This window comes from Arachis hypogaea, chromosome 15 (genome assembly GCF_003086295.3).
Source record: "Arachis hypogaea cultivar Tifrunner chromosome 15, arahy.Tifrunner.gnm2.J5K5, whole genome shotgun sequence".
Taxonomy (NCBI): domain Eukaryota; kingdom Viridiplantae; phylum Streptophyta; class Magnoliopsida; order Fabales; family Fabaceae; genus Arachis; species Arachis hypogaea.
In genome coordinates this window covers 799,479-936,928 of record NC_092050.1, presented here as the reverse complement: position 1 = coordinate 936,928, position 137,450 = coordinate 799,479, and the positions used below count along the sequence as shown (strand labels likewise).

Sequence of the window (137,450 nt, the reverse complement as noted above, 5' to 3'; positions counted from 1 at the left end):
CTCCAACCTTGGGCAAAGCAAGAACTACAAAGAAGGAATGTTAAGGATGTCGATGAGGCCATCGTGGTGGCCGAATCACTCACTGAGTATCATAGGGGAGACTCTAAACCCAAGTCTTCCTCCAAGCCTGGTTTTGCTAAAGGTGGAGGAGACAAGGGGAAGAGTTTCTCAACCAAGAAGGAAGGAAAATACTCTTCAAAGAAAGAGTACGAAGAAAAGAAGAAGGCTTTCGTGCCCAAAGGAGGATGCTTCGTGTGCAAGGGACCACACCAAATGAAGGATTGTCCCAAGCTAGAGACTTTGGCATCTATCGCTGAGGAACGAGAAGCTCAAACTCAAGTAACTGAGTGTGTTGGATCTATCCAACACATAAATGCTGTGAAGGCCAAAGAGGCAAGCACTGCAGAAAAGAAAGGCTTGATGTATGTCAAAGCCTTTATCAATGAAAAACCCGTCATGGCTATGATCGACACTGGTGCTACACACAACTTCATCACGCCTGATGAAGCAAAGAGGCTTGGGTTAAAGATCACCGAAAAGAATGGCTGGTTCAAACCCGTGAATACCAAGGGTGAACCCCTTAAGGGAGTAGCAAAAGGGGTTGAGATGACTCTTGGTTCTTGGAAGGGCCTTGTGGATTTCTCAGTAGCACCCATGGACGATTTTAAAATAGTCATCGGGCTCGATTTGCAAAGGAAGGCAAATATAATACCTATGCCATACTACAATATAGTATGCGTCATGGAGAAAGGGTCTCCATGCATGGTCCCTACAATCTCAACGGCGGGAGGAATCCCGATTCTCTCGACGAAAGGTTTCAAGAAGAGGAGATGATGTCTTTGACTTTACTACAAGAGGAGTCAACAGCCAAAGGAGAAGATGTTCCCTATAAAATCAAGGAAGTCCTTGAAGAAAATAAGGATGTGATACCTTTCGAGTTGCCAAAGCAGTTACCACCTAGAAGAAAGATGGATGACAACATTGAATTGGAGTTAGGAGCGAAACCGCCTATCTCAAAACCATACAGGATGGGGGCCATTTCTATGGTTGAAGGAGATATTGTGCATACCATCAAGGAAGGATTGCATCACGATCCATTAGCCAAGAAGTTGGTGGAGTTGGCTAGAGAAGGTAAGACCAAAAGATTTTGGTTAGAAAACGACCTTCTCTACACAAAAGGGAGAAGACTATACGTTCCTAAATGGGAAAATATGAGAAGGAAGTTGGTAAGAGAATGCCACGACACCAAGTGGGCTGGTCACCAAGGTCAGCGAAGGACCTTAGCACTCATTGAATCTTCTTATTATTGGCCTCAAATGAGAGATGAAGTGGAGAGCTATGTGAAGACTTGTCTTGTGTGCCAACAAGATAAGATTGAAAACAAGACACCAAACGGGTTGTTGGAACCTCTGCCTCCATCAGAGCGACCGTGGGAAAGTGTGTCTCTAGATTTCATCTCTGCCTTACCGAAGTTCGAGGGGTTTGGATCTATTCTTGTGGTAGTGGATCGATTTTCGAAGTATGCTACCTTTATATCTGCCCCTACTGACTGCACTGCAGAGGAAGCAGCACGACTATTCTTCAAGAACGTGGTGAAGTACTGGGGATTGCCTAAGAGCATCATTAGTGATCGAGATCCACGCTTCACAGGACGACTATGGACAGAGCTGTTCAAACTCCTTGGGTCGGAGCTTCATTTCTCAACAAGCTTCCATCCTCAAACCGATGGGCAGACTGAGAGAGTGAATGCCTTACTTGAGTATTACTTGAGGCATTTTGTAAGCGCTAATCAGAAGGATTGGACAAAACTCCTAGACATTGCTCAATTCTCATACAATCTGCAAAGGAGTGAGTCTACAGGGAAGAGCCCATTCGAGATTGTGACTGGACAACAGCCGCTTACACCTCACTCTCTTTCTTCCTCTTACTCAGGGGAGAGCCCTGGAGCTTATCATATGATTAAGTCATGGGAAGAACAAGCAGATGTCACTCGTTCTTACCTCGACAAAGCTGCCAAGAGGATGAAGAAATGGGTAGATAAGAAGAGGAGGCATGCAAGCTATCAAGTGGGAGACAAGGTAATGATCAAACTTCTTCCACAACAATTCAAAGCCTTTCGCAAGGTTCATAAGGGCTTAATCCGCAAATACGAAGGGCCATTTGAGATCATTGGACGTGTTGGGGAGGTTGCTTACAAAGTACAACTTCCTCCCTCTATGAAGATTCACCCGGTCTTCCATGTGAGTATGCTTAAACCATATCACGAAGACCAAGATGAACCGAGTAGAGGTGATTCGAGTCGTGCTCCGCCTGTGGTGATTAGATCCTTCGATAAAGAAATCGAAGAGATCTTAGCTAATCGCGTTGTGAGACGAAGAGGAGTACCACCAAGTATTCAATATTTGATCAAGTGGAAAGGGCTCCCGATAACTGAAGCTAGTTGGGAAGCTCGTGAAGATCTGTGGCAATTCCAAGAACACCTAGAGCGCTATCATGAACAGAACGCGACGAGGACGTCTGCGCATTAGGTGGGGGAGAATGTCACGGTAAATTTTTAGAAGGTTAGATTTAACAGTGTTTGTATAGTTTTCTGGAGTGTTTGAGAATACTGTAGATGGTTCCGGAACGTTCTAGAATGTCCTAGAAGGTTCCGGAATACTCTAGAAGGTTCTAGAAGACTCTGGAAGGTCATAGAGTATTCTAGAAGAGTATAGATGTATATAGAAGTATAAAGAGTGGTATGGAATAATCTAGAAACATTTAGAGAGTTGTGGTAGGATAGATATTTGTAAAGAAGGTTCTGGATGATTAATCTGGACCGTTGATTAGATATAATCCTAACCATCCATTGAGGAGGTGGATGGCTATAAATAGGGGTGAGAGTTAGAGTTTGGGGTGTGTGAATCATTTGTAACCACACTTGAGCAATAAAGTGTTATTCCACCAAAGCTTCCTTTCTCTTGTGTTCTCTTGTATTCTTAGCTTTCTTGCTAAGTATTGAGGGTTAGGCTGACTTGGTATTAGCTCAAGAGGTTGAGTAAGTCCGAGTGCCGGCACGGTAGCGTTGGAGTGTGTCCAAGGCCGTGACAGTGTGAATGAAAAACTGAAAAACAAAAGAAAACATTAATCCTAACGTGTTTATTTAATGTTAGAATTTTAGTAAATTATTATATATATATATATATATATTTAAAAATATTTTGTTTTAGAAAGAGAAAATTAGATAGTAATATTATTTAAGATAAAAAGAAACATAAAAAATATCATTAATCAAGTAGAGAAAAACATTAGTAAAATAATTAATATAAATAATATAAAATTATAATTACATTTTAACTAAAAAATATAAGAGGAGTGTTAGGAGGCAAGCAACTTTTGTAATTTGTAATCATCAAATAGTCATTAATAATATTTTTAAAAGTGTAAAATTTTATCTAACGATGTAAAATTACTCACTTTTTTTTACTTATTACATACTAACCAAAATTTTAATAAAATTATTGATACCTAAATTTTTCTAAAATATAATATCATGTGAAACTACAAATAAATGATTATCTGTAATTGTAGTTCCTGATATTTTGTGACCTTCACGGCTGTAGTGAAATTTAAACTTTTGATACTTATTTAAATAAATAAATAAACTTATCATTCCACCAATCCAAATTCGACCGATCCAAATTGATTCAAGAATTTATAAACTTAATTTCCCTATCATTAGCAGCAAGTTGCATGGGCTGTCACCAATTTAGTATAATGATGTGTGGTAAAGGCATGAAGAACGTGCGCGTTTGTCCTTATTGGGCCCATGCAGGCCACGCCTATCATCCATTATTGACTTTCTTCCTCACACTTCCCTTTCATATATACCCTTCCCATTTCTTGAATCTTCTCTTATCTCTATTCTCTAATATGCATATATTCAATGAATTTATATTGTTTTAGTGATTAATTTAATAGTTTAATTAAATAAATATAAAAAAATTCGAATAATTTTGTTTAATATATATAATTTATTAATTAATAATAAAATTTTAAATAAAATTTAAAATTATAACAGAATAATAATTAATTTATCAGATTAAAAAATATAGCAGAAACAAAAATATAATATGTATATACTCTTCATTAATTTTTGTTAGGTTTAATTATTCCATTGATTCTTATAGTTTCATAAAATTTTTAATTAGGTCCTTATACTTTTTTTTTAAATTGTGTATCTGTACCAATTTTTTTTCAATTAAGTCTCTCTTAGTAGTAATTGGCTTAATTTTATAGGAATCTAACTAAAAAAAAGAATTGGTACAAGAATCTAAATAAAAAGAAAAAAAAGTATAGGAACCTAATTAAAAAAAATTTGGTGCAATAACTCAATTAAAAAAAAATATAGAAATCTAATTGAAAATTTTGCAAAACTATAGGGACCAACAGAATAATTAAAATTTTTTGTTATGCAAAGTTCATAATATACAACAGTTTTTGGACTACTTCATTTGACAAAATTATCTATATGAGAACTTTTGTTGAATATGAATGCAACTATGCAAGTAAGCTTACATGTTTTATCTTGAGATATAAACACTACTTATGCTGCATGCACAATTGCACACCACCCATGTGTTTCACACCATTAATTATTGTCTTTATATCAATAATTAATCTTCTACTACTCCTGTTACATGTTAGAAATTAATGATTATTTCTTCAAGAATATTAATCTCTTAGCTTGCTTTAGAGCTATCAATAACTTTTCAATGATAACATACCATAAATGCTTAAAGTTTATCATGCCACTCTGGATTATATTGAATTATTTTATACAGAAATAAATAAACCCTAATTAAATTCTAAGGTTTTAAATGTTTAAGAATTAGAACCTAAATTAACAAAAAAATGAAAAATATTTTTTTTTAAAATAAAAAATATGTTTGGTTTATATTTTTATTTTCAGTTTTTTTTTAGGATTTTTAAAATAAAAAATAGAATACAGTAATATTACATAAACAAAACCTTTTATTTTCTATTTTCATCTCTTCTAAAAATTATAAAAACTGAAAACAACGAAAATAAAAATAAAAAGGGTAAACTAATAAAGTACTAAACGCATTATTTTTTTTATACGAAGTTCTAAGAAATCCCAACCGGCCAAGCATTGAACACAAGAAGACCAATTAAGCTGAATGTTACGAAAGCGAAAATTAAAGGGGGTTTAAACTTTAAGCTAGGAACATGCCTTCGCCTAACTCTACGCGGATTATTATTAATTAATTAGTTCTTTCAAAAGTTGTTGACATATGTTCTTTCAGGACTCAAGTATATCATTCATAGCTGAATGTATTTCTTGGTAGTAAAACGTGTTAAGTCTTTAAAATACCTCTAGTCATATTATATTATATTTTACCTAATAATCAATTAAGTTTAAACATATTCTGTTTCGTTCTTAATGATTTTATAACCATAAATTAAGTTAATTATTTTGTTACATAGAATATTTATGTGTGTAGTTAAGTGTGCTATTATGTCAGCCTAATAACTAAGTGACGTTGTATTAAAGTGTTATAGTCAATTTGCTACCTTAATGAACAAAATTATAATAAATCACTTACATTTGTAAATTTATTTATTATTGATGATGGATAAAATTAAACTTTTTAAAAGGACCAAATTGAATCTCACACCTTGAGTACAATGTGAGCTAGCCATTGGACTACTATTCTATAAAAGTCACTAAGCTAGAACAAAAATTAATTTTAGTGATAATAATATAATAGTCATTATATATCTTATTTAATTTATATTTTTGTAATAATTATATATTTGTTGTTATTATTCAATATTATAATGACAATTATATATTTTTTATAATTGTTAAAAAAAATATTACTAATAATTATATAATTAATACTAAAATTTTTTAACAATAAAATATAGGTTTAATTACTCTGTTGGTCCCTATAATTTTGCGAAATTTTCAATTAGGTCTCTATACTTTTTTTCCTTTTAATTGAGTTCTTGCACCAATTTTTTTTTTAATTGGGTCCTTACACTTTTTTTTTCCTTTTATTTAGGTCCTTATACCAATTCTTTTTTTTTTAATTGGGTCCCTATAAAATTAAGCCAATTACTAAGAAGGACTTATTTTAAAAAAATTAGTGTAGGATCTCAATTAAAAAGAAAAAAAGTATAAGGACCTAATTGAAAATTTTACGAAACTATAGAGACCAACAGAATAATTAAACCTAAAATATAAGACAATTAATGTCTAATTATTAATAAAAATATTAATAATTATTTTTATTATTGTTAAAAATAAAATAAATGATCACTAAAAATAATTTTTCTAATTGTGAGTTAACTTTAACTAATAAATTAGTGAAAAAATCAACTTAATTCATGATTATAAAACTCAAATAGAGAAATCGATTATCAAATAAAAACCTGTGAACCAAACTAATTACTTCTTCTATTTTAATCTTTTACTTAAAAATTAATATATTTTTCGCTTTTTTTTGTTGTGTTCATTAAGATTACGAATACATTATTTTTTTTTAGAGAATCCCATAAATAAAACAATATATAGTTATTTTAAAATAAAAAAATATTATAAAAAATTAAACCTAGCGGTTCCGGCCTAATCCAATAAAGGCTATGGGTCTAATTATGGACTATCGACTCACCAGGTATTCGACTCAAATTCAAAGGTAATCCGTATGCCATCTGATGTCTTGTTGAGAAGACCTAGACAGCTAGCAGAAGTTTTCAGGTAAATGGATTCTAAAAAAGAGACTTATTCGAGTTTAGAGTATAAATGGGGAAAGATCTATCATTCTCGAGATACACTACTTTTTTACCCTAATCAGCCGTCTCGTCGTATGGACGCTAACTTTAATATCGAAATGAATTTACAGATAGCTTCACGCGACTCAGACGATCATTTTACGAAATTCGTGCTCAAATTCAGATCCTCCATCTCAACTAATTGTTCTCACTCTAATACCATCCGAACCGCCATTTACCCGAGCAACCGAACACTAACCTTTATATTATCTTTAAAAGAGACGTAATTTAACAAATCATGCGTATGTTTCACATTTACTAATATGATATTAGGACAGCGCGTGTATTATATAAATAGAAATAAGGTGTTCCACTACAATACAACAATAGTCTCTTTAATGTCCTTTGCTGACTTAGTTTGTATTTTATAATGATGCATCCTTCGATGATGAGTTACGGACACAACAAGTACCATTGATTGCGAGTTTCATTTTTCAATTGCTTTGCACTAATTTTTAAGAATTATTAGAAATAATTTCTATCGTGAGGTTTAAAAGACTTTATTTTATATGCGATATATTTTCTTCAAAAAAAATATAAAAAGTACAAAGTCAAATAAACAGATAGAAAGATTCGAATTAACTCGTCACGAATAGCAAGTTAAAATTGAAAAAAAAAATGGGTTAATGAATTTGTTGAGTCAAGAAAATGTAATTTCGACTCAATTTGTCCAAGCTGATAAATTAAGCGGGTTAGCTTGTTAATTTGGTTCGTTTTTTTTATTTAAAAAAAAACTAAACTAGAAAAAACTAGTTTGATAATTTTAGTATTTTGCTTAATTAATATACATGTAACTATAAGTTAAAATTTTTTTTATCAAATATTCATATATATTTATTTTAATGTATTGATAATATAAAATATTTTACACAGTCGTACAATCACATACATTCTTTTAGATGGCTATTTATACGATTAATTAATATAAAAAGTACTTTAACTGATGCGATATTACATAATTAAATAAATATGTAAAATTGTTTTACACTAACAGCAGTACATCAAAATTAAATTCATATTTTATATTAAACTAATAAAAGTTTAAAAAACATAATTAAAAAATTAAAGAGTGTTAGGGACCAGTAATTTTTGTGATTTATAACCATCAAGTAACCATCAATAATATTTTTAGTGATATGAGATTTCATCAAATGATATGAAATTACTTTTTTTTTTTTATTGGTTATATACTGACAAGAATTTAATAAAATTGCTGTCCCAAATTTATCCTAAAAAAATTAATATTACAATAACAAGAATATTAAAAATATCAAACGAGTCCATTTATGGCTGTTGAACTTGAATCCACTTAACTCACTAGTTATTTAATTCCACAACAATAATCCGCTTATAAACAAATCATATTTTTCCTGAGTCAATTTACTTTTAATATGGTATTAAAGTATTAACTAATTAATTAGGTTGAAAGTCAATATCTCTAACATCAATAATTGACTCTTACGCGGACTCGTTGACTGTAGACAGTGTTGACATGCATGTGGTGGGAGTTTCCTATTAAGATGTATTGCTTAATGTTGGGGACAGGTACCGTTTAAGGGCATTGTGTACCTAATTTTTAAGGCACATTTTAAGCATAGTATAGCAAACCAATCACATGGATCTGTCACGAGAGAGTATGATTTAATTAATTTCATCTACAATACTATTTCAAGGCTAGTATACTTCCCTATTCCATTGCACTTTATAGATTGGCCATATCTTACAATAACTCTAACGTGGGGGACATCTCCATCACCCTTCATTCCTCAATAATCAATTATCCATCTACTTTTAACTCGCACCGTCCATGTGAAATTGTGAAATCAATCCATCATTTTTTTCTCTCTTTCTTTTTTTGTTATATGCTCAATCAATCAATCATTTACCTTATCTTTTTAATATTACCATTTTCATCCAATTATTCAACTAATCACTGGTGCTCACTTTACCCAATTCAATATATTTCAGTAGTTATTCGTATGAAAATATTTTCATGCGAAGATATAGTCAAAATATAGATAAAGGAGCTACTCACTCAGATAAAAACGTTGAAAACATCTTTTTATAAAGATATTTTTTAATAATTAAAATTTAACATATATAATCGATTAAATTATGTTATTTTGTCAAAATTAATATAGACAATTTAATTTGACCAAAAAATAGTGAATCAAATTTTTAACTTGTTTAAATTAATATTATTTTTTATAAAAAATGACTACAATATCCTATTATATAAAATGACTAAAATACTTCTATTATATATATTAATTTTGAAAATCTTAAATTTTAGTCTTTTATTTTTTTTATCATAGGGTTAGAATAATTTAAAATTTTTAAAATTAATATATATATATATAATAAAAATATTTTAATCATTCTCTATAATAAGGATATTATAGTCATTTTTTATAAAAAATAATATTAATTTAGATCAATTCTAGATTTGATTTATTATTTTTTCGGTTAAATCAATTTGTCTAACATAATTTTAACAAAAATAACATGATTTAATCAATTATATATGTTAAATTTTAATTACTAAAAAATATTTTTAAAAAAACATTTTAAACGTCTTTATTTAAATGATTTTCTATAAATAAATGCTACCTTAAATAATTTAATTAAATAGATCAACATATAAATTTAATAATTCTTAACTATTATTTTTATATAAAGATTTTTTATATCTATCGTAATTAAATGGTTAATTATATTCGGAATGTAAATAAAAAGTTAAAAGCTACTGTACGGACAAAGTCCACATTCACTGGCCACCGCCAATGTGGAACGCTTTGATTTTTCACTCCGTGGCGGCTATAAACAACAATTTAATTACTATTAGTATTAAAATATAAAAATTTGTCTTTTCTACTTAACGAGTGCACAACACTCATTATCAACAATTATTATTTGTAGATAAATATATATGTTTATTTTTAATATTTATTTATAATATATATTTTATATTGATAATTAATTTTAATGTCTAATTTTAGTATATATATAATATAGTAAAAAAATTAGTAAAAACTCAGGTACAGTTGATTTCAGGTGAAGTTGATAATTGAAATTCGTTAGATGATTTGATTGATTTGACTAAATTTTCATCTAACGACTATTAATTATTAACTTCACGTTAAATCAACTGAGTTTTCACCCAAAAAATAACATAATGTTATGATTATGATGAAAATTTAACGAAAATGTATTTTTTTAATTTTTTTTCATTTAATAAAAATAAAGTATAAATTTTTTATAAATAAAATAAAAAATAAAAAATAAAAAATATTAAAAAATTAAAAATTATACTTTAATCTTTCGATTTAAAAAAATTAAGACGATCTGTTTCCCAATTTAATAGAGTAAAAATTAAAAACAGAAGTTATGATGAAAAGATAAGCTAAGGAGAATTAGCAAGCGAGGGAGAAGCATCAAAATATGAATCACGTGGTGATGTGTGCATGTGTGTGTGGGGGTGAAAGCAAGAAATGATTGGCTTCTTTTGGGAACGATGTGTGACACTGTGACTCACTTTTTGTCACGCCCAGTTTTTTTTTTTTCTTTTCCTTCCATTACACTCCGCGTTCGCCACTAAATAATTTTGCATTAACCTACTTAACAATTATTTAACTCCAGATTAACTTATAAATTTTTTAATCTTTAATTTTATCGATTTAATGATGAATTTGATTTTTTGAATCTTGGTTTTACGTGTTTGTGTTATATTACAAGTAATGATAGACACAAAAATTTGAAGAATAAGAACAAAAATATATATACTAAAATAAATTTTGTTAAATATTATTAATTATACTAAAAATATAATATATATATATATATATATAAATTAAAATGAGTTAGTGAATATTTTTATTTTTAAAATATTATTTATTATATATAATTTGTAAAAAATATATTTTTTTTAATTCCTAAAATTTAAACTTATAACATTTTAACTAAATTATAAATAATTTGTTATCCAAACTAATTTTATTTTTATGTATTTTTATACATATTTGATAATAAAAGATTCAATTAGCACGTTAGTGTCTAATGATACATTAATTTTTATAATTTGAAACTAAAATTGTATATAAATATAAAAAAAATAAATTTTTTTATAAAAAGTATGTTTATATAAAATAATAGAAATTTAATTTATAATTTTTTTCTTTCTTTTTTTTAAAATAATTAAATTTTTATATAATTTTTTATTTAATTTTGATATAATGTCATAAATTAAAGATTTTATGCATCTATTTAATTATACATTATAATTAAAATATTTTTATTATTATTTTTAGAAATAAAAAATATATCTTAAATTAGTAAATTGATCAATTCACTTTAAAAATTTATATGCATCATAATTACATATATGATCAATAAATTGAGAATAAAATAAAATATATAAAGTCGTAAAAAAAATTACATTAATATCTAAATTATAATTGATTGAATTAAAATTTGCAATTGAAAATATCAAAAAGAGAAATAATAAAATTAGAAGATATATAGAGTCATGGAAAACTATATAAAAAACATAAAGAATTTACAATTTATCTTTTAATGAAGAGAAAATGATCACTAGATAAGAAATTAAAAAAAATTGAAAATACGAAATTAATAAATAATGAGAGATTTGGTGTCTCACTATTTTATTTTCTCTTCACTTCAATATTGATAATAATTAAAAAAAAAACTAAGAAGAAAAATTAAGGGAATAAAGAAGTAATGGCTGAAATTTGAAAATGGGAGAAGACTAAATTTAAATAGGCTAACCAATAATAAAAATACTGGAGAAATAAAAAAATGAATTTGAAATTTTGAGTAACTAGACTTAGTCTATTTATAGTAGAGTGATTTAAGTTTTGAATTGAAAATATATTATATATAGATATAATTTAAAAAAAAAATTTCAGTCGAAGCAAGTAGGGTTGGAAGTGAGTCAAGTAAGCTCATGAACCAACTCGAAATCGACTCGTTAATAATTTGATAAACTAAACTTGTGATCTGGTGAGTCAAGGTTAAGTCTGAAATTGAGCTCATATATTAAATAATAAACCGAGCTTGAATTTGGATAAACTCAACTCATTAGCTCAGCTCGTGGACTTGCTCAATTATATATATATAGTTATTAATAGATACATATATCCTATATACATTTAATCTATATTTTTAATATATATATATATATATATATATATATATATATATATATATATATTAGCGATATTATTTATTTAAAATTTTATATTTATCTTTTATATATAATTTTGATGTAACATATAAATAAATAATTTATAATTTATTAATAGATAAATAATATATAAAATTAATTTTTTTAAATATTTTTAAAATATATAAATTATAATTTATTAATATAAAATTATAAATTATATTTTTATTATAATTTAAGTTCAAATTTACTCACCATCTCACAAATTCAGTTAATCAAATTAGAATGAATGGCAGTCGAATATATATATATATATATATATATATATATATATATATATATATATATATATATAAACAATGCTAGGAACCAAAAGGGTATTAGCAAAAAATCAGTCAAATATTTTTGAGTGAATCTAAAATTTTTATGAGTTAATATATATAAATGTTTCTTCTACTAAGTATCAGAATATTTATTTTTCATACTAAATAGATGTTCTTTTATATATTTTTCGATTTTTTTTGTATTACAAATGTGAATGTCTCTATTTCTTTAAGAATTTTATATATTTTTTAAAAAATTTTATAAATATTTAATTAGTTTTACTAAAATATAATTGAATATTTCTTTTATTAAATATTGAGATTTTTTTTATATTAAATGAATGTTTTTTTTATATTTCTGTACATCTTTATCATTGCATGACTGGAACGCATCCCTTGCGTTCTCAAGACAACCACACTTTGCATACAGATCCACCAACTCCGTGGCCAGATACGAATCAATCCGAATCCCATTTCTTGTAATGTAATCATGCACTATCCTACCCTGTTTCAACTCTTCTATTTGAGCAAAAGATGAGAGAACATTTACTAGAGTTATATTATCTGGCCTAATCCTCAATCCAATCATCTCATTAAACAAATCAATGACTTCATAACACAGTTTGGCGTTGCTATAACTGACAATCATGGTACTCCAAGACACAGAATCTATTTCTGGCATTTCGGCGAACAGTTCACACCTGCCACCGCCTCTATGGCTTCTCAAGCTGTCTCCCGTCCTCAAAATCGCCGCCGTCTTAGGGATTGAGCTCAAGTTCAACTCTAACTGCAACGGCAGTTCCGGTAACACATTTGATTCACAAAAAAGAAACGGTTCTTGTCGACAGTGACAAATTCGACGAGTCAGATGTCAATAATAGAAGAGGAATGAATCGCGATGGAGAGGTGAAAAATGCCTAACAGTGAGAGAGAAAAAAGTATGTGTATATAATTGTTGAAAGTGTGTAAGTTAATATAAAAAAAAAGATAACTTTTTTTATAAATTTTAATTAAATTTATTTAATCAATTAAATTTAAAAATTTAAAATTAATTAATTATTAATATAAATTAACGTTAATTTATTTAATTTTTTGCTGGTAACCTCTTAATTTATATACTTTTTCATATATAAAAGCGCTTACTCCCTCGTCACCTTACACAATCCGACAAAAACTACCGAAAATCCAATCTATGAAGTGCTAACACGTTAGACCACAAAAATCCACAGTGATGTATTATAGTTCTTGAATAATAATTCACAAGAAAAGATTTTTGAGGTACACAACATTGCACAAAATAAAACATTAGAGACTGGGCCAACCCAAAATTGTATTTATATCTCTTTATATATACTAGGGAGTGGGGGCGGTTTTATCACATGGGCAAGTGGAATATACACGTGATTATAAAGAGGGAACCCAGTAAAATAAAATATAAGTTTATACACACGACACGCATGAAGCAAAACGTGACAAAATAGTTAAAATAAAATTGCTTAACAATAGTTTAAGACAAAAAGTGGTTCATTTGTCAAGCAAGATGCTGTTTATTGAATTAACCAAAATAATAGACAATAGAATCATAATAACGACCTGGTCAAGCATCGTGAATATTTCTCCCTACGACAACTCACTCTCTTCTTTTGCTTTATCCAATTCCTTCTAGAATTTAATTCAATTTTTACACTGTCACTCTCGTTAGATGATAATATACACCTATAGCAGTACATAAAAAATAAAGTAATTTCACATCGTTTTAAATTTTTATATAATTAAATATTTATATAATTAAATTTTTATATTCTAAATTTAATTCTTTATTTTTTTATTTTTTTTGATATAGAACTAATTTCTTACCTTCTTTATTCCTGTAACATTAATAAATTGGCTAATTTTTTTGTTATGAAAATAAAAGTGGTGATATATTATAACATTATAATTTTTTATGTTTTTTAAAACTGTAGAAGTACACAAATCAAAGGGTCCAATTTCTGTACCTAAAATTTTTTAATTTTTTTCAAACACCAATCGGACGGTCCGATTTCTGTACTTCTACAAATCGGACGGTCCAATTTGTGTACCTCTAGAAATCGAAGAGTCCAATTTCTGTATTTCTAATAAATCGGACGGTCCGATTTTTACTTTTCTAATTAAACGATTCCACATTTGAATATAACATTTCAGCAATTCACATTTTAAAAAAACAACACTACCACTCCAATATTAAAAATAAAAAATTCTAACAAATCTCTTAAAAAATTAATTTTTTAAAGTACGTAGTAATTATCCAAATACTTAACCAAAACATGACAAAAATCAAAGCGAATAGACCTCAAAGTTATTTTTCATTATCCTAAAAAAAGAAAAGAAAATGATGAGGTGGAGCTGATGAAAGCAAAAGGCTAAGATCAGTGAAAAAGTGGAGTCAAAATGAAAAAATGACATGGCGATAATTTGAAAATTGAAACGCGTGGGCCGAGTTTTTGACGAATTTCATTCACTGCGGGAGTGGGGGCCCTTCGCGGAAGCCTACACGGATTCAACGACCCGCATGCCCAAACTCTATTCTATTGTCTCGTTGCACTTCCATTTCACTGCTTTATTTTTTTCTCTTTTTTTTTTTCTGCCGTCCATTTTTCTTGCTTTTTTGATATCTATCTATTTTTTCACGCATTTCCAAGTTCTCAAGATAAAAAATCTACGGTTATGGATAGAATATATATATTTTAATTTTTGAAAAATTTTATAAAGATATATTTAGTTTAGATCAATTTTATTTTAAATTGTTTTTATAAATTTTAATTCTATCTTTAAATATAGTTTGTATAAAAATACACACAATATTTTATACTATCAAATTTATAATATCATATAACTATATGTTAGATATAAATAAAAGATAAATTTTCCTATTATAAATTAAAAGTAAAATATAGTATCTCAATACACAAATCGTAATAAAAATTAAATGGTGAAATATTACGCCGTTTAGGTTATTTATTTGGGAACAAGCATTGCTACTGGGTCACTTAGGTTCAATTTGGATAAATAACTTAAATAAGTTTTTTTGGAAAAAAACTTTAAAGTATAAAGATTTTTATTAATAGTAACTTATAAATAAGTTATTTTGTGTTTGAATTTTTAACTATAGAAGTACTTATTTTAAAGTTGTAGCGTTTGGATAAATAACTCAAAAAATACAATTTTTTTAACATAAGAAAATGGATATTAAAATAACGATGATAACAAATACTTTCCATTATTGAAAGTTGATTTTAAAATTGATATTTCTGAAATACAAGAGAATGAGTATTAAAATTGATATTTCTGAAATAATTTAAAAAAATGCAACATACCTGAGTCTTAGTATCCCACCAATCATTACTTGCTTGTATGATTTTCTTAATAGGATCCCAACCAAAACCGGTCTCTTTTCCTTTTAGTTTAGCCCATAGTCCCATTCTCTTTTCATAGCCTCCCACTTGTTTTTAAATTGTTTAGACTCATAATTTAAACTAGTCTCTTTTAAGAATTTTGTTTTTAAATTTGCCCAACTAACTTTGTTAAAATGTGTTCCAGGTCTATTTCCAGCCACCATCTCTTCTTTACATATTTTTATGAATATAACATAATTTCGTTCATTTCAATCAGCTTTAAATTTTCTTCCGGATTAGCCACTTTCATGAATTTGTTGGGAAAGAACATAAAAAAAAAGAAAATTATAAAACTAATTATAAAAATAATAGCAAGTTGTATAAAAATAAAATCACATATAAAAAAATAAAATTAAAATCACATGTAAAAAAATAAAATTAAAATTCAGATTTTATAGCATACACAATGTTCAATACAAATTTAATAATAAAATAGAATGATAAAATGATAAAAAAAATACCTGAAAAGAATATATGCTGGTTCAGATTGAACAGAAGATGGTGGTGAAGAGTCAATACTTCTAGCAGATGAATCATTACGTGAAAATAGTGGTGGAGGGCCAACACTTCCACTAGATAGAACATTGCGTGAAGATGATGGTGGAAGGCCAGTGCTTCTAGAAGATGGAACCTTGCGTGAAAATAGTAGTGGAGGGCCAGTATTTTCAGCAGAAACATGAAACATTTTTTCACAGAATCAATAATGAAAGTAGATTTTTTGTTTTAAAATCAATTTTTTTCACATAAGTGATAAAATGACTTATGGAGAAGGAGATAAGTCATCTATTTCTACTTCTTCTAAAAGTTGTAAGTTAATTTTTTGAAAAGTGAACAGCTATTCTTTAAAATGGTGCCAAACACGCTTATTGTAACTTCTCATAATTCAAAAGTAAAAAAAAAAAAAGTAGCTTTTGGCACTTCCCAAACGGACTCTTAACAATAGTTTCATCTCAAATACTAAAACTCCACACACAACTCGATGATTAACAAGTTAATAAAAGTTTGAAAAAATATAGATACATAATAAAAATATTAAATAATATAAACAATAGATATATTCAATATTTGATTTATTAAGTATGTAGATAATTATTCTAATATTAATATTTAAGTGAATAAATTGGGGATGTAGTATATTTTTATTTTATTAGACAAATTTTAAAATTCATTATTTATATTATTCACAAAAATTATTATCCATGTAACAAAATTTATGAAGCTAACAAACTAATTAACTCCACCCAATCTCGTTATCAATATCATAAGGTATGAGTGGTTTTTCAAGTTCATTTTACATTTGGTCCATTTTTACTGTGTAAATGATTAAGGATAAGCTAATTAGGATTGGAAATGAGTCGAATTAGATCAAACTCAAATTTAGCTCACAAAAATTGAGCTTCGCTTACGAGCTTATTTCTTAAAATCAAGTTTGGTTCACTAAAAATTCACGAGTTGACTCAAACTCACAAGCTAATTAAAATAAAAAAATGTAAACTAAATTTTATATCAATAAATTATAACTTATATATTTTAAAAAGATCAATTTTATATATTATTTATCTATTAATAAATTATAAATTTTTTATTTATGTCCTATATTAAAATTATATATAAAAATAAATATAAAATTTTAAATAATTAAAATCATTAATATATATAATTATATTATATATATATTCGAGTTCATTCACAAGCTAATGAACTGAGTTTATCTAGATTCAAACTCGACTAATTTAATTTATGAACTCAATTTCAGTCTCAAGTTTAACTCATCAACTCACAAATTTAACTTATCAAACTATTGATAACTCGAGTTTGAGTTCGCTTGTGAGCTGACTCACTTCTAACTCTAAAACTAATTTATGAATTAAGCATATATTTAACAAATAAATTATTACTTGTAATTGATATTATAATAGTATTTGCAATTGAGCTATAGATTAATATTATTAATATGTTGAAAATGGTTTTTACCCCGAAATTGTTTAAGATGAAGTGTCATTCTCTCATTTATCATTGTTCCTTTGAAATAATGCTTGAAATGATTAATGCTTCCCTTCTTTATTATTTATTTATTTGCTTACTTAATTCGTTTGTTTCTATTATTAATCACTTAGGATTTCAATCGCACTATTTTAGATATTAATTAAATTAGTATGAACAAATCTATAATTATTGTCGTAAATTTATACTTATGATCAATATTTTGGAAAATAGAATATTCAGAAAAAAATATTTTTAGTAATAAAATTCATAAATAATTAAATAATTCTTACTTGAAATATTTTGGATCTTACTATCTACTATTTTATTCGTTTGTATGCAACTTTTAATCTTCATTTTGAGTACAAATTATTTTTACTCAAACTAACACGAGTAAACAAACATTCGATCGATGAGATTATTACACATATAAAAGTATCTATAATATGCACATTACTGATTAATTGGTAGAGAAAATTATAATAAAAATAAGCCGGTTGAGTCGATATATATGATTCTGTAAATCTTATATAACAAGTTAATAAATTTTATCTTTAAATATTAAATTTAATGAATATTATATAATATTTGTAGTAAAATAAACTTTTTCAAGTAAAAATGATAAATTTAAGCATGATAAAATATGCTTTAATTTTGGACAAATTTTAAACCGGATCGAATCTATAATGATTGTCATCTATCAATAAAAAAAAGCTCCATGTATTATTTCTTATTGTTAAGAAATTTTAACTTATATAATTAGCACAATCATTTTAATTTAATAAATTATAAATTTCATTCTATTCAATATATGACACAAATGATTAAACTAATAACTAAAATTATTGTCTACAAATTTACATTCTTATTTTAGTAAATCTTGGAAACACACTAAAAAGTTTAAATCATATTTCGTTGTTTTCTTTCATCGGTTAAAAATAATGTCTAATTTTAAAGTGTTTAAGTAATTAGAAAAAATACTTACACTGCAGCAAGTAGATAAAAGAATTATTCTTTGTAATCCGAAGAAGTAGTTTGCAAAGTTAGATAATTAAGTGAGACTAAGCAGGCGATTAAGAAAATAGAAATGAAGGGTCGAAAAGAGTAAGGTACATGATAAACCAAAAACAATAGATAACATGGTAAGGAGTAAGATTGCAAGAGGGCGAGGCCGAATCCGATCCTGCGGGTAAATCGGCCCGCGAGTAGCAAGGACAGTTGCACCCCATTTCCTGGAAGCCTAGTTACTCATTACTCACTCACTCACTCGCTCTCAAATTCAACCCAAATGCACTCCAAATAAATCCCGAACCCAAATGCATCCCCCACCATTCTCAAATTCAGACACATACTCGGGCTGTCCTTCTCTCTCTCTCTATCTCTATCTCTATCTCTATCTCTATCTCTCGCATCTTCACTCACACTGCAACCTTCTCCCCTTCTCTATCTTCAATAATCCAAACAAAGATAATAAATACAGAATTTGCTGAATGGGCAGAGAATGAACCTCTGGACAGACGACAACTCCTCCGTTATGGAGGCCTTCATGACCTCCTCCGACCTCTCTTCCCTCTGGCCTCCGCCACCTCCTCCCCCTCAATCCGCCTCCTCTGCCGCCGTATTTAATCAGGATACCCTCCAGCAGCGCCTCCAGGCTCTCATCGAAGGGGCTAGGGAGAGCTGGACATATGCTATTTTCTGGCAGTCTTCCTATGACTACCCCTCCTCCGCCTCCACCGCCGTCCTCGGCTGGGGCGACGGCTATTACAAGGGCGATGAAGACAAGGGAAAGGCCAAATCCACCAAAACCACCACCCCCGCCGAGCAGGATCACCGTAAAAAGGTCCTCCGCGAGCTCAATTCCCTGATTTCCGGCTCCGCTGCCGCCCCCTCCGACGATGTCGAAGAGGAAGTCACCGACACCGAGTGGTTCTTCCTAGTCTCCATGACGCAGTCCTTTGTAAGCGGGACGGGGCTCCCCGGCCAAGCTTTCTACCACTCGAGCCCGGTCTGGCTCACAGGCCCGGACAGACTCGCCGGTTCGTCGTGCGAGCGGGCCAGACAAGGCCAGGTATTCGGGCTCCAAACCCTGGTTTGCATACCTTCCTCAAACGGGGTGGTTGAGCTTGGCTCCACGGAGATGATCTTCCAAAATCCCGATCTGATGAACAAGGTTAGGATTCTCTTCAATTTCAATAGCAACAGCATCGACGTGGGCTCATCGTGGCCGTTAACCGGCAGCACAACTACCACAGCCGCCGATCAAGGTGAGAACGATCCTTCTTCATTATGGCTTAACGACTCTGAAATTAGGGATTCTGTTACCACCGTTACTACCGTCACAACGACCACTCCTGCCTCGGTTATTTCCGTTAACCCTGGTTCGAGCGCCTTGGCAGAAACCCCAAGCTCCGTTCACTTGCCGAATAATAACAACAACACGCACGCTGGTGGCGCGTCTCAATCGCAGAACCGGAGCTTCTTCTCAAGGGAGTTGAACTTTTCGGAGTTTGGATTTGACGGTAGTAACGCCGTCAAAACGGGGAACGGTCAGCATCACTCGCTCAAGCCGGAATCTGGTGAGATTCTGAGCTTCGGCGAGAGCAAGAGGAGCTCGTATGGCGGAGGTGGAGGCGGAGGCGGAGGAGGTGGAAACGCGAACTTCTTCTCCGGCCAGTCGCAGTTCGTTGCCGCAGCCGAGGACAACAACGGGAAAAAGAGGAAGTCACCGAATTCGAGAGGAAGCAACAACGACGACGGCGTGCTCTCTTTCACATCCGGTGTGATTCTTCCGCCGTCGAACATGAAATCCAGTGGCGGAGGCGGTGATTCCGACCACTCAGACCTGGAGGCCTCGGTGGTGAAGGAGAACGAAAGCAGCAGAGTGGTGGAGCCGGAGAAGCGGCCAAGAAAAAGAGGGCGGAAGCCGGCGAATGGCAGAGAGGAACCGTTGAACCACGTGGAAGCGGAGAGGCAGAGAAGGGAGAAGCTCAACCAGCGATTCTACGCCCTCCGTGCCGTAGTTCCAAACGTTTCAAAGATGGACAAAGCTTCACTCCTTGGCGACGCCATTTCCTACATCACAGAGCTCAAATCAAAGCTTCAAACCCTCGAATCAGACAAAGATGGCTTAGAGAAGCAGCTTGATTCACTGAAGAAGGATCTTGATAATGTCAAAAAGGAAGCTTCTTCAGCTCCTCCTCCTCTTCCAGACAAGGAACTAAGGATGTCCTCCAACAACCTTGTAGGTGGTGGGAAGCTTATTGATTTGGATATAGACGTGAAGATAATTGGCTGGGATGCAATGATAAGAATCCAATGCAGCAAGAAGAACCACCCTGCCGCGAGATTGATGGCAGCCCTGATGGAGCTGGACTTGGACGTCCACCACGCCAGCGTGTCTGTGGTGAATGATTTGATGATACAACAGGCAACAGTGAAGATGGGTAGCCGGTTTTACACGCAGGAGCAGCTCCGGTCGGCGCTAACATCCAAAGTTGGTGGTGATGTACGGTAGATTTTCTCCACAAAATGTGAGGAATCATCATGTGTTTGGTGGTGCTCCTGAATGTGTGTGATGTCATTCACTTGCTCCTGGTCTTTGTGGTGGGCTCTGGGATATTTTAAGGCCTTCCCGGTAGCAATCTCTGTATGATATAAGTTCTACTTCTTTTGTAACTCTTTTGGGGTTTCTTCTTTCGTAGCTTAGTATCTGAGTTTTGAGGTAGTTTGATTTGGGAAGCTGGATGTATCACTAGAACTAGCTAGCTAGGGACGAGGACACTTTTTTTTAAATCAAATCTGTGGGCAACAATAGGTGTAGCGTTGATGAAGTAATTAGTTAAGAAATAGGATATTTTTGTGTTCATATATTGTCTATCTAGATTACATTATGTATATATGCTTTTAATAAAGTGAACCTCATAAAATTTCTGAGTTGTATTGTGGTTTTGTTACTATTATTGTTCTTCTGCAGCTTGCTTATCAGTTCTGTGATTCATTGCTGGTTTTATTGTGCACTATGCAACCTTTTTGAACACTACTATGGCTCAACCAATCATCATCAGAAAAAACCTTGCTGCAGGTGTTTTTGCTTCGTTTTGGCTTCCTTTGAACTACACGAGAAAATTTTGGTCTTTTGTGATGAGTTGATCTTGACGTTGGGAACCTCAAGTTTTTGCCTTCTTGAGTTGATGGCTTTTTTTTTAGCCATGTGAAAAATGCATGTGTCAGCAGAAAATCTGTATATATATACGCTTAGTAGTGGTGAAAATGGTTTAAATAATGTGTTATGTGCTGGTTAACTGTTATTACTTTGATCTAGAGTAAACGCTTGAAGCAACACATACCAACTTTATTCTATACACCTTGCTTATATTTTGCACAAGGTAAAGTCAATTTCCTGTTAGGGTACTGTGCTAATTCTGACAATGAACAATGTCTACCGACATGCATGTTATTGTTAGGATTAAGGGTGAAAAAAGGGTGTTCTTTGGAATCCTAACTTTAGTCCAAAGTTGGTTGTGTACGAGCCACTGGCAGTTTCACCGTTAGAGTTTAGAAAAGGACCCAAAAGGGTGCTTCTTTCTCTTTCAGCTTGGGGTGAAATTATAACATTGAATTAGAGGCTGGCTTTCATGGGTTTCCTAATTCCTATCTGTTTCTGTAATTTTAAATGGTCATAATAAATGTTTTACCATTAGATGCATTTCCAATCCTATCTGTTTCTGTTAATTACTAGTACTATTTTAAATTGTCATAAATATGACACCCTTGTTTGGCTTTTAGCAAGGGTATGTACATATATGGACAAAGAATTAAATTCATTTATTGTTTGGATTTGGTTCTTATAGCATTCATAAGTTTTTTACTGAATTTGCAAATGGTTTTAAACAGCTTTCCTAGTAAATCATGTGGATACACATAGTATTAGTGGTGAGCTGTAAAATCAACTTTTGTGAAGCTGCTTTGCTTAATGTTGTGGCAAAGGCAGAGGGTGTTACTATTTAAACACTAAGTTATGTTTGGAGTGGGAGGATGGTGCATGGCCACAATAATAATAATGGAAGGTGTAGCCTTACAGCTGTGAGAAAAAATCAGACGCAGCATGCATGACCCAATACTGAGTGATTCAGTGATCCATCTGGACACGGAATGAATGAAATTATCAATTCATGTACGTTGACTTGTATCATCAAAATTGTGCAGTTAGAGGAGCTTGGCTGCTTGCCTCCGGTACTGTTATAAAATACAGTGCAATTAAATATCTTTTAAATATTATTTTTTATTTAGTTTTTAGAAAAAAAGAAAAATTAAAAATAAATATTTTTTATTTTTTATTAATTTATATGTAAAAATAAATATTTAAATTAATTAAATAATAATAAATCTTTAAAAAGACTTGCTAAAAGTTGAAAGTTAAAGGATAATTAATATTTCTGTACAAAAAATTCATACTAAAAAGTAAAGAGCAATGTTATGAAAATCAAATTTTAAGATTTAATAGAGGTTTAAGTTTAACAGCAAATGTAATCAAATAATATAGTTATAAACAAATATATATATATATTTAATTTTATTATTTTGAATTGATTAACTATGGTTTGACTAATTTACTAATTTTTTTAATTATTTTTTATTTTAATTAGTTTGCTTGATAATTAATTTTTATCTTAAATCGAATTGGTTTGGGGATGGTTTTTTATTAACTTGGATAATTTAATTGATTTGGTTTGATTCTCAAAATCATAATAAAGAGTCTACGAAGAATATACTAATTAATTATTGTATGTTGATACGTATTTAGTATTTATGAAAAATGTTATTATAGTATCTGTTTCGGAGTTTACCTTAAACCGGATGATTAGGCTCGAATGAAAGGCCTAAACGTTGGAGAATAGTGGTTTTCGACTTGTTCACATCTTGGGAGCCGCCGTCCGAGTTGTACGAATGCGTTTGAATAGGTGGCGGGTGATACCTGCAAGATACTCTGATGCCTAAGTCAACAAGGTGTTAAGCAGGTTTAGAATATTGGAACTTAAAGGTACCTAAGTGTGTCAGGGTATTTATATGAGATGAGCCAATAACCACGTTGAAGTTGTTCCACTTCTGATGGTGGATAACTGTCCCTTTATCTTAGTATTGTTGAGATCTCCTCTCTAGAAGTGGGTGAGAGATTCTGGGAGGTAGTTACTTACTTAGTTAGGTATGAGCTGCCTGTTTCAAGCCATTCCGACCTCTTAGAAGAGGAAGCTTTTCAGTATGACAGATTTTTCTGTAGACATCCACTAGGAAAACCCGTAGAGGAGTATAAGTGTAATATCTTATAGGCTTCTCGGATCCGACTTCTTCCTTTCTCTTGGACTCCCTTTCCTTCTCTTTTGGCTGGTGAGGGTGCCCTAGTCACCAACTTGGTTCTCGTAACCTGGCGTTTTTCTTCATATTAATGTACTTTTCAGCTCGTTCTTGTACGTCGCTCAAAGTCGTCGAGTGTCTCTTTGAGATGGACTTAGAGAAGGGGCCTTCTCGGAGTCCATTGACAAGTCCCATTATTACTGCCTCAGTAGACAGGTCTTGGATCTCTAAGCATGCTTTGTTGAACCTTTCCATGTAGTCTCTCGGGGGATCTCCAACCTCCTGTTTTATTCCGAGTAGACTAGGGGCATACTTGAGCTTATCTTTCTGAATTGAAAATCGCGTAAGAAACTTATGCAAGAGATCGTCAAAGCTGGTGACAACCTAGGGGGAAGGCTATCAAACCACTTCATGACCGCCTTCGTTAAGGTCGTCCGGAAGGCCTTGCAGCGATTAGCATCCGATGCGTCGGCCAAGTACATCCAACTTTTGAATTTACTGAGGTGATGCTTCGGGTCAGTTGTCTCGTCATACAGGTTCATATAAGGGGTTTTTGATGTTTCGGGGAACTTTAACCCTCATGATATCCTCCGTGAACGGGTCTTCTTCCCCTAATGGGATATCCTTCCAATCTGCGCGAGAATCTTTGTTTCGGAGATTGGACTCCAACTTCGAGAGCTTTTCTTCAAGCTCTTTTCGTCGTTCAATTTCTTTCCTTAGATTTCTTTCCGCTTCACGTTGTCATTCCAGCTCTTGATCTAATTGCTCGAGTCGACCTTGGTGGCCATGTAGTAACCCCATGAGATCGATAGAATGAGATTGTCCCTCCCTTTTGGGCTGGTGAACCTCAGAGGAGATTCTCTTCGATCCCTGAGCACCTGAGGGGATTTCACCACACGGTCCCTCCATTCTTGGTAGAGGTATTATTGCTTGGTTATTATTGACCGCGTCCTGATGCTCTTGATCGGACTCAGATGCAGTGTGTCCGTCTTCATGTTGGTCGTTCGCCGTTGTGCGTTGATTTCCGGGTCCTTGGCAACGGTTAAAATGTTATGGGGTTTACCTGAAACCAGATGATTGGGCTCGAATGAAAGGCCCAAACGTTGGTGGAGAGTGGTCTCCGATTTGTCCACGTCTGGGAGCCGCCGTCCGAGTTGTACGAATGCGTTTGAATAGGTGGGGATGGTACTTGCAAGACATTTCGATGCCTAAGTCAGCAAGTTGTTAAGCAGGTTTAGAGTATTGGAATTTAAAAGTACCTGAGTGTGTTATAGTATTTATAGGAGATGAGCTAATAACTACCGTTGAAGTTGTTCCACTTCTAATGGTGGATAACCGTCCTTTTATTTTAGGGTTGTTGAGATCTCCCTTCTAAAAGTGGATGGGAGATTCTGGGAAGCAATTACTCACTTAAGTATGAGCTTCCTGTTTCGAGCTATTCTAACCTCTTAGAAGAGATCGGATGCGTGGACGAAGCCATTCTCTTTGATACGGCCTTTTAACTTTATTGGGTCTGGCGTATATTTCGGGTATGGGTATAAAGAATATCATAACAAAATTTAATTATTTTGTTACGATGTTTTATATTATTTCTATTAGATTTGATTATTTTTATAGATAATTATTTTGTATAAGACATATATATATGAAATAAAATATATAAATAGGAACCTACAGTTTTTTCTGAAAGAAAAATGTGAGTTTGATCTTGATGTTTCAAACAGAAGTAAAACGAAAAAAACGAGGGGTCCTTATTGACTTAAGAGTGAACAAATTGTACTAAGGTATCAATTTTTTAATCCATCACTATAGTCTATCTGGAACATATAGTGATTAATTAACTGATTATGATTAATTATTTTCATAACCATGATAGGCAGCCAAAGGAATACGATTGGATTATATACCAAATTCAAATGTGTGCAGATAACTTAAAAGAGTAGTGATGTCCCCACACAGAACAATATAAATAAATTATATATTAGAATTTAAGAAGGAAAAGAACTGTATAGTAAAGTAGCAACGAATAGAATTTAGATACGCGTAGTTATCATCACTAGGGAGATGATTGATCATTGATCCCAATCCCTCTTCAGTAAAATATTAACAACATGTTTATCCCACGATTCTTGATCTGTAAATTAATGATTATTGTGATTTGTGAAGATTATTTATTATCGAGATAAGTTAAATTAATAAAATTCCATGCTGATGCAAATGATCGCTTGTACATTTAGAAAATTTTGGGAGCGCTTCATTTTTCTTTCCTGATTGAGACATAAAAAATTTATATGATTTGTGTACCTTATTTATTTATATCCAAGCTTCGCATATTTTAATGCATGTTTATGTTTATTTGGATGTGGTCCATTTCTCGTTTTCTTCCATATTTGTAAGAAGAACCTTAGACCTGTATTGTGTATATACAAAACATAGGATTATGGTTATTAAGTCAAATTTTTCTTTAACAAAAGTCTTACTTACCCAGCAAACAATTATAGCGAGGTACACGAGTTAATAGTCCTCCCCAAGTAGTATTTATATATAAACAATGTTATATAATCAGTATAATTTATTATTTTTGGTCAACTAACTAGCAATTAGCCAGTCTAAAAATATAGTATTAATCTGTTGAACAAAAGATATTGAATTATTTAACTAAAAGTATTAATATATATATATATATATATATTTCTGGCCTTGAGTTTTTTCATTGAAGATATTAAAATTTCTAAAAATGAAGACTTTAAATATATATAATATTTTCTTGAACGAAATGCATTTTCAAAAATATAAAAACAGTTGGATATATAGGAATTGATCCTAAATTAAAGAAGTGGACCACAAAGAAGATGCTGCCATAAGCAGCGCACTTAATTAAATTCTTGGAGGAGTGTAAAATAGTCACTAATCTTTGTGGAATTTAGATACTTTAAAATTTGAATTTTATTTTAGAGAGTAAAATGTAATTTTTTTATTTTTAAATAATTTTTTTTATATTTATTCTTGGTCTTACTTATAAAATTAATTGTGAGAGATCACACTTTATTCTCTAAAATAAAATTCAAACTTTAGAGAATCTAAATCCATTTTTATGATTTGTAGTCATCAATAATCATTAATAATATTTTTAATAATACAAAATTTCATCAAATAATATAAAATTATTCATTTTTTATTAATTACATAATGATCAGAATTTAATAAAATTATTGACTCTAAACTTTTCTAAATCATTGCCTTTAAGCCTTTAAGGCTTTAACAACAACCAAAGAAAATCCACATCGACATGATTTTTTATTTTTATGATTTTTTTTATAAGGGAATAGTGACATCCAACAAGACGACAAGAAAAAAATATATAATCTTTATTATTATTATTTTCTTATTCTTATAATGAATAACCTTCCAAGGGCCCGATAATGACCCATTATTGAAAGTGATTAATATCTGTTTTTGTCGTACACAGTTAAGCAATTGTCTTTTTCTGAAATCGCCAAATTAAGAACACATGTTTGCAGTTGCAAATAAAGATTTTTCAGATCTAAACTATATCCATAAACAATTAGACTTATTATATATAGAACTATCCATCTTGAAGATCAACCTAGTCTCGTTTATATGTAAACCCAATTGGGCTGTTTTTTGTCATTAAAATAAAGAAAAAAAATAAAATAGAACATACTACAATCATACAATTCTCTTAGATCTAATTTTAAACTAACCAATGGCGATTCACGATTCTAATAAAAAATAATGAAATTAAAAGAATGTATGCGATCATCTAGTCAAAATGAAACAATTTTATAAAGCAAAAATGTTTAATAAAAAATAATAAAAAATAACAATAATTTATCTCATTAGATATTTATTAATTGTTATTAAAACTAATAAATATTAAATAAAATAAGTTTGAATTTTTTTTTGTCTTTATAATGTTACCGTTTATAAAGATAATAAAAGAAGGTGGAATTAAAAACTTATTTGAAGTGATATATAATTGAAGTAATTTCGTATAGTACTTATATATATTGTCATTTTAATTACCTAAGTCAATGACTGTGACAAAAAGTTGTCAGGTTAATAGCATTTGGAAACATGAGATGTTACTAAATACAAGATCATAATCGGATTTCATTTTTATTTTAAGGAAGTGATTTCAAACAAAATCAATTATGACCATTTCAATCTCTAAAGATTTTGTAATATTGTCCTAAACAGTTTACCAGACAAATCGCTGTTAATTTGTTTGGTTGTTTATCCAGGTTCATGCATTAACAAGGACATATTCTAATGAGTACTATGATTCTAACGATAAAATATTCTCAGAAAATTCCAATTGTTGTCTAAATTAGATGCTTGAGCAGAAAGTGAGATATAGTTGCTTAATGCTTAATTGCTTATGGTCAAACTAAAGGTACCCGGGGTTATGAAAAGTTGAAAACTATTGTAATATAATTGTATAGATCTCAAATAAATCATTTGACCATTTTGCATAGAAAAATATTTATTTATTTATTTATTTTTGTCTGGAAAATGGAAATATTATATGTTTACTTCAAAGTTCACATGATATCGTTTACTTATAGGGGGGTGTGAAAAACTCTCCTTATTTGATTATGCATTTTCTTCGGTATTGTTTCACCACATTGTTAGGGGCCGGATAATAATAATAATAATAATAATAATAATAATAATAATAATAATAATAATAATAATAATAATAGTTAAATCATATATTCTTTTACGTATTAGAAAATTATAATCAAAATCTTCTTATAATGCTTTTTCTTCTCAATTTTATTTTAGTACAAAACTCCAAATCCTAACAATTAATTATCAACGCTTTAAAATTAAAGTAAAATTTTTTATATTGGTGATCGTTGATAAATCAATTTTATTTACATACTAAAATTAAATGCTATTTATTCTTCAATATGTGGATTATTTGTCAAATTTAATAGTAGAACAATATTGAAACCACTTAAATTTTTTTTAAAACTGAAATAAGACGTTTGAAAATTTTTTGGACTGAGGTAAAATATTTAAAATATTAAAAACTAAATTAAGATTCGAACTAAATGTTAGAGATCAAAATAATACTTTACCCTTTAAATAATTAGAGGAGTAAAACAGGTGTTATATTGATTGAGATGAATTCATACTTAAAAATATTAATAGAAGAGTCAATGAGCTTCATGCTGCTTAAGAGATCAATTGATATTTTACGTCTATCTCAAAGATATGATTTTTTATATTATGAAAATAATACAATAAAAGTGTAAATAAATAATTTTTTTATGGAAAATAAATAAATTTTTATTATGTAAATAAATAGAAGTTTTTTTTATTATGTAAATAAAGTTTTTATTATGAAAATAATTCTCAACGTGGCTCACCTTGAGAATTGAAATAAATAAAAAAGGAAAAAGACAGAATTATATATGTTTTTATGGGATCTCATTGGATTAAATTAATTAGGTTTTTTTTTTTGTGACTAAATTAATTAGGGTTTAGTCGAATAGTAATAATTTAAAGAAAAAAGTTTTTTTTTTTTTCCAGACAAATGTCTCTTTTTTCTTTCTGCTGTAAGTTTTTGTTAGTTGATACAACGGGCTACAGCCCAAAATATATTTATTTATTTATTTGAAACGATACACAATGTTTCTGGTAAAAAATAGATTGGGCTCAATAGTTTTAATATCCAGCTGATCGATCTTTAGCTCACGAGTAAAATGGGCTGAACTTTCTAATACTTATGTTATCAACCGATACTATGACAAAAAAAAAAATATATAATCATACGGTACCAACAAAAAAAAATATGCTTGATAATTGATAATAGTACTGACCATATTGATAACAGCTCACCTTATATATGTATATTGACTTTGCTACATACAAATATAGAACTAGGTTATTATTTATTCATTGTTACTATTTAGAGATAATAAGCTGCTAAATTGATCCATTTACATCCACAGACCTTGGTTCTTAATTTTAAAAAAGGGTTCAAAATAAATAGTAATTCATCTTATTAAGTGAATGAAAGATAAGAATATAACACAAAATAATAAGCTGATAAGCCATATTTGACAAAAATAACTCCTTTTAGAATGTATATAGATTGTAGAAGATAACCAAAAGAAATGAATGGCTTAGCTATGTTCAAGGGAACTTTCTAGTGCATAAATTATGCTAAAAACAAACCACCAGCTGGATCTGACAAAACAAAAATCCACATTTCAGTTTTTGCAACAGATTATGTGTCATTCCACTTCATACCCTTTGGAGTATAGTCTAAATTATAAAAAGACATTCCCAACCCAACATTATCCGCAGCAACCTTAGCAAATATTGGGTTACTTGGGACACAAGAAACAACACCATGAGTCTAAATTGCCTTACATGCAGGTGCAGCCATGTCCTTGAAAGGTCAGATTCCTATAATGAATTGTTCACCAGAAAGGTTGATAGAAGCTTGTTCAAATGCGAGACGACTCTGAAAGGCGGTGCTCTGTCTAAGATCAAGGCAGAACACCGCCGTGTTCAGAGCGCTGGAGATGTTCCTTCATCTCCAGGCTCCGAGCCAAGATTGGTTCGGAGTAGTGGGGTGAGGAGAGACTGGAATCTTGAGAATCTGGTTGTTGATAATTAAGATGGAAAGAATGAGAAAAGTGTACAGATCTGGGAAGAAGATAGTGTATGTGATTATGGTATGGAGTTTGAAAGCTGCTGCGGCAATATGAGAGCGCTTTTTTAGCACCATGTTGCAACAAGTTACAGCTTTTTTTTTTTTTCTTTTACTTCTTTATGTAATTCATTGTTCAATTTGTAGATTTCTTTGATACCTGTACCTTTGATTTATAAATGTGAAATTGTTACGGCTTTTAAGATATATATGAGAAAGGTTTGTATATGATGAGAAATGGCAGAAGGTTTAATTAACATTTATGAGGTTGATATATTGTTTATTGTAACACATTGCTGCTCAATAAAAAGAAGCTTTAATTATCTTGTAAGTTTTTGTAGTTTAAGCCAATTTTTTTAGGTATTTATATTAAAAATAATAATAATAAATTGGAATCCAGTACTTAAAAGTAAGCTCATATTATTATTATTATAGAGTTTGAAGCTTTTAAATAATTTTTTATAATGCTAACACTTTTTAATCTAAGTATCAAATATCTAAGTTTTTTTTTCTATCAAAGAAAAACAATCTGCATTTATAATTGGGTCTCATTACACATTTAAGTGTTTTTGTCAATTAAGTCTAATAAAGTTGGCTCAAATCTAATAAAAACCACTTACACAATATATGCGTGAACCATGCACTTTCTCTTTTCATTCCTCTTTCTTTTTTTTGGCATTCTTCCTTATTTTTCTTTATGCGTTTTTTCTTCATTGTCGTTCTTTTATTACTGTTGTTGTTGAGTTTTTTATTTCTCTTTCTGATTGTGGTTATTACAATATTTCTTATTTTTTTATTTTTCTTTCTTTTTATTCTTGTTATGAGTAAAAAAAGAAGAATTGTAAAAAAAAATTAAAAAAATGAATAAAAGAAGAAGATTGTAAAAAAGAAGAGAAAAAAGAGTGGAATTTTTAAATTGTATAGAATTTATTAGAAAAAAAAATAGAACTTTTTAATTATGACACAGATAGATTTCTTAATATAGAAATTTCTTAACTATGACACAAGTTCTTGTTAAGATGCTAAAACAAGAATTACGAAAATGTGAAAGAAGAAGAAGAAGAAAATGATGATGATGATGATGATGATGATGATGATGATGATGATGATGATGATGATGATGATGATGATGATGATGATGATGATGATGATGATGATGATGATGATGATGATGATGAGGAGGAGGAGGAATGTGAGTTTTGACTTGTGTAAAATTTATCAGAAAAATAACACTAAAATTTTTTGTCATGACAAGAAGTTTTTTAATTTTGACATCAAAATTTCTTAACTATATTATTTCTAATTAAATGATGCACTTTTCTTAACATCATTTGTTGATTGAGTGAGTTAAGGTTTTGAATTTGTGATTCTTTAAAGATTTCTTCTGTTATTTATCAAAAATTCTTGTGTTATTTCTAATTAAATGATGTGTTTTTATTATCAATGAATTGATGGTGTGTTGTTGAACTAATATATAAAAGACTTAGTCATTCCTGAATCATTTACAACAATTTGATGTGTTTTTTGAATTAAAACATATTTAAACATAATTTGTTATTTGAGTAAGTCGGTTTTAGACTTGTGATTTTTTAAAGATTTCTTGTGTCATACATCTTAAATTTCAATGTTATTCATTAAAAAATCATGTGTCATTTACAACTAAATTATGTCTTTCTGTTATTGTTAAACTAGTTGTGTGATATTTAACTAAGAAAAAAAAAAGAAGAGATGATAATGATGATAATGAAGGAAAGGAAGAAAAATAAAGAAGATAATAACTCAAAATGAGAGAAGGAGGATAAGGAGATAGTAGTAATGGTGGTGGTGACCACAACAATAATAAAAAAGGAAGAGGAGGTAAAAGAAGGAGGAGAAAAAAAAAAAGAGAATATACATCAGAAAAAACGTGTACGAAAAAGAAAAAAAAGCTCATGCTGTGACTTGGTTAAAAAATTGCTTAGTTGTTTAGCTTTTTTGTTTTTATTATTAAATAGTATTTTTAAGATCCAATAATTCGCAATATTACTTAACACTTTAGATATTTAGAAAAATAATCTCTTTTGAATGATTATGTCTTTTTTTTAGAATCTTTACAAAATATGTATAATCTTTTAGAATATTAAAAATATTATTCGTATACTAAAATCAATTATTAAAATTTATTATTAATATATTTGTATATAAATACATATATAATTTAATTTATTTTTAATTTATATTTATATTTAATATATATTTTATGTTAATGACTAATTTTAATAATTAATTTTAATATATACGTAACATATTCCTTTAGAATAACATACTCACTTTTATTGTACCACACTTCTCCAAAAAAATCCTTTACCAAAGAAAAATTCATTTTTGATGTGACAAATCAGATAATACTGCAATTACAGAGTATAGTCATAGTTAAAAATTTTATGCATCTAAATGGATTATATGCGATTCTTCGAAGATCAATATTATAATAGTGTCTTCAGGACATTTTTATTAATATAATAATTCAAGCCTCATACTCTTGCCTTAATGGTGTCTTTAGGACGTATCTAATCAAATATGAATTTTAAATTTTAATATTGATAATAACTAATTATTTTATTAAAATATTGAGAATTCAAATTGAATGTAAGAAAAATTTTGACATAATTAAAACTCATTACCTTATATCTTCTTTTTCTTAAATTTTATTAAAATTTCGTACTGATAACGTATTATAAAATAATAAATAAAAAAGAGAAGTAAATATAGAAATAAAATAAAGAGAATAAAATGATTTTATTTGTACTCTCTATTATATGAATCTCTATGATTAATATTTTATAATACACTCTCGTTAATAATATACTCATCATATAACATTTGTAACATCACTCAAAAGTAACATAAATTGATGCTTTCAATTGCTTCACCTTTGGTAGTTTGGTGCATATGTTATACCAAGTTCATGACATCCATTGATCTATATATTTCACAACATACATATCTATTATCAAGATGCTTTCATAATTGTTGAAAAGACGAATCCTATACACTCCCCCTCTAGTCCTTCCGTGATTACACTAATTTCTTCCAAAAAGAAATTAGGTAACAGAGGTCCATGTAATTTAGAATAATAAAAGGGAGTCATAATTTTTTTTTTTCCAAATCACAAATCTCAAAGAAAGTCAATCTAGTTTGCCCTTGAAATTACAGCACAAGAACCTCCATATTGATTGAATATAAGAACAGATTTCCATCCATGATGGCTAGTTGCTTATAACATCATAACCTGCCAAAATGTAACAGGCCATCCAGCAATCTTTACATTATACAATATTGTATTATACAACAGAAAAATTCAACAGGGAAAACTGATAAATTCTTTTCAGGTAAAGAAGAATTAAAAATACACTAACTTTTCTTTCTTCTAGCTTCTGCTTTCCAATCTCTTCTACCCAGCAAGCCTCTATTAGGAGTTTCATTATTGACAACAACAGAAGATCCAAACTGAACTTCCCTCTCTAGCATGGATTCTGTCTTATTCCCAACAGCTAAACATGCAACCTCAGGAACACTAGTTAATGTTGAAGAATGATCAATTGATCCATTTGTATCTTGGTGCTTCAGAAGATGAACCCGCCGTGCATCCTTTTTCCAATCCCGTTTGCAATATATGCGGGTCATGAAGTTGTTGTGGTTCTCATTTGGTTGAGTCACAAAGCTGTTGTGATTCCCATTTGGTTGTAGCTCTACTTGCACTGCTGGAGTCTCTTGTACAACAAAAGGCTTCTTGGTTTCGGCTTCTAGACGCTTGCGAGCCCTGTATCTTCGTTGCCTCTCTCGATTTTTCAGACGTTGAGTCATTAAGTCGCTACGCCCTCTAGAGCGTGCTCTTTGCTCAATGGACTTCATTATGGAATTATCTTGTTTTCCAGAGGCACTTTGCATGTTTTCCATTTTCAGTGTAGAGATAGCATCTGCTGTAATCAAGATAAAAAATGATAGGATCAGCAAATCGTTTCCATGGCATTCCTGCCTTGATTCAAGCATCTCATGTTTCACATTAGAACATGTTACCTTTCAAGACTATTAAATCCCTTTAGGCTTTAGTAACTTCTCCAATATCACCATTGATCACGTTATTATTTAACCAACGAAACAACATTTTAATAGAGTGAATCGAAAATAATTACTTCAAAAAATTGCCACTTGGTTTTATTATATACATTGGCCATATAAACATAGAATAAGCACAAACAAAAACAATCATGAATACAAAATTAACCAAAAAAACCTCCAGTGTTCAAAATGCAAAATTATGAAGTCCATGATGGGAAAAAAAAAAAGAAGAGGGAGGCTATTCTCATATCTTTCGCTTATCTTTCAGTCCTCTTTATAAAAATTCAATCAGTGGCCTTTCTGCTCCAGACAAGACATTCCTTAGGGTGTGTATGCTTGTAAGTAAGATTTAAGAGAAGAGAGGGAAGAAGGCTTATACTTCCCCCAACAATTTCCATCTAATTACTTCTAGAGTTCACTCAAAGTGGAGATTTCATAACCCCACATCAGTCTATTTTAAACTCCCAAACAAGTGCCATGTTAATCCCTAATATAATTCATCTTACCCTTAACCTTACCTCTCCTTTCCTCATAACTCCCAAACACACTTCATGTCTTATTAATAACAGAGAAAAAGAATCATGCAATTTGTACTTACACTTCTGAATGATCTGAAATTTTAACTAAGAGAATTTTATGAGCTCATGGAAGCATAGCAGAGGAATAAGAAAAAATAAAGCAGTGCAAGTGCAGTTGGGTGAATGTCTGAGTTAGAAGAGTATCTCAAATTTACAACAACTAGAAAACATGGACCAGCAGAAGAGAGATTGAAAACTACAACGGCTCTAGCATGGCATGAACAAAGTGAAAAGTGAAGAGTATCAAAACAAAGATATCATATAGAATACATGTTCTGGAAAATGCAAATCCCTCTTAAGTTGTCTCACAAACAATGATGGGCTAAATGTGTCCGGATAATGTACTCTCTCATTTCCATTTTTGTTTATTACTTCAAAAATTTGGTAAATCTTTGGAATGCACCATTGATCCCACTCATTAATTTGGATCGTTAATCAAGAACTTTGGATGCAATTAGCCAATTATGGAAAGTTGAAATATTCCACTCAACCAATCTTATCCTCAGAGGATTCAATACAATTAAAATGTATATCCCATGTGCCAACAAAACAAGTAAACAAATGCAAGCTACATAACTGCTAATTTCCCTAAGCCCCCAAAACCTTGATAAACTCTATGAAATTTTCGATTTTTGGTTGATAAAGTCTGTCTATGAATTTGCTTTTGGGGTAAATTAGCTAAACTAAAGGCAAAGCCTGCTGGGTGGTTGAATTTCAGGTGTCACTTCCTATTGAGTTGTGAAAACACTCGTTTGGACAGCTTTTAGATATCTTTAGTAAAATGTAATTAGCACCCATTTCAATGATCAGCAGGTTAATTATAATTACTGCAAAGCCCGGATCATAAACAACAGAAAGGAGGGTGTGAAGTGTGAACTACAGACATCTATAATGTGGCACGCTGAAGGAACAAATCAGCAATATTTTTGCATAGGAAAATAATTAGCATCTCCTTTAACAAGGAATTGACTTTAGAAAGATAGACTAAGAAATCAAGCTAAAGTTCGGAACTTCAATGAAATAAGGGGTTAATAATGAGTTAGAACAATATAGCAATCAAACCACAGAAAAATTTGAACACAATAGGGTGTAACATGAAAGGGTTCCTGTCATATCCTGAAATCAGTGTTTGGGGGGGAGAATAGAGTGGGGAATAGTGTTGATAATTTTTTTTTAACTGAAAGGTTTGAATTTTAAGTGTTTGAGAAAATGACAGAACAGAAAGGGAATTTCAGTTGGGTATACCTTGGTGGCAGCAGATCCGAACTTGTAGCGTTGTCCCTCAGATTGTCACAGAGAGAGAGAGAAACGATGTGCGGTTTACTCTTGATGTCGACGACAACAAGGTTTGTTCCTACAACAGAAACAGTATAAAAATGCAAAGTTTAACATATGATTTATATTATATTTAAAATTCTTGTGTAATTAATGACCAAATGGGGTGGTGGCGCAGTTGGCTAGCGCGTAGGTCTCATAGCTATCTGAGTGATCCTGAGGTCGAGAGTTCGAGCCTCTCTCACCCCAATTACTTTTTTATTATGTTTGTATCTATCTATCGATCCCTAATAATATTATAATACTACGTTTTGGCAATATATGATTGTATAAACTTTAGTCCTTTTATATGATGTTTAATAACCACTTCTTTTTATCGTATATCATCATCATCATTAGTTTTTAATTTTTTTTTGTAAAAATGAATTCTTAACATATTTATTCGACCATTTAAAATTATTATGTTACAATAAAACTACCATGATCAAAATTCATAATCTCATAAAATATTCTAAAAAGTTAAAAGTATTATTTAGTTTTTAATATTTTGGTAAATTCTTAATTTCATTTTTAATTTTAAAATATTATATTTATTTTTGTCTCAAATAAATATTTGATTCTATTTTTATTCTCTAATCAAAACTATATTTTTTTTGTAAAATATTAAATTTTTTCTATTATTATCTTCTTAAAAATTTTTTAAATTTATTAATCCCAGGACAATCCATTAAATGATTGAAAAATATATTTAAAAAAAGAAACATATCTCTACTCATGAATATGATTGAACGAATTTGATCTTAATTTTTTATACCATTTTGATTTTCTGTTTATTCCAATTCTAATATGTGTTTTTCTTTTTTTTTTTATATATTCCTCAAACAAAATCACTTGAATCTTTATTGAACCTGAAGTGTAATTTTTTTGGATAAATATTATAAGATAATTTTGGTTATTAGTTCTTATTAAATTCTAAATACTAAATAAAATAGAATATTATTGATTTTATTCTCATTAAGGTCAAAATCAATAAATCATTTTGATGTATTCCTTTTATTATTTAATCTAATAGTAAAATTACCTTCTATATGTCAAGATATAAATCGCGCACATATATATATATATATATATATTCCGACGAAATAGAATAAGAAAATAATATTTTTTTAACATTTTTTTATATTTTTTGTTATTTTTATTTTTAAATTACTACAACTAGTATTATGGCTACTACAATTATGACTTTTATTGATATTTAGAATAAAATCATAATAAAACATAATATTTTTAAGAAATAAATAATTTTGACTACAAAATTAAAATCACAAAAATAAAAAAATTTCAAATAAAAATAAGAGATTTAAAACCTTAAAAATAAAATTATGATTTCGTCCAAACTTTAAGAATTTGGCTGTTTCAAGTTACCAAAAAAAAGAAAAAAATAATTGTAAATTCTAAGAGTTAAAATAGTAAAAAGAACGAGGAAGAAAAAGTTAGATATATATCAATTAAATAATATTATAAATTAAAATTTTAATTTATTATTTTATAATATCATTTTTTGCTCTTTTTTATTTTTCGGTAATTATTTATTGACTATCCTGATGTTTATACTTATCTTCACATAATATTTTATGTACATGTTGATTAACATAAGATTTTTAAATTTTTTTAGTTATTTTTTCACTTTTAAGTTTAACTAAAATTAATAATTTAATATAAATTAATAAATTATTTTATTATATTAATTAAAATTACGATGTCATTGTTATTATTTCTCTGTTCAATTAATTATAATAATACAAAAAAATTATTTTTTTTGAAATTTTAGAAAATATGAATGCAATGATATTTGAATTACATGGCTTATGATTTAAAGATGGTTCTTTAAATGCTTATTGATTGAAACTTAAAAAAATATTGTACAAATATTACATAAATTTTCACCGTGTGTATATAGAGTTTTCTTCTGCATAAATCGTGCCTAGTTCTAGTAATTTATGTTCAAAAACCTTTTTTTATAAACTGTTGTAACTTCCAATGATTTATGATCAAACAACTCTCTTCATAAACCGTGGTAGTTACCACGATTTATGTGTAATCCTCTAAACGTTGTATGTTATCACGGATTACATAAAAAAGTAAATGAATCTCAATTGTTGCATTTGAGTAAAAAAAATTTTCATTCATTTTATTTATGTAAATTGCCCTAATTTTTTTGTTTTTGTTGTATCTCTCAAAATACTTATTTATATGTATAAATAATTAATTTGTTGCGGATCAGAATTTTATTTAAAAATTTATTATTGATCAATAAATTATTGTATATATACAATTTACTTAAACAAACTAACGAGTTAACTACCAAACAAATTCAACTTGTTTTTAAATACTTAGCCTTTCATGCAATAAAAGTTAACACCTTTGATTAAAAAAAAAAAAACGAATTGAAACCTTATTCTATATCCTTACCCACTCTAAAAATGATAAAATAAACTAGGGCATTAGCCCACGGGAAATAGGTCAACATATGTTGATGGAGTGGACATCCAAATAAAAATAGACTAACATAAAATTATTATAATTTCTTATCACAGAGGCATGAGAATTGGTTTTTCTAAAAAAAAAAGCGTTGTTAAGTCCTAATCGTGGCGCTTAACAGTGGTGACCCAGGAAGGAGTAGTTTATTGGAAAATGGGAATCCGCCCCCAAAAACTTGTCAATTCAAGTCCCACCACCGCCATCAGCATGGACCCTAATCCAATGGCAGCTGCTGACTAAAAACCTGTTCTTTTCTTCTCATTAATTCATTTGATTTATTCATTTCCCCAATTCACCACTTTACCCAACTTGTTTCTCTTCTCTTCCCCCAAACTTAATTTAGGGTTTGGGTATTCGCCCCCGCCACCCCCTTCCCACCTTCTTTCCACACTCAACGACTTCGTCGCAGTTCCTCAATACCCTTTTCGATTCCCTCAGAAGTCGTAGTCCCTGCAGCTCAAAGTTTCAATTTTTCTCAATCCCCTTTCCGGGTCTTCTCCTTTTCAGAAACCCTAAGTTCCCATTATTGATTTATTTCGTGTTGGATATCTTGGATTGTTGATCTGATCGGCTTGCATTCGTGTTGAGGAGAATTCTTTCGGATTGTTCGATTAGCGAATTCTGGTGGAGCTGGGATAAAAAGGGTATGTTTTCTGCTTCTTATCTCGGCTCTAGGGTTAATTTCGGTGGTGTTGCTGGGATTGACCTTTATGTTGCCTCTGTGAAAAGGAGTCGTAGTTAAATTAAGATTCAAATCAGAAAATTATGCATGTTTGGTTTTTTGAGTTAGGATTTGCTTTCGATTTCAATCTTCAAGGATGCTTATATTTCAGCTCAAGCTTGGTTTGTTGAGGTAGTGTATTGGAATTGTTTAAGTTTTAGGAGGTTCCTTAGGTTGGTTTGTGACATAGTTTGTGTTTTTGTTCGAATTTTGAATTGTTGGGTGTACTTTGGAAGTTTAAGAATTGTGTTGTGTTTCTGAAAGGGAAAAACAAGTGATAAATTTTTCTATTGGAGTGTGTTTTGGGGTTTGTATCTACAAATGGATAACTCCAAAAACAGGATTAATGATAGTTTGGGTGTGAATAAGATTGGGAAAAATATAAGAAAGAGCCCTTTACACCAGCCCAATTTTGGAAATAATGCTGCTAGACAACAGCCACAGCCTCAGGTTTACAACATAAGCAAGAATGATTTTCGCGACATTGTTCAGCAGCTTACTGGATCGCCATCACAAGAACCTCCACTTAGACCTCCACCAAACAATCCACCAAAACCGCAGAGTATGCGACTGCAGAAAATTAGGCCTCCCCCATTAGGACCAATTGCTCGGCCTCGCCACCCTCCACCAATGCCAGTTCCCACAGCCCCTCCTCCAATTCCTTATAGTAGTGCCATGCCTAGACCACCTCAGTTTGGACAGCCGTCACGCTCCCCTTTGCAACCATTTACACCAGTTGATATATGGACTAACACAGCTGAGTCTCCTATCTCGGCTTACATGCGTTACCTTCAAACTTCAATAATGGATCCAGGTCCAAGGGGTAATCAAGTTCACCCTCAACCGTATCGACACCCACAACTGCCTCCACTCCCTCAACCACAAGTATCGGGAAATGGTCGGCCTCCACCACCTTCATCCGGTTTGCTTCCTAATCCTCCCATGCCAGTGGTTCCTTCTCCAAGATTAAATGGTCCTGTTCCACCAACAAATGCCACTAACCCTCCAGTGCCTAGCTTTCCTTCTCCACATCCACAAGCAAATGGACCTCCGCTTCTACCTTCTCCAACCTCACAATTCCTCCTGCCTTCTCCAACCGGTTTCCTAAATTTGCTATCACCTCCCCCTCGGTCTCCTTATCTACCTCTGTCTCCAGGAATTCAGTTTCCATCTCCTCTTACACCCAATTTTCCTTTCTCACCAATGGCACAATCTGGGATTTTAGGTCCTGGTCCTCAACCTCCACCTTCTCCAGGTTTTATGTATCCGTTATCTCCTTCAGGATTTTTCCCCATTGCAAGTCCTAGGTGGAGAGATTACTAGCTTCTCATTTTGTGTTTAAATGTTTTATTGGGATGCGTCCTTCTAACTGGACTGAACTTAGTCTTGTTCATTGCCACGCAATGTACAATCAAGTTGTAAGAGCACTTTTTGGCTTTTTGTAGTGTTAATTTCACATTCCTTTGTTCATAACCAATGGCTGCAATCCTTTTACTTTGACAAGCGTTACATTAGGTAAAATATTGAACATCAGACAACTCAATGGGACAGTTGGATGGGAGCTGTAAGATGGAAGACTAATCTGTAACATGAAGGGAATAGGATTACAGTAAATATCTATTATGTAGATTAGGTCATGTTCTTTTGTAATATAATGGATTACACCTTGAAGTGCATAGTGAATTTCATGTTAAGTTTATATAGAAGTTGTTTTAAATACTTGTCTTAGTGTATTATCATATAAATGATAATTGCTTTGGCATTTTTCTATATTTCTTATCAGAACTGGTTCCCTATCTTTATTCACTGGCTTTTTTTCCAGAAAATCTTTATTTAGTGGCTATTTTCAAAGATTTCCTCAGGTGCCTGTTCTGCTGGATATAGCCGTAAAAGGTTCGGATTTTTTGTTTGGGCTGTGTTTATTTCTAATATCTTATTGCTGCAACTAGCACAGTCCTTTCAGTTGATTAGGTTATGTTGATTTTTGTAGTTATTTCTTTTGCGAACAGATGGTACGATTTTGCCATCCCTTTGACCCTTATCAATCATCCGGTGATCATTTTTGGTATGGTCTGAAAAAGTTTAAACCGATTTGATTGCATCACTGGTCTTTGCCTGTATTTTCTCCATTTTTGATTTCTAGCATGGAGAAAGACACAATTCTGATATTGCTGAGTTACATTTTTTCTTTACATAAATTGGTGGTTGCATGTGTGAAGATAATAAGTTGTCTGCACTTTCACAAGATACTTGTGATTTGTTTTATATATTTACTGAGGAGTCTTTGACCCAAATCCTCTAAATTGTGTCCCAGAAGGATTCCTTTGATTCATGTTGTAATGATAATGATGCCTGTCTGACCAAAGGAAGGTTCTTGTAATGTCTCAAAATTGAACTTTAATAATTGTTGTTTAATATATAAATATATACACACGATGCAAGTGTACATTCAGAAATCAAAAGAAAAAATGCACTCAATCTATATGACCTTAAGGTGGCGAGAAAAAAAATACAAATAACATTTTTTAAGATATATTGGAATGCTTAAAAATTGAAGTTATTTTGATCATTTTTTTTTTTGAATAATCGTTTTTTAAAATAATCAATTATGTGAAAATCAATTTATGTTTGAAATATTAGCCGAAAAGTGATTTTAACATGATGTATGAGTAAATTATCATTTTTACTCATAATCATAAATACTTAGCAAGCTCAAAAGTTTACTTACAAATAAACAGAATTGATTTTGTGCACATGAATCAAACTAAACTTAAAATATATAGTCAGTTGCTGATGACGAAAGACGGCTTAACAACAATATATATGATTTTTTTTTTTGGTGACTTGCAATATATATGATTTATGAACGAAGGTGTGTGACGGTTTTGTTTTGATGATAAAAAATAGAGAAAAAGTAAAGGCTATTCATCTTTATATAAAAGATAAATTTAATTATTTTTTAATTATTTTTTAAACAAATTATTTAGCAATAATTTTCATGTAAGTTTTTATTAATAATTAATCAGTGTTAATGCTTCTCAAGAAGTTAAATAATAGTTAAACTTTGAAAAAGAGTTAAATATGTTATTATTTTTTTTATAAAATATTCATAATGTTGACAAAAACCGAAAATGTATATTTTAGTCAATCACATATTTATCTTATTGAAATAACGTAATTATAAAAATTTAAAAATATTTATATGAATTTTGTTTTTAGTAATATTAGAAAAATAAAAAAGAAATTAATGAATTTTAAAAATATTAATGATTAGGGTTCTTTAATTTCAGGTATTAAAATGAGTCATAAGTAAAAATTCAAGGATCAATTTGAATTATTTACAATAATAATGTATTAGTGTTACTTGGATAAATTATGTTATAATACTTGGCAATATGTCTATGTCAATATGTCACTAAGGTTGCGTTTGTTTATTGTCTTTCAAATATATGGACACAGATATAAATATACAAAAAAATATATACATAAAGATATATAAATTTTTTATTGTGTTTGGTTATACTGGACAAGACACATCAGTATAAATTAAATATCAATTTTACTCGTATATTATCACTAATAAGATAAAGATAAGAGTAAATTACTAAAGATAAAAAGAGAAAATATTTATATCTTATTTAATGTGTCTTAGTGTCTCATCTTTTTTGAAGGATACCAAATACATGTATTTTATATATGTTTGTGTGTCACCGTGTCTTTCAAAAATTTGTGTCTCAACAAACAAACGGTGGACGTGTACCACCGTGTCTATGTATTTGTGTTTGTGTCCATCAAACAAACACAGCATGAGACCCGTTTGGTTCATGTCCGTGTCCACTAGAGACATGGACACAGTGGTACGTATATACCGTTTGTTTGTTGAGACACAATTTTAATGAACACAGTTACACACATATATAAATAAATGATATGTATTTAGTGTATTTTTTTTAATTTGTGACATTGAGACACAAATTTTTTCAATTTTATCCCTGATTATCTTTTAAAATTTCAATTTTATCCTTTGCCTTAACCCTCATAGTTCTCCGTCTTCTTCTCCAGTTCATTCTACCTTCCTACCTCCATTTTATCTCTGCCTTCTCCTTCTATCATTGTCGCCGCCATCACTACCGGTGTCGCCACTGTCTCCCTTCTTTATCCGCCTCTCCTCCTCTCTTTCTGCATTTTCTCTCTTCCTCCGCCGTTGCTGTCCCATCTCTCTCTCAACACTATTGTCGTCACCATCGTCGTGCCGCCTCCCTCTCGCTCTCCACCATCACCATCGTCATCCCCGTCCTTACGCCACCTCCAGATTTACCTTGACCCGCCTCTCTTTTCCGTCGTTCGTGCTGACACCTTTGTTGCCTCGCCTTACCTTCAGATCTACCTTCACCAGTCTTTCTTTCTCCTTAGCTCATACCGACGCCTCCGTTGCCTCTCCCTGCATATAGATCTATTTTCACTGCCTCTATATTTATTTTTCAGATTGTGCTTGCTTTCTGTATTTTTTTGTTGTCCATTATTCTTTCTCATCAAATATATTATGTTCAAATTTTTTTTGTCTGAATTTCTGTTTCAATTTTTTTTATATAAAAAAATTATTAATTTGATTATTGGATTAAAGTTTTTTATGATAGTTCATAATTATTTAGATTGAAGTTAAAAAATTAATGGCAGTGATGGTGAAAAGCAATGCCGATAATGGTGTTGGAGTGAATACAACACAGGAGTAAATATGATATTTGGTTCAGATTAATGTGTCTTGTACATTATTACTAAACATAATTAAAAAAATTGCTTATTGTGTCTATATTTTACTGTGTATTTGTATTTTTGTCTATGTTAAAAAAAACATTATTCACATTGCCTAAGAGGCACTTTATCACTTCATTTTATGTGATCAAACACATGACACTAATAATTTACGTATATGCCACATCAATATGACATTAACAAAAATTATTCGAGTAACTAACTGGGAGTTATAAAATGAAAATTCAATGTCTAAATTGGGTTAAAATTAAGCTAAAGAATAAAAATAGAACGGAATAAAATATTTAGAATAAAAATAAAATTAAAATTTATCCAAAATGTTAAGAAGTAAAATAATATTTTATCAATAAATAAATGGCACACCAAAACTTGACTGTAGTGAAATTGATTGCCATAGAGAGTGATGCAATAATTAGAATCTCAACAAAATTCCTAATAAAAAGGAGTTGTCAATTTAATCATTTTGGGCCATGCATATATTCATTTGATTGGCCTATTGGGGAGGCCTATGGTTGCAAATTGAAATTGTGGCCACTACTTTTCCCAACAGTACGCACAAGAGCCAATAATAAAGAACTAAACCAAATCAAAAGAAATGAAAATTCTTCACAATAATTTGGACTATAAATAAAAGATTCTTTTGACACAAAGCATTTGAAGCATTTCTCACCTCTAATAAAGCTAGTGTTTGTAGCTTCTATTCCTTCTTCATTCTTTGTCCCTCTCCATTTTCAAGTGTTTGCACTTTTTCAATCTCTTTAGTACCAACTTGGCAACTTGTATTGCTGTGTCGCTTTCTTCAACCTTTCTTATTATTGTGCGGTTTAGTGCTCTGCACGTGCTATGTTTACTACTTGCAATTGCAATTTTGGCCTATCAAAAACACATCATAACAATAATGATGACATTACACATATATAATATAATTGCAACAACTAAATGGTTTAGTGTATGTATGGTTACGTTATTTAAATTATGTTTGCATTGGGACATATCCCATCAATCCAAACCAAGAAAACTTCAAGAGAACCACATGTTTATTTTCAGTGTATTTTGTCCCTCACTTATCTTTATTTCTCTTATGCATCAACGAGCAGCCTACAATCATATTACATTAATACTAAAAATTAGTCACTAAAAGTATGAAAAGTCAATGCAATACTTGTACAATTTGTACAATAGAGGTTTATGGAGTATTAGAGATATAATCATTAATGTTACTTTTTCCCATCAGCTGAAGTTTTTGGGATGAATGGTATTATGACATTGTATTAGAGCGCTAGATTCGAAAAGTAAAAAATTTGATCATTGGTGAATCCCAAAATCAGTTTAATCTTTTGGGAAGATGTTTATTATCCCATAGTATGGAGGATGTTCATTTTGTAACTTAATAGTTCATTGTACAAATAGTCTATTGTCTCCCTAGCGGGATCCATATAAAAATATATTATGTTATATAATAATAGTTTAGTATTCTTGTATCTGATTAATTTAATTTAATTTATATATAAAATAAAATTTCGAATATACATAAACACAAAATAATTAATCTAGTAACTGATAACTTATTTGAGCGTCTATTATATATATATATATATATATATATATATATATATATATATATATATATATATATATATATATAACAGTAAGAATAATTTGGAAAATGTTAAAGGACCGATACTTTAGTGCAAACAAAAAAACAAAAAAGAAAAACTAGTCATCTAATCTTTTTGTAACGAGTAACGATAAATTTAAGTTGTTAGATCTTGTATTAATTGAAAGCTAATATAATGTTTTTTATGGAAGAATAATTATGTGATATCTTAGTAAATTTTAATTATGTATATCATATATAATATATATGTGAAAGGTAATGAAAAAATATTATTTTTCTGTTAATTAAGTAAAGATTAGTCAATTATTTATTTTTTTAACAAAAAATATTAATCTGTTAATATTTTCTTATTTTTTTAAATAAATGATAATTTCTACATACACATTTGTTATATATAATGAGGATATGAAAGAGAGAGTTGATATACAAGTTTTTTTTCCTAAAGAATCCTTTTTATCATATATAATCTATAGAAAAATATTTATTAATTTTAAGAGTTGAATTTATGATCTTTTAATTTTAATAATATACTTGTAATCTCAATTAATTAATTTCAAGTTTGTCATTATTAAATATATTTAATTTATAAAAATATAAATTAATTAATCAATTAATATATATATATATATATATATATATATATATATATATATATATATATATATGTGTGTGTGTGTGTGTGTGTGTGTGTGTGTGTGTGTGTGTAGAAGGGTTTATATAATTAATCTCTTCCAACATGCGGCCATGATTTAAAGCTACATAGCAATCACATGATCATTGTCAAGGGATGATCAACCAAAGCCCCACTTCAGCCCATCCTCACTTATCCAAATATACAAAAGAGTTTTTCTAGTTAAACAATTTTTTAATTAATAATCAATTAATAAAGTAATAAATGGGACAAAAAGCTGAGAGAGAGAAAAAAAATTTAAGAAAAATGTGAAATATTAATCAATTATTGATTGAAAAAAACTAATCCGATCCCCTCTTTTCTTCTACAACGTTATATACAAACATCATATATATTATTGACAAATTTAAATTACACCAAACATTAAAAAATTGTGTATATTATGAAATCTTAATTAATTACAAGTGAAAAATACACAATTTTTTACTTTTAATTTGGTGTCCATTATTCTAATATATTTATGTAATAATAATTACAGTAACTATGATATTTAAAAAATATTATTAAAAAATATTATCAAAATATAAAAAATATAATTTTAATTTTAATAATATTTACAAAACCACTATAGTTATTATTATCAGTAGGCAGAATTCATATATAATTGTTCATACTATCGCTCAATGCTAAGGCCCAGGTCCAAACGACAAGCCCAACCCACAAGGTTGAGTCTCATAGTACACTGACCTTCTCTTAAAAAGTCGGTGCTCCCCACGACTTGCCCTAACGAAGTCGGAAGCAGAGATTAGCTAGCAGATAATAACTGCTCCTAAAATCTCTCAATCCACTTCGAGGAGCCATATCGTAATCTTCTTAAGATAAATGGACGGTTATCCACCCTAAAAGGTAGAACTACTCCAACGGTGGTTATTGGTCACCACTATAGATATACTGACACCCTTCAGATATCTCTAAGTCCCAATACTCTCTAGACCTGCTCACACCCTTACTGACTTAGGCATCGAAGTGTCTTTGCAGGTACCACCTCCCATTCTCTCACACTCGCGAGTCGGACGGAGGCCACAAAGGCGTGAACCCGCTTGAAGACTTCCTTCCTCATACGATTGAGCCAACCTATCGAGTCCAACCCATTAATCTCCGGTTACCAACATAACAATAATGTTTATTAAGCATTTCTAAAAATAATAAATCTCATAAAAAAAGTCATCTTTTTCGCTGCTTTAAATATACGTGCCAAAAGGGAGGGTCTTACACTAAGTACGTCAGAACATGGATGCCAGTTTAATCATCCAAACAAACAAAAGTTTCTCAGGAAAATAACTGTTCATGTGTTCATCTCTATCTTCAGCGATTTCAAAGGTTGCTTTTCTGATGAAGCAGCCCCACATGAACACAAATTCTTCGTTTTACTCACCCAACCCCTTACTAAGATTATTGGCTTTTAGTACAAATACATCTTAATTCTTAGTTGGATACTTCAATAATATGATATGGTAAAATTAATATGTTTAATTAAATTATTTAATAATTTATAATATTATTTTTATATAAAAATATCATCATTATTGAGGTATTCACCGAATTTTTAATTACCCACTCTACCAAAAGGCCACTCCCATCCTCTTTCAATCTACCAATGCTATCTACTTATATATATAAAAAAAAAATCTCACCTGTCATATATTATTTGATATTTATAAAAAATTATTTATATTATTATTAAAAGTTCTGATTATTTTATTATTATTATGATTATTATTTACTATATTAAGTTTAATAATTTGACAATTAATTAATTTCTTAAAAAATATATAAAGTAGTAAAATATATATATATATATATATATATATATATATATATATATATATATATATATCGTTAGTGTCTGATTTTATAATTAAATTTTGGTATTTATAAAAAGATTCAAAAATATTATGTATACATAAAAATTATTTATATATAATTTAATTAATTTTTAATGTATTTTTTTATATTTTATACTGATAACTGATTTTAGTATATTTTTAATATAATTATAAAAAAATTTGTATTTCCATAGTATCCATTTTTTTAGAAAATAAGCAATAATATTTATACTTTTATATTTTTATTTTTTAATATAAAAATAAATATTTTATCTTTTGTTTTTCATTAATTTTTTAGTAGAAAATATATATACAAAATGCACACAAAAATGATACAAAAAACATAATTAATGTTTTTAAAAATATAAAACACTGCCAAAGAGAAATAAATCTTCTCCATTTTTTTTAATACTTGAAAGAATAAAAAGTAATTTTTTACCTATAATTTTATAAGTGAGACTAAATATAAATAAAAAATAATAATAAATAATAAAATTAAATATTAGACACTATCTATTTTTTTTTTTTCCTCAAGAAGATCCACTCTCTTGTCAAAAAGGGGGCGTGTGTGGCCCACTAAATTTCTTCACCTTTGTAGATATGGCCCTCAGACTATAAAACTTGGAAGAAATTTTGTCCTGCAACAAAATATAAGGTATGATTATTTCTTGTGACTAATAATTGATAATTGAGTAACATGCTGCGCCAATGAACTTTGACTTATGCACCGTATTTTTTATCCATAACTAACTTCAAGGCATGCAAGTTGTTGGGTTTTTTGGTGTCATAACATGTTTCTAAATCAAATTAAATCAAATCAAATAATAACTAAAATAATTATTAGGACTTAGGAGCCTTAATTTATTTTTAATTATTTTTTAATATTTAAATAAGTAAAAAAATATTTTTCAAAAATATTAAAAGATAAAAATTAGAAATTTATTTAATTTAAAATTAAGAGAATAATTGAAAAAATAAATTGTAATATAAAATCAAATTTCAACGACTAATACCTACAAAGTATATTATAGACACATACAGAGAGAGATTCGTTTAAATCTTCATTTAATTTTCGTGAACCATTATTCATGAAAATATCCAATCAGCAAAAAAACCTAAAATAGCAGAAAGTATTACCGATTATATTTAAATTAGCTTGTCAAAAGTTTAATTTATTTAATTTTATGGACAATATATATAGCAACTTAACGTGAACCCATTGCACTACAACACGTTTTGACATTACTGATGATTTCAACGTTGGCAATTTATTTTACGGACAACTAAACCGTCGATAAATAAAAACATATTTTTTTAATTTAAAAAAAATTATATATTTATTAATATTAAAATTGTCAATAAAAAAATTTATTATTAAATATCACTGACTGTTTATCTTTAGTATAACTAAAAATTTACTGAATTTATTATTTTTTATTTTAATTAAATTGATTTTGTATTTTATTATATCTTTTTAATACTTGTTACATATTATCGAATAACAATTTATAAAACACAATATTTAATTAAATGTGTATTATACATAATAAAAATGACATTATTTTAAATTTATTATATAATAATATAGTATATTATTTATACACAAAAAAAGATAAATAGATAATGTATAATTACAAACTATACTTCTCATAATTCACCTGATCGGGACACTCTATTATAAAGATTGAAATGGTATAAAGAGAGTATAAATTTTTTTTATAATTATTTTTTATTATTTTATTATTATTCAAAATGTGAATCTTACTTTATCAATTTTTCTTTCATCCTATTACAAAAAAATCTGTAAACTTACATTTTTATCGTATAATTCACCTAATCATTATTTAGGCTGTTCTTACCATGATGATGATTCTCTGGACCTTCTCGGTGGTCGTCGGAAGAATGTTTGCTGCTACTGGCCGATGGTGGTCGTAGCTGGTGGTTGTAAGAAAAATGAGAATTAATATTTTTCTGACTATAATTCATCATTTTTAAAATTTTTTCCTCTTAATGTTTTGTTATAAATTATTTTATTAGCTGATTGTTGATTAAAAAAAAAATTGATTGTCTCATTATAATAATATATTTGGACAATTATCATACACATGCACAGTGACTTCATCTGGTTATAGATAAGTGAGCTCGTTTAATTTCAACCATGTAGTTAGTGTCTATAAGCACGTGATCATACATGCATACTCTTAATTAGTGAAAATTCCGATCTAATCAACTTTATATAAAGTTAGGGTTGGTAATGGGTAGAATAGGATAGAGTTTGGACTCAACCCTAACTCTACTCGCGAGTTGAAAATTTTATTAAAACTCTACTCTATTCCACTCGCGAGTTAAGAATCTCTCAACTCTAATTCTATCTGCACCTTAAAATTCTAAACCCTACTCTACCCTACCCTATCCTACTATACTTGTAAAAATATCAAATTTTTTCAAAAAAAAAATATAAAATTCAATTATTTCAAATTTTATACATATTAATAACATAAAAAATAAAAAACTAATGCTCTAAATTACTAAATTAACTAATTAATTTTATTGGTTGTTCACTTATTGTAAGTCATTATATAATGGAGGTTTTGGGTTCAACTCTAACTTCTTTCATTATATACCTAATTTTTATAAAATATGTATTATATATGAGGTGCGGGTAGGGTAAGGTAGGATAGGGTATACCCTAAACCAGTATCCTACCCTACCCGCAGGCATATCCAGACCGTACCCTACCCTACTCGCAGCGGATCGGGTAGCCTACCCTGCCCAAATGGATTGGACCGGATTGAGTACCTGCGGGTAAGGTATGAATTGTCAGCCTTACGTAAAGTTGATAATTAAGAGCTGTTAGATGAAAATTTAGTCAAATCAGTTAAATTATCTATCAGCTTGAATTTCCACCCTCTTAATTATCCCATATATTATGGTTATGTTCAGCTAGGTGTGTAACATATTTTGGTGATGGAGTTCTTAATCAATTTGGTCACCCTTAAGCTATTAAACTAATCCTCACACCATCATTTGTCATCAAAGAAGTTTTAAAGAACACTATTCCTGATCTGTATACCTTTCTAAATTTGTATTGATTAATAGTGTGGCAACTATTCACAAAGATAATAACAAACTACTATATTAAATCTGAAAGTTGTTTGACTTGAAGTATCCATGATAATATGGCCCTTGGATTAGGGGTAAATAATGGGTCTGGTCCTGTTAAGCAAAAACGGCAGCGTATAACAAGCAGTAGTAAGTGGCACTATCTCATATATACGGGATTGTCTCTGTCACACCACACCACATGATGCCCCTAACGAATCCATCCTGATACTTCCAATCAGGAAAATCAACCACCATTACAATAACATGGGGACGTTGACATTAACATATATACACACATACATACCCACCAACCCTATCTATATATCTCATCATTATGGTTTTAAATTGCAATTCAATATATACTATCTACAATGTAGTAGATATGTATCACAATATTATTGTAGTTACATATAGTGGAAGACAGGAAGACACAGCCCCGAATAGGTTAATCACATATTATTGTACATTAATATGAGCATATGTATGTGAATGGAGATATTGTATATTATTCGATACATGTAATTTGTTCAATTAATGCTGTATATTATAGGTATTGATTAGAAAAAAACATTATTTGAAAAGAAAAAAAGAGGCCCACATAATTATAGATATAGTGTTGGTTACAAGAATGAGAGAGGCATCAAAATCAAATCATAACAGCGACTAGAGGTGGAGATAAACGTTATTGGGGGCCCGGGCCCGGGCCCTTAGGACTGTGAAGGAGACTGTTAAGTAGGATACAACTAACTATATGAGAATGGGGACTGGTTTGCCTTCAATTGGGAATAACAGCCACATTTTAACCACAAGCTCGAAGTGGAAGCGAAGGCTATAACAACTTGCCACAAATGGGGTCCTTTTTAATATTTTAGCTGCTTCCCTAGAAATTCCCTCTGCTCTTCACTCCTATTATTACATATAAAAATGCTATCCATATATCACTGAAATAATGTCCCTACTCATACATTATTACTCTACAAATATAAACACTATTTAAAATATATTTATACTTCATTTAAAATCAACAATTTTAAAATGAAAATAACCTAATTAATATTTTTTGGTTTCAAAAAAATTGAGGAACCTTTTTTAAATACTATAGTACTATATCCAAAAAGAAATGTCACTATTATTTCATAGGACTATGTTAGAGAGATAATAACATAAAATTATCGTATTTAATTATATATATATAATATTATTTAATTATTTTAATAATAATTAAAAAATATAAAATAAAATAATTTTGAATCACTTTAGATTAATTTTTTTATTATTTTCTAAATATTTTGTATTTCATAATGCACTGTATAAGTAGGCTGATTTTTTTTGTTATGGAAGAGGTGAAGGTGTTGTACCGGGTTATGGATTGTTAGAATATAATTAGGATCAATTAGCATATCTGGATATTTATTATAAGAGATTACGTCTTTATTATTATGATTCTCTTAATATCCTATAATAAATATTCAGATATGCTAATTGATCCTAATTGATCCTAATTATATTCTAACATGGATGATGGAGGTGCTACACCAATTTGTGGAACAGTTTTTTGCTCAGATTTAGTGTTAAGAAATCGGACTCTCTGATTTTTTTGTTTTTAAGTTTTTGGAAGCAAATCGGAGGGTTCGTTTTACATGGAGGGAGGATTTGAAATTCACATAAAGTAAATCGAATCTTGCGATTTTTTCATGATAATTTTTTTTTTTGACGATTTACATAAAATCGGATGATCCATTTTCTCTGTTAATTTGCTTTTTGAATTAAGTTCAAGAAGTCGCTAGGTCCAAATTGTGCCTGACACCACACTAATATTAAGTACCACTCTTTCCCATATCCAAATCCAGTACTAGCTTTACTTCTATAATCAAATTAAAAAGCGGTATAAGTATCTCTTATAGCTGAAGTAAATTATAAATAACAAATAGAAAAGTAAAGTACTGTAAATTAATCTCATGCTGCAATATTCTAGGAAAGTGACGTTGACATAAATATTACCGCTTCTAGATTTGGTAGTGTTATACTATTTTATTTTTGACGAGGATAAGAAAATTGTTTTTATTAGCAATGTCACACCCTTGTTTTGTATGAGAAACAAAAATGAAAAAGCTAAGGGAATGGTAAGTGGGTCTATCCGTTAATGAAGACTTGTTATAGCTATTAGCTAAGCTGCGTGAGTGGTAGGTTGATCTACCTCTGCCTTGTTCATTCGGGTTCTAGAACCCGACCCATTTACCATGTCATTTTTGGCTATAATGTTGCATTCGAAGTCGTTTAATTTTGGCATGCATCACTGATGTGATCCTTCATACCTCTGACATGGTTTCTGCCTATTTCTGATCCTACCTATATCATTTAATAACTTACCTTATCCCTCCCCTCCCTCCTTTATGACCTTGTTATGTTATCACTCTAGGTTTTACTTGCCGTACCACTATTGAATATTGATCATCATACTTTCTAATCTACATTATTAGCTACATTAGTTGCTGTGTCAATATAAAATAAAATGATTATGGGTGGATTCCTAAAGTAGATGTCTAAAAGTGAGTATGAATCTTGGAGAAAGAAACTTGTAGTAGTGGCATAAAGTAAATATTAGTGGATATATTTTAAGTGTAGTATGGAAATTAAATTAAAATGGACTAAAACGAGTGAAATAGCTAATTTTATGATACACTTGAAATGGTGTCCAATTTTTTGCCCCAATTCCATGAAAAAGCTTTGTATAGCACTGGTTGTTCCTATCACATAAATATCCATCGTAAGAATGCAAGCGAGTCCAACCTCAATGGAAAAAAGACAAAAAGAATTGGATTCTAGGCACCACCACTCCTGACACTTCGTTCTGTATACAGTATAAAAGCGACCGCCATACCCACATTATTTACCCTCACATGATAATTGAACTAGAAGCTCATTGGTAGCTGAAATTTTTATTTTGAAAATTAGTTAAGAAATAGTAACCATTTACTAACATTTCTAGCAATTTCTTGGTTGACAAATCCTACTAGTCTAATGTGAATTACAAAATGAAAGAGCAAATGATCATTCATATATTCAGAGGGAATGATTAAAAGGGAAACATGATGAAACTGATCCACAAGTCAACATTTCCTGTACAAAAGTGCATTGACCAAAATGCCCTCGCCCATTTGTAACAATGACTCTCAACGTAAAAACAAACACAAACGAGGACGCAACGCTGGTGACTCAGTGATGATCACAGCTTCCACCATCACCACCACCACCGTCAACAACAAAATTCCTCAAAAGAAGAAGAAAAGAACAAAAGGAAATAAGGAGAAAAACTTCTGAATTTGGAGTTGCTTTTCTCCTTTTTTTTTTATGTATTCCAATTTCTTTTTTTTTTCCCTCTCTTTTTTCAATAAAATCGGGGTTCTGAACTTTCAGTTTTGGTTTTTTTTTTTTTTTTTCTTTTTCCGCCGAAGGAACTGTGTGATGACTTACCGTTCCTGTTAACCGTCGCCGTCACGGTTCATGCCTTCGGTGACGGACGCGAGTTTCTGGAGGTTGAGCTTCACGACGGTGTCCGCAAAGAGACGCGTGTCCTCCTCGGTGTTCCCTTCCGGCACGTCAACGATGTACGATTCAAGAACAACGGAATAGATCTTCCCTCCTCCTCCGCCGCCATCGCGATCCTCGAAGCCGTGGACGGTGGTGACGGAGCGGTAATTGCGGAGTCTGTGCTCACCGCCGATGATGCTGAAGCCAGTGACGTGTTTGTCGTCGTCGAGGAGGTCGAGGCGCTCGGTGGAGGTGGCGGCTGGGAGGCCAGAGATGACATTGACGTCGCGAGTGCAACCGACGGCCATGTGGAAGGGTTCCTTGACGGCGCAGCTCTTGATGAAGTGCTTGTAGGTTTGGGGCTTGTCGAAGCGGCGAACGATGGACCAGACGACGGAGGGCGGCGCGTGGATGCGCTGCGCGAGGAGGGAGGAGCATTGGCCTGGTCCGAGTAGGTACGTGTGGTGGTCGGAGATGGAGTGCTTTAGGGATTCGAATTCGTCAGCTGTGAGTCCTGAGGGGAGGGTGAGGTTGTGGCGCGACGGGTTCTTGTCGGTGGAGTTTTCGCCCGCGGCGGCGGAGGAAGCGCTGCCCTCACCTTTCTCCATCTGTCGATGAGAGAAAGAGAGGAAGAGAGAGTGTGTGTGGGTTTCTTGAGAGAGAGGGAGGGAATGGGGTTGATACTTGATTTGAGAATGAGAGAGAGGGAAGGGATATTTTGAGGGAAGGGAAGGGGTGAATGTGGAAATTCACATCATTACTCCGTTTTAAAGAATATATAGAGAAAAATTGGATATAAAGTATACACAATACAAAATTACAAGCTTAATTATATTGATTTGTTAAGGAATTAAGCTTTTTTAAACACAGAAAAACATTAACTATATTATATGTAAAAAAAATTCAATTACTAATAAGCCACTTATATAATGTGACCAATTATTTTTGGTTGTTTAACTTTAAGCCACATGCGGCTTAGTTGTTAGAAATTAAAATGTTGAGATAATAAGGATGTGTAAATCAATGTTAAATTGTTAACAAAAGAAAGGATAGTGCTAAAATAAATGTACTCTTACTTACAAGTAGGAAACTTCAATAAAAGGTATCAATAATTAGTCACATTTATTGATGAGTAAATAGGAAAAAAAATTAAAAAAAAAAACAAAAATATTATTTTTCTCTCATGTTTTACTCTTCTATATCTTTTTCCCTCTAAAATAAATCTTACAATAAAGAGATGAAATCTCAAAAATGGAGATTGTTGGTAATTTTGTTGTATTTGATTTTAAAAATAAAATAAGATAGAATATGAGAACATGACATAAAATATAGATATATAAAAAATAATTTTTTATATTTTTGGTGATAAAATAATATAAAATAGAATAAATAATAAAAAAATTAATTTAACTTTACCTTTTTCTTCATATGAAATTAAAAAATATAATTATAAAAATTTGATAATGACAATAAAAATAAAATAGAAACAATAAATTATGTTTTTGCTCAGTATCTCTGTGTTTTTTTTTAAAAAAAATATAAAGTATATTAATTTTAGTGTTTTAAGACACAATTTTATATTTATGTTTTATCTGTCAAATACGATTTTACATTTTTGTACTCTATTTTTATTATCTTTGATTACAAAGCGTCCTACAAAAAGGTTTGGCTTGCAAAACAGAGAGTTATTGCTAGAATATATGACGATTGAGAGGAGTCATACAACGAGCTTTTTTGTTGGTTATTCGCTATGCAGATGTACTTGTCTGGTAAGATTTATTTCAAGTTTAGTTATTCACGGTTAAAAAATTCAGACGTGTACTATAAGCCAACTAATTATGTCTCTTTAGGTACTTAGGTGCAACTAGTGACTCAGTCCTGGCTTGGTTCCACCAACACGGTCATCATGTTTCATCGGATTTTTTGGACGTTCCCACCGTGTGTTGAGGCTTTCAAGCATTACAAGCCATTTATTTCTATTGATGGCACTCACTTATATGGTAAATACGGTGGGACCTTGCTAATGGCCATAGCTCAAGACGGCAACGCAAACATTCTATCTATTGCATTTGCTGTTGTTGAGGGTGAGACAAAGGAAGTGTGGTCGTTCTTTCTGTTGTACCACCCAGTCCACCTAATACCACTCAACGATAGTGAAGCAAATCAGCAGACATACAACTGTCGCCGAGGCCTCTGCCTCAGCTATTGCCGGTGGAACTAGACCAATCAGCTATGGGTTAGCATACGACATCCACTCAACCTGTTCACAAAACGCATATAAATGACGACATTCAAATTTCAAATGAAACAGTTATTAAAGTAAAATAAGCTTAAATATGTAAAACGTAAATATTTATCACTTACATTCAGCATCCCAATTTCGTTCAGGGTTCGCTGTAATGCCTAAGTCTGCTCTCGCCTCTGACATTGTCCGGTCGGTGCTCAACCCACCTACAATACCAACTACAATATTTTTTTATTGCTCAATTTAATTAACTAAGTAATAATAATATGAAAGGTTATTATAAGTATTTATAATACCTCTCCATAAAAAAAAAAAATCGACGAGTATCAAAGTCGTCGGATTGTAGCAGCGGAATATGGTGATAAGCCTATGACAGCAGCAAGTTGTCACATCCACCCAAATTACGCTGACTATGCTCCGTGGTCCGATGTATCTGGCGGTATAGCCATGCCAGCATAGTTGAGCCCCACAATAACCGGCCACACGTATTAAGGTCCTCCAGTAGGGGGAGCCACCTGATGTACACCCAAGAGTCAGATGCATCTGGGAATAGGAAGTCCCCTATCAACTGCATGATGTACCCTCTCGTGTATCTCATCAGGCGCTCCTCTGTGGCGTCCTGCTCCAACTCTCCACAAACCGTGTTATGGAATCAAGTGAGTTTCACAATCCACTTCGTCTGTAATTGTCTATCGTGTGGGTCAGGAACAACACCCAAAATTTGCTCACATAACTCCTCGATGGTGCGTCCCTGATGGTGTTGCTCCCACCCACCAATGCATCCACTCACAGGATCACCGTCGATTCTGAGTCCCAGCTGATAGGCCACATCCTGTAGGGTGATAGTCATCTCCCCGCACGGTAGATGAAATGTGTGGGACTCAGACCTCCACCTCTTTATCAAAGCCGAGACAAGCGGTCAATCTTGCTCGAACTCGACCATATAGGCCGCATACTCAAACCCAGCTCGTCTAAGATATGGCCTAATATGCTCTAGCGTCCGTGTCATCAAATTGCTCCTGGTGCGCAAGATCCGAGGCGCCTATCAAACGAAAACAAAAAATAAAAGAAAAAGGGGGACGGTGAACACATCAAAAATAATAAGTTCACTGCTTATTAATTACAATAAAATAAAAAAATTAGTTAAAAAGTGTACCATTCGATCAAGCCTGCCAGTAATGTGCTCTGCGTAATCCAATCGGTACATCTCACCCTCGTAACCTAATAACTACTCCTTCATCTAAACACAATTTAGTAAAATAAAATCACACACACTGAACTCAGTTCCTTTTACGTTAATTAAATTATTAAAAAAATATGTAAATCCAAAATAGCTTATAAACTTAGTAATTCTACTTCTGCCATTGTTAACTGACGCCATCAACTAACTAGTTAATCAATAAATAACTAATTAATTATTCCACTAACTACCTTTCCATTCACAATTTAAACTAGTTTTTCTAACTAAACTAACTAACAATTTATTTTGTTATACTACTTAACATGTTATAGACAATAAATAACAACTATACTTAAAAACAATAACATAAAAAATTTAACTAACATAAAAACAGTAAGTCTAAAAAACATATAAATAATAAACCTGTCACCCTAACTAACATGCAAGCTATAAGTAATAATTTTATCCAATATGTAAACAGTAACTCTAATTAAGCTAAAAAAAATTCTAAGTAAGCTAAAAAAATTAACACTACCTTATTATTTACTGACCTGGAACTGAGAATGTTGTCCACAATGAATTTTATGGGCGTCGAAAAAATAAAATGAGAGGAGGAATAGAGTGAATTTGGAAGAGAGATTGAAAAAGAAAGGGACAAAGACAAATAGCCTCACTGGTATATATAGTGCGCCGAACTTTGTATAAATGATAGAGTTTGGGGGTATGACGAACTTGCCCTAATTACAAAAAAAAATCGTATTCTTAAAAATAAAGGTGAAATATCTTGTTTGAAAAATTATTAAATTTTTTTATTTTATTTAAAAAAAATCTGAATAATGATTTGGTATAGCACTCTCTCATAAGTCATAACCATGAAATTGAACTCTTTTTTTCTTTTTATAAAATTAACATTTAACACGATGTAAATTATGTAATGGAGCTAATAACAGAAATAACGTAATGGAAACTGAAATCATCAAAATATTTAATTTCATTATAGTTCACTTTGAATTAATTATATATATATATATATATCAAAAATATATTTTATACAATTTGTATGTACTATCAATATAAATATATTTTATACAAATATCAAAGCATATATTATGAAAGTAGCTCTATTTTTTAACTTATCTAAAAGACAAACGTAATTGAATGATTTTAATGAAAATTAAAATCTTAAAAATATCTCAAATAACACTCTATTCATATAAGAAAATAACAAATCCCAATCAAATACATAATTTCCTGTTACAACAAACAAAGCGCAAAAAGAATACATTTGAAGAATTCATTCGAAGGTTTCGGGTCAATGAGCCAATCGGATTCGTTAATGACAAGATAATAATAATAATTAATAATAAAAATAAGCAAAGCCGAAGGAAGTTCCTATGCTTATACGTGACCACCATCATCTTTTTTATTTGTCTACCACCATCATCATTTATTATTTATATATCTTTCGTCTTCACCTGCTTGGAATTTTTGAATGCCTATAATAATCACTATTTCAACTCACTCATATGGTTATGAATTATTATTATTATGATAGTTCTATCATATCAGCATTTAATACAAGACAAATTAAATCTGCTCAACTAGAAATGAAACTTTAGACAGTGTTATGTATGTAGGAGAATAATTCTTGAGGAACTCATGCATATATTATAGCAGGGATAAATTTTCAAGTGTACCAAAACATTTCAGTAATTTTTAATAGTTAATTTTAATTATAAAATATATATAATATAATTAAGATTAACAATTAAAAATTATTGAAATATCGGTATACTAATATATTTAAAAAAAATTTTATGGTATATTAATAATAGTCAAAAATTATTTTTAATATAAAAATAAAGATAGTATTTTAGTTAAATATTAATATTTAAAGTATATTACAATTTTATAAAAATTATTTAGCACGTCTTTATGTTGGCCAATATACTATTATGTGTTTAACACACTCTCTACATATTGATCAAAATGTTATGTCCAACACGCTTTTTATAGATTGACTTATTACTTATAAAATTTACTCATCTCTAATTACACTAAATAATCTTATTTAAAAAAAATATCAATATTTTTTCATATAAAAAAAATCAGCCAATAATAATGGTATATATGTATCTTTTCTCCTTCTTTTTCCTTTATTTGGTGCCGTGCCTAATGTAGGCTCATGATTAAAATATGACATATGTTTAGAGCAAAGTGGCCCCACAAGAGTACATGACATTGCTAAGATGCTTGTGGCTTTCAACGATACACAGTTTCTTCGTTATGTCAATAGCAACTTGCATAACTTATAACATTTAATTAATTAATTAATTAATTATTTCTCTTTTCAATATATATATATATATATATATATATATATATATATATATATATATATTATGCATTATGACATGGATTGCAAAGACATCCTATCAATACAAATTACTAAAACAATTCGGCGAAATCAACTAATTGATTCTACTCAATTATTTGGAACAAAATCGATTTATATAGTAGTAATAATTAATAACGTCACTTTAAAAAAAAAGGAATTGAGATAGATATTATTATTAAATGCATACGCTGAAATAATTTAAGTGGACATATAATTGGATGAGTTGGGCAAGTTTAGGATTATTATTATGATCGACATCATCAATTAATATTGGTTTTCAGATAATTAACTTTTGGAGGCTCTGAAATAGCGAAATGATCCCGTTTGATTAGTGTCTTCTAAAGATAATGAAAGATGATGGTCATGGCATAACTAAAAAATTTGTCTGTTTGTAGCCACCATAATTAACTACGTTATGAAGTAAATATTTCCTTTTAAAATTTTCTTTTTCTTAAACAGATTAACACTAAAAATATTTTCTTGTGGCTGTTGTGTTATGACGTCAGCTGAATTAGATGAGTTAGTTCTCCAAGTTACTCAAAAATTAAGAAAAAGTGTTTGGAGCTAATAATGTGGTTTAAATTCCTCGTTCAAAATAAAGAGAAAATTTAAACAATCAGTACTTTTATTAAAGTTTAGTCAATATTTAACTAATAAAAAAAATAAATAATTTTATATCATTAAATATAATTATATTATTAAAAATATTAATAATAATTAACTGATAATTATAAATTACAAAATCTATTGATTTGCTAAAATTTTTTTAAAATAAAACTCATGAGCGTCCACATCATCTCACGAATTTTCCAGCTAAGCACCCCCTTTTTTCTCCTCTCTTTCTTTATAGCCTCCGGACACTTTTTTAGTTTTTTTTTTTAAATTATAATTTCTTTAAGTAGATGTTTCTGCAATTGACTATTTTTTTTTTTTGCATGTGATCTAACTTATAAAGAAATAAAATATGAGGAGTCTAATTTTTTAGAGCTGTATTTATTAGCACAAAAAATGTTAACTATTACCAACTTTTTATACTGAGATATTAAGTTTGTCAAAGTCTTCAAAAGTAAAAGACAAAACTATTTTAAAAAAATATCAATTATGTTATAAATTATTTCTTAAAATTTTTTTAAAAAGAGACGTATAAATGATTAGGTTAATATTTTACTTGTTGTTAAATAGAGAGAAAAAGAAATTGCGGAAGATTCACGAATCATGATGACTAGGAAAAAGTAATGGGCATTTTTAAATTTTGTGGCCATGAAACGATCTCATAGCCAGCAAGTAGCACAAGATCGAACAAGAAGCTTTGCTACGACTTCATGATGCATCGTGCATATTGATACATCATGTAAAGTTATTAGCAGAATGTCATATATGTTATTCGATATCTTGAGTTATTTAATTATATGAGCCATGCATTGCTAACCCATTCTTAATTAATAGCAATAATAATGTGTAGTTGTCTTTAGGCCTTTTCATTATTAGTGGGGTGTATCTGATTCTTCTTACTTCTTTAATAATATTGTACGCACACTTTATTCACTATGATATAAAATTGGCTTACCATGGATATATAGGTCTAATTAGTCCTCCTTAGAGTGACCCATTATGCCTTTGTTGTTTTAAGTGACAATAACAACATCTTATTCCACTTATTCCATTGAGTACGTTCGGCTATATGGATTAAATAATATTATTAAATTTGGTCATGTTGTTAATCGAAAAATATATTCGATAAGAGTAAATTGATTCAGAATAAGTTAGAGACAATTTTTCGAAAAGGTATACGTGTAAGCGTGAGGTTGAAAGTGATTGAAGCAGTTTGGATTTTTGATTGACTTTGTAATCGGATAAGTCTAGTCGAGTAAGAGATTCGAGATAAGTAATGGAATAAGACATTCGATAGATGAGTCGAAAAGTCATGATAGTGGAACAGTTAGTGACTTTCATCACGTGTGAAAATTATGAGAAACGTTTACAATTAAGCGGCGGAAACGGTTGTCAAAAGTAATTACATTTAAAGCTTTAATTTCGCAATTGATTGTTATTAATTGTCAGTTACATTAGATAAATTATAAGTACTAAGAAACGTTAGTGAATAAGGGTTAAAACTTTTACTCAGAAAAACACTCAAGCATACTCACATCCCAACAAATTCCTGAGTCTGCGATCGAGTAAGAGCAACTCCAATGCTAAGAAATAGAGTTCCTCTTTTGACATATGGGGACTCAATTACCATTGGAGTGAAAAGGAAAAGAGGGCTCTTCACGGGGATCAAGGTTGAGAGTCCCTTTAAGCAGGGACTTGCAACAACCAATAAAATCATGCCATGTGGTAAGTTAATAAAAAAAATAAAAAATATATTAAATATATATTAAATACTTATATATCTATTTAATTAATTATTTATATTAATTATTTAATAATTAGTTATATTAAATTATAATTAATATAAATAATTATGTTAAATCAATATCAAATATTATTTATATTGTTATATTAAATCATAATTAATTAAATTTATTTTACATAAAAAATAAATTTAATTTTTATATATTATAAAATAATTTTTAGTTGAATTATTTATTTTTATTTATAAAATTTAAAATACTAATCAAATTTAAGTTATTTATTTTAATATTTTATAATATTGAATTATTTTGAATTTATAAATTTAAATAATATTATTAAAAAATAATAATTATTATATTAATTTTAATTACTTAATTAATTAATTAGGTGAGACCACAATAGGGATTAAAGTTAGTTCCTTCTAATGGAGAAGAGAGAGATTCATTGAGTTCCTATTTATTGGTTATGATGCAAAATCTGATGTGGAGTCACTTTTTATGACAAGTGGGCCATAAATAGAGACTGAGATGAGTTCTCTACTGGAGATGGTCTAATTTTTCTGTAGGGTTTCTTCCACCCTTTTCATCTTTTCAATTTACTTTTCTGTAAAATTTAACATTTCAAGTAAATTTTACTTTTCAAGTGTTCCTTATTTTCATTATGCAATTTATCCTTTTGCGTTTGATTGCTTTTTTTTTTAAGTTTTAATGCACAATTTCCCTTTTGAAAATTCTGTTTCTTCTTTATTCTTTTTTAATTTACAGAGTTCGATTTTTTTTAATTCTCAAAATTAATCTCATAGAAGATACTTTAATGCACTTTTTAGAAAAACTGATACCTGCAAAAAAGAATAGGTTTCGCTCTCAAACTATTAGAATCGAACTACTATCAATTTACTAAAAATCAACAAAACACATGTATTTTATATACAATAAAATTATTTATGTATAAATTTCTTTTAATTTGACCAACTCATATATATGATATTTTAAAAAAAAATTTATCATTTATTTTCTATTTACCTTTTATCTTATCCATTATCTTAATCGAATGGTCTGTCGATCTGTGTTTTTTTTTAAATAATATATATTTTATCATTTTAAATCGAACAACAGATAAAACTTTTTCAATAAATATATCTTCGTATTTTGTTCGTTCTCTCCCAACCCCCTCATTTTTTCTCTATAATGTGTGTTAAGGATGTCTGTTTTTAATGATATAAATAACACTGATCTTTCAAAATTACTTATTATAATATTAAATATGACTAATTTTAATTAGGTAACAAAAGGAAAGATAACAAAGAAAGGATAGAAAATTCATCTGAATGAATCCAAGCATGCAATAATACAAAGTATACAACCGTCGTAGCTATTTTATTTTTCCATTGTTTTATATTAAGTCAAAGTTAAGCACTGTTCTTAATTCAAAAATAAAAAATAAAAAAGTTAGGTATTATTATAAGTAATATATTTAAGTCATATTAATTGTTATGAAAATTACATATATAAAAAATATAATATTAACCAAAATATAACTAATATCGATCTTTAATATTTCCGTATTACTAATATGAAAATTATAGTATGCACCGTTGCTTGCATGTATGTAGTATATATAGATAGGACAAATTAAACAATAATATAAAACAGTTGTTCGTCCAAATGATGCGATCGATGGCATTCTTCTTCCAATAATTCACAACTTAAATAATAAATCATTTTTCTAAGAAAAAAATATTGGGTTGCCTGAATCTGGAGTGTGATGTGGGTGCATAATATTATTGATTTCACATGGCTTTCTGACCCTAAAAAACAGTTAGGGTTCATTTCCCAAGCCCTCTAAGCAATATTGTATCAATAGAAATTTACAAATAGTTGAATCTAGTCTCAAATCTAAGCTCACATTTATTTTATTATCATAGAGGAATGGACCACAAATTTTCAAAAACACAACAATAAAAATATAATAATAATGTACCATGCATGAAATATATATAATAGTATGTAATAGTAATACTACGAACAAAATGTGTCTAATAATAACAACAAACAGGTAAATAAAAGTTGTGGGGAGAATTAACGGGAATTGGTAATAGCACAAAATTAATGAGGGGACCAGTTAATTAAGTATATTTTAATTAAGTAGTCAACTGACCATTCCTAATGATTCTTGTTGTTTCTAGAATATAATAATAAGGTACTTGTTCCCGTTAATTATAGAATTAAACAATGATTTTGGGAGCATTAGCAGCCTAATAGCTTTAAATGTGGCCAACTAATTGGTGGATTCCGTTTCTTTGCCACAGACACAGTGCCTTTCTTTTCCTTCTTCTTGGCTTTACTATTTTTCACCACCTGCTGCTTGCTTGAATTTTTCATTGGATTCTTAATGCCCTCACGTTGTTCCTGCATGCACCAATCATATGTTGTCAATAAACAATAATCTTGACTGGTTAATTCATAATTTATAAACATGCAAACAACAAAATTGATAAAGGGACTAGAGGCTCACTTGGTGAATCATGATGCCTATGATATGTTTCTACTTTAATTTCTAAGTTTCTAGTATTTGTATGTGAATACATGCTTTTGGCAAAAAGGTTCATTGTACGTGGACAGTGGACTTTTGACCTATCTTTCTTGTGAATTTTCCAAGCTACTTATGGTTTTTAACTATGAAGTATAGACACTTTGCTAGTTTGCTTAATTGCGGTATTCACACGTTAGATATATTTTGGATATGATACTCATTAATACTTGTACAACACGTGTTTGTTGACTGCTGTGTCTAACTGTGTTTTAATAAAAAATAAAAAAATTTTGTCGAACACACATGAATACAAAAAAAATAGTATATATGATTATTTATTAAAGCAAAACATATTTTAAATATTTTATATAATTAAAATAAGACTTTAAAAATAATTAAAATTAATTTATATTTTAATATCAATAAAATATCAAAATATTATTATGATTTATTCAAAATATATTTTATATTATATATATATATGTATCTCTGTATGTTATAAAATTTTAAAATTTATATGTTGTGTGTTTCGTGTCGTGTCGTATCCCATGTGTCTTTGCATCATAGGTTTTTAGAGAACATAGAGTTATTATTCTATTCCAACTTGAATTGGATTTTTTTGAAAAACAATATTTTATTGGTTTCGAGAGTGTTCTGAATCTTTCTAGAACTAGCTATAGTTTAAATTCAATTGAGAAAAAAAAATAGTGATTATTTAATTGACTAATGATGTGTGAAATTGGGTATTATCTTGTTGAGCCTGAAAGAGACATTTTGCTAACTTTCTAATTTAGGTTACCTTATGAGTATTTTATTTTCATAAAAGGACAAAAGCTAAGATCAAGGGATCCAATAATAGAAACAATTACAATTTAAATAATCATTTGAATATTTTATTTTGTTTATTTTTCTAACCTGCAATTCAAGAAGTGTCCTAGTGTGGTTATGAAGCATGGCTTTGTGTCCATGATTTGGGAGATTGTTGAAGGTTGGAAATGAGTAACATATTTCTCCTTTGGATTCCTGGCTTGAAGAAGATTCTCCAGAATCTTGTGTTGAATTTATGGACAAAGGATAAGAGCTGCCACTTGAATCCATTTCCATGCAAAGCTGGAAAAGAAGAAGGAAAAAAAAGTTCAAAACACATATTCTTAAATTAATTTAAAGAATAACTATAAGAAATAAAATTTTAATTAGTCAATATTAATTAATTTTTTATTATAAAATATTTTTTTAATTTTTTTAGAATTTAAAATTTAAAATTTAAGGTATAGTGTTTAAAACTTAAAATTTAGAATTTAATATAAAAATAATTTTAAAAAATTAAGTGATTGACTGAATAAAAAACTAACTTATTAGCTTCCTAATAATTGAACTCTAAATTGAGTTACTGAAATAAATAAATCTCATCTTATTATTGGAACTTTTATATAATTAGCTTATATATCATTAATTTTTTTCAATAATAGTTTCTCAGTAATTGAATGATATTATTTATACTTCTATAATGAATGTTAATTAGATATCTAATATAATAAAAAAAATATTTATCTATATTATTAAGTTTACAAATAAAGTTTTTTTATTAAAAATATAAAAAATTTAAATTCTTAATGTATTTATTTTGCATTTATAAATAAAAATATTTAAACTTTCACACTTATTTTATGTTCTTAGAACACATGTTAGTTAAACCTATAAAAAATTTAAAAACAAGAAGTCGGAGTATTGAAATAAGGGGTTACAACAAAATCTAAGAATGATGAGTGAACATGATGACACAAAAATTGAAGAAACATATATCTCAGTAATTTAAGCAAAGCTTTCATGAACTACTTGGATTTATTCTCTCAAAATAACTAATAATCAGTTTGTTGGCCAGTGATTTTATTAATCAATATAAGTAGTTGAAGTCAGGTGTGTAATTATGTAAAAAGATTTGCTTTCAAGTTAAAATAAACAATGTCAATTAAATCATAATGAAACACAATGATTAATCATCATGTAATTAAGTCTCCGTTGAATGCATGAATTTAATATATATTTAATAATAATAATATATAATTTCACCTGATAAAGTCTGTGTTCAAGAGAGGCCACCCTATCCAGCAATGTTCCTTTGAAAAATGCCTCTTTCTTGGCCACCAATTCCCCATATTGTTTCTCAGCACTAAGATTAACATTACTATTATTGTTATTATTGTTTCCACTTCTTTGCTTTCTTTCCAAATATTTCATCTACAGACCAACCACAAAAACGTTACAAACAAATTAAAAGACAAAATTGGATATATAATATAGAATATAATATATATAATGATGAAAAAAGGGAGGTTCTCACAATGAATTCAAGATGATCCAACCTAGCAATGAGCGGGATAGTGGATTCATGTGACGGTAGTTTTGTCTTTGTGTCTTCCATTTTTCAAGGTTTAGGATGGTTTTTGTGTTGGTGAAATGCTATGTATACAATTCTATATATGTTATAGAAGAAGTAGTAGTTGTTCATTTGTTTCAGCACTCAACAAAGAAGTCAAGAAAATCAACAGATTTTTTTGACAGTTACTCATTCCCTCGCTTTTTGGAGCGAGATTTTGAGTAACCCTCACTAGTCAAACGCTAGTTTGTTATGGTACGTGGCAGTCACATATTTTTCTTTTCTTTACTCCTAGGTTTAGTGTTAGAAAGAAGAGAAATAAGTTTAAGTGTATTTAATGCTTTCTCTTTTACGTTTATACAAAATTAGAAATTGTAGTTTCTGTGTTTAGAAATTTACGATAGAATTAAATTTATTTTTTTCTTATCAATTCTAACTTTTATTTTTTTGTTTGTAGTCTCTTTAATACTCAAATATTTTAAATATATAATTATATTTTTTTATAAAATTTTTATTTTTGGTTTTGTATTAAAAAAATTTAATTTTTGTTTGGCTCTGTTAAAATTTTTTAATGTAATTCTTGTATATTAATTTATTATTATAATTTTGTTATAATATAAATTATTGATCCCATTAAAAGAATAAAATAAATAAAAAATTAATTATAACTAATAATAAAATCATAAATAATTAAAATTTATAGTTTAAAATAGTATTAAATAAAAGAGTACTGAGAATACTAAAAAAATTATAAGTAATATAATTTAATAAAGTATATTTTGATATATTTTTTATATATTATTTTTGCTTTTGATATAAAAATATTTTTTGTCAATTTTTATATGTTATTTTTATTTTAGTAAGTAAATATTAATTTTATTATAAAATTAATTAATAAGATCTATTTAAATAGTTAAATTAAAATGATAGGAAGTCACAAAAAAAAATTAAAATGATAGGATAATATAAAAAATTTATTTAAGTTGATGTTTATTTGAGTAATTTTTTATTTAAAAGTAATTTTGAACAGTGTAATCCAAACAATATTTACTCTACTATAATCCATTTTGATATAAAAATTATCAAATATAAATCACTTTCACACAAATTTACTTTTCATCAAAATCAAATTTGTAAAATCAATCTTATACAAACTCCCCAATATAAACGGTAATTCAAACACACACTTAGAAGGTTAAAAGGATAAATGGTTTAAGGTGATTTTTGCCCTTGGTTTTACTTTTATTGGTTATATTTTAATACAATTGTTATGTTTATTTTAAAGACGGGGCTTATTTTAAAATCAGAAAAGCTAGAGGACCAACAATTTTAATTTATATTAGCTAATAGTCCAAAATCTTTAGTTTAGTAGCTCAATAATATATTTTTAGTCAATACTTTTAAATATTACTAGTTAATTATTAGTCAAAAATAATAAATTTTACTAACCTCGAAGTATTGCTCTTTTAGAATTTGTCATGTTTTCAGAGAAAGTGGTTCTCCTAGGAGAAAAGAGAAAAACCCAAAATAGTCTCTAACAATTACTTCAAAAGACAATGAGGCACTTGACAAAAAAATACCAACACGACTCCTGAGTTTTACTTTTATGGGACGGATTAGAAAAAAGTTAATGTTTTTTTACACAGGGATTAATCAGTACTAAAAAAATATCAAGGGCCGAGTTGAATGTTTTATTTCTTAAGGACCTCGTTATCCTTTCGAGATAATTATCAGGGTCAGATGGGGATTCACTCTTATTCTAATGATTTAATCCATGGTTAGATAGGTTATTCCATCAGCATATACTGACCACTTTCTATGGAATACAATAGGATTGTTTTACATTTAGAAAAGGGTCATTTCACTATTTTGAATATCTGTTTTGCACCAAATTTGAGGCATATTATCTCAATTTTCTGAAATAATGGAAGTTGGAAAAATGAAGGCATCAACCTTTATATATGGTAATGGCATATATCCAAGAATCTAAGATCAGTTGTACAAATTTTTCTTGCCACAATTTCTAACATTTATACCAAAAAACAAGGACTAAACTGCATGATGGAATCTACAACCGAATGCACGCCAACAATTTTGATGGACATGAATTATGGTCATTAACTTGAGAATTCAGAATCTTGTCTTTTGAAAAAGTTCAAGCTAAGTTCTCTTAGTTAGGATAGGTGAAATATGATTCTTGCAGTCATAATGATTCCATTCTATACATACATCACGTTTGGATTCTGTCTCTAGGACAAAAACATGAAAAGCAAGAGACAGATGGAAAATTGTGTCTCTGTATTTCTATCTCCGAGATAGTATCCAAACTTAGGCGCGGCGCGGCGCTTGAAACATTGTGTCAACTCATATCCCATCCACCATTAGATGGGATATGGATCCGATCCAAGACGGGTTCATATCCCATTTAATGCTGCATTTTGTGTAAATTGACATAGTTTCCCAAACATATACAATTTCCATAAGTAATAGAACAAGCATGAGGGAAGAAACCAAAATTCTAAAAGGAAAGGTTGTATGAATTACTACTGCTGAAACTTGAAGCAATAACAGAAAGATAAAACTTTATGGCCATCTTGCAATGCCTGAAATAAATGTTTTGGGAATAAAGTAAAACTAAGAAAATAAGTAAAGAAAAGAAAAATGCGAATCAATGTTACCCCCAATCAAGTCTGCTGTATGAACTAATCATCCTAGAGCTGATCGTGTCATCTCATATGCCAAGAAACAAGCTGCATTTGCAGGAACACTTCGGGCCATCGCCGGACCAAAACCCTTATACAGTCCTTTGACTCCTTCGGTGGAGCGAATCTTTCTGAAAGCATCAATTGTACCAGAAAACTTTGGATTTTTGTAATCATCTACTTGAATCACACTCTTAACAACGTCGGTTGGGTATACCATGAACCAGAAGGAAGCTCCAGCCAAGCCTCCAGCAACCACCAGAGAACCTCTACCTAGTCCAGAGGTATCACGTCCTCCTGCGAGTAATTGCTTAGTTGCTTCATATACTCCAAACATTGCAGCATTTCCAGGTATTTCACGCGCCATTGTAGGAACCAAGCCCTTGAAAAGACCTTTTACACCTCCTTCTGACCGAAGAACTTGTCTGGCCACATCCATAGGTCCTCCATATTTCACGGCCAGAGTAGCAACTCCAGAACCAGCAAGAGCACTTTGTGCTTGCAATCTGATCGTGGCAATGAAACAAAGCATAGTGAGTTACAAGGTAACCACGTACTTTGCGTGTGTGCTATAAAATGTCATGATTTTCATGTCATTATATTATGAGTATCTTAAAAGTTGACACTTCCTAAAACTGAGCTCTTAAAAGTTGACACTTCCTGAATTTCACAGCCAAAAAAGTGGGAAAACATCATGCATAAATTCACACAACCTTTGAACAATTACATTCAGTTCTTGCTTGGAAAAACTGATATTTGCATGAAGGTAAATCCTTGGAAAATTTTACAATAGAAGCAGGTAGAAAAAATGGTCAAAAAATTATAAGTATTGAAGTCAAGAGTAAGAAAAAAAAAGAGGTAAACACAAACAAGAAGATTAACCATGACACGATTAAACAGTGAGTGTCCTCTTACCTGCATTTGACCAATTCAGTGGGGCAAGCTAGAACAGAAACCGCAACTCCGGCTCCGGCGCCACAAACAATCTGCTGGTTTACTGTGAGAGGAGCACCAGGTTCGGACCTCAATAATGCCTCCAGTTGTCCCCTTACTGAAAACAGGACAGCGTTGAAGGCAGCTACAGTAGCAAGTGGGGCTCCCATACCTTTGTATAAACCCCTTGGTCCTTCGGCTGCTATTGTCTGCTTCACAGCATCAATTGCACCAGCATACTTGGGAACCTGGCCAGGGAGTGGTGTAGGCTGGCTTTGGAGCTTGACCTTGATAGTGTCAAAGGGGTGGCCACATATCAACTGTGCTGCCCCTCCAATAGTTCCTGCTGTTAGGTCCTTAGCCACGTCTCCCATCTGAAAAATCGAAATTCAAGCAAAAGAAGAATAGAGGGTTAAGACAAACTGATTTTAAGATGTGCAGTAAAACTACTATTACAATAAATGTACATTCATTGCTTTAATCTTTATCTATGAAGCAGAAAAACTAGATTGTTGTTTCAAAGATACAATGCCTTTTTCTTTGAATCATAAATTTGTATGCTTCTAAACTTTCTATTCAGATAATGACATTGCTTGGTAAAGTAAGAAGATTTGAAGGTCATGGAAAATGCCGCATATAGTTGGACCATTGCTTAATCAGATACATCCAGTGCCATTCTTTCCTTCCAACTCCCTTCTATATAACAATGCACCAGAAATTCCAAGGGGAATGCATAAACTCAATTCAATGTTTTTGAGCGTCAACTCACTGGATGTATAAGGTATTAGCACATGTTGACATTGATATCAAAATATTGTTATCACAATTAAAACACAAACATCTTAAAATATTAAGATTTGAAATATAAAGACTCTTGAAGTGATAAAGATTCGTTGAAAAAAAACCCTTATTTATACTTCAGAATGAGTGGTGAGGAAGTATCAATTCTCCAATCTAATAGTTGAAGTTTTTAGATCATTCAACAAACTGGCATCCATGAATTCATAGACACGAGTCAAATCCTTCACTATAACAACAATTTCAATCAGATTTGAAGTAAACAATTGATGGCAAAAGCAAATTAGGGATGATCTAGCTGAATTAGACTACAAACAAACAAAAATCAAACACTATATTTTACAATCAAAATTAGAAACTAAAATAAGCAAGGGAATCTGATCATCATAACAATCAAGTGACAACCCCTTTTACAGTGAGAAAAAAAAAGGGAACTTTTTAAGAAAGCTAGAATCGTACAGTAGTTTAGCTGGCAGCCGAAGAATCAGAAGAAGCAGAATGGAATAAAATCCAACAGTTTCTTTGTGTCAGATAAAATCAACAGTCAAAGCAGGAATAAGAATGATGCGTGCCCCAGTTGCTTTTTGATTGAAAGGGTCTATAAAGGAAGGGGCTTTAGATGAATCTGGGATATTGGGTATCTGAAGTTGAATCCAATATGTTAATAATAACAATAATAATAAAGAACCGATGAAGTGATAAAGAGAAAGAAATAAAAAAAGGTTTTTTAACAGAAACAATGAAAGGAGAGACGTGGCTGAGATCGAAAAAAGATACAGAATTGGAGATGACGACAGATGATTTGTCAGAAGCCCACTCTCTCCCTCTGAGTGTTTAAGCGAATGAGAAAGTTTAATTTATATCTTATAGTAAAGTGGAAGTGTGCGAGTGCGACTGTGACCAACCAAAGGTTGAGGTTGAGGTTGAGGTTGAGGTTGAGGTTGTTGGATGCTTTAGCAGCACATCACCCAAACATACGTGCGGGACATGTCATGTTATGTTAGTGTTTGTTTGGACGCTATTATTTTAATAAAAAATAATTTTTTTTAAAAATTTTTTTTATTATTTTTTAATGTATTTGTCAAATTTTTAATAGTAAAAATAAAAATACTAGAAAAATAAAAAATATTTTTTTTAAAAAAAATTATAATTTATATATTTTTTGAAAGATCTTCTTTTAAAAAAAGAATATTTTTTATGTAATAAATAAACAAAAAAGTATTTTTATATTATTAACCCAAACATAATTGATAAATAAAAAGATCTTTTTGTATGAAATATTCAAAGATAAAATTACTTTTATTTTTACGTAAGATCTTCTAAAAAAAGATAAATCAAAAAATTTTTTTTCTTAAAAGTCCATCCAAACAAATCTTAGTAAATTTTTAATTATCTCAATTTAAATTTTGAAAGAATCATAAATTGATCCTTAAAAATATAATATTTGGTATAATTTGATGATGGGAATTTTTATAGAAAATGAAGAAGGTACTTGTATTAAATATAAAAATCTGTATTGTAAAAGAAGATTTTTAAATTTTAATAAGCATTTATTGTATATAAAAAAAATCTAAATAAATAAACTTTAACTTAATATCTAAAACTTTATTTTGGAATTTACAGACTTTTTGAAATTAGGCGAATTTAATCATATTTGGATTCAGTTTTAAAAAGTTATTGGAATTTATTTTGACCCAACTCAAAAGCGATTTGAAATACCGGATTAAATAAGAGTGAATTTAATATAAAATTAGTATATACTAAAATAATAAAAATTTATTTTTAAAAATAAAATTTAAAAAATATTATATCATATTTATATCAAAATAAATTATTTTATTTATTATATAATATAAAAAATATTAATTAAAATATTAAAAATATAATATGACATTACTAATTTTGTTCTAAAATATATTATAAAAAAACTTCAAATTAACCGAGACCCAAAGTATAACTCGCCAACCTAAAAAAATATCAGATAAAAATAATAAATTTAAACTCAATAAAATACAGGCTGGACTAAACCTTAAACGCCCTTGATTAAAAGGTATTTTGAGAGTAGAATTGTCACACATTTTATTAGCTAATATATATTATTAGGACACTTGTTAAGGACACAAAGAATAATTTTTATATTTTTATGTATTTATTTTAAGAGTGTATTAAACATGTTAAAACTTACGGTCAATCTAGGGTCAAACGAGTTGGAATAATTTTAAAATGGTTGTTGTGAGGAGTCGAATTCAAAATCTTATATTCATTATTTTTTTAAGAGAAAATTGTATATTATCATGAATATATAACTTTAAATAAATCAATATCAATATATAAAATCATAATAAAAAAGAGAAAATATAAATTCAATCTCCATCAACTTTAATATATGTATAATAATTTTTAACTCTATATTAAAATATGTCAGGAATATGAGTTAGTTGAATAGAATTAGATTTAAATCTGCATCCGACCCTATCCGCATATCAACATGCTTGCTTTTAAATGGGTTAGATCGTCAATCCTATCCAAATAAATTAAGTTGGATTGAATACCCGCAGATATGGTTAGTATTACCATTCCAATAGTTCAATCTATTTTCATTAACGATCTAACAAAAAATGAGTTTAATTATGTAATTTACTTATTTATTCAAAACCTAAGAAATGAAATAACAATAACATGACAATCAAAGTTGCATTTATCTTTTGGAGCGTGTGGAAGGCTCGTAATATTGCTCTGTTTTAAACAAATTGATTACAACACCGAATTTTAAGGTGAAAACTCAGGTGCAGTCGATTTCACGTAAAATTGATACCTGAGAATCGTTAGATGATTTGATTGATTTGGCTAAATTTTCATCTAACGTCTCTCATATATCAACTTCACGTGAAGTCCACTTCACCTGAGTTTTTACCGGATTTTAAACACCAAATTTATCCTCTGTCGGAAAATGATTAATGCATCTGCTTTGTAAAGTATTGGCCTATCGGGTCATCCTTGTACTTTGTATTCTTAGGAACATCTTTGCTATTTCAGTAAATGATTAAAAGCAACTCTCACAATTTACCTTTGTCGGCAAAAAGAGGGGAAAAAAGAAAACACGATTGGATTAAATTGCTGAGTTATCACATCTTTACATTCGAACATCTTACAATTATAATAGTTGCACATTTGCACAGTAATTTACATGGAAAAACATTTGAACAGGGTGACTTGATCTAGTAACTCCATTCAACCTGATTTGATACAAAGGTGAAGCCATCAGCACCCTGCTCTTCAGCAACAGAGTATCAAACGTGGATGCCACCGATTTTTCCCTCTTCAAGGAACAATGTGGATGTTCCAAGATAATACACATATATGGGATATGCAACTTGTTTCAGCACGGTATTACTAACACTATAAAATGGATCAGAAACTAGGCTTCATATGAAGTGTCTTCAAGCAATGGCCTCCTTTGCTCTCTTCTTATTGAAGATTGATCATCATCAGGTTCGTTGAAAAGATCAACGCTTCTCAAAAAGATTCCTATAGCATTGATTACCATTAACCATAGTCAAGCAAATATTTAGAACATTCTTCAAGCAATTAGTAGTAGTATCCATGATGATGTCAATGGATATATTATTATTTGGTGGAATTAGTACGGTGGTGTGGTTAACAATAACCAGAACAACTTGCACCTTTGATCTCTATAGCAATAACATGCACATCAAGTTTGTAGCACAGATTTAACACCTCAGGTCAAGTAACAAAGAGTAACTGGAATTTGGTAACTTCTTTTCTTTAATGATTTATGGTTCCCCAAATGGCAAAACGTGACTTAAAGGGCTAGTCAATGTAGTTGCAGTCTTATAGACGAGTATGGGACTACTTTTGAAGTGTAAAATATTAACTGTCAAATAAAAATCTATTAGCATTTGAAACCCATGCGCAACATCCAGCAATTTCTTCAGTACGTGTTCTGAAATTTCAGTTTACAGGCACATTCTTAAAAAACAATTAATTCTAATGCATATCTGGTTTAAAAATTAAGAACAGCTAATATAATACCAAAGCTGCATGGTGGTATGCCACTTACCTATGAACCATATTATAGCAGCAAGAAAGAAAATGGATGTTAAACAAAGTGCTGTTTTCCTCCAGTCATTAATATGATCCTGTGCAGGAAAACTGCTTTGCTTAGAATAAAAACAAATGTTAAAACAGGAACAAATACAGGCAAAAGGCTGGAACAGCTAACAATGTAAAGCAGGTCAGTAAATCATGAGTATGACTGCATCAAAATGTAAAACATAAGGCAGCACAGTTCTTGTTACTAGTTTTGTCAACTTCTTTTCCATATATGTTAATTCAAGAGGGATGTTGAAAGTTGCCTAAACAAACTAAGATGTGAAACCCCTTTACATCAAAGGGAGAGATGAGAAAGAGAGCAGTTTATAACAAATAAAACCAGGTTTGACATTTATTTTAACAATTTTCTGGAGATAGATATAATAACTAAAAGAGAAGGGATAAAATTAAGTTTTGAAACGTCCACTATAGATCAAACCAACTGGCTAATCATATGATGGGTTTTTTTTGTTTGAGCAACTACATATCATGGTTTGGTCAAAACTACTAAAACATGGTTTAGAAGCTGCAAATGAAATCCAACAAACATGGATAAGGTGAAAATCAATTAAGCACTTTACTTCTAGTACAAATCTGTGTCTTATGTTGGCTGATAATATCCAGTTATAAAAATAATCAAAATATTAGGAAAAGCCGTGTAAAATGCAGAATCCAATGACTGATATATATCCAATAATGAAAGTAACCAAAACACACACAATATCAGGAAAAATGAGGTGTAACCTGCAGGATGCCAACAAGTGGTGAGGAAGGCACATCACCAAAGATATGGATTGAAACTGTAGATATTGCCATAGACAGCGCCCTCAAATTTGGTTTTACACAATGAAGAGAGACATAATTTACAGGAGCCTACAAAAGGAGACACAAATTTAAGACTAGAGTTTTATGTTATATATCATTATCAGGTTCTTATGAACATGCAGTAGCATGCAAGAAGATGAAATACCAACCATCTGAATCTAGAACAGCCAGTCCAATATAAAGTAATTGATTGCAATTATTATGCAAGTAGTAGGTTGACCCAAAAGAAAAAGAAAAACCCTTCAAGTGGCTCATAAAGTTACCTGTGTGGCAAAAATCAGCAGTTCACCAATAGAGAAGAGTACTATGAAACCAGATAAGCTCCTGAAACAGAATGCAATCAAGCAGAAGATGGCACCTAAAAATGTTGCTCCAGAAAGAAGCTGCCATGAAGAAAGGGAACCAAAGAAGAAAAGAAACAAAATATGATAAAAGATCATGAAGAGTAGAACTTCCAAATGAAAGATGTAAAATTTGAGATAAAGGAACTTTAAGGGAAAAATAATTCTAGAACTTCAGTGATATGAACGTAACCAGTCATACAAAATAGAATTAAGGCCACAGAAATACAATAATATAACAAAATTATTAGTCATCTCGGTTCCAGTTTTAGTTTTAAATATTTGTCCTCCTTTTCTTTGGGAGAACTTTCTTTTTTAGGTTGGAGGGGAGGGGTGATGGTTATTATTACATGTGATTATGCTCATCAAAAGCAGGTTTCAACTATTCCTGTACAACTTTGAAAATGCTAAAGGCCTAGAATCATTGACATGAATTCATGAAGTCATTTATCACTGAAAGGCAAAAGTGTTCCCTGTGCATTTTAGTTAGTGGGCCAGTAATCAATAGGCATCAACATGTTAGACTAATTATATAAACGTATTTTTTCCCACCATAAAAACTCAGTCCTTGAGCATTATAACTAGCATGGATTTGCCGGTAACAAAATAGTAGTAAAAGAATAGTGCATGATCCCTTTTACTCATTTGATAACTGATATTATATATAAATGGAAATTAACTAGCCTACCTTGAAGGCATTGGAGATTGTTGAAGTCATTTTATCAAGAATCAAGCCTCCAGCTAACGTACCACAAATCCCACAAACAATTGTAATACCTCCAAACAACAAGTCAGCATTACTCTGTCCAAAAATAATAAATAACAAAATTGTCAAAGAAGCAAAAATTTCTATAAATATTAATAAATGCACAACTACACAATCAAGCTTTAACCTACTAGAAGAGGTTGATTTCATATAATCAGAATCCAACTCGGCTCTATCAATGACCAAGTCTTCAATAGAACCGCTTTGACTAAGCTCTTTTTGTAATGAATACTCCTAATATTTGATATGAAGCAAATGATATTTAAGCGCATTATCATACCATATGGTAAATGCTGTATCCTGCCTTCGGTCCCCAATACGAGTAGGCCCCAATAACAAAATTGTATGATATATAACCTAGCAATGATTAAACTCTTTAAGTCAGAATATTTGCAATTGTTCTGGATTGACAATTCAATTATCAAATCCTCAATTGAAAATCTGTTTTGATTCCTCAGGCAATATTGTCAATAAAACTTTCATGAAGAAAATTAATTATCTCCCAGTTAGTAAAAAAATAAATACCTAGAACATTTATGACATACACTTGGTCACGCAAAAGCTCCAACATATCTTTTGAGAACCTGGTGATGTGATTCCTCAGTATGGATGGTGACCTGAGAAACGTAAATATCAATCATAAAGGTGAAATATAATATTTTAGCTGGTCTATCTGCAACATAATCGTCATTGTTGTCTCAAACTTGCAATAACTTTTTATGAGTTACACACAGTGAGTGTAAAATAAAACTATAACATAAAAATTTTACAGAAAATTTCCTTAAAGTTAATATTATCCACTATATTAATAAATTTCATCTTCTAAATTTATTAGATTTTCAGTTTTAACTCACTTGGATCCTCTGATAAAGCCTTGATCTCCAGCAAGCATCTCACCATCTATAAGGAAAACCTCTAACTTTGAGCATCGAAATAAGTAAAAGGAAATAAATTTACGGCAAAGAATGTTATCACCAGAACCAAGAAAAGGCTTCTAGATGAAAATAAGATACGTATTATAGTCATCATTCGAGTGATAGCCTAGCGTGCAAAATAGCACATAGCACAAAAACAGGATTGGTTTAGGCTCAGATGTTCAAAATATAATTCCTATAAAAGCAATACACTAGTTAGAATATAATGCAATTTTCTTTTATCTGAATCATCACATCATAGCTTTTAGTTGAAATCCACACATATAACATAACTTTGACTTGAGGCTACATTCAACAATTTTTTTTCAACCAATGACAAAATATCATGTATAGATTGGCACCTGTAAAATAATGTGAGAATAATTTATTGATCATCACCTAGGACTTGTTTGGGTGAGCTTCTACGAAAAGATTTTTTTAAGTAATATTTTCCTAAAAGATCTTTTAGAAAAGTAAAAGTAATTTTATGTTTGGATATTTCATGTAAAAATATCTTTTTATCTAACAATTATGATTGGGACTGGGTAAGAGAATATAAAGTACTTTTTTGTTTATTTATAATATTAAAAACATCTTCTTTTTTTAAGTAAAAAAGATCTTTTAAAAAAAGATGCAAATTGTAGCTTCTAAAAAAAGATATTTTTTATATTCTAGTATTTTTATTTTTACCATTAGAATTTTGCCAAACACTAAAAGAAAATATCTTTTTCCATTGAAAAAATATATTTTTCTAACAACTTAATGGCACCCAAACAAGCTCCTAATGCAATCTCCAAATGAGAAATATATTAATCCATTTTCAGATGAATCAATGAGATGTTGAGAAGATCAGAAAATAAATTTCATTTTATCCTTTGGAATTTTAAAAGACAACAAAGATTACAGCAGAAAATAATTTTACCAACATAATTGTCAAGAATTGACAGTACCTCCACATTCATTAGATGTCGGTATCAGTTTGGATTCCATGGGAGTGAAACCTATGGTGACAAATCAAATATTCTGATACGATTAGAAGGAGCAGAAAATTGACTAACTTCTAGAAACAAGTCATTCAGAAGAAATGGTTACCCTTCAACTGCAAAGGTTTCATTATAAAACCCAAAATGGGAAAAGGAAGCATCAAAATTGCCTCACCCCAAAATGCAATACGCCAATTAAACTGGCCTCCAACCTACACATTATTTGAATTTTTGAAGCTGACTCATTTGCAGATGACACATTCAAAAAAATAATGGATGCGAAGTGTGTAGAAAATTTTCCAATGAACAGTTCTTTAAGTTAGCATTACACAAGCCCATATATGTACAGTAAATGAACTCATAAGCAACTATACTAATACTCAAACAACATCAGTTCATGACGAATAAAATGATTATTTAAACCAGCAAACTAAGGAAACAATAAGAGAACCATCTAAAAAGCTAGATTTTATGAGTATTAATCTTACAAGTCCACCATAAACATAGCCCAAAGCTGTCCCAGCTGGTATGCACATATAGAAGGTAGCAAGCCATGCTGTTTTCTGCCATAAATAAAAATACAAGTAAAGCTGCAACTCTGCATTGGTGGAGACATTCAGTTCACCTAATTCTGATGGGAATGAAAGAGATAAGACTAACCTGTTCAACAGGAGCATTGTCATCTATGAAAGGTGCTGCAAGACTTATGAAGGATGCTTCGCCTACACCAACTAGCCTGCCAAAACCATGGCATCAGTCTTGACTCTTGACTCAATACATAATACTAGCAAATGGCAAAGTATTAAGGCCTTGACAAGTTGAAAACATATTCCCTCACATTCGGCATATTGCAATAGACCAAAAATCAAATGAACTACCACATCCAGCTATGGCGAACGTCCAAACTGACAATCCAACACCAATAAGACGAAACGGATTGTGACTGCAAAACATGAAAATGCATTAAAAAACGATGCAATTGAAAGGGAATCATGCAGGCCCGGTCTCATATAGTTAACTCTTCCTACTCTAAGCTACTTCAATTTAGCAACAACACGGAGTTAGTATCACCTTTTAGCAAGAGAAGCAAATATTGGAGAAGCAATTAGAAGTCCAACCATAAATGCAGATGAGAGAACTCCATCTTGAAAATTGCTCAAGTGAAAATCCCCCCTGAGATGAAAATACAATTACATCAACCACGAGAAGATGATGCTAACAATAACAAAAATAATTAGGGAAGAAAAACAGCAAAATTGGAACTTACTGAATTCCAGTAGCGGCAGTGCAAATACCAGAATCGTCGCAAATCTCAAGGTTTCCATTAACACCGTTGCTAGCAATAGCTCCACGATCCACATAGTTTAACGTATTAATTACACAGAATATCATCAAAAGCCTGAAAATCACGACACACACCTTCTTAATTCAATTAAATCAAGTCAATTAATTAAGCAATTCAAAAAGTCAACTCATCAGCCTCCCACATCAATAGCATTATTCATCCACTACAACAAAATTAGGAACTCGGAAATTCTGGAGTAACAATTGTTTCTCAATTTTCGAAAGAAAAACACAGAATTCTCCAGAGGGGAAAAATAAAACCCAAAGAAATAGGAAAGAAGATTTGTGAAGGTAGAACCTTTTGGGCGTAAACCAAGTAGGAGTGGGGTCTTGAGCTGAACTTGCCATTTTTTCTGCACATTCAGTCTTCGGATGATGAATTCTTCGACTTACATACGCAAGTGCCTCCCTGTTTCAGTTTCTTCTTCCTTCTATCGGTCAATATTTCAAAAATAGCTCTTTTTGTTTTTTATTTAAAAAAAAAAGAAAAACAAATACTCATTTTTCCGTTTTATTTGTTAAATATAATATTTAATTATTTATCACTTATGTATATAAAAATTCAAACAGCTCTTATTTTGAAAACAGCTTTGTTTTATATATGTTAAATAAAAACTATTGCTCTTATTACATTTTTCTCAACTTTATGATAAAATTATTCTCGGGAAATTAATTTGTTTTTTATTTATATAATATGATAATCATACTAATAAACTTCAAGTTTTAAGCCGTTGGCATATATATATTTTCCCTTTCTTTGAAAGCTACTTAGATTAAAATGTGTTATCAATAAAGCGTAAGTAAAATAGAGATTATTTTTTATCGATCCAAAAATCATAATGAAAAGTGATACTCACTTATACAAAAAAAAAATAAAAAAATAAAGGAAATATATCTTGAGATCAAGTTGATATTGCTTTGCAAGTTTTATGATATTATCTAATCTTAATATATAAAAGTAAACAGATAAGTTTACTCATATTATTTTTAAAACATGTTTTTTCTCTTACTAATGTCATGTCAGCAATATCATTTAGCAAAATTTTAGAATCAACTACTCAATTTTTGTCAAATTACCTATTATTTTCAAATTAGCAAAAAAAAAACTATACAAAAAAAATAACTCATTAAATATAACAAACTATACAATAAGTTTATAACCCCCAATAATTAATTTTTATAAATAACTCATTAAATATAATAAACATCCATATTACAAATGTCATAATAATATTATTAATTATAATAAATTTTACGTTATAAATATTTAAATTTCATACTATTTGACATACTTATATAAGTCTCTTACCATTATTTCTTCAAATAACATCAAATTTAGCACAAAAAATTTATTTCCGAACTACATAACATCTCAAACTTACTTAATGAAGTATCATTCTTTGGACAACATTACCAAACAAAACAAACAATTGGTTTATCAAAGTTTGCGTGATTCGTCTATGAAAAACATTAACAACCACAAATGAAGAGGAGCTTCTTTGTTTAGAAATGATTATATTAGATGAAAATGAGACAACTATATTTGTGGCACATGTAATCAAATACCACAATATCCAACAACAAGGTAACCCTATATACTTTTCATAATCTCATCTATCAAATTATTAGTTACCAACCCAATACTTATTTCATTTCAGATCAAAGTGCCACAACAATTTTTGTACTATTTAAAAAAAAGTGTTGGGTACAGCTTCAAATCTAATGACACTCCAGAAAAATAATAACATTGAAACACCATCCCAATTGAAAATTTGTGCAACCTTATATTTATATTTGAAGTCAAAGTAAATGATTTTAATCTCAAAAAAGATTGTCAACAATACACTGTTATCAAGACATTTATTCCAACCAAAAACACTGAACCTCAACACCCATTACAATAAATAAAACAGATAATATTCTAGAAAAAAATCACTTATTCAAGACATCATTTTTGTTTCTAATTTAAATTATTCATTGATTATAAGGAACCAACTTCGCCAACACTAATATCATCGGACAAAAATCACATACCCATCAAGAGATTAAGGAGACATATAAATTCAAGACACAAGAACATGCATGCAACGACGGACCCAAAAAATTCTAGGAGTGGGGCAAATATATATATATATATATATATATATATATATATATATATATATATATATTAAATAAGTTTTGTTAAATATTATTAATTATACGGAGATATAAAAATTAGAAAGAGTTAGGAAATACTTTTATTCTTAAAATACTATTCATTGTATATAATTTATAAAAAAATATTTTTTTATTTCTAAAACTTAAAATTAAAATATTTTTATTAAACTATAGATAACTTATTATTCTAACTAATTTTTTTATACACATTGAATAAAAAAAGACTGAATTAAGTTAATTAACTGGCATATTAACGCTCAATGATAAATTAGTATTTATAATTTGAAATTAGAATTATATATAAATACTAGAAAAATTAAATCTTTATATAAAAAGTATGTTTATATAAAATAATAGAAACATAATTTATAATTTTTTTATTTCTTTTTAAAATAATTAAATTTGTTATATATTTTTTAATTTAATTTTGATATAATGTTAGATAAAAGATTTTATACATCTGTTTAGTTATATATTGTAATTAAAATATTTTTTATCATTATTTTTAAAAATAAAAAATATTTTAAATTGGTAAATTAATCAGTTTATTTTAAAATTTTATATGCAACATAAGTACATATAATAGAACAAAAGATTAAAAAAATAAGTAATAAGGATGAATAGATCGAGAATAAAATAAAATATATAAAGTCACGAAAAAAATAAAATATTAAATTAATACCTAAACTATAATTGTTTGAATTAAAAATTATAATTAAAAATATAAAAAAGAGAAATAATAAAACTGAAAGATACATAGAGTCATGGAGAGTGTTCATACCCTGGCCCAATGATAAAGGCCCAGGTCCAAATAGAAAGGCTTAATCCGAAGAAGTAAGCCTAGCTAAGCACCGACCTTCATATAAGAAGTCGGTGTTGACTACGACTTACTTCGAAGAAGTCGGACATGAGGTTGGCTGGCGGATAAACACTCATTTGAATGAGTAACCGTCCCTAAAATCTCTCTAACCGCTTCATCAAGCCATATCTTAACCTCCCTAAGATAGAGGGACGGTTAACACCCAAAAGATACGGCACTACTCCAACGGTGGTTATTGGCTCACCAATATAAATACACTGACACCCCTCAGGTATGAAAAGGTCCAATACATTCTAAACCTACTTAACCCCATGCTGACTTAGGCATCAGAGTGTCTTTGCAGGTACCACCCCCCATTCACTCACGCACACAAGTCGGAAGGAGGCTCCAGCGTGCGAACCAGCTCAGAGACTACCATCCGCGGGCGATTGGGCCAACCAATGTCATCTATTCTGTTAATCTCCGGTTACCCACCGTAACATTGGCGCCGTTGCCGGGGACCCGAGAGATCATCCATCGATGGCGGACAGATCCCACGAAGAAGGCCATGTGGAGACAGACTCTGAGCAAGAGAATCTGGACACAGGCAATAACGATGTGGACCTCGCCCTCCACCAGGAAGTGGATAATCAGCATAGAGAAGGCACCTCCGGGGTAAAAAACCCGAAGGTAAACTCCTCAGAAAGGCGCGAGTCAGAGAAAGGAGGACCATCCCACGTAACTGAACTCATGGGGTTAATCCACAGCCGCCTGGAACAGTTAGAACAAGAGCGGGAGCGGCAAAAGGAAACCGAAAAGAGCCTAAAAGAGGAGATGGAACGACGAAAAGAGTTGGAAAGAAAACTCTTGAAGTTAGAATCCTCCCTCAAAGGTCGTAACTCCCGTGATGAACAAGAAGAACTGCCTTTAGGTGGGGAGGATCCTTTTAGCGAGGACATAATGAGAGCAAAGGTTCCGAGGAACTTTAAAAGCCCTGACATGGACCTCTACGATGGAACCACGGATCCAAAGCATCACCTAAGTAATTTCAAAAGTCGGATGTATCTAGCCGATGCTTCCGACGCTACGCGATGCAAAGCTTTTCCGACCACTCTATCAAAAGCAGCGATGAAGTGGTTCGACAGCCTCCCCCCGAGGTCGGTTACTAGCTTTGAAGACCTCTCAAGGAAGTTTTTGATGAGGTTCTCAATCCAGAAAGACAAAGTGAAACATGCACCGAGCCTCCTGGGAATAAAACATGAGGTCGGAGAATCTTTACGAGCCTATATGGAAAGGTTCAACAAAGCATGTTTGGAGATTCAAGACCTGCCCACAGAGGCAGTCATAATGGGGTTAGTCAATGGACTCAGAGAAGGTCCCTTCTCACAGTCCATATCTAAAAGACACCCCGTTTCTCTAAGTGATGTACAAGAAAGAGCTGAAAAGTACATCAATATGGAGGAAAATTCCAAATTGAGAGACCTGAGCTCGCGACTTGGGGTCCCTCCCTCAACAAAAGAGAGAGAAAGGGAAACCAAGAAAAAGGAAGAACTCGGTCTCGAGAGGCCAAGGAAATATCACTCTTATACTCCCCTGAAAGTTTCTATAGTGGATGTATACAGAGAAATTTGCAACACTGAAAGACTGCCACCCCCTAGACCCATTAAAAATAAAAAAGGGGGAGTCGCAGCGATTACTGTGAGTACCATAAAATATATGGTCACTCCACAAACGACTGCTACGACCTTAAAAATGTGATAGAAAAGCTGGCCAGAGAAGGTCGGCTTGATAGATATCTCATAGAAAGGTCGGACAGTCATGGAAAGAGAAAGCGAGATGATATGGATAGAAGAGACCCACCACCGCAGACTCCAGAAAGACATATCCATATGATCTCAGGAAGGTTTGCGGGAGGGGGACTCACCAAATCCTCTCGCAAAAGACATCTCAAAAGAGTCTACCAGGTCGGGGAGGAGTCACCCGACCTTCCTACCATTTCATTCACAAAAGAAGATGGGCAAGGAATAATCCCTGGACACGACGATCCAGTGGTAATAACTATGATCCTAGCAAATGCCCATCTCCACAGAACCCTAGTAGACCAAGGAAGCTCGGCAGACATTCTCTTTAAGCCTGCTTTCGACAAGCTAGGGTTAGATGAGAAAGAGTTGAGAGCCTACCCCGACACCCTATACGGATTAGGGGACACGCCAATAAAACCACTAGGATTTTTGCCCCTTCACACCACTTTTGGAAAAGGGGAAAAATCAAAGACTCTGAGCATAGACTTCATAGTCATCGACGTGGGGTCAGCATATAATGCTTTAATCGGCAGAGCTACCCTTAATCGGCTCGGAGCTGTGGTATCCACTCCCCACCTCTGCATGAAATTCCCGACCTCAGCGGGGATAGCAACGGTAACGGGAGACCAAAAATTGGCAAGGAAATGTTACAATGAAAGCCTAAATCTGAGAGGAAAGAACAGAGAAGTTCACACAATAGAGCTCGGCGGCGCAAGGGCCAGAGAAGAGTTGCGACCACAACCGGGAGGAAAAACCGAGGAGATACAGGTCGGCAAAGAGAAAGGGAGAAACACTTATATAGGAGCCGACCTAGAGGAAACTCTAAAACAAGGGTTGGCAAAACTCCTAAGAGATAATTCCGACCTCTTCGCCTGGAAGGCCTCTGACATGCCTGGGATTGACCCCGAGCTCATGTCCCACAAGCTCTCGGTTTATCCAGGGTCCCGACCCGTACAACAAAGAAAACGCAAGCTCGGCCCAAAACGAGCCCTAATAGTAGAAGAGCAAGTACAGGCGCTCCTGGAAGCCGGCTTTATCAGAGAGGTCAAGTACCCAACATGGCTAGCCAATGTAGTGCTAGTCAAAAAACAGAATGGCAAATGGAGAATGTGTGTCGACTATACCGATTTAAATAAGGCATGTCCCAAGGACCCTTATCCCCTACCAAGTATTGATACCCTAGTGGATTCCAGCTCGGGGTACCAATACTTATCGTTCATGGACGCCTACTCGGGATATAATCAAATCCCGATGTATGAGCCAGACCAGGAGAAAACTTCATTCATCACACCTAGAGCCAACTTTTGCTACGAGGTCATGCCATTCGGATTGAAGAATGCAGGAGCCACATATCAAAGGTTGATGAATAAAGTATTTTCCCCCCACCTGGGGAACCTAATGGAAGTATACGTCGACGACATGCTAGTAAAAACCAAGAAGGAAGTCGACCTCTTGTCCGACCTCTCACAAGTCTTCGACACCATAAGGCTGCATGGGATGAGGCTAAATCCCGCAAAGTGCGCCTTCGCGGTGGAGGCAGGAAAATTTCTAGGGTTTATGCTGACACAAAGAGGGATTGAAGCCAATCCCGACAAGTGTAGAGCCATCCTAGAAATGAAAAGCCCGACTTGTTTGAGAGAAGTCCAGCAGCTCAATGGCCGACTTGCAGCCCTCTCTAGATTTCTGGCGGGATCGGCGCTAAAATCCCTTCCACTATTTTCCTTATTAAGAAAGGGATGCCAGTTCAAATGGACTCCTGAATGCGAGGAGGTGTTCCAGGAGTTCAAAAAGTTTTTAAGCCAACCTCCTATCCTAACCCGACCAGTACCGGGGAAAGACCTCGTTCTGTACCTATCCGTAGATAACAGGGCTGTCTCGTCAGCCCTGATAAAAGAAGACGAGGTCGGACAACATCTAGTCTACTTTATCAGTAAAGTACTACAAGGCCCTGAACTAAGGTACCACAAACTAGAAAAGTTTGCCTACTCCTTAGTAATAGCCTCACGAAGGCTACGACCTTACTTTCAAGCTCACACAATACGAGTCCGTACGAACCAACCCATGAAGCAAATCCTCCAAAAGACGGATGTTGCAGGAAGAATGGTTCAATGGGCAATAGAACTCTCCGAGTTCGATTTGAGATATGAAACTCGGACAGCAATTAAAGCCCAATGCCTCGCCGACTTCGTGGCGGAATACGCATCAAGAGGAAAAACCAACTACATGGGAACTCTATGTAGACGGATCCTCCAACAAAACGGGAAGCGGCGCAGGCATAATATTGGTAGATGAAAGAGGAACCCAGATAGAGGTTTCCTTAAAATTTGAATTTCCGGCTTCAAATAATCAGGCAGAATATGAAGCCTTGATCGCCGGACTAAAGTTGGCAGAAGAAGTCGGTGCTACAAAGGTAAGGATATACAGCGACTCACAGGTGGTGACCTCCCAGATAAGTGGAGAATATCAGGCAAAGGACCCAAACATGAAGAGGTACTTGGACAAAACTCTGGAACACCTCGGGCATTTTGCGGAAACCGAGGTTAAACACATAACTCGGGACTTAAACAGCAGAGCAGACGCCCTGTCCAAGTTAGCAAGTACCAAACCAGGAGGGAACAACAGAAGCCTGATTCAAGAAACCCTCCAAGAACCCTCCGTAGCAAAAACAGAAGACAAGCAAGAAGTACTTGAGGTAACAGGTTTAAACCTCGGATGGATGAACCCTCTAGTCGAATACATAAAATTCGACGTCCTCCCTAAGGAGGAGAAAGAAGCTAAAAAGATCCGAAGGGAAGCACAACACTACACCTTGGTAAGAAATGTCCTCTATAGAAGGAGGATATCAACGCCATTGTTAAAGTGCGTACCGACCTCAAAAACTCCCGAGGTATTGGAGGAAGTACATAGTGGGATCTGCGGAAATCATCTCGGAGCAAGGTCACTAGCCAGAAAAATAATCCGAGCTGGATTCTACTGGCCGACCTTGCAGAAAGATGCCACAGAATTTGTGAAGAAGTGTCAACCATGTCAGATACATGCGAATTTCCACGTGGCTCCACCAGAAGAGCTCATCAGTATCACTTCTCCATGGCCTTTTGTAAAATGGGGAATGGATTTGTTAGGTCCTTTTCCCCAAGCGCCAGGACAAGTCAAATACCTGATCGTGGGAATAGATTACTTCACAAAGTGGATAGAAGCAGAACCATTGGCCACCATCACCGCTCAAAGAAGTCGCAGGTTCCTCTACAAAAATATCATCACAAGATATGGGATACCTTATTCCATTACTACAGATAATGGAACCCAATTCACCGACGCTACCTTCAGAAGCTTAGTAGCCAGTATGAAAATCAAACATCCGTTCACCTCGGTAGAGCACCCACAAGCCAATGGGCAAGCCGAGGCAGCCAACAAAGTCATACTGGCAGGGCTAAAGAAGAGACTACAGGAAGCAAAAGGAGCTTAGGCTGAAGAGCTCCCTCAGGTGCTATGGGCTTATAGGACAACCCCCCAATCCGCCACGGGAGAAACACCTTTCCGACTAGTCTATGGCGTAGAAGCCATGATACCAATAGAAATCAATGAGCAAAGCCCAAGGGTAGTTCTCCATGACGAGGTCGGAAACGTACGGGGACACAAAGAGGAGCTCGACTTACTCCCCGAAGTCCGAGAAGATGCCCAGATAAGAGAAGCAGCCTTGAAACAAAGGATGACTACAAGGTACAACAAAAAAGTCATTCGAAGAACATTCGCCCCTGATGACTTGGTCTTAATCAGAAACAACATTGGAGTCAACAAATCAGGAGAAGGAAAGCTCGCCGCAAATTGGAAGGGACCATACAAAGTCAATGAAGTTTTAGGAAAAGGTTATTATAAAGTAACCGACCTGAACGGCACTGAATTACCAAGGTCGTGGCATGCTTGTAATATGAAAAGGTACTACAGCTAAAAGCGAACTCTACTCCCTGATGTACTCTTTTCCCAACTTCATGATTTTTTCCCAAAAGGGTTTTTTTCTGAAGAAGGGTTTTTAACGAGGCATCATAGTAGAGGCTAAGGGAAGATAGGCTATAAAAACCCTTAGTAGCAAGAAGGTACCTCCCCAATAAATAAAGATCTTTTTCATCTACAATATCTCTTATAAAATCCTTTTTATTTTTTATAAGTCTTTCTACGAAACGCGCCGACTTAAGCTCGACAAAACGTGAAAATCTCATGAACCGACCTAAATGGTCGTCAGGATAAAACGACGAGGTACAAGTCGGTGTAAAGAGGTTATATGAGTTGAACGTGAAAACTCGGGGACAATCCGACTCATAAGTCGAAATGAGAACCCGAGTAGAAAAGCTCAGAAATACTCCGACCCGTAAATCGGAGCGAAGAACCGAGTATAAGAGAAACGTATCGCAAAAATAACCTAAGTCACAAAAACTCACTAAAACAAAGTCGAGTATAGGGGATAACAAAAAGAGATTGGAAAACCTAGGAAAAGTTTAAAGGCTGTCCCAAAAGTCCTTAAACAAGAAGCTCAGAAAAACAAACAAGCCAAAAGGAAAGGTTTTCAAGAAAAGATCAAGAGGACTTCAAAAAACCAAAAAGCATACACGCATAAGGTAATCTAAACCCTTATCCCAAAAGGGTATCCATTTTGTTAACTTAAAAACCCTCATCAAAAAAGGGTATTTTTTAAAATATTTTGTTTACGGCCTGGGGAGGCCAGAAGAAATTGTTCAAACCACACAACCAGTTATAAATAAATAAAGAGTTTAAAAATGGGGGGGCCCACAGGCCGGACCCCCAAATAGCCAAAGATCATTTTTTCACAGCAGACGGATCGCCACCACCAGAATCGGGAGGAGCGCCACCAGAAGCATCCATGGGAGATGAAGAGATCGGAGGAACTGCTGAAGAACTCGGAGCGTCTTTAGAACGAGGAGGAGACTCGATAATCCTCTGCCCCCGAGTCTTCAACTCTAACTCAGAAACGATTACGGGGACAGGAGGATCTACAATGGCACCGTAAATAACAACTTTGTCGGGATGTAAAGGAGAAAGATCCAAGTCGGGAGCAATAACTCTGACCTGCTCCAGGAAGATCCTCCAAGACTCCTCGGCACCATCGGCAATAGAGTCCTCCAACTCCTCATACGCTTTTCGAGAATTCAACAGGTCAGTCTTCATAGACACAAGATCTTTGAATAAGCTTTGATAGCTGGCCTGCGCTGTTTTCCTCAGATCCATCTCCATGTTGCATTGGGCCTGCAAAGCCTTCCCTTTCTCCCGGAGGGTATCTCTCTCCTCCCTCAGCTTGGCAATTTCCTTCCTCAACTCTCCCTCATGCTCTTGATATGCACGAAGCCTTCCTTCCAGCTCCTCGACTCTCGAGGTCATCCCTAAAGAGCTGAGAGGAGCCTTTTCGAAAATATCCAAGAGCTTGCCATAGACCCCTGCCGCTTTGAGACTCTCCTCGATCATAGTGGTAAGGTGGCTCCGAACAGACATATCATCCATGCCTATACGAGCATGAGGATAGATATTATTTCGGACGAACGCAAGAGCATCCGCCTTAACCTCACCAGAAGAACCAGACTCTAAGGTCTTGCGCTTCTTAGGATCAGGGGAAGGTCGGACGACGGGGGGCGGCTGAGAGGGAGCTGAAGAAGAAATCACCATGGGATTGGAAAGAGTCCCAACGTTCCGAGGAGGAAGAGGAGGAGAGATAACCCTGGCACCACCAGCCCGAGCGCGGGACTTAGCTTTAGCCTCCTGGACCCTCTGGAAAGATTCTTGAGCATTTGTCTTTGCCATTTCTGAAAAAGAAAACAACAGCTAAAGAATCAAACAAGTCGGGCATTTCATTTAACAAGTCGGAAATCTAACAGACAAGAGAAAACTACCTAGTTGCGATTGGATAAAGGCCGGAGACCCTTGGAGAAACCTTTTAGTATCCAAATATGGGGCCCTCCCCCATACTTCTCGGAGGAACCCCACAACGGCAGCCTCTACTTCATCCAGGTCATCCAGACCATATTTCTCACAAGGGGAGGCCTCCAGCCAGTATAAAGGAAAGCGAGGAGAAGAATTATCATCCAGAAAAAAGGGGTGATGACCCTCTACAGCTTGCACTTTGAAAAAGAAATTTTTAAAGTCATGAAAAGATTCGTCGAAAAGGGTAAAAATCCTCCGACCTTGTATGGCTCGGAAGGAAACCCATTGTTGTTTATTGTTCAGCCCACTAAAAGGCTTGGTCATATGAAAAAGATGGAAAAAGATTTTCAGAGAGGTCGGGAAATCCAGAGCATGGCTAATAAACTGATAAATTTTCAAGAAACCCCAAGAGTTGGGATGAAGCTGGGTAGGGGCAACCCGACAATGCTGCAAAACAGACATCTCAAAATCTGAAAAGGGTAGAAAGACGCCCAGACGGGTGATCATGCACTCATACATAAAGAAGAAATGGGGAGCCGTTTCGTTAGCTCTCCCATTACAAACTCGGTCCTCTGAACTAGGAACCAGCAATTCATACTTAGGCTCATCCTCGTCCGAAGTACAGAGCCGGTGGTGGGTGCGAAGATGAGTAATAAACTCCGCATCAACCAACAGCTCCTCCCCTAGAACAGTAACATCGACCCAATCTACGGAGGCCATTTTATTTCTCTAAGGAAAAATGAAGAAACCTACAAAGGGAAAAAGAAAAGAAAAAATAAAAAACAAAGGTCTCTAGAGAGGAGAAAAAAGAACCAAGCAAAAGTCCACAAACCTATTTCTCTACAAAGTAAAGTCATACAAAAAGTGCGAAGAAGGAAAAAGAAGCTAACCGCTTTCTGAAAATGAAGGTTGGAAGAAGCAGAAGTCTCCGAAGCACGAGAACACAGTACAAATAAATGCAGCACAAAGAAAGAAGAAGTTTGAAAGATTGCAGAAACGGAAAAATGAAAGAGAGGAAAAGTATTTATAAACATGCTAAGGGGCATAATGGTAAAAACGGAGCAGTCATTAATGAGAGTGCACCGTTATCAAAGCCATCAATCCCTAAATGCATCCCTAACGGACACGACGCTTAAATAGACGTAACTGTCAGAAACAAAAGGTCGCGAAAATCACGTCGGTTTAAAAACCCGTGTTTCCTCCAAGAAAGTCGGCTACGAATCCGAGTTGAATACTTAAACCCAAACCCCTAAAGAGATCTTGGGCTCAAGTAGGGGCACTGTTCATATCCTGGCCCAATGATAAAGGCCCAGGTCCAAATAGAAAGGCTTAATCCGAAGAATTAAGCCTAGCTAAGCACCGACCTTCATATAAGAAGTCGGTGTTGACTACGACTTACTTCGAAGAAGTCGGACATGAGGTTAGCTGGCGGATAAACACTCATTTGAATGAGTAACCGCCCCTAAAATCTCTCTAACCGCTTCATCAAGCCATATCTTAGACTCCATAAGATAGAGGGATGGTTAACACCCAAAAGATACGGCACTACTCCAACGGTAGTTATTGGCTCACCACTATAAATACACTGACACCCCTCAGGTATGAAAAGGTCCAATACATTCTAAACCTGCTTAACCCCATGCTGACTTAGGCATCGGAGTGTCTTTGCAGGTACCACCCCTATTCACTCACGCACACAAGTCGGAAGGAGGCTCCAGCGTGCGAACCAGCTCGGAGACTACCATCCGCGGGCGATTGGGCCAACCAACGTCATCTATTCTATTAATCTCCGGTTACCCACCGTAACAAAGAGCTATATAAAAATTGGAGAATTTAAAATTTATTTTTTGATGAAAAGAAGATGACCACTAAATAAGGAATAAAAAAAGAAAGTTGAAAATATAAAAATAAGAAAAGGGTTTAAGAGAATAAAGAAGTAACGGTACAATAATTAAATTTGATTAGGTTAAATAATAATCAAAATGATAGAAAAATAAAAAAATAAATTTAAAACTTTAGCTAATTGAATTTATTTTATTTGTAGTGGGGTCATTTAAAATTTAAAGTGGGGGCATATTATATATAACTATATTTTTAAAACAAAAATTAATAACACCGTGGGGGCAAGTGCCCCCTCATTGCTGTGCTTGGGTCCATCCCTGCATGCAAAGATGGAACAAACAACACAATAGAAAGTGCATACAACTCAACAATTCATAAAGAATATGTCTTCACAAGAATCTATGACAGAAAGAAGAAAACAACAATTCTAATAACAACCAATAAAGAAAAAGGAGGACGAGCACTACATAAGAAGACTAAGTCCATCAACAAAATCAAATGTAAAAATTAAACCACCAAATAAAAATATTACTTTGTACAATTCTAATATCCAAATCTCTTGTAGTATAAATATTTTAAATAAAACACCTTTTAAATTTAACTTTAATTTACATATATTTAATTTAATTCTATAAAACATATTATTATATAATTTACCGTCCCGCGCATCGCGCGAGTGTTATTCTAGTTCTTGAAGAATCTTTTGATTGATGAATTGTACATCTTATAGGTTCTTAGAAGATCTAATTTTTAACTAGATGTATACCTTCCTAAGCGACAGAAATTACTGTTAATGCATTCCCATGGAGTTACAAATCCACAGGGTAACATAGAAGATTTATTTAATTGTTGATTAACAAATTATACGACACAGACATGCTATAGAGATTACAGAGAAATGATATACAGATTCATATGCCCTCTCATTTGAAGGGTGAGTTTCTATGCAGTTTTGTTTTGTTTGCTTATATTTTCTCTTTGCTCCTATCAGTGCTTATCTTTCCATCCATTAATGTAATGAGTTTTCCTATACAGGGTTGTCACACAATAAAAACTTCCATCTTGCTAAGCTTAATAAACAAGTTATTGCCCTACAGACAATACTAAGATTTTGCACTAAAATATGCCTTTGGTAACGTTATAATTAGTTTCCATAATCTCCCTAGCGGGAAGGGAAGCCTTGAAGCAACAAAATGGCAGTTTCTACTGTTGGCAAGTTGGTTAAACAAGGTGTTGAGTTGGTTGACAATTGTAAGTCAATGCAGCAGAGGTGCAGTGCAGTTAGTGCAGCTGTTTTATAAGATTTTACAATGATGAGAATGATGATTTCTTACTATTAACTCGACATTATTCTCCTACTATACATAACAAATTAAATAATGATCGATTTCAACCAACAAAACAAAACTTGCATTATTTTATGTGAAGAGCAACCTCTATATGGTAATTACATTGTTCTCTATAGCAGAATATCCTTAATTTCTGAGATTCAATGCACTGATTTAGATAGTCTCCAAAGAAGACAACAATCTGTGATTCATGCAGCAGTCAGCAAGGATTGTGAAATTATTATCCTACAGGCTTGACACTATCTGAAAGGAAAACATATGATGTAGTGGACTTAATAGAAATTAAAATTTTTGTCATGCACTTGTTGCTTAAGGACAAAACCAAACTCCTCTTGGTAATCTTGTACAGCTGACTTTACAACAATCTTTTTAAATTTTTCTCCAAACTCTGACCATTCAGCTTTGATTTTTTCCTGGTTTTCCTTTGCCAAGTCATGCTCATGTTGCAAACGTGGTACTTTCTCCTTCATCACATCCATTTGAGCTTTGAGTGCCTTTCCTTCCACATAGACATCTCTCTTTCTCTTTCGAGTCTTGTTCTGTTCTTTTCGAGAAGCCATGATGTTAGCATTAGTAGTTCTGATTTGCTTTTCTAGCTCCTCTTTCATTTCCTCCAAACGTGCCAACTTTTGCCGCAGTTCTTTTTCTGACGCCACCGTATCATTGAACTGATTCTTGTTATTTTCAAGGTCAGATTTTAAGTTATCAGCCCTCAACAGCTCTGAAGCAGTGGACTCAACTTTCATATTTGCTTCAATGTAGCTACTACTACAATGTGCAAACACAGTTGAAGCTTCAGATATCAATGCTCTCATGGCACCTGATAAACCATCATTAGCAGACAAACTGGAGAGATAATCTAAGCTGGTTTTCATGATGCAGCAATGTTGAGCATCCAAGAACACTGAAGCATCATTATTATTGGTGATGAAGTCTAGTGCTATTTTCAGTGCTTCCATGGTCTCTTCATTTGGAGAAAATGAAATAACATTGGTCTCAGCATCAAGAGAAGCATAGAATCCTTCCATTTCTAGATCATCAGCATCATCATCTTGGCTCACATCAACTTGATTCCCAAAAGATTCATCTGTCGTCGTTGGCAACACAGTGCAACATGTTTTGTGATGAAATTCTTCTCTAATAGCCATTCCACTTAATGAAGAGGGAAATAATGGAGCTTGAAGGTTTTGTGTCTCAGCCAAAAATGGGGATTGAGAATATTCTGCCAGTATATTAGCAGGGTGATCCAGCACTGCTTGGGCTAATACACAATATACAAGATGAAAAAGGTAAAGCGAAGTCAAATAGTTTATTTTAAAAAATTCAATGCATTTAAATAGAATATTTTACTCATTAAGAGTTAGAAGTTTATATACTTGTTTGATGAATGACATTATCAATCAGAGTAATAGGAGCTTGTCAACTCTTACCAACTTCTTAATACAGTTTTTTTTTTTTCTTTTTCAATTAAGACATGGGCAGCAGGAAAGAAAATATAGTCATAGTTGAGGAGTGTAAAGCGCAAACCAACTTTTGCCAAGTGAAGAACAGAAATTATGTATAAGTCAAAGGAAAGAAACCTGTCTCTTCATCTCTAATGTTGTAGCTTGTGGATGTTAATTGCATTAAATTTGATCTCAGGTGAGAGTCCAAAGGTTCTTGCCAACATTGACGCAGGGATAACTCCTTGCTATACATCCATAAATCATCATTACTTTCTGCAGGGATTCAAGCTTTATGAAATGCCCAAATATATAAACTACATGTAAGACAAAGTTTAGGAAGAATAATCAAGAGTCAATTAACTCTTCACTTTCTCTCTTTACAAATCTCTTTATTAGAAATTAGTTATATGAACATCTTAAAAATAAAAAAGGCTGCCAACACATGAGCACACAATCAAGACCAGAAAAAGAGCAAAAGATAGAAAGGGATTGAGATGTCTTGTTTTTGAATGTTTAAAATAAAAACTTCAATTGTTTACCCCCATCATTAGAAGTATCATTACTTGCTAAGCTTAACAATGTTGAATCTGAACCATAATCCCTTTCTGAAGATGCATGACAAGGCAGGTCAATGTAGTCTAAGCCCAACCTTAGTGTACATAAATCATCAACACATGGGCCTATAATGCAAAGCACATGAATAGTCACAGTTTATATGTGCTACAAGCAGAATAAACCTGGTTGAGTAAGAAAATGACAAAATTGATCAAGCACCTTGCCTATGCCGGTCAAGCAAAAAAGGTAATTAATTACTACATATATAACCTTAGCTTATCTTTACAAATTACTATTTTTTGGTTCCAAATTAGATGTTACTTTGAATTTTCTCTACCTAGTAAGAAATAAGCTACTACTTGATAAGAAGTATAACTATTCCAAGTTTTATGGATTTACACGGAACTCACAAATAACCATTTAAAAAGAGTAATCTTAGGTGGACCCATGAAAATGAAAATGAACTCATAAATGAAATGGCATCAATGTAAATTACCTTGCACACTGGAATTTGGTTCCCTACTCACATGATCATTCAATGAAAAACTCATTCCTAAAGGAAGATCCAATGAAAGCCTCCTTTCATGTGATGCCATATACTTCTGTTGTTGCATATTTACCTGAAAATTTCCCATGATCAACTCTTCTTTATGCAACAGAGGATCAATAAATTGAATATTCTCCATGCTACTTCTATCTTTGTGAAAATAGATTCCAAGTTTCTTGATAGCTAGTCCCCTTTGGCCACAAGACTTAATTTTACACACAACATGATTCCATTCATTTTCTAAAATCACTTCATTCACTTTGGATTTCATCAATTTTGGATCAGTAATAAATATATGATCCACTAATTGATTGGATGTCTCCACTGATTCAAGATGTTCCGCTTGACCTCTGCTGCTGTTGATGATAAACTCCGGACAAATGTGTGTACACGAAAAATCAACCGCAGGTCCAACAAGAACACATAAAGAGATTTCAGGAAGCTTGTTGCGAAACCAGAAAGAAATTGAATCATTGTTGCTACTATGCTCCACCCAATTTGGGATGCTACTACTTGGAAGAACAAAATCCTTGGCTCCATCCTCATGCAATTCCTGTTGGTCAAATACATTTCATACTTTTAACAATATGTACTGCTTTGGTTCCAAAGAAGTTTTCATTTGAAACAAATTGATTACTAGAATTACTAGTCTGTACAATAGATAGTTATTTGAAACTGGAGATAATATTAAGAATATCAATTTTAAATGATCAAGTCCAATACATAAGGATAGAGGAACCTTGTTAAGTAACATGTTTTTGCTGGCGTAAGTCAAGGATATGCAGTTTCTTGCAGAGAAATACTTTATGTTTGGTGGAATCCCTTTAATTTCTCGAAGTTCTCTGCAGCCATTCAAACTAAGTGACCTCAAGGAGCAAAGTTCTTTGAGGCTTTCATCAAGAACAGTGAAATTATGCTCTGACAGGTCTAAATCTTCCACATTGCGAAACCAGGTAAGATAAGTTGTAAAAGATTCATGGAGCAAATCTGGTAGTTTGCAGGCAGAATGTTTTGCCTCCAAAGGTGCCATTGGACTCCCTTGTTCTTCTTCAACATCTACTTCAGACCTCTCAGAAGTCACTTTCTCTTCATCTGGAGACATGACAATTGGGGAACTTAGTGCTGGTGGGGAACTTGCTCCATGTTTTATCATACTTGAATGGCTAATCAAACAAAACCTTTTAATAGCAGATGGCAATTCTTTTATCAGAGTACCATCCGAATAAATTGTTAGTATATTCTTTAATTTTCCTAACATTTTTGGAAAATGTTCAAGACTAGAGCACCCTGAAAGACAGAGATGTACAAGATTGGTCAACTTGATAGATGGAAATCTCTTAAGCCTCCTGCAACCTTGAGCACTCAATACGCTAAGTCTATCTAAGAATACAATTGATTCGTGAATTTTAATTAACTTCAAGCACATATTCAATGATAGGTTTACTAAATTTGGGACCCCGGATATATCAGGTATCTCTTCTACATTAGAATGATCAAGATTTATGACCGTCAAGCTCATGTACTGCAACAAAAAAAAAAAAAGGATGTCAAATGATGAAAAACCTTAAAAGATTTTTATTGTCATATGTAAAGGTTTTGGATGAAAGAATTTTAGACTAGCCTTTTGCTTTTCAAGAAACCTAACTGACTGTATACTCTTGCCGGATAATTGGAATATGACAAGTCCCTCCGGATGAAAATCAAGTGGTAAACAAGGTGAAGGATATTCCTCCCAATTCAACACTCTTAAACAATTTGGAAGATACTTGGGACCTTGGGAAAAATAAGTATGTCTAATAAACAGTGTTTTGAGATTTCTCATTTTCTTGAAAGCCTCTCCATCCCATCTTATTACTTTTTCAAACTTGGGAAAATCCATATGTATCATTTCAATTTTGTCAGATCCCTGTTAACACAAAACAACATCATTACGTGTATAAATTATATATGTTTCAGGACTTTATTACACACATTTAGAAAAATATAATATCTACTAATTCTATCCAAAGAAGTCAGAGAGCTGAAAATTTTCAAGGATAATAAGAGCACTTAACTAAACCATTCATACTTATCTTACCATATTCATTTCAAAAACTTGAACTATATCTTCAAGGAGCCATAATCGACTACGCTTCCCAGGCTTTTTTGGTGATTCTTGACGCACAATTTCTCTACCCATGTCTTGAATGAGGGCATGCAAGATTATTCCACGATATGCATCCATTTTTATTAGTGATTTTTCAACCAACACTTTAAGTCCATATTCCAAGGAGTCGACATTATGATGAGCACAAAGTATCCTTTTGACATCTGTCAATTCACATTCTTTGAAACAACAAGCAATATCAAGAAAAATTTCCTTCTCAAATTCCTCCAATCCATCAAAGCTTACCTTAAGCACATTTTGTATCTTTTTATTGGGAATTTTTCTATATTGATCTAATGCAGACTTCCACTGTTCTATACTTTTGCCCAGAAAGTTGGATCCCATAACTTCCAAAGTCAATGGTAGGCCAGAAGCATAAGTTACCACACTGCTCAAGATGTCTAAGTAACTTCGATCAACTTTGTTAGTTTTTAAAGCTTTGAAACTGATCAATTCTAGAGAATCTTTATCATTCAACTTATCTAACTCATATGTTATTCTGTCCTCATACCTTGATAGCAAACTCGTGTCCCGAGTTGTGATGATAACTCTACTACCAGGACTAAACCAATCAAGATTTCCAGCTAGAGCATCTAATTGCTCTTGTTGGTCAATGTCATCTAGAATCAAAATAATTTTCTTTCGTTGGAGTTTTTGCTTTAACATTGATATTCCTTCTCTAACACTCATCAATGTAACTTTATTTTCTCCAACTAGTTCAAACAGAAGGGTCTTCTGCAGATGTTTTAATCCATATTTATTTGAATTCTCTCTTGTATTTTCATGGAAACATATATTTTCAAAACATAAAACTGCAAAATGATTGACAAGCCAATTATACACTGCCACAGCAAGTGTTGTTTTACCTATTCCACCAATTCCATGAATCCCGAGCACGCAAACTCCATCACTAGACCCAACATTCAAAAGAGAAATTACATTTTCCACTTGGGAATCCAATCCAACTGGGTGATCTACAATAGGTAAAGTAGCACGTTTAATCTCTATTGATACATGTCCAACAATCTTGGCAACAAACTTGTGCTCATATCCATCCCTGCCCAATAAGAATAGTTGTGTGTGAAGTCATACATACACTAATGCAATATGACCATGTTTATGATAAAGTAATTAAGGATATCATTTTTTTTGTTACGATATAAATTTAGTTGTTAATTAGATTCATATATAGATTGTTCTCCAAGTATCATTAGTTTTGTTTTATCCTCATGTTATTAGTAATAGCCCATCATCTTTAAAAAATAGACCCTTTTGCAATCCTTTTCCCAGGATTCATACATAGTTTGTTTTGAATTAGGAATTTTATTTTATATGCTGATCTTGTTTCTTGGAGCTCTCTTAAAAAGGATAGCAGAGAAGTAAAGAAAATAATTTAAGAAGGAGGGTACCCGTGTTTGAAATGATAACCAGACAAGTCTGCTATTTTCTCCAAAGCAATTTTCCATCTCTTAAGCCTCTCGAACTTGAACTTGTTCTCATGCACAGCCAATGCTTCTCCATAAGTCCCTGTCTGCTTCCGCACATCAGAAGGATCCACGTCATAGAAAACAGGAATAATCAACCTGCCCTTTCCCTTAACACAGTCAAGAATCTTGACAAGTTCATCCAAACAAAATGAAGAAGAAGCATAATACTTAGAGAGCACAACGATTGCGGCCCTGGACTGTTGGATTGCAGTGAAAAGTGAGGATGCGATCTCCTTCCCTCTCCCAAGCTCCTCATCATCAATGAAAGTCTTGATTCCCCTATTTGTGAGAGAGTAATAGAGATAGCCAGTGAAGCCAGAACGGGTATCCTCACCTCTGAAGCTGAGAAAAGCATCATAGGTGAAAGGAAAGTAGGAGGAGGAGGTGGTTGCTGACGCTACACATGCCATGATATTACATTTAGCTCGCTACAAACACCAACTACAAGCAAAGGTTTAATCTTGCAAATAAACTCCACTTTCTCTATCCGCTCATTTTTTTTGATATGAGAAGCATATGGGTGTTAGAGATAGATGTGGAAATAACTTTTTTTTAAACAGTGAGTTAGAAATTAGATCATCTGATTTCTTCATAAAAAAATTATGCTTACTAATAAAAAAATTATGCTTACTAATTAGACAGTCTGATTAATGTAAAAGAGAAAATTTAAATTTTAGTGAAAGTAATGGAATCCTTCGATTTGCATCTAAAAAATTAAAAAAAATGATTTGTGTACTTAAAAATCGAACGATTTAATTTGTGCTCCTAATCATACAATTGTGTAAAGTACCTATATACTTCATATCTAGATTCTACATATTTTCCTTCCCACATCTAAATTAAAAAGTGTCCTCTATCTTTTTTTTTTTTTGGTTGAAAATAGATGCCGCTAACTTAAACCAATAATTAATGTCTTATCTTTTACATCACGTAAAGGTTACAGATTGTTGGTAGTTACTAGGTAACTAGTATTAGTATTACCAAAAAGTTTCGCTATGTGTTTTCTAACATGGTTGAGTTGACCATCAAATGAATGCACTGAAGAGAAAATTAATTTGTTTTTTATTTATATCATATGATAATCATACTAATAAACTTCAAGTTTTAAGCCGTTGGCATATATATTTTTCCTTTTCTTGAAAGCTACTTAGATTAAAATGTGTTATCAATAAAGCGTAAGTAAAATAGAGATTATTTTTCATCGATCCAAAAATCATAATGGAAAGTGATAACTCACTTATACAAAAAAATAATAAATAAAAAAAATAAAGAAAATATATCTTGAGATCAAGTTAATATTGCTTTGCAAGTTCTATGATATCATTTATAACAAATTTATGATTAATTATAACAATTTCAAACGTAAATGATTGTTTTTAATACATGACTATAAACTTTAACACACATATCTTTATTAATTTTTAAAAAGAATATATCAATATTTCTTATTTTCAATCATTGTAACTTGATGAAAAATAAACACCAAAAATAAAATAAAATAAAAAAATTACATAAATATGAGACCTAGTTCACAAGTTCTTAATAGCTGAGTATGCTTCAACATGAGCATCATAGCATTCACCATCCCATGAAAAGTCTTGTGTCATTGCTTCTATCATTCTTTGTCTCCACTTTGATGGGTTATTCCTCTATGGACACATGAAAGTGAAAACAATTGATCAGTGTTCTTTAATATTTAACTATACAACATAAACTTGGAAAGATAAAATGATGATGAGAAACTACATACAATTTCATCAACGGCAAGGTTAAGAGACATGTTTCCAAAGGTTGAGTTGATTAACTGTGAATACTTAGTGGCCTCTTGGTCATGGTGAATGAAGTTCCTATCAAAAAGTATAGCTCTTGTATAAATAAATTATGCAAGTATCACAAAATATATATACAAAAAAGGTGAAAACTCAGGTGCAGTCAATTACACGTGAAGTTGATAATTGAGAGCCGCTAGATGATTTGACTGATTTGACTAAATTTTTATCTAACGACTCTCAGCTATCAACTTCACGTAAAATCGACTGCACCTGAGTTTTTACGTACTTTACTTTTATCTATTACTGTCATTCTTTTTCTGTAAATCTTTAGATTAATGTATTGGATATAATTAAATCGAAATACATTGATCTAAGAAGGTACAAAAAGCGATCGCGATAGATTTTTCGAAATTACTATTATGGGACAATGATTACCTGTTTATAGTAGCTTCACAAAGATGTGTTATTGGAGCTGCTCCATATCTTAACGCTTTGAGCTTCACACATGCAAAATATGAAAATCCTATCATTGAGCTATCATATTACTCACCAAATAACAATACATGAAAATTTCCACTTCAAACTATACTCTCTTCCTAGATTATGCTTTTAATGCTACATCAAAATATGTAAAATTCATAACAATCAAATGCTAAACATTCACGAGAGGGAAAATAACTTGCAATAAGAACCTTCTAGAAATACTTTATGTGTAGTATGTCATCAAAGTTAAATGGATGACAGGAGAAGAAGCTCTTACTGGGATTTCATCAGTAGGATCAAGAAAAGATTGGCACAAGATGATGTCAGATCCTGCAAAGACTAAATGCAACAGAGCTTCATCGTATTTGACCACGATTCGAATTTTATTATCCTGCATATCACCAAATAATTAATAGAAGACATCGCATGGCGTGACATAATAAATATATTATTCATAGAGCATTTCGACAACGTAATATCAAAATTAAGGAAATTAAAACACCACATAAATGGCATTTAAATTTTCATTCAAGATATGCCCCAGCAATTTGACAAGGGAGCTAGACTGAGAACCGAGATTCGGTGCTTTGCCATGGTAATCAAGAAATACACACAAGAAAATGAGGGTAATCTAGAAGCTACCTTGATCTCCTTCTTAAGCCCTTCCAGTGTCTGGTTCATCACTGATCCTTCATTAGTCCCCATGAATATAAACTGCACAGAATTGAAATATATCAATAAACAAAAAACTGATCCTCAATGGTAAATCCTCCCGGAGAAGGATTTTCCATTGCCAGAACCATTTCATACAGAACCTCTTTGCTTTGTGGTATATTTCATTATTGAAAAAAAAAATGTCCACCAATAAATCTTATGTTTGTTTGATGAGCCAACAGAAAATTCATATGCATTCTGTGCTATGTTATGACCAAAAAAATGTTGACCAATAAATCTTATGTTTGTTTGATGAGCCAACAGAAAATTCATATGCATTGTGTGCTATGTTATGACCTTCCTCTTATCACCACTACTGAGAAAGTACAAGTTCTAATGTTCTATAGAAGAAGCAACCTGGATGTTCTGCTGCCTAGCATGCAAGATGATGCCCTTCATTTTATGCACATCAAGTTCAGCTCCTTTCGGAAAAATGCATGCAACCTGAGAAAGAAAATTTGGAACAAACAAGCCAAGTAAAACCATGTGTGCAAAATCTATTAATACAGCATGTGCTAATTATAAAAGTTACTATTAAGAAAACAATACTCAAATAAGTCCACCCTAAACTTAATTTGGTCACAAACAAATCTATGAAAATTTCCATAAAAACGGCTTAGGGAGTGAATAGAGGCATGAGTTGTATTCTATTTTCATATTTTTCCCATTTTATCTCCAAATTCTTCAAATTACATACAAGTAGATCTTGTTTGCAGTTAACCTAAGCGGCAAACCGCCCTACTATTTGATGGAAATGTTAATTCCATAATTCCGATTCCTAGTGAAGAGCCAATGTCACAAGGTGTTAAACAGTGAAAAATCAACACATATACAACTTTAACAGTAAAGCATAGAATATATCATTGTCCACAAACTAAATATTTGCAGTGTGTTTGAGCTTTAATTAGCATGAAACAAATGGCTTGATGTATTCCATGAAACTAGGTCTTGTATAACCCTGCTAGCATATGGTATAGCACACAAACAAGCAAGGGTTAAAAGCAACAAGGGGCAAGACACTTGCAAGAATATTAGAAGCACGTTCAGATAACCCCAGCTGCTGCTGCAATCTAACTTTGCAAACAACTTTTCCATTCATATTTTCAGCATTAAAATTTTCTGGTAGAAAAGAGTCTGATGAAGGATCCCATGTTGATTTGTCAAATCCATAGGGAGCAATGGCCAACTTGTCCCTGCAACCAAACACAACTTTCCTTCAACCAGTTCTCTCTGCTAAGATAACTGTCAATTTCATACTGATTTGCAAGGATACTGAACATCCCCACCTCATCATTATACAAGAGAGGAGAAGTGTGACAACAAGATACTTACCAATGAATATTTAAAGTAGGTTCTAGACCATGACTCAGATTATGAACCATTGTGTGTTTCGGATGGACAGATGACATTATTAAAACTCTATTCGAATAGACGACTCCCCCCTGCAAATTTGACAGAATACTCAGTGATGGACAAGTCATAAAGTGGATATACGCTTCAAGTTTCTAAAATGTTTTTTGGTTTATCATATGATATCATTCAACAATTAATGACCGCAACTTGACGGGGTATTAATCTAGCAAACAAGTTGATTGTACGCATAAATTAACCTGCAAGCAGAAGCATTTATTCTGTCCCACTTACAAGAGAATAATGACCCTGCCTTGCTATGAGATACAAACTAAAATGATTCTTTAAATTCACAATTTAATACTAAGGTAGAAGAGAAAGTTCTAGGCTTCTTATGAATCCTCGTGAAATGGGAAAAGGAGGAATGTTATACGCACAACTTTATGTGTACACCTTCTACTTTTGGTATCAAAGTGATTCATCTGATTCTAGAGCTAGAAAAGAAAAGCCTGATGAGTTTTTCAATAAGAATCTTGCAATTGTTTGAAAAGATCAAGAGTAGGAGAAGACTAAGTAACTTTACCTTCAAAATATTGACACGTTCCATGTTGATGTTGTCTTGCAAACGATCAGGAAGATTAAGTCTTTCAGGATCAAGCCCACATAAGGCCAATTTATCTGGTTGCTCAGTACACTATAACATATATGGTACATCAAGTAACTATAAGATTGACATGTACCAAAGAAAACATAACTCCATAAGCAAAAGAGAATAATTTCTTCGCATTGACAATGTAAAACAACTTTACACTAGTCAATAGAAATATGGAAAGTAAGAAGACATCATGGTGGATATATTATCATAGTGTGTAAATTTCCTGCAAATTAAATGCAAATTTCAGACGGAAGAAATGTCAAGATTAAGATAACCTACTAGCCTGTGAATTGAAGCCGTGGCATGTCAGTAAAATTCTGGTATTCTCAAGTCCCTAAAAAAGATTATTGAAATCTCATTAGGGTCAAATGGCATGATCTCAAGATGTTCCCAAGAAAAAAAACCATCTTCAGCTTTCAAGACTTAAGTTTTTATTTTTTGAGTTATATTCCAAGAATCAAGAAAACTGATCTGTTCTTGAAGTGAAAATTTTATTGAATCTTGAGGGGAAAAAAAGTTTCATCACTATCCAAATACTTTTCTTGGCGCAGTTGAAAATATTCAAAAGATACAATTAACTAAAAATCAGAAACCTGATTAGCGAATATATCCCAGAAAAGAGGCCCAACAATAGCAGTCTCCCAGTTATGCAGATGCAATACATCAGGCTGCTTCCCACATTTTACTATATAATCCAGTGAGGCGCGAGAAAAATAAGAGAACCTGAAGAGCGAAGAAACAATAAGATACTATTCCATGATTCTTGACAATTAGAGAGGACAAAATTCTTTGTTTTGATAATTTTCACTTTCCTCTCTCAACCAAAAAGTAAAATACCAAATAGAGACTAGCTATGCCCATTCAATCTCTTTCTCAGATGGTGACAAGCAAAATATGTTGACAAGGAAAAATATTAAATGGCCTCAGTCCATTCACCTACCATTATTTTGATCTTTCGGATTTAATTATCCATTTGTATGCTAGTGGTGGCACAATGTAAAATATATATTTTCAAAACTAAAAAATTAGAAAAATCAAATTTGAACAAACTATCATCCTTCCAATTTTTTACTTCTTAACTATTTAAAACTTCTGCATAAATTTGACATTGATTCCTATAATGTTACTTGCAACTTTAATAGATGAAAAGTAACATGTGAGGCCACTCACCTTTCGAAATCGTCTGGATAGCCATTTATCATCTCACGACTGAAAAACGATGAGTAGCGCAATGGCTCAATCAACGTGACTCCAATGCCATGAACAACACTGTCACACAGAGAACATAGATGAAAGGAAAAACAGTATCTCCTAAAGAAGAAACGCGGCGTAAAACTTCAATTCAAATATCTTTTAGTAACTCTTCTGTCCCCAACCATAAATATTATGAAATTTACTTTATATGAAATAGAAGGTAATTGAGTATACGAAGAAAGTCAAACTAACCCAGTCCAAATTCTGTTCTCATGTAATTGACCATTAAAATATGAGTAAGCCTCTATGGTAAGTTTACGCAAACCTTGCACTTCATCTAGGTTCAAAGAAGCATACCTACAAGGGCATCAGTTATAGCCAAAAACATCAGCGTTATAAATAGAATAATGGACATGCAACAAAATAGTTTCAAAAGCCTCATGCTGAATTAAGCTACAATTACTTGGATAAATAATAAGTAACAGAAGCAAAAAGGAAAATCAAAGGAACAAATTTCTTCATTACTTTGGCATTATAACCTCAACCAGATGCCCCTTTCTTTGAAGTGCACGGGATATTCCAGTCACATATGATGCTATAGATCTATTAGGGACCAAAGGTGCCATTTCTGTGCAAATGTGAACAATATGAAAACCACTCCTGAATAAAGTTGATACAAAGAGATCAATCAGATTTAAAATATCTTTGACAAAGGGAAACTGTAGAAAATTGTTGTGAGGATCAAAGAAGAAAGAAGAAAATTGCCAAATGATGGCAGGATTTACTTTTTGCTTCCATATGAAAACTGACGAAGTTCCCCAAGAAGTTCAGAATCTCCTTTGTTTGCAGTAACATTAAAAACATCATATACACCCACTTTGTGGCTTATCACCAATCTTCTTAATTCAGATGCTTCCCCGGGGCTAATCACATTGTTAAGGACCATTGAGTCTATCCGAAGCAGCAAATCCGAACAGACTGATTGGTTATCTGGTTTACAAAATGCAACCAAGACATATATTATTGCTAAAATCAGAATCATAATATAACTTAGTTAGCACAGATATGAAAGATGACATGACATCAGAAAATGGTTACATGACATGAATGAATTAACAATTGACCAAATGTATTGCATGAGCCACAAAAGCAAATGCCACGATGCAATCACCTCTACAAGCACCAGCCATCTTTTCCACTGTTAATTTCTTTACCATACTGAGTAGAGACTGTTTTTCTCTTTTTGTTTTGTTAAGTTCGTCTATGGCCTTGAGCCGCTCCTTGTTCAGGTATAGTATGTCTGCATGCCATAAGAATAAACAAAATGGCTATAAGTTGTTAAACACTTGGACGGAGCACAGATAGGTATACTAGCTAGTGAAGGAACTAACTCTGCTGAGCTTCTTCGAACATACCCGAAAAATCTGGCTTTGCATGGTCATCACCGGTTATTGACTATAAAGATTGTTGATTGATAAGGGAAATATCAAGACTAGCAAGGCAGTGGAACGCTTGCAAAATAAGAAAAGGAGAAACTGAAAGGAATGTGAAGAATGCAACATAATTGGAACTACAGCAACATACCTTAGATTTCTCCACATTTTTATCACCCTCAATCTCTAACCTAAAACACAGATCACCAAAATTAATTCCAACTAACCCTCACCTATGTTGAGAAAAGTAGCAAATGTTGAGAGATAACACTTACCTATGTTCATGAAAGCCATTGACATCCTGATTGTTCCTAAGAAGAATCACACAGGCTTGTGAGATGAAATGCTTCAATTATGATCAATCAATCAATGCAAAACAAGAAAAATGACAACTTTGTACTCAATGAGGCTTCAAAGTGGGATTTTGAAGACAACCCACTAAGATTATCATTAAAAGACACAAGAATTATGGTACAAGAAGTAACAACAACGCATGAACTGTGAGTAGTTACCTCAAACAACGGAGAGGTGAAAGCGTGGATTGTTTTGAAAATGAGAAGCAAGGAGATGAAGGAATCCCAAGAGCTGCGTTGAAGAGTGTTGCCATCATCACAATCACTGATTCACATCCACTATTTCATAGAAAAATGGCCTTGCAGTAACATGATATATAATTGATCATGGCGTATAATGTGTGCCTCGTTGAAGTCACCACCACAAACGACAAAGACAAAGCATCATCACATTCACATGTCATCAGCTCTGAATTTTCTCAGCCGTAAAAATTGGATTTTCGTAACAAAAATTCAAGCCTTGATTTTTGCCTAAAAGTTTGTTATGACAAATTCCAAGAGGGAAAAAAAATTAAAAATAAGAGTTGATTAGGTTAGCTTAAATGGAAGGTTTATAGGAGAAAATCTTGGTCATTTAATATTTTTAAATTTCTATATGACAGAATTTTGTGTTATTAAAAAGTAGATTCTAGACGTGATTCTTTGGAACATGGGATTCTAAAAAATTATTGGAGAAAAATTCTATTGTACAATTAATTGGGAACAAATTAACTTTTATTTTTAGTTTTACGACTTCGTTGGAAACAAATTCATCTTTTTTATTTTAATGAATTTGGTGGGACGATTTTTTTTTATTTCATAAATAATAAAATTTAGTGGAAACTATTTGCCAATACAAAATAAATAATATCTTTTATTTATTTTACTGCCAAATAAAAATTTGTTACAAGAATTTCATTTCTATAATTTATATTGCACTTTCAACCGACAAAAATATCAAAACATTCTAAAATAAATAATTATTCATTCACACAATTTTTCACCATAATTTTTCATTCTCTTAAAAATAATATTGACGCTTCACAGTGTGATTTTATTTTATATGCTGTCAATGGATAGAAATTACTTTTATATATATATATATATATATATATATATATATATATATATATATATATATATATATATATATATAAGTAAATGATGAAATTCGTGTCCTAAAAATATAGTTATAATTAAGTATTAACATAATAAATTTATAAAATTTGATTAAATCAATCTTAAATTAGGAGATCTCAATGTTTCAAAATCTCTTCTCAATTTGGTATTAATTTAATATAAAAATATAATTTTATTATATTAACAGACTATTAAACACAGATTAGATTTGACCTTTTACTCTTCAATTTTGAGAGCGACATATATACCATATGATTCAAAATCCTCAAATATCCTTAATTATGGTTGGATTCAAAATTCCATGTAAAAGTAAAGGAATTTTTAGAACCAAAAAAGAAAAATGATGTCAAGCTGCTTAACGCTGACATTCTAAGTGACAAATGATATTAGAACTCAGATAAAAAATAATGTGAAGGAAAAATATACCAAAAAATTCTGAATTCTGAACCCATTGTGGTTATATGGCTGGTATTAAATGAGAAAATGTTAATTCAAAAAATTATACAACTAGCATTATTCATTTGCTTTGTTAAAAACATTTCCTTCCCCAAGTACATCAATCTAACATTGGATGAAAATGACGAGATATTTATGATCATTGATGAATTAACTCAAATCCAACAATAATACAGAGGATTGGACATTTGAACATAAAACAAACAACATTGGGTGTCAAATGCTATTCACCAACCCTTCGCTTCTTCAACTTGGCCAATTTTCTTCTTCGCTCTCTTTCCTCCTCCGCTTCTATCAACTTAAGTTGTTCCTCATCTTCTTTTCTGGCTATCAAGGCACTGCATGCGTGTAATATCACGAAACAATCATTTCCCGTAAAATTTTACTAGATATAACTATTGAAGTACAGCATTTGTATGGAAATCAGGAAATCATCAGGGGAAAATAGGGAGTCATGTCTCCGTGATGATACATGAATTAGTAATTATAGAGAGAGAATGTGAATTATAACAAGAAAAGAGAAACAAACCTTTTCCTTTCCTCTTGCATGATTTCATCAAATCCTGCCTCCATATCATCATCGTCATCGTCATCAACAAATCTGTTGGGGTTGTAACTGGAACAATAAAACAACACAAATATTAGCTACTAAAAATTATTAACTGGAAAATTACCCAATTAAAATCAAGTAATTAATTATGGCATTATAAAATTTAAAAAAAAAATAGAGCTTACTTGAACATTGATCTGATCATTGATCTAACATCCACCTCATCCTCCATATCATCGGACTGTCTCTTCACACCCTTATTCTTGGGGCGGTGATCCCGTGGATCAGAATGCTTTGGATTTGGTTTAAGTGGTTTATTTATCTGTCAAGCAAGTTAACATAAACATCTTAGCATATATCCATGGAACAAGTTCATAGTAGAAATATCCAAATAGTCATTAATGTGTAGTACTGCAAGTAGCATCACTGCATCACCTGAGTTTTTGTTGATGCCACTGGTTGTTTTGGTAACAGCTTCGGTCTATTCTGTTCACGCGGGTCTCTTCTTGGATCCACATTTTGCCTAACAGATGAATGAACCTTAGAAGGGAGTGATTTCTGCGTGCCATTGACAGGTCTTTGCATGCTGTTGACAGGTCTTTGCATACTGTTGACAGGTCTATGTGTGCCATTAACAGGTCTATGCATGTCGTTCACAGGTTTTTTCATAACAGGTGCTGAAGATTTATTCCCCATGGTACTAGCAGGCACCTTTGGAGGCAACCCTTTTGGTCCCACTGGCCGACCTGGTCCATTTCCACTATTACTACCAAGCTGTTTTCTAGAATCTTCTGGTGCCTTTCTGATTGGCTTACTGGCAGAACTTAACTTATGATTCAAGTCTGGTTTGGGAGGCAATCGATTCCCTCCAGGAACTGCTCTCCTTTCCTCACCACTGCTACGAACATGCTTGCCACCACCATTGGCAACAAGTTGCTTATTCCTTCCAGCAAGTTGAGCTGGTCTTCCCTCTTCAACATCAGCAAAAACCCTGTATAAGTTTCCTCAATTACAGTAATATGTTCTAAAACCAACAAATAAACACAACATGAACAATTATGCAAGCAGCAACATACCATTATTGCGTATAGATGTATTCTGAGATGGTGACACTTTTGTAGGAGCTGGAAGTTCAGCATCATCAGACATAAGGAATGAGTAGTCTCTAATAACTTTGAGTTTTTGGGCTTTAACTTGCTTCTGTAAGAAGACAGTTCATCTCATTCATTACAGGATATGGAGGCTTAGAAGTTTCAAGATGTTCACAATAATTATAATACCTCGCTTGCTTTGGGCATCTGACTATGAGTCGAAGACTTTACACTTCCATTAGATGCTTTATTTGTGTTCTTATTCTGCACACAGGACAATTATGAGAAAGCAACATCACTATCACAGAAGTACTATAGAGAGGGAAAATAAAAAAGGAACATCCAACTGCTGCATTGATTTGTAGAAGAAGCAACAAAAGATCATATAGGCATCCAGGTAACCGAAAAGCAATATAAAGGCTCTGAATGCATACCACATGAGCGGCTTTAGAAATCCTGGCTGCCAAATCCGGGTTTCCTATCAATGACTTGCTCTCTTCAATTACTCTCTGTGAAATAACAGGTTGAGAAGGGCCAAAGAAGGATCCATAACTGCAGCAACAGATAAACAATGAAGAAAATATTTTGTGATTATTCCAAATGTCATTTATCCAGGCTATGCTACCACAAACTATATTGATAAAGAGAACAAAGCAGGTATAACTCCTTTTTTGGGCTAAACAAGAAAGAAGGATAAATAAGAGATCTCTAGACAAATAATCATAAGTTGAAGATAGAAATTTACAAATGATTAAAATAACACCCATGAAAGCTTGAACAAACAGCACAATGAATGACCTACACATATGTAAAGAAAAATAAAGAAAATGGGATGATGGGAATTATATCCTTGAAAAACAGATTTCATATACATCCTGCCATCAAAAGCAATTTCTTCAACTAAATGCCACGACATTGCAAGAGCAGACATAAGGTGACCAATATAACTTATTTAAGAATAAAAAATTTTGAACACTTCAACCATATCCTTTGATCAACAAATTGAATAAGTTTTCAAACGATTGAGAAAATAGTTAAATTAACAGAGAACTAAGATATTATCAATGTAAATGGCTCAACTCACTTATCATAAGGAAGTTTCTTCCTGGAATTAGAATCGGAGAGGGAGGTACTACTCTCCTTCTTCATCTTCTTTCTAATTGATTCTTTCAGCTTCTGCCTCAACTCAAGGTACTCCATTTCTTCCTTTGTTGGCTTAGGTCTTTCCTCTTCATATTCTGCCTCCTCTCCTTCCTCTTCGTACTCTTCACCTCCCTCATCCTCATAATCATCATAACCTTCGTAATCATCATACTCCTGAAGTGGAAAAACAATAATCAATTGGGGAAGAGAAACATCGAGGAAAAGAACACACTAACAGCAAATTCACCCCCTAAACTTGATAATTCTTACTTACATCTCTGTCATAACCCCGCATTGATCTGTACGAAGAAGACAGTCACCGATTACAAAAACGCTCTTGGAGAATGAATGAAACTTCGATTGAACCTTCTATGCTGGTACCAACACAAAAAGACAATGCAAACTCAGCGTTAGATTCGAATCCGACTCTTCTCGCCCCCACTGTAACTGACAGTGTGAACAGCGAGAAACAAAAAGGACCCAATAACCCTGCAACACGAAATTCAATCTTTTAAACAAAAATACTAAAATTAGGGTTGCAGATTGAACAATTCGCTCGAATAGGGGAAAAATAACCCGAGCTCGATTTTGATTGATCCCCGAATTGCCACACACTTAGAGACCCATCAAACCAAATTGAATTTATTTGCTTTACCCAAGGAACAAAACGAAATCTTATTCATCGGAGGCGGCCAATGGAGTGGGAATTTCGGGGGGTTGCAGAAAATAGTTAGGTCAAAAAACCATAAACGAAGGAAGCAGAAAGATGATAAATTGCAATGGTGAAATAAACAAGTAGAGAATGAATGGAATTAGAAAAATTGGAGAATTGATAAAAAGAAAGAGCATACCTTTGTTGGTGTGTGCAGAGCTGGGTGGAAGAACGATTAGGGCAGAAGAGAAAAAGAGGAGAGAAATTGTTGGGAGAAGGGGTTTTTATTATGTCGCTCTGGAAAGTTCCGTGTACACCTCTCTCTCTCTCTTACCTTTCTCTTTCTCTCTCCTCCGACCCTACCTGGGCCCATTAGTTAAAAAGTATTTGGGCTCAGACTTAGTTTGGCCCATTAATTATTTTCTTTGGGCTCGTTTAGAAGCAATCGAAGACTACTTGATCCATCGCCTTCGGGAGCATCCAACAAAAACAATTAGACCTATTTTAAAAAAATTTAGTTTAAACTACCAATAGGATATTATGGACAACAAAAAAATTGAAAAAAAATACTAACTTAGCTTGATGCAGTGGTTAACTTACTCATTAGCTTATGCTTAATAAACTCTGTCTTATACATGTAGCAATTTATTGGATAGCAATAAACCCTTAATGACCTCATATATGTAGGAGACTGTAAGATAAGATACCGTAGAAAAAAAATTAAAAAATCAATAATAAATAAGTTCTAAAAAAATTTAAAACCTAATAAAAAATCATTAGATATTAAATATATAGTTTCAAAAAGAATTTTAGAGATTAAATTTTGATACAAATTTTTACAAACATAATAAATAAGTGAGATTTTTCAACTTTAAAATTCGATAATTTTATGCTAAATAAATTTTTTGTAATTTATTATGATTTTTGAATAACAACATTTTAAAAAATGAGAGAAATAGTCTAGTGATCAAAATATTTTCGCAAAAATTCTGATTAATGTACAAGTCTTTTGGCTATTGAATATTAATATGCTTGCTTTTAATTTTAATTTTAATTGTACTTGTTTCTGTAAAGTAATGATATTGAAACCTTGAACAAAAAAGAAAATAAAAACAAGAATTAGTGTTTCAGTAACATACAACAGTTATTTAGATTCTAGTCAGTAGTCACGTTCATGTTTTCCTTATCTTACTTTCTCTATGCTTGGATTTAAGTTAGTATCGCCAATGGATAATGGATATCATATAAACATACAAATGTTATTACTTTATTAAAATATAGGTGAATTTTTCGGTATTATTTTGATGCACTCTTGATGTAAACTCTATTGTATTGTATATCACAAGTTTTCTTTTTTGGTGTCTATATCACAATTTAATTATGTGTTATTCTTCGTAAACTTATGATATCATGAATTCTCTAGTTAAATTCTATGAGTGCGTTGGTTTGTTTTATCCGAGAAAATGTAACTTTTGAATAAAAATAACGTTTTTAATTTTGCATAGCTTTTTTTTTTATATTACTTTTTTCAAGACGAAGACAGACTAAAAATCAAAATCTCTTTTTGTAAGAAGCCAACTTGATGTGTTTAATTATTGTTTAAAAACAGAGTCCCCTGTAATTGCATGTAACCCCACAATGGTGATATTAGGATTTTGATCTCTCAACACTTCATCTTTTTGCCTAAAATAAAAATAATTATTTTTGTTACTCCTGGTCTGTTGTTGTTGATACTATCATTGTTGTTTTTTATGTTGCTGCTACTTGTTTTTGTTCTATAAATATTTTATCGTAATTAAAAATATTGAGATAATAATTTGCAAAAAAAAAATCATTAAGGAGAAGAATTGAAGACAGTAAAATGAGAAGAAGCGAATTCCATTCATGTGAAAAAGTTAGAAATGTAGCAACACTTCAACTTTACATATGACTAAAACCAAACCAACTAAACCAAAATTATTATTAGAAATGCAATATATAATATGTTTATTCAACCACATATATATATTTCCTAACAATAATAATAATCCCTTAATCCCAGCCACCCCCACTTAACACAGCATGCATTCATTTTCAAAACACTGGTCCAGCTGCCAGAATCTCTTCAGTGAGTTTGTTGTCCTTGCCAATCTTGTGATTGGTGAATGTCTCAAAATTCTTCTTGAACAACCCAGCAAGCTTCAACAGTGTTTCATTGTAGGCCTTTTTGTCTGACCACTGGAGAATACATAAATCAAAACAAATTGTTAAATTTAAAGGCATTGGCAAATGATAGAAAAAGAAAAGTGTTAATAGAGTTGAAGGAAAACTACTAACAGTGTTAATAGGATCAAGAATTTCTGAAGGGACCCCTTCAACTTCAGTTGGGATCTCAAACCCAAAAATCTCAGTCTTCTTGTACTCAGCATTTAAGAGGCTTCCAGAGTGAATAGCATCAATGATTTTTCTTGTGTAGGGTAGCTTGATACGGCTACCATAACCATACCTGCATTAAACACGTAAATAATCATATTAAACATGTAATCAACTAAAGCCTTAAAAAGGACAATCATTCCAATGACGCTTACCTCCCACCAGACCAACCGGTGTTAACAAGCCAGCCGGTAGCGCCGTGCTTCTCCATCTTCTCAGCAAGCATTGCAGCATACTTTGTTGGGTGTAGCATTATGAAAGCAGCACCAAAACAAGCTGAGAAAGTTGCTGTTGGCTCCTTAATACCATCCTCAGTGCCAGCCACCTAAAGTTATCAATTAAAAAAACAATCATCATCATCATCATCATCATAAGATAAGGTGTAAGAATGAAGATATAATTATGTCTATGATCTGATACATACCAAAGCAGTGTAACCACTGATGAAATGGTACATGGTCTGTGCAAGGTTTAGCTTACTGACAGGTGGTAGCACACCAAAGGCGTCACAAGCCAAAAGTATAACATTCTTTGGATGAGGACCAACACATGGCAATTTGGCATTTGGAATGTACTCAATAGGATAAGATGCTCTTGTATTTTCTGCACCATAAAATCAATCAATGTTCAAATTCATCTATAAAATAGTTTGCAGTCAGAATGTTTGTCCTTATTCAATTGCTTCGTAGACATCAACATTTTTCTTGGACAAACGTTTGGGTCTCTATTCAATACTATCCTTATCCTTACCAGATGACAGGAGGTTTATGTCAGCAACATTGAGGTTATTTTATATGAGTTGACCTTGCACTTTTTTAGATTAGTTTTTAATTTAAGTTATCAAGAACTTGTTTTAAAATCATATTAAGAATTAAGTAAACTGCATGTTGTTGTTATGACTGAGTCACAACATAAGGCATCATCTTGTGATATACTTAGCCACTTAATTGGAACTATCCGAAATCATTGCATAATCAGAAACGTGGTCAAACTCTAAAACACTGGATTAGTATAAGCCAAATTCATCTTAAAAATAAAATTTATGTACCTGTAACTGATTTGTCTGAGTAATCAACCTCTCGGGAATGCTCATCAAACACCACGTTTTCCAAGACTGCCAATCACGCCAAATAAAAGATTAAATCAAAATGCATTTCTCAATTCTCACTAGTCCAAAGTATACTTTGACAATCCACCATTCAATCTCTTTGATATCTATGCTTAAATTTTCTAAAGTGTCTCTTCAACTAATCATATGGCCATTAATAAGTGATCAAATAAGATTACCTGTGCCAAATCTGATTGCATTCCAAATATCAGGCTCTTTCTCCTGGCAGAGATCAATGCATTTGGCATAGCAGCCACCTTCAATGTTGGATACACCTTTGTCACTCCAACAATGTTCATCATCTCCAATCAAGAACCTATTGTGATCGGTAGAAAGGGTGGTCTTTCCAGTACCTAAAATAAATAACAAAATAACAATAAAAGAAAGACAACAAAAAAGGACTCATTAGTACCTTGAAAACAGTAACAAAAGCATAATTCATGTATCCATAGCTAAACATGGTTGAAAACATGAACGAACAAACAAGCAATGAAGCAAGCACACTGGATTATGGCCACACAATCATTCATAGGGAGAAGGAAAAAGGAAGGAACATATCGTATGAGGGAGGGGCGATCTGTTTTTGGGGACGGCTTTTGATCCACCGGCTAGATACTATACCTGAGAGTCCAAAGAAGAGAGCAACATCGCCGTCTCTTCCCATGTTGCATCCAGAGTGAAGGGAGAGGATTTGACGCTTAGGCATGAGATAATGCATGACACTGAACAGGCCCTTCTTCATCTCCCCGGCATACTGCGTGCCGAGGATGACCATTTCCCTCCTAGCAAGATTAAGGTCTATGCTAGTGGAGGATGTCATGTAGTGAGTGTAACGGTTACAGGGGAACTGTCCAGCATTGTATATAGTGAAGTCCGGAGTACCGAAATTCTCCAGCTCTTCCGGAGTGGGTCGGATACACCTGTCACCGACCCAGTTATCCAAATTGTACACTAAACTAACAAGCCAATGCCAATGGTAGGGAACCACTTCCTCCACTCATCAGGGACTATATTGTATATATAATATATAATGTATAATGTAAATAAGGCTTTCAACGATTGGGTACTTATCTGGCCGGCTTATACCTTTTTCTTCTGAAGGAACAAAGGATAAACAACATGTTAAATTTCATGCTAGAGTTTTTCACTTACATGTTGTGCATGAACAAGGAATGATAAGCTCTTGCTGATACTATCCTCACTTTGATTTTGTTCTCAGGGTCCCAATTCAGGAATTGGTCATTGACAAAGACCTGCACAACAATCACCAGTGTTAATCACTTCATACACACACTAGTAGCAGGGAATTGCAATTAACATGTATCAGATATTATCAGATAAGATATGATAAGGTTGAGCAATGATTCCAGAACAGAATAGAAATGGGTGTATATATAAATTGGATTTGATTTTCTCACAAGGGCAGTGTGATGAACAAGTTTTACACGGGTATCTAATATTAATACACCAACAAAAATAACTATTTTTCAGATATGAATAATCTAAAGAAACGGATGTTATTAAACAGATATCTATTATCTTCAATTTCTGAACAGTATGAATATGACAATATGACATATCCCATACTAAATGCAAGGCACCGATAACAAGAGCCAATAATAATAATAAATTTTTAAAAAAGGAACAACTGAAAGGAAATTATCGGAGGCTGAGATTATTGTCCTGCACATAAGGGATCAGATAAACTTTTGCGTGATATTGCACCACCATTCCATACCCAATACCCATATCACTATCTTAAAAAATATGAGATAAGCCACCATCTTTTATTTTTATTAAAATAAAAAGTGACGTAAGCTTATATACATATATATTAAAAAAACATTGGAATGACGGAGGGAAATGGGAGATAAATTTAACCTTGTCGAGAGAGTTCAAGTAATCGACGGCTCTTTCTCTGTTCACCATAAAAGTGTGCTCGTCCATCTCAATGTTAGGGGAGCCCCTACAAGTTACAAAAATGGTCATTTTTATTATCTAAAATTAACCACTTTTATTTTTTAAATAAGAAAATTTGGTTAGAACATAGTACTCACTTTCCCCACCAAAGCTCATTCTCAGTAACATCATCCTTAACTATGCGCTTGTCCCTCGGAGAACGCCCTGTCTTGGCACCAGAAAGTGTTGCCAATGCCCCTGTGGAAGTGATGAACGATCCTTTCTCATACTTAATTGCTTGTTCATATAATTCTGCATCGCAATAAGCACAACGGTTATCTAAATTCACACTAATAACATTATACCATAGTCTATATTTTGATTATATGACTCAAATTAATTAAGAAAGGATTTTTCTCAACAAGTAGGGTTAGGGTTTACTTTCATGTTCATTGAATTAAAGTACTTTCATTTTTCAAGAAGTCAATTCCCAAATAATTAATGTGGCTATGGAAAAATAAAATAAAACCATTGTTGAGAAATTCAAATAGATGAAGTTAGAAGGCGACGTTGTTATGAACTACAAGCTTAGCTTTCGTACAGAGAAGGTACATTAAGATGATGTTATACCTACCAATAATAATTAATAATGAATTGAAAAGAAAACAACTAGCAAGTGTGATGTAACGACATAAGAAGGAGACTTAGTATACGATAAGAAGATAGATCAAGTAAATAACAAAAGTTAGAAGGAAATTAATTAATAATTAAATAATAGTATATACCAGCTGGGGAGAGATTGTAGAGGACATGGGTGAATTTGAGAGCACTGTCGCTAACAGCGATGGTTGGAGTAGCAACATGGTGGTGGTGGTGGTGGTGGTGGTCGTGGTGCACTTGTGATTCTGACTTCTTAGCTGGGTCTCCCTTCACCACCTTTGGTCCAGTTTCTCTCGTCAGTGACGCCAATGATGCACTGTCAAAACAAATTCATAAAAACAAGAAATTTATTACTCGTTACTTATTAATAATTTTTTTGAAGTAGCGTAGTTATATATAAATACGTATATATATAATATTATTCCAAGATCTTGTGGTTGCAGTCACATCAGAACTATAATTAAATTAAATACTAGCTAGATATTGTAGGTCAGTTTTAAATTTTTTTGTTAGATAAAATCCATTTCTCCGAAAATAAGAATTTATTTTTTTACAAAAGGTTAAAATCTTAAATTGAGGGGAATTTCCTTTTATAGTGCTGTTTCCCAAGCATCTTGGCTGCTATAGGTTCTATTTATGTAACAAAAGTTTGATTAATTTTGTCTTAGAAGGCCCACTATGATTGGGCCCCACATTCACAAAATGAATCAAATCAGAGCCTTTGGCATCATCAGATCCATCACACTTTCTCATTCAAATACGTTACATCACACGTGTATCGTAAATATAGCCCCACCGCGCTTTTTCCTCTCTCTAACACTAACATTACGGAGACCGAAAAACAAGAAAACTGGTACTAAATTAAATTTTTATATTATATTTTATTATTTTATTTAATTTAAGATAAATATAAAATAAAAAATTTTAGAAAATTAAAATATTATAAAATTACAATTTTGTATGCTAAAAATATTTAATTATTTTATATTTTTAATCATTAAACATATACTAGATCTCATCCTCTTTTTGAAAATAAACACTTTCTAACTTCCCGTATTTTCCGCACGAAACAAATGTCTTGACTATAAAAAACAGAACTTATATACTCATTAATCAACCCAATAATTATGTGACAATTTCCCTCCCATAACTCAATCTTCATGCTAAAATAGGAAATACGAGTATGTACGACCTATCTATAATACATCCGTGGATATGTAATAACGAATAATAGAAAACTGTACAAATTTACCTTAAACTCATATTCCAACTAAAGGGGAAATTTACATCATCAATGTGTAAATATATGCATTTTGTAGTCTATTTATATTTTGTTTTCTTTTAAAAAAGAGCCTTTTAAATATATTCATTTATAAGAATAATTATTCATACGGAAAAAAAAATACAAACTGATTATTTTAGTGACATGGCAACTATAAACATATAATTAGTGTAAATTCTTTTTATTCTGTTTAAATATATTATTATTATTAACATATTAATAAGTATTAATGTGTTTATCAATTTACATTTTTAAAAATTAAATATACACAATTATAAATATAAATTTAATTAAAATGATAAATTTATTACGTTCATATATTAGAGAATATAGATTCAACTTTTAGTAATAACAAAATACTTTTTTTAATTATAAATAATAATAAAAAATAAAATTATACATCAAAATTCTCGTACTTTCATTATACATTGGCTACATATAAATGTCATTATTATTATTAACTCATGGTGCTCCTGTACATATAAAATCAGTTAAATATATATTAAAATATAAATATATAATTATTAAATTTTAATATTTATTTAATATTTTATATTAATTTTGATACATGATAATGTAAAATATTTTATATAATTCTATAACTATAGACGTTTTCTTTAAAAATTATTCACACAATCTACATTAATATAAAAAATAATTATTTTTATTGATAAATCGTTATTTTTACTGATAAATCGTCGTATGATTTGACGTGTGTGTAAAATAATTTTACATCAAAAATATATTAAAATTAAATTCATTAATATTACCTTATTGACTGGAGTTGCTGTTTCTGGCGCTCTTGTTCAGAGAGGGTGGCAAAGGGAGTTTGGGAGCCCGTAACGGGAGTGGTAGGTGCTGATTTCTTCTTCTGAAGAGAGTGAAGCTCATCAATCGTCTTAGCCTTCACCGTCGGACCGCTGTCGTCGTGACAAATCCCGTTCACGTGCTTCTTATGGGTATGGATCGCCGGAAGTCCGTTCCTCGCCGTCCCGTTACCGTTAGCCACGTTTCCATTTCCGCTTGATGCCATCTTCTACACACTTGTATAATAAACCCCTGTTAATCACAAAATTACAAAATCAACCATTTCAAATCATAAACCCCAAGGCATCACATTTAATTTCTCCATTTCAAAATCCATCGTCGTCAAAACTCTACATTAACTTATGAATTTATTACTAATTAATATTTTGTCAACGTTTGCGTGAGAACTAGAATCATAATAATAACATGGGATTAGGAGGGAATATAATGAAGAGAACGAACCAGAGATTGGAAATGAGAGAAGAAAGATCTAACAATGATAAACGAAGGAAATGGAAGGAGAAATAAACATGGAAAGTGGAAAGATTTTGTGCTGTTTAATTTTTTCGAGTGAGGTATGAACAAGGGACACCAAAAGGTGATGGGAAATCTTGTAACGATGAGGTGATCCTTTTATAGGGTTCAGTGACACACCAAAAACTTAACCATGGTTATAATTCTTAACTCTAGTTGAGGGTGACTATGGTTAAATCCTATCCCGCAAGCGCAAGGTTCTGAAAAGAGAAAAATTCCAAATTTCGTATAATCCCGGAATGAGAGTTGGCTACAAAGTCATCAAATGAGTAGAAAATAATCCTGTGCTCCTCTTCTCCTCCATATGCTACACACGCATTCCCGTATTCTCAAAGAAAAGTTTATTATATATCTATGAACACATTAACAATTAGTTATTAAATTAATTATTATATATTTATGGATAAATTTTATGTGTTTATCAACTAATATTAATTGAATATCTAATAACAAAATTTAAAATAAATTAATTTAACTAAGGCAGTAAATCATCAAACTTAAAATCATTCGAAGAAATTAGTATTAAGGTGGAAATTCAAGTGCAATCAACTTCACATGAAGTTGATAACTGAGAGTCGTTAGATAATTTGATTGAGTTGATTAAATTTTCATCTAACAACTCTCAACGTGAAATCGATTGTATCTGTATTTTCACCTAATATTAAATGTGAGAAGTTGATTAATATATTAATTAATAATGGAATTACTTTGTTAAGTTACTAGCATTTAGCATTTACAAATTATATTTTATTAATAATTAATCACCTTAAAATCACTTATTAAAATATTTCATTAAAACTGAAAATTTGAAATATTTAATGTAACTTATATATTTTGGAAAATATATTTTAGATTTTTTGGGTGACTTAAATATCTTAGATTTTTTTTTTTGCTATAGTTAAGCTAACCCATTCATTTTTGTGCTATCGAATAAAATATTGATTGACTAATTAATTGATAAAAAAACCTATATACACATAAAAAGAACGAAAATATTTGATAACAATAAAAATCAATTAAAATTTTTCCTCTCACGCTTCTCATTTTTTTCAACCTGACAAATAATAATAATTATTGAATAAGATATATGTATTAATTGCATTAATAGTAATAATAAAAAATATTAATAATAATTAAATTATTTTACCAACTATTATAAATTAAAAAAAGATTTCATCTATTACTAATAATTTCATTAAATCTGGTGATATCTTCGATTATCATGTGTGTGCAAATTTTTAATTAATCTATTATGCACAAAACTTTTTTAATTTATTTATTTTAATTTGTTTTCTTTTCTTATTTATTCATCCAGTGAAAATAGTTAAAATATTTACAATTAAATATTTTTAATATAAATAACATTTATAATTTTATACATATAACCTTCATAATTATTTACATATAATATTTATAATTTTATACATGTAGCGTATATAATTTCAAATATATAATACCCAATTAAATGATCAAATAATATAATATCATGTATAAATTAAACCAAAACAAAATGTTTTCATAATTGAATTTATAAGAATTATAGGTGAAATTAAAAAAGCATAAAAAATATATAATAAAAACTTAAATTCAAAATCCAAATAAAAATAATAAACAACTGAATATTATTGATTTTGGCCACATGAAAATTTAGATTAAATAGAAACTGAAAAAAAAAATACAATGAAACGGAAAGAACAAATTCTAAAAAAAAATATTATTATTTTCTTCTCTTCTCTTTTGTTTTTCATGAATTCATAATCATGTCATTATTATTCATTTTTTTAACTAATATGGTTTATTTGACGTGCTCTATCATTCAATCTCAATTATCTGACCTGTTTTACATTGTATCTGATTCATTTAACTTATATATTTTTACTGTAATTTTTTTTTTATCAACAGTTATTTATATTAATGTCGTCACGTCTCTTGAGAATGTATATAAATCTTATTTTCTACTAAATACAGGTAAATTTATACTATATATAAATATATGCTTTCAAGATTTATAATGTTTGATTTTAAGATTTTGAGATATTTTCTGTAGATTGTATTTTGAAAATTGTAATTTTTATTTGAAAAAATTGAATAATTATGGGTATAATAGAGAAGAATATAAATAGAGAATTTTTTGTATTGTAACCACACAAAATTTGAAAATTGATATGTGATGTAATTAATTGAATTAATCATTATGACGAAGAGAAAATGTATCATGTTATTTAATTTTGGAATGATACTAAGTGTTATTTAGAATGTATTTTTTTAATCATTCATGAGTTATAATTTCTCGTAGGTCCGTAGCACTGCTATAAAAAAAATCAGTTATCATGTATTATGTATAAATTTATATAATTTTTATGAAAAATATTAAAACTAATTATCATATCATTAAGATTTATTTTTTTGGTAATTAATTTTTTAATTTAATAATATATTTTAATTTATATTTTTAAATATTAGTAATTAATTAATAAATACAAATAATAAATTTTTATAATTTTTTATATTTTTATTTTATTTTTACTGTATATTTTATATTTTAATATATATTTTATACACATAATTAGTTTAGTTGTTAATTTTATATCTGATTTTTTATGTACTCGTTACAATTTATAAGTAATATAGTTGATTAATGAAAGACTGAATTTTAGTTATTGTATAAAGTCCATTAATAAGGAAAACGTGGGGATTATATATATATAGAGTGTTGAATTAGTAATAGTTAAAATGGGTTTAAGTGTGAGTGTGATGCGCGTCAGCAGGTTTAACATTCGGACATAGCAACAAGAAAGGATGGCGAATTGGCGATGGAGGTGCCACATCAGACGTACTTGGCCCCAACCTGTCCAAGGTTTAAACAAAGAAACAATCACACGCACACCCCCACACATTCCGATCCAATTTTTCCAATTTCCACCGCTACAATATAATACTTGAGTATAATATGATTTCTATTTTTTTTTCCGATGATTCAAATACAGAGATGATGATATTTAAATTATAACTCATTAGTAATATGAGTTATTTGATTAATAATTTCTTAATTACCTTAACCAATTAAATTAAATCATCAACAACTTGGCCATTTGAACGACTTGGCATTCCTTTAATTTAAAACAATCATTTGGGCTATGAGCCTATGACGTGCCGCTGAATGAGATTTTTCTTTTTTGGCTGGAAGTAGCTGGAATGAAAGTAGCTCATATTTGTTTCATTACGAGTAAGGGTGACAATGGATAGGATGAGATAGGATTTAAAGCTAACTTTAATACTACATGTAGGTTGAGAATATTTCAATCCTAACTATACTCGCTCTTAATCCGTGAATATTCGATCTATCCGCAGATTACAAAAAAGATACAGAATTATTATATAATTTTATGATAATTTAAAATAGAACTAACTTCTATATAAAAAAATATTAAATTATCAATTAATAATTTTTTTTAGTGATTAATGATCTTTTATATTTAATGAGAGATCTTTAGTTCAACATTCACTTAAAACATATTTTTATATAAATATATAACATATACATAGATAGGATGCGGGTTGGTCGGGTAGGCTCAACCCGCATTCTATCCAACCCACACGAGAACCGAACCCGCACACTACCCCACACGCTGCGAATCGAGTTGAAAACCCTACCCGATCGGATGGGGTTGGATTGCGTACCCACGAGTAGGGTACATGTTGCCAACCCTAATTATGAGTGCGTTTGTGGTTTTTTTTCCTGACGATAAATTATTTGTGGTAATTGGTTTTTAGTTTTCTAATAAATATTAATGATTTAATCTTTTTATTATATGACAATATATTTATCAGTGTTTATTATATGACAATATATTTATCAGAGTTACTCAGATAAAAATGTTTAAAATGAATTTTTTTAAAAATATTTTTTCGTAATTAAAATTTTACACATATAATCAATTAAATCGTATTATTTTTGTCAAAATTAGATAGACAAATTAATTTGACCAAAAAATGGCGAATCAAATATTGAATTATTCTAAATTAATCTTATTTTTTTATAAAAAATAACTACAATACCTTTATTATCAAAAATAACTAAAATACTCCTATTATATATATTAATTTTAAAATCAAAAATTCCAACCCTTACTTCTTGTCGTCATTGAGTTAGGATATAAAGATTTTAAAATTAATATATATAATAGGAGTATTTTAATCATTTTTTATAATAAGGATATTGTAATCATCTTTTATAAAAAAATAAATTTAGACCGACTCAATATTTGATTCACCATTTTTTCGATCAAATTAATTTATCTGGTCTAATTTTGACAAAAATAACACAATCTAGTCGATTATATATACTAAATTTTAATTATTAAAAAAACATTTTAAACTTTTTATCTTAGTAGCTTCCTATATTTATATCTAAGACTTTCAAATCTTGTATGATGATCATATAGAAATATTTTACTAACCAATATATGTTATCTAACTATACTTTATTTATAAAAAATTGATTATTTTATTATAGAATAAAGCTCTACGTTGAAATAAAATTTTTATCCAAGTTTATTTAAGTTGTTATAATAATTTTTTAAATTATGTGCTTCTTCTCCTTCTTCTTCTCCTCCTCCTCATATTTCTTCTTCTTTTTCCAAATTTGCATATGCAAATTTTTTTTCTTTCCTTCTTTTTCTCTTCCTCTTTCTTCTCCTCTTCTTAGAGATTATCAATTCAATTCATAATGAACCGAACATATTATTAAGGTGAAACAATTGTATAGTACTAAATGAACGGAATATTATCCATTATATAAAATCAAATTCAAAACAGCTTTTTACATAATGAACTGAACACATTATTAAGGTGAAACAATTGTATAGTACTAAATGAACGGAACATTATCCATTATATAAATCAAATTCAAAACACATGTGTCTAAAATTTAGAGATTATCAATTCAATTCAATTCATAATGAACCGAACACGTTATTAAAGTGAAACAATTGTATAGTATTAAATGAACGGAACATTATCTATTATATAAAATCAAATTCAAACAGTTTTCTGCATAATGAACCAAACACTTTATTAAGGTGAAACAATTATAAAGTATTAAATGAACGGAACATCATCCATTATATAAAATCAAATTCAAAACACATGTGTCCATTCAATTCAATTCAGCAATTGCATTCCATTCAATTCGATTAAAAAAATAATCCATTAGCAAAATGTTGATGTTGTTGGTGATGATCATAATGAAAGAGGAGAAGAAAAAGAAGAAGAGGAGAAGGAGGAGGAGAAGCTAAAGAAGAATCTGCGTGCACCAAGAAGGAGCAAGAAGAGGAGGAGGAGAAGGTATGTGTGAATGAAAGAAGAAGAAGAAGAAAAAACGCAGGAGAGGAGAAAAATAAGTACGGGAGAGAAGAAGAATAAAAAGCACATATAATAACACTTTTTTAATGATAGTAATTTTTGTTGATATTGAACTTACTTGAATAAATTTGAATAAAAAAAATACTTTGATATATAGTAATCTAATTTATTATATTAGATTATGTTTAATATGGTTGTTATTGTATTATTGTTGTTGTTTAAATTTAATTTTTATGTATTTTCTAAAGACAACTAAGTTTTCAATTGATTATTTAAAAAATTATTCAAACGTATAAATTTGATTAGTATAAAAAATATACATAATAATCTGTAGTTTAGACATAAAAAATACATGCATAAACTAAAATATATCTGACACATAAATACAACAATTCAATAAAAAAAAAAACCCGCTATAATCACTTACCTCCTCCTCCTCCAAAAAATAAGGTATTAATTTCTCCTATTAGACTTTCATACAAAGTCAACTATGAAAATATTTTATAGGATTCTATTGAAGTTTTCCGATGACCAATGCCCTACCAACTTAAAAGTTGATTTGCTAACAAATTATTAGTACTTACTCCAATGTTAAAAGTCCCATTAATATACAAATTTCAAAACTAATCACATTAAATATCGGATAATTAAAGATAATTTATCACGCTCTTGGAGACACATCTTTTACTCTCAATGGATAAAAACATGTATACTAAATAAGAATAAAAATTTGCATGTTTTTAATAACTTGAAGTGTGTATTTAATTTTAACACAATAAAATAATTTAAAGAAAATTAAATATACAAGAAAGGAAAAACAATATACATATATATGAAAAAATTAAAATTTAAAGTGCCCACCGTCCCTTTGAGCTTTACTGAGCTTCTCCCGTGTGTTGGAGAGAAAGTAATTAAAGTAGAGAAACATTATTTGAAAGACAGAAACTTTGTTTGAAAGAAAAAATAATCCTATATATATTGTTAGGTTAAGTAAAAATTAGTGAAAGAAGGAATATAGACTATCTATATGAATATTTATTGAGTTCTGAAATTTTTAATTTGTTTTAATTAAGTTTTTTATTTTTTAAAATTATTAAATATATTTTTTATTTTAAAAAACATAAGTTTTTATTAATTCAAATATTATCAGCTGTTTTAATATTATTAATGTATGTAGTTAAGTGCTAATTTGATAATTTGCTGTAAATTGATGTAGAGAAATAATGAATTTAATTTAAATTAGTACTCCAAATTTGTTTAAAATATTTAAATTGATTTATACACAATTATAAAAACTCTAACTCTCAAATTTTCATCTTCATTATTTGTTCTTCTTCCTTTATTTTATGTTGTCATTCTTCTCATCTTCATCATTCATCTCTTTTCCTACTTCTCACTCTCTCATTTCGATCGCTTCCTCTTTTTTCTTTTTGCCGCCCTTCACTTCTCCCCAATTCATACCGAACCCGTTTTCAAGTCTATTTCCAGTGGTTCTGTTAGTGCCAACAGTTTCACTCCCAAAATCATTCTCTAATTTGACGTTAATGCCGCAACTAATTTTCCTCTCAAAAAAAGTATCGTAAATGAATTCGAAGTCACGCCATTATTTAGTGCATTCTTTCTTCAGCTAGCTCCTAGAGGTAATGGTGAGCCTTCTGAAAAAAATTTCTTCCTCTTCGATCCAATTGAGAGCGAAAAGGAAAAAATTCGCTTTTTCATGTACCGCGATGAGGACGAAAAATTCTTGATAGATTACGACGACATTCAATCCGATCTCAAACCCCACCACGACAATGCGCTCTTCGATGATTACGAGAACGAGGGGGACAATGGTGATTAGTGACGACGCAAGTGTTTGCAGGGTCCGGTCTACGATAACGATTCATCTAAGTCGAAGTCCAAGAAGAGACTCATCAAGAAATGCGACACTGGACAGTCGGTGGTGCAGGAGTTCGAAGACAAGGTGACGGAGGAGGAGTATGAAGGCGAGGCGAGGTTCGCGAGGGAGAGGTCAGAAGAAGGAAGGAAGAGGAAGAAGGAGAAGGAGAAGGAGAGTGGAAGCGGAAAAAAAGGAGAAGAGACTTAAGGGGGAGAAGAGGTTTACGAGTGGCAGAAGAAGAGCAGGTTTAAATTTGGGAGATCTAAAAAAGGAGAGAAGAACAAAAAATGAAGATGAATAATTGAAAGTTAGAATTTTATAATTATATACGAACGAATTTGAATGTTTTAAAAAAATTTAAAATACTAATTTAAATTAAATTTATTATTTATCTATGTCAATTTGTAATAAATTGTCAAATTAGTATTTAGTTACACATATTAATAACGTGAAAATGATTCATGATATTTGGATTAATAAAAACTTATATTTTTTAAAATAAATAATATATTTGATTATTTTAAAAAATAAAAGACTCAATCGAAGTGAATTGAGAATTTCAAAAACGATTTAGGATATTACCTCAATACTTATTACTTAGTTTATTTAAAATAAAAGGATACAAATATAATTTTACAAAATTTTGTCACCTCGACCATATACATAGTGGGGCGTTGAAATTTAGAAGATAACTGGGGCAACCAATTTTGACAAACAAGCCAAGGCATAAATAATAATTCAGCAAGCTGACATACTACAAGATTTTCTTGAACAAGAATCTTAGTTATGGTAAATAGTCAATTCAAGTGGTCATTATTCCCTGCAAGCTGAGCATAAAATAATTTAGGGTTTATTTTAGAACGGATTTATAATGTCCAAGTATTTATTATACTCTCATGTACAATCCAACTAAAGAAACAATTTTATTTTAGTTAATATTCAGCCAATACAAAACTTAAATATAACTTTTTGTGAATCTAGCAATCAAACAGAGGTAGAGAGAGAAGAGAGAGAAAACTGACTAAATATTTATTTATATAGCTGATTCACAATAGTTATTAAATTCGATTTGATGCAAGAGAACTTATACGTTTAGTAAGTTAAAGTGTATATCTCCAAGCTTTTAAAAATAATTTTAAAACACAGATATTGAGAAAAATCAAACTCAATACTTTTAGATTATGAAAATAGTTCATAAGAATGGCAAAATTTTTGTGGAAACTATTCTAAATAGAGATTTAAGTGGGGAATATTTTTCTCATAAAAATAAAGATGTATGATAAAATTCTGTTGAGACAAACGCAGCGATTTGAACAAAAAATTTTGCCTCATCTCCGTTAATCTCCAAAATTCACAAATTTACTTAATTATCTTTAATAATTTATTTTTTATATATATTTTTTAGTTATTTCACATACCACATATACAAACACACACACATGTACATACATATATATATATATATATATATATATATATATATATATATATATATATATATATATATATATATTCAAAATTTCTAATTCTTATTTGCATAACTCTTCTTTAATTTGTAGATTTTTAGCGTCGTCCATACTTTATCCAACTTCTCTGCAGCCACCCCCTCGTCACTCTCCCGCCTCACTGTATTGTCACCCCTCACCGTTCTATCACCCTTACCGCGTCATTCTCTATATTCACAGCGTTCCTTTTCACAACTCTGTCGCCGTACCCATTCTCCTCTCTGTTGCCGTGTCTCCCACCTCGTCCACTGTTCTGTGTTCTGGTTCGTCGCCATGTCCCCCACCTCGTCCACTTCTCTGTGCTCTGGTTCGCCGTGGCGTCCTCCACTGCGTCATTTTGAAAGAAGTCATCATCATGTCGTTTAGATTTTTTTTGTATAAAATCTTGCTGTCTTTTTATATGATGGATACTTTCAATTCTATTCTTATGAAAATTAATAATTAGTCAGAATTATTAAAGATATGAAAAATGTGGTCCCGCAAAAAATAGGACTCTGTGGAGAATGGAGATGGAGAACAATATTTTTCTACGACAAAAAACGGGAACGGAGACGGAGAGCGAAAAGACATCCCCGTCCCCGCCCTATCTGTTGACATCCCTAATGGCTTACATGGTTAACGCTATATTTTTGGTACGTATAAGATACGAGTAAATGGTTAAATTAGTTTTTGAAAAATTACTTGCTTTATAAATTGATTTTGAATTTTTTAATAAAATTTGTTTTTTTTTTAAATTACTTATATTAATTTTTCTGTTATTTCTATTATTAATAGCATTGAAATTTATTGATATGATTTATTAAGTGACATCACAACATATATTTGATAGTCTTAATTAGAAGTTAATATAATAAGTTTATAAAATTATATCAAATTAATCTTAAATTGAGAGATTACAATATTTAAGATCTTCTCTTAATTAGATTTTAATTTAATCTAATTTTAAAAACTAGTAATTTTAGCAATTAATTAAAAATCTTGTGTATATATATACTGTTGTATTACTAATGTGAAATATCAGTAAATTTTAACACATCAACAAAAAAAAAACAAAAAAATCAATGTAATTAATTTAAAATTTTTAAAAAATAAATTTAATTAAAAATTTTCGAAAACCAACTTAAAAAATAAATAATATTTCGTAAACGAATTTAACTATCTACTCTATAAAATATATACATCTATATATCTAAAAATAATCCGGTACATCAGTCATAGAATGTCCGATAAGGCATTAGTAGTAGACAAAATCATTTCATATATTACACCTTATTTTAAAAAAATTACTAATATATGTATCCGTACCTTATATAAGGTAATATATAAATATATATAATATTTTTTAATTTTTTTAATGAAATTATGTACAGTAATTTTTATTATAAAATTTTTATTAAGTTAATTAAATTTAAAATTAACTATTTTTAATATTACAAATAATAAATTAATGAATAGTAATTTTAAATATTTTTAAAATATAACAATTATTCATTAATAATAATATATAATTTGTGATTGAATTAAAATACTTATATTAAAATTTTATCTTTTAAAAAATTTTTCTTTAATATTAGTAGTTAAATTTATAATTTTTTTATAATTTATGAGTAAAATTTTTAAATTCTCTCATTTTTATATTAAAATCAATTTGAATAATAAATACAATCTAACATGAGATAAGATTTATCATTAGATTAATTATCTTATTTATAATTTACCTAAAATTATTTTATATTATAGTATCATATTCATTTTTAGAATTAAAATAATATGGTCAACGTTGTTATCCGTTAAAATTTACTGATTTTATCTAGTTTTGAGTTAAAGTAATTGTATTTATACCTATAAATAGTTTTATATTTTTTTATTAGTTTAAACACCTGCCAAAACTAATAATAAAGATAAGATAAATGCACATTTTAATGCATAATATCTTGTCTACACGTAAAATAATAATTATTGATATAGATTTTTTCTATAAAAAAATCTTTTGTTACAATAAAACAGAAATAATGTTAATTATTCAAAAATCAAAATCGATTTAGCCATTTAGTACAATTATTTGTTTAAAAGACAAATTTTTGTATGTATAAAAAAAATTAAGATATTACTCAAACATTTATCAAGTGTTTTATAACAGTACTTATTAATCATGGAGTCTTTTTTTTTATTTCAAATTTTAAGTTTAATTCTCACTACCATTACTTTAGGGTAATTGAGTTAGATCTCAAATATAAAATCTTCCATTTTATTTGGTAATATTTTAAACTTTAAGTGTATCTCATTCTTCTATTTAAAAACATAAAAATACAATGTCACTTAAATTAAAATTTAGTGCATTTTAACCATTCAGTGAATTTCAACAGAAATTAAACTCCAAAAAAATGTCATTGTCGTGTCCATGGCCATAAGAAAAAAGTCAAAATCCCTTCTCTACAATACACAACCGTAATAACTTTATTAAATATATATTTTATCTTTTCAAATGTGTTAAAAAGATCAATGTAAATAAGATTTACTTTAACTAATTTTTTTCAAAGTTTAATTCTCCTATTGTTATTCTTTTAAATGATAAAGAATTATCTACTTCGGTTACTAACGCATAAGAAGGTAATCTTTTAGAATTTTGTCACAAAATTATAAAATTTAAAATAAATATAACTACTTAATCTTATTATTATACATAGTTAATTCTACACATAATATATAATAATGTTAAAATCCAATTAATTTAAAATGATCAATAATTAAAAAATTTATATTATTGTGATTAATAAAATCATCCTTTATGTTTATTATCCAAATATTTTTTATATTACCAACAAATCAAAAAAATGTATATGGAGTACATGTTAAGAATTTAAATTTAAATAATTAAACACATAAAAATAAAGTTAAATATAAATTTATCATTATTTATAAGTAAGAGTGTTCAAATAGAAACTAATCCACATAAAGCTATTATCCACCAATCCAAAGTAAAAAATGCATCAAAATCACACTAATTTAGATTAAATCGAATTCTCTTTTTTGCAAATTACATAAATTGAATCAGATTTCATATCTACTTCTCAAATTTTACATTAATATATTAATTTGTTACCTATTTTGATATTATTATTATTATTTATTAAGTATTTTTTGAATATAAAATGAAAATCATTCATTTCAGTCAAATTAAATAATTAATGTAATTGATTAGTTATAATTAATATAATCAAATAAAATATTAAATAATGTGATATTTATTTCAATTAAATTAAATAAATAATTAATGTATTTAAATAAATTAAATAAAATAAATTATTAAATACTTTCAATAACATATTACATTAATTATATTATTAATTGATAAAATTTAACTTTAATAATATATAATAGATTATGTTTTATTTTTCACTTATTAATTAAAAGGATAAATGAATGCATCATATATTTTTAAAATATCATTATTGAGAATAGATAAAGAAAATAAATAAAATATTTAAAAAAATTTATTAATAATAATCTTATTATGTGCTAAAGATATATGTTAACAAAAGTACACAGAATTATTAGTATTTGTTATAGACTAAAAAACTAACCACTAAATCAGCGATATCCATAAAAATATAGTTTAAATTTTAAGATATATAAAAATTGGGATAATTAACTTATTTTAATTTAAAAGTTTAAAAAATTAATAAAAATATCATTTAAAAGAAATAATAGTGGCAACAACGAAAGAATTACATCTTTTTCAATAATATATATGTATATAATTTAATTTCTAAAAAAGATCTTTTTCAAATCATACAAACAATCAAATGACAAAAATAACAAACTTAAAACTTTCAAACCATACAATCAACTAGCAATGTATTTGTTTTCTCCCCTAATATATATCTTCTATTCTTATTCTTAGTAATTTATTTCACAAATTACTTATCATAATTGTGAATTTCTTATAATATTTGTAGATTTGTCGAGTTAAAAAAATAGAAATAAAATTTATTTGGTTAAAATAAGCAGTTAATGACTGAGGAATATATTAAGAATACAAGGATAATAACAATAATGAATAATAAACTCTATTTTAGTGTAAATAAAAGTAATAAGATCGAACATGACACATTAACTTAAGAGGTGGTTGCATCTACAAAAATCCTATAAGTCTTATGATGATTATTATTTTATTTTTTTCTTAGTGTATGTCTTCTATTTATTTCTAAGAGATTATTTCATAAATTAGTAATCAAAATGGTAAACTTTTTGTAATAATTGTAGATTTATTAAATTAAAAATAAAATGTTCAAACTTGTTGTGTTAAAATAGCTAATTAAAGATTAAAAAATATAATAAGAGAAGTGCTAGAAAACCAGTAAATTTTATGATTTATAATAATTAATTAATTATTAATAATATTTTTAATAATATAAAATTTTATCCAATAATATAAAAATTATTCATTTTTTTTATTAATTAAATACTAACCAAATTTTAATAAAAATACTGCCCTAAACTTTCTCATACGGTAAAATAGGAATAAGTACTTAGGAGGGAAAGAATGAGAATAAATGAATAATACTTCACCACAAATCACATGATGATGAAAACATATATTTA

At 31.1% G+C, this 137,450-nt stretch overlaps 11 protein-coding genes, 1 long non-coding RNA gene and 1 other non-coding gene across 25 annotated transcripts; 4 read left to right on the top strand and 9 right to left on the bottom strand.

The window, feature by feature from the left end:
* The first annotated feature begins 18,852 nt into the window (after positions 1–18,852).
* On the top strand, positions 18,853–21,701 carry LOC112747397 (transcription factor MYC2-like). Its single transcript, XM_025795387.3, has one exon. It carries the CDS (start codon positions 19,261–19,263, stop codon positions 21,274–21,276), a length of 2,016 nt encoding a protein of 671 aa, XP_025651172.1. The 5' UTR covers positions 18,853–19,260; the 3' UTR covers positions 21,277–21,701.
* Positions 21,702–33,993: 12,292 nt separating this feature from the next.
* On the bottom strand, positions 33,994–36,836 carry LOC112747395 (uncharacterized). 2 transcript variants are annotated; one of them, XM_072217412.1, is made up of 3 exons: positions 36,729–36,836; positions 34,203–34,766; positions 33,994–34,075 (listed from the first exon to the last, which is right to left on the bottom strand). In XM_072217412.1, exons 2-3 carry the CDS (start codon positions 34,741–34,743, stop codon positions 34,053–34,055), a joined length of 564 nt encoding a protein of 187 aa, XP_072073513.1. In that variant the 5' UTR covers positions 34,744–34,766; positions 36,729–36,836; the 3' UTR covers positions 33,994–34,052. The 2 variants fall into 2 exon arrangements, with proteins under 2 accessions (XP_072073513.1, XP_072073512.1); XM_072217411.1 differs by having other exon boundaries at positions 34,203–34,763.
* Positions 36,837–36,921: 85 nt separating this feature from the next.
* TRNAM-CAU (transfer RNA methionine (anticodon CAU)) lies at positions 36,922–37,007 on the top strand. Its single transcript is given in 2 exon segments — positions 36,922–36,959; positions 36,972–37,007. It is a non-coding gene; the product is annotated as a tRNA-Met (tRNA).
* A 2,372-nt stretch (positions 37,008–39,379) lies between these two features.
* On the top strand, positions 39,380–42,385 carry LOC112747396 (uncharacterized). Its single transcript, XR_003174882.3, has 3 exons — positions 39,380–39,943; positions 41,843–41,913; positions 42,030–42,385. It is a non-coding gene; the product is annotated as an uncharacterized lncRNA (long non-coding RNA).
* LOC112747394 (protein HAIKU1-like) lies at positions 39,937–41,790 on the top strand. The gene has a single exon (XM_025795383.2). The coding sequence runs from the start codon at positions 40,342–40,344 to the stop codon at positions 41,341–41,343; it is 1,002 nt and encodes a 333-aa protein (XP_025651168.1). The 5' UTR covers positions 39,937–40,341; the 3' UTR covers positions 41,344–41,790.
* A 12,684-nt stretch (positions 42,386–55,069) lies between the features above and the next one.
* Positions 55,070–56,727, bottom strand: LOC112747393 (abscisic acid receptor PYR1-like). Its single transcript, XM_025795382.3, has one exon. It carries the CDS (start codon positions 56,170–56,172, stop codon positions 55,516–55,518), a length of 657 nt encoding a protein of 218 aa, XP_025651167.1. The 5' UTR covers positions 56,173–56,727; the 3' UTR covers positions 55,070–55,515.
* An 8,984-nt stretch (positions 56,728–65,711) lies between these two features.
* LOC112746838 (uncharacterized) lies at positions 65,712–68,920 on the bottom strand. Its single transcript, XM_025794973.3, has 4 exons — positions 68,616–68,920; positions 68,345–68,512; positions 67,190–67,384; positions 65,712–66,150 (listed from the first exon to the last, which is right to left on the bottom strand). The coding sequence occupies exons 1-4, from the start codon at positions 68,694–68,696 to the stop codon at positions 65,989–65,991; spliced, it is 606 nt and encodes a 201-aa protein (XP_025650758.1). The 5' UTR covers positions 68,697–68,920; the 3' UTR covers positions 65,712–65,988.
* A 2,247-nt stretch (positions 68,921–71,167) lies between these two features.
* On the bottom strand, positions 71,168–74,084 carry LOC112747392 (mitochondrial carnitine/acylcarnitine carrier-like protein). The gene is made up of 3 exons (XM_025795381.3): positions 73,544–74,084; positions 72,269–72,660; positions 71,168–71,859 (listed from the first exon to the last, which is right to left on the bottom strand). The coding sequence occupies exons 2-3, from the start codon at positions 72,658–72,660 to the stop codon at positions 71,358–71,360; spliced, it is 894 nt and encodes a 297-aa protein (XP_025651166.1). The 5' UTR covers positions 73,544–74,084; the 3' UTR covers positions 71,168–71,357.
* Positions 74,085–76,170: 2,086 nt separating this feature from the next.
* Positions 76,171–83,031, bottom strand: LOC112747391 (probable sphingolipid transporter spinster homolog 2). 2 transcript variants are annotated; one of them, XM_025795377.3, is made up of 16 exons: positions 82,669–83,031; positions 82,294–82,425; positions 82,098–82,199; positions 81,865–81,969; positions 81,687–81,762; positions 81,515–81,589; positions 81,136–81,238; positions 80,994–81,044; positions 79,984–80,029; positions 79,655–79,746; positions 79,410–79,486; positions 79,052–79,165; positions 78,286–78,405; positions 77,942–78,070; positions 77,166–77,244; positions 76,171–77,048 (listed from the first exon to the last, which is right to left on the bottom strand). In XM_025795377.3, the coding sequence occupies exons 1-16, from the start codon at positions 82,716–82,718 to the stop codon at positions 76,879–76,881; spliced, it is 1,521 nt and encodes a 506-aa protein (XP_025651162.1). In that variant the 5' UTR covers positions 82,719–83,031; the 3' UTR covers positions 76,171–76,878. The 2 variants fall into 2 exon arrangements, with proteins under 2 accessions (XP_025651162.1, XP_025651163.1); XM_025795378.3 differs by having other exon boundaries at positions 76,171–76,612; positions 82,669–82,867.
* Positions 83,032–96,288: 13,257 nt separating this feature from the next.
* On the bottom strand, positions 96,289–102,991 carry LOC112747389 (disease resistance protein RPS6-like). Of its 2 annotated transcripts, XM_025795374.2 has the most exons (8): positions 102,353–102,968; positions 100,875–102,000; positions 100,419–100,703; positions 99,537–100,319; positions 98,747–99,350; positions 98,235–98,375; positions 97,831–97,968; positions 96,289–97,511 (listed from the first exon to the last, which is right to left on the bottom strand). In XM_025795374.2, the coding sequence occupies exons 1-8, from the start codon at positions 102,838–102,840 to the stop codon at positions 96,523–96,525; spliced, it is 4,554 nt and encodes a 1,517-aa protein (XP_025651159.1). In that variant the 5' UTR covers positions 102,841–102,968; the 3' UTR covers positions 96,289–96,522. The 2 variants fall into 2 exon arrangements, with proteins under 2 accessions (XP_025651159.1, XP_025651160.1); XM_025795375.3 differs by lacking the exon at positions 98,235–98,375 and having other exon boundaries at positions 102,353–102,991.
* Positions 102,992–103,820: 829 nt separating this feature from the next.
* LOC112747388 (probable starch synthase 4, chloroplastic/amyloplastic) lies at positions 103,821–110,952 on the bottom strand. Of its 6 annotated transcripts, none has more exons than XM_025795370.3 (20): positions 110,544–110,952; positions 110,307–110,342; positions 110,183–110,222; positions 109,990–110,053; positions 109,770–109,898; positions 109,384–109,588; positions 109,124–109,258; positions 108,851–108,955; positions 108,575–108,673; positions 107,998–108,127; positions 107,688–107,738; positions 107,333–107,443; positions 106,732–106,841; positions 106,424–106,592; positions 105,757–105,843; positions 105,328–105,399; positions 104,963–105,076; positions 104,638–104,699; positions 104,181–104,277; positions 103,821–104,079 (listed from the first exon to the last, which is right to left on the bottom strand). In XM_025795370.3, exons 1-20 carry the CDS (start codon positions 110,639–110,641, stop codon positions 103,960–103,962), a joined length of 2,034 nt encoding a protein of 677 aa, XP_025651155.1. In that variant the 5' UTR covers positions 110,642–110,952; the 3' UTR covers positions 103,821–103,959. The 6 variants fall into 6 exon arrangements, with proteins under 6 accessions (XP_025651155.1, XP_025651156.1, XP_025651158.1 ...); XM_025795371.3 differs by having other exon boundaries at positions 110,014–110,053; XM_025795373.3 differs by having other exon boundaries at positions 110,014–110,090; positions 110,544–110,910.
* A 984-nt stretch (positions 110,953–111,936) lies between these two features.
* On the bottom strand, positions 111,937–115,729 carry LOC112747387 (uncharacterized). 2 transcript variants are annotated; one of them, XM_025795368.3, is made up of 10 exons: positions 115,595–115,729; positions 115,018–115,117; positions 114,685–114,917; positions 114,035–114,152; positions 113,790–113,864; positions 113,586–113,709; positions 112,945–113,480; positions 112,695–112,831; positions 112,489–112,575; positions 111,937–112,297 (listed from the first exon to the last, which is right to left on the bottom strand). In XM_025795368.3, the coding sequence occupies exons 2-10, from the start codon at positions 115,036–115,038 to the stop codon at positions 112,183–112,185; spliced, it is 1,446 nt and encodes a 481-aa protein (XP_025651153.1). In that variant the 5' UTR covers positions 115,039–115,117; positions 115,595–115,729; the 3' UTR covers positions 111,937–112,182. The 2 variants fall into 2 exon arrangements, with proteins under 2 accessions (XP_025651153.1, XP_072073509.1); XM_072217408.1 differs by having other exon boundaries at positions 115,018–115,232; positions 115,595–115,694.
* Positions 115,730–117,257: 1,528 nt separating this feature from the next.
* On the bottom strand, positions 117,258–124,368 carry LOC112747386 (phosphoenolpyruvate carboxykinase (ATP) 1-like). Of its 4 annotated transcripts, none has more exons than XM_025795367.2 (13): positions 124,026–124,368; positions 123,527–123,815; positions 121,600–121,790; positions 120,973–121,126; positions 120,797–120,881; positions 120,068–120,168; positions 119,537–119,835; positions 119,095–119,268; positions 118,856–118,921; positions 118,232–118,410; positions 117,963–118,132; positions 117,712–117,880; positions 117,258–117,612 (listed from the first exon to the last, which is right to left on the bottom strand). In XM_025795367.2, the coding sequence occupies exons 2-13, from the start codon at positions 123,787–123,789 to the stop codon at positions 117,469–117,471; spliced, it is 1,995 nt and encodes a 664-aa protein (XP_025651152.1). In that variant the 5' UTR covers positions 123,790–123,815; positions 124,026–124,368; the 3' UTR covers positions 117,258–117,468. The 4 variants fall into 4 exon arrangements, with proteins under 4 accessions (XP_025651152.1, XP_072073508.1, XP_025651151.1 ...); XM_072217407.1 differs by having other exon boundaries at positions 123,527–123,792; positions 124,026–124,167; XM_025795366.2 differs by having other exon boundaries at positions 117,258–117,880; positions 124,026–124,333.
* Positions 124,369–137,450: the final 13,082 nt, after the last annotated feature.

What these genes read in the sequence shown, in the direction of transcription:
- LOC112747397 (XM_025795387.3), top strand. Translation starts at nt 19,261, where the DNA reads ATGAACCTCTGGACAGACGACAACTCCTCCGTTATGGAGGCCTTCATG.
- LOC112747395 (XM_072217412.1), bottom strand. Translation starts at nt 34,743, where the DNA reads ATGGAAAACATGCAAAGTGCCTCTGGAAAACAAGATAATTCCATAATG. An exon ending in AGAAGCTAGAAGAAAGAAAA is followed by an intron (nt 34,076 to 34,202) that starts GTTAGTGTATTT and finishes ACATTTTGGCAG; the next exon opens with GTTATGATGTTATAAGCAAC.
- LOC112747394 (XM_025795383.2), top strand. Translation starts at nt 40,342, where the DNA reads ATGGATAACTCCAAAAACAGGATTAATGATAGTTTGGGTGTGAATAAG.
- LOC112747393 (XM_025795382.3), bottom strand. Translation starts at nt 56,172, where the DNA reads ATGGAGAAAGGTGAGGGCAGCGCTTCCTCCGCCGCCGCGGGCGAAAAC.
- LOC112746838 (XM_025794973.3), bottom strand. Translation starts at nt 68,696, where the DNA reads ATGGAAGACACAAAGACAAAACTACCGTCACATGAATCCACTATCCCG. An exon ending in TTGAACACAGACTTTATCAG is followed by an intron (nt 67,385 to 68,344) that starts GTGAAATTATAT and finishes CTTCTTTTCCAG; the next exon opens with CTTTGCATGGAAATGGATTC. An exon ending in GGACACTTCTTGAATTGCAG is followed by an intron (nt 66,151 to 67,189) that starts GTTAGAAAAATA and finishes TGGTGCATGCAG; the next exon opens with GAACAACGTGAGGGCATTAA.
- LOC112747392 (XM_025795381.3), bottom strand. Translation starts at nt 72,660, where the DNA reads ATGGGAGACGTGGCTAAGGACCTAACAGCAGGAACTATTGGAGGGGCA. An exon ending in ACTGAATTGGTCAAATGCAG is followed by an intron (nt 71,860 to 72,268) that starts GTAAGAGGACAC and finishes TGCCACGATCAG; the next exon opens with ATTGCAAGCACAAAGTGCTC.
- LOC112747391 (XM_025795377.3), bottom strand. Translation starts at nt 82,718, where the DNA reads ATGGCAAGTTCAGCTCAAGACCCCACTCCTACTTGGTTTACGCCCAAA. An exon ending in ACTTGGTTTACGCCCAAAAG is followed by an intron (nt 82,426 to 82,668) that starts GTTCTACCTTCA and finishes CGTGATTTTCAG; the next exon opens with GCTTTTGATGATATTCTGTG. An exon ending in GCTATGTTTATGGTGGACTT is followed by an intron (nt 81,239 to 81,514) that starts GTAAGATTAATA and finishes AATAATGTGTAG; the next exon opens with GTTGGAGGCCAGTTTAATTG.
- LOC112747389 (XM_025795374.2), bottom strand. Translation starts at nt 102,840, where the DNA reads ATGGCATGTGTAGCGTCAGCAACCACCTCCTCCTCCTACTTTCCTTTC. An exon ending in ACCAAATTCCAGTGTGCAAG is followed by an intron (nt 98,376 to 98,746) that starts GTAATTTACATT and finishes TTTGCATTATAG; the next exon opens with GCCCATGTGTTGATGATTTA. An exon ending in CATTAGAGATGAAGAGACAG is followed by an intron (nt 97,512 to 97,830) that starts GTTTCTTTCCTT and finishes ATTGTGTATTAG; the next exon opens with CCCAAGCAGTGCTGGATCAC.
- LOC112747388 (XM_025795370.3), bottom strand. Translation starts at nt 110,641, where the DNA reads ATGATGGCAACACTCTTCAACGCAGCTCTTGGGATTCCTTCATCTCCT. An exon ending in TCACCTCTCCGTTGTTTGAG is followed by an intron (nt 110,343 to 110,543) that starts GTAACTACTCAC and finishes GATTCTTCTTAG; the next exon opens with GAACAATCAGGATGTCAATG. An exon ending in TTTTCATATGGAAGCAAAAA is followed by an intron (nt 109,259 to 109,383) that starts GTAAATCCTGCC and finishes AACTTTATTCAG; the next exon opens with GAGTGGTTTTCATATTGTTC.
- LOC112747387 (XM_025795368.3), bottom strand. Translation starts at nt 115,038, where the DNA reads ATGCGGGGTTATGACAGAGAT. An exon ending in TTTCTAAAGCCGCTCATGTG is followed by an intron (nt 113,865 to 114,034) that starts GTATGCATTCAG and finishes TCCTGTGTGCAG; the next exon opens with AATAAGAACACAAATAAAGC. An exon ending in TACATCTATACGCAATAATG is followed by an intron (nt 113,481 to 113,585) that starts GTATGTTGCTGC and finishes CTGATGTTGAAG; the next exon opens with AGGGAAGACCAGCTCAACTT.
- LOC112747386 (XM_025795366.2), bottom strand. Translation starts at nt 123,789, where the DNA reads ATGGCATCAAGCGGAAATGGAAACGTGGCTAACGGTAACGGGACGGCG. An exon ending in ACTTGAACTCTCTCGACAAG is followed by an intron (nt 120,169 to 120,796) that starts GTTAAATTTATC and finishes ATTGTTGTGCAG; the next exon opens with GTCTTTGTCAATGACCAATT. An exon ending in TCTCTTCTTTGGACTCTCAG is followed by an intron (nt 119,269 to 119,536) that starts GTATAGTATCTA and finishes TATTTATTTTAG; the next exon opens with GTACTGGAAAGACCACCCTT.